A 144179-nucleotide genomic window follows, 5' to 3' on the forward strand; every position below is an offset into this window, starting at 1 on the left:
CAACCAGTGGCTCAGAATACAATGGCTGTTTGCTGGAGCCGAATAACTGTGGACAAGGTGGATTGGCAACCATGTCCTGACGTATCCTCAGGGTTGACGCAGATTGTCTGATACCCTACATAGATCTGATGGCCATTTCTTAGACCTACCAGGTCCAGAAGTATTTTTTACATGCTAGGACCAGAATGCTCAGGTTCAGGATACACTGACTCAAATTTCGAATTTTAGTCTGATACATATTTTCATATATTTTCCTGTTTTCGACTTTCCTAAAAAGGCAATGCAAAAGGTGACAGTGGAAGACAGTGTCGACTCTAATTTCTATGATGAATAAGATGATTCTGGAACCTCCAAGGGAAATTCCTGTACGTCCAGACCTATTACAAGGCCCCATGACACACCAGGATCCTCAAGTTCTGGTGTTGATGCGGGAGTCCATATTAGTATAGGCATCCCTGAGACGGTCATTGAGATCCTTTTATAATCCTATACAGGCTTTACTAAGCTTGACATGCTTTTGTCTGTTGGAATTACTCCTCGTTCAGGCCTTGAAAGGTTGTGTTATAACACTCTAGAGGAGCACTTAGCTGCACTTTGCTTCATATAGGCATTGATTGAAATCATGCCTCCACTGAGTGTGGTGAAGCCAATATGTGACGTACCACTGGTCTCACGGGCCCTGACTGAACCATTATTCGAACCTCTAGAAGGAGCTTCCATGGTGGTAGCACAGAAAGTGCTGGTGGCTGGTACCCCAGCAAGGAAAATGGGTGAAAATGGCTTGATCCTGTGAACCCCCTTTCACTACTCTTTCAACAGATATGGTCGTCTTGCATTTGGCACCTGAAGATCCTGCCTATGGTGACTGCTTATCTAAGTCATTCTCTACCTGTACTGAAGGGTACCGATTGAGCGTTGATATCCCTGGTGCTTTGCTTCATGTAAGCAACAATTGAACTCAAGCCTCCGCTGAGGGTGTTGAAACCAATATGTGATGTACCACTGGTCTCACAGACTCTGACTGAACTTCTAGCAGGAGCTTCCATGATGTTAGCCCAGACGTTGCTGTTGCTGGTGACTGGTACCTCAGCAAGGTGAATGTGTGCACTTAGCTGCACTTTGCTTCATATAGGCATTGAATAAAATCATGCCTCCACTGAGTGTGGTGAAGCCAATATGTGACGTACCACTGGTCTCACGGGCCCTGACTGAACCATTATTTGAACCTCTAGAAGGTGCTTCCATGGTGGTAGCACAGAAAGTGCTGGTGGCTAGTACCCCAGCAAGGAAAATGGGTGAACTCCAGGCTTGATCCTGTGTACCCCCATTCACTGAATTTCAACAGGATATGGTTGTCTTGCATGTAGCACCAGAGATCCTGCCTAAAGTGAGAGCCTTTCAATGCCATTCTCTACCTGTACCAAAGGATTTGGGGCATTCTCCACTAGTACTGTTACAGCATCTCGTGGGCTTCCATGGCAATGGTCGCTGCTGAAACTTTGTAAAGTTGGCATTTGGACCTCTTTGAACTAGTTTGTCCTGCATTACATATTGGACATTGAAGCAATTAATGAGGCACAATTTGGACGTCACGTCCGTTCTCTACCTGTGCTGGAGGGTATCAGGGCACTCTCCTCTCATGCTGTTGCCATGGCAATGGTTTCTGCTGACACTTTTTGTAAGCTAGCATTTCAACCTCTATAGACACGTTTGTCTGGCATTTCATACTGTTAGTTAAAACAGTCTATGATGCACAATTTGGTAGTCAAGTACTTAACTCAGTTCATTCTTCTATCTATGTTGAATTATTCTGATTATTTGATTGGCTATTCTGTCCCTCCCTTTGTAAGCTTGGGTATTCCCCATGTGTATATGCTGCCATGATTAGCCAGGAAAGTGGAAAATGTATTCATACTTACCGTAATTTTCTTTTCCTGGCTATTATTCATGGCAGCATATACTTCCCACCCATTAATGTCTCTATTTATGTACTGTAGAGCTTGTAAACTGACTGAGGACCTTAGGGATGGAGCCTCCTTTTAAAACCTTGGTGCTTTTCCTGTCCTATCGGCTGTAGGGGTGGAGCTAACCCATGTGTATATGCTGCCATGAATAATAGCCAGGAAAAGAAAATTACGGTAAGTATGAATAAATTTTCCACTTTAGTGAATACGTCTGCTTGCTGTACAATATTTTTCTCAATATTTTTCTCACTGCTGACCAATCTCCAGGTACACTTAGAGCTATCTCTGGCTCCTGTTTCATAGCAAAGATCCACAACAATCTGCTTTTTGTTTTACAAAAACAAACACACAAAACACAAAAAAAAACATCTAAACTGACAACCAATCAGTTACTTTTTTTATGCATATTTATTTATTGAAATATTAATTTTTAGACCTAGACAAAATGTCATTGCATATTATATCAATATACAAAATACTTAGAGACATATAAAGGACATGACATTTGTTCATATCAAGTGACAAGCTAAAACGTATAGATCTGCGAAGGAGGAGGATTACAAATGGGGGCATATCTAGATGAGAATAGATTTGAAAGAGAAAAGTTCTATTTAGGTTAACCACCTGGTTATATAAAGTTAACTGCAGACATTTTCAAATCAGCTAAATTTGCCCAAATTTTTCAATTTGGATTTTATATCTCTACAATTTGGTTTCTTAGTGATTATGAATCAAACAAGCTTGCACTGTCTGTTTTAAGTTGTGGCTCCATAGCAGACATGCTCAGAATTCCATTCGCCTTTACACACAGCCTAACCGAGACCACAAGGCTTGCAATCTATTTTCTGGGGAGGATCCCATATGGCACATGGTTAGAATGTATTAGCATTTACACACAGCCTTGACCAGTCAATAAAGGGCTTACAATCTATATTCTGGGGAGGATCCCAAATGAGACATGACTAGAATGTATTATCCTTTACACACAGCCTTGTCCAGACCCTACAGAGCTTGCAATCTATTTTTCCTCCAAGGATCCCAAAAAGCATGGATTAGCATGCACGTAGATTTATTTAGATGTATTTCAACTCCACATGTTCTCCAGTGGGTGGAGGGACCTGCTGTCTCTCTAAAGAGAGGTAGGGAGAAATAAGGGGTGAGTGAGCGAGAAGGAGGGAGCACATAGTTGTGTTAGTGTCTGAGCCCCACCCCCCCCCCCCCCCGGCTGCTGCTTTTCACTCCCATCAGTCCGGGTGTGAGTACAGAGTGGAGAAGCTCGGCTGCAGCTCAGGAACAAAGACACTTGGGGCAGGAGGAGCATCGAACGTTCAGCAATAAATGTATCAGTTGTGGAATTCTTGCAATTCCCCTGAATAGCTGGAGCAGGGACTGTCTGAAAGTTCACAGACTGGAGGAGGCAACACCCTGCAAGTTGCCATCACCCATCACAAGACAGGAGGAGGACTCTAGGGTCCTAAATCAGCCTTTTTACCACACTGCTCCCCCAGGCTCAACACTAGATACAGTGACAGACAGCTCTTTACCTAAAGAAGTTGGGCACCCCAGCACCATGGCGTTTGTGAGTGATGAGACCTCCCTGGAGATGGATGAGATCTCAGAAGATGGGGAGGTGATCGGTAAGTGTCTCGGTAGTGAGTTGCCATGTCTGATAGTCCAGTGATAGTTACATGTATCAACTTGTAAATAAACAGATCTGTAGCTTTAAGGAGATGAGCTGGTATTGGATTTCTCCAAATCTGTGTGCCCTGATACCCACCTCCTGGCTGGTGTGTGAGGGATCATGGTGGAGATAACGTGACATTAAAATAAAGTGAAGCCTGTTGCTTCAAGGAAAGAATCTGTGTTCCATTAAGGGTGGCTGTGTGCCATGCCTGCTAATTGTAGCATGGTGCACGCCCTTTAACATACTTTGCCAACATGTATCTGTTAGTGGGCTTCAATGACCATCATCACTCAGGAGAGGCTGTCACTATTTCCTATAGCAGGGATAGGCAACATTCGGCACTCCAAATGTTGTGGACTACATCCCCCATAATGCTCTTACACCCATAATGCTGGAGAAGCATCATGGGAGGTGTAGTCCAAAACATCTGCAGTGCCGAACGTTGCCTTTGCCTGTCCTATAGGGTGTCTTGCTGACATACATGGGGTTTACTGATTGAACTGAGAATTGTGCACAATAATTTGGATGTTTAAGCTGAAATAACTAGAAAACACAAATCTCAGCTATTTTTATTTCTCCTTGTTTTTTGTATTTTTTGTTTTTTCTTTCCCTAATTTACAATGTGTTCTCCTGGGTTGGATCATGACACAAGTCTGCAGAGGTTTTATTTGATTTAAAGATCAGCAGTGACCACACAATATAAATTCCAGGGTTATTTGCAGATGGCTTTATTAACTAAACAGCAGATTCTTGCAAACTGGACACTGGACCGAAAATGTAGGCTGCAGCCGCTCATCTCGAACAATTTTCTAACTGCACCCTAGTCAAAGTTTGGGTATCTTAGCCTAAATGTTACTATTTAATTTTCTGTTCACTACAATTCGGTATTGCGAAACTGGGGCCAGTGGATATAGATCTGTGACTATAACTCATTTGGAGAATTATTACAGATTTAGTATCTTAGTCTCAATTTTGCAATTCGCAGTTCAATACAGTATTGGTTGGAATTTAGTGACTAATCCTGGTAAACCGTGAATTGCGGGAAATTCATCAGGGAAAGGCAATTTGTCAGGTGAAATTGGGCAAAAATGGAAAATACTCACAATGTTTCCAGTTGAAGTAGTTTGGCCTTAAATTTGCAATTTGGTGAATGTCCCTGTTTTCATACTGTCCCTTTAATTACAAGCGCTACAGTGATGCAGTACACTGTACATTTTTCACAAGAAAACCAAGGTAATGGTAAAATATTGCAGTGCTCATAGAAATTATGAAAAGGTCATTAATTACACGTATTTGGTATCCGTTATTTGAACTGCATAGAGCGGTTTAAACAGTCCCCTCTTGCGCAATTGAAAGGGACATTAAACCCTATAACATTATACTTCTACTGCAGGAGCCAATGTTGTCAAGATCTGATCAAATAACATGCAGGAGGACGCTGATGGATCCCTGCCTTTTGCCACACTTATCCAAAAACCAGGGCCCATACTAACAGGTTTATTTACTAAACTAAGAATTTCTTATTATTGCAATTTATATAGCGCCAACAGATTCCGTAGCGCTATATATACCTATAAATAGGATGATTACAAGAAAACTTACAGGAACGATAGGTTGAAGAGGACCCTGATTAAACAAATAAATCAAATTCAGTGCAACTCACTAAAGTGAGAACTGCAGAAAATTAAAAGTAAATTTCAAATTGAAAGTCAAAATGGCCGAAATGGAAACATTCTATCAGCTTTGCATTCAGTTACACTATTATGTCCTTGAATCTGAAATTCACTTTGAATTCTCAATTCAGTAAACAACCGTGAAAGGCTCTACTTTTTACAAAAATACTAATGCAATGGTTTTTTTTTGTTTTTGTTTTTTCTTCAAACTTAAAAACGTGACATTGCTTCTGTGAGGTGCTACACCTTTACTGCAATGTGTATGACAGGCTTCCCGCTTAGTAATGGAAGTAAAATTCCTCGCCTGTGACAGCAAAGTTAATAAATGATGTGAATTTGCGCTTCGGAATATGGGAGAATGTAAAAGTTAAAATCTGTTTCTAGTCATGGTCATTTATTGATACTGTTATTAACAATATGGCTAACACAGTGTCCAGATACAATGATGCTATTTCATACTTCCCAACATTTTCAATGGACAGAGAGGGGCTCTGAGTGGTTCTGTTCCGGGAGATTGTCAGTGACTTACTAATAACAATGTATGCAACTAAACTTTAACCCCTTAAGGACTAAACTTCTGGAATAAAATGGAATCATGACGTGTCAGACATGTCATGTGTCCTTAAGGGGTTAAAAATGATTTTTAACAAAAACACTAAATTTAATTTGCACAGAATTATTTCTAAACACATTTATTTTTGTTTAAAGACTCATTACTGTGGATATTATTGCTGTGAAACCCTGGTGTAAATTCAGACGCCAAGAATGATGAGCTCTTACGAAAGAGAGACATTATAATACAAAATAGGGAATTTGGGCCCAAAATAGAGACTGCCCCCTCTAAATAGGGGCACATGGGAGGTATGCTATGTCATTTTTGAACCAAAAGGCATGAAAAATCTGTGAAGTAGGACATTTTAAAAGTAAAATTTCCTGTAATTAAAGAAGCTGCGTTTCTTTTTTTTTTTTTTTTTTTTTTTAAATATTAAACCTGTTTTACTTCTCTCAAAATTCGCCACATTCTTTCAGATCAATGGACACTTAGGTGCAGCTACTCAGATATTTTAAGCGTACAACACACAGGATATCCTGAAACAATTGACTGTTATTTAGTACAGTGTGACACTTATGGTGTGTAAATTGTGCTGCACTGGAGCGCCTATTCCCCCAACACAACTCAAATAGGGAGTTGATTATTGATATTTTATCTCACTGTTGGCCATTTGTTTCATTGGAACTTTATAGACATTAAATTAATGCTGTGATAAAGTCATTTGGATTTCCAAACAAAACCATATAGCGTGTCAGACCCCAGCTGCATACCTGGTTCTCCCTCGCCATATCTTTCTATGCGAAGCGCTGCAAGTTTGCAATGCCAGGGTCCCGAACCAAGCTTGGCTCCTCAAATTCTCCTCAACAGCTCCCTGTGTGGCGCTGTTTCGAACACGCAATGTTTATACAGAGGGCGCAGCACTCACACTGGTCAGAATGCCGAGCCCCACGGGTCGTGGTAAGTAAGTGTTGATCCTCCTCTCAGTCCGCCACCCTGGGCACATGTGCCAAATGTCGACATATTTAAAGCAAAAGGGGAGAGTGGTGTGACGTGGGTGGCGTATCACTCCTCCCTATAGATTTTACAATCACCCAAATCTATAGGGATATTTGTACTCTGAGCCACTAAGTGTTACACCAGTGTTCCCTGACCACTTTGTTGCCTGACCATTCTACTCGTTTACACAACCTGTAGTGCCTGGATGGACCTTCCTGCTATTCTGACCTCGCCTTTGCCCTGTCCCTATTGGTACCTCGTTTTGGTTTACCAAGTATTAACCGCATTCGGAACTCCTGCTACTTTATATCCCGACAAGCTACCGCATTTGGACTAGCGAGCTATGTCTGGTCACCTGCAATACACTACATTTCCCAAAATGCTGCACAAATGTGTTACTTTCATCAGTTCTGATTTGTGAACCCGTTCCCTCTAAGGCGGGCGGCTGGCTGTGTGTACTGTAGGCAGGTAGCCAGGGAGATGTGATATTCCTGCTCTGCTCCCTTGCGGGAGACTTGGTGAGGCTGGGACCGGAATATGACATCACTAAGCAGTGAATGAAGGAGCAGAGCAGCTCAGCTCCCTCACCACCTGCCTACAATATGCACAGCTGGCCGCCCACTAGACCACAGGGAAAGCCAATCCATTCCAGCTCTCCTAAAAGTAGGAAGGCTGGGTGGAATAAAACTTAATTGAAAGAATAGTTTGTGTGAGTGTGTGTCTGTCAGTGGGTGTTTGTTTAGGTGAGCAGCCCCCCTCTGATTACTTGGAAATTGTGTTTTTCCTCATGTTTTTTTTTTTTTTCAAACACTGTGCCAGTCTCTCTGAAAAGGCAGTGTTTACATTCAAAAGCATGTAGGGACAGGCTATAGACAACAGAACCACTACATTAACCTGTAGTGGTTCTGGTGACTATATTGTCCCTTTAAGATTTGTATTTTTGTTGTTGAAAATAAAACATTTGTAAGTTTAAAAAAAATAAAAATAAACCTGGCCCCTAACTTTTTTTTTAGCTGGCTCCTACATTCAACGCAAAGTTGCTAAGTCCTGGCTTTAATTATCTTACACATCATTTTGGTTAAAGAAAAAAAAAAAGGGAACTGGGAGGTCACTTTTCATTTATTTAATAACAGACAAGCAAGCTGTTACACCAAAGCGAAATGTTTTTTTACGACAAATAGTGTTCCGTCCGTGAAGAAATACTACTTTTTAAATTTAAACATGTTTTGTATTGTGCTTGTCCTAGTTTTGGCAGCGTGCAAAAGCTTACGGTCACAAGCGTAAAATATTGGCCCAGCTGAGACAGTGGGGAGAGTGTGGAAGTGAAAGGGTTAATGACACCAGAACCCTGGTTACCTGTTGCCAGTCCCAGCAACCACTAAATTAACCCCTACAATCCCTTCTACACTAACACCCTAGTACACACTTTACTCCTACCACCAAGACTTTAAATCGGGCGTCTTAGGTGACCCCACACATAGTAGAATTATAGTATCACAACCTTAGTTTATTGAGCAGACATAATATAATTAACCCTTTTGGTAACATGTTTATCTCAGTTTCCTCAGGAGAGTGAGCTCATACAGAACAAAGACACAAGCTGATTAAATAAACATTTAATCTGACAGGATTCACAGTGCTGGGTACAAAAATACAGAAACGCAGATAACAAGTTGCAAAAATAGGAGAAAACACAATAAATTCCTTACATCTATTTACCTCTTATATATAATTCTTGTGGGAGATTTCTGTGTTAAAGTTCTCCAAGTAGTTGTTAAAAAAAGAAGAAATCTCAGACTGGATAGTAAAACATCCTCAATATATATACCTTGAAACTAGTTGTTTCTCAGTGGGCAGACTCCTGGGTGGATCAGAGGGGTTTGGCCTGGCAATTTATTGTCCATATTCTCTTAAATTATGTTGTCCTTTGAAGAACCCAAAGTCAGAGCATACGCCCCAATACCTTTTACAATGCCCTATGTCCAGCTCTGGTGATGGTTATCTAAGTAGTTTTATGGCTTAGGCCTGGTGTAAGATCAAAGCCTACAAATAAGGTTATCGAAACATTTACAAAAATCCAACTCATTACATCTATCAAACCCCGACTCATTACATCTATCAAACCCTGACTCGTTACATGTATCAAACCCCGACTCGTTACATGTATCAAACCCCGACTCGTTACATGTATCAAACCCCGACTCGTTACATGTATCAAACCCCGACTCGTTACATGTATCAAACCCCGACTCATGGTTTGGCATGACACGTTTTCGCTTCCTGTAATATGCTAAAATGTGTGTCTTGCTGCTGAAGGACAGGATGTGAATCTGTGTGGGAGATGTGTGTCACTGCTACTTGTTGTAGTATTACTGATTTTAACAACTTCCACAATTATCAGTTTGAAACACTTTCTACATAGTTTAAATAGTTATGCTATTTAAAGGAACATTAAAGTGCTAGGTGGTTAGTTGTGAGATTCTTGTCTAGATTGACCATTACTAGAAGCGGTTTGTAACACTGCAATTATTATTATTTATATAGCGCCATCAGATTCCGTAGCTCTGTACAATGGGATGTAAGCAGAACCACAGCACTCAGACCACTTTATTGAGATGAAATGGTCTGGGTGCTTTTCCTGGTCTTTACAGTATTTTGTAAAGATTAATAGAATATTGCACACATCAGTTATCTTGGGGAACACTTCCAGCAGGGTGCTCCAAACAGGGTGGATCAATATTCGATACAGAGTATAGTAAGGAAAAAGTGGTCTGGGCACACCTGGAGGTTTCTTTTTATTTGGAGTGCATTAATAAAATGTTTAGGCTCCCTGAGCCTTTGTCAAGTCTAACGTCATAAGTGCAATGAACCCATATCCATATCAATAAGCAGTTAAAGGGACACTATAGTCACCCAGACCACTTCAGCTCAATAAAGTGGTCTGGGTGCCAGGTCCCTCAGGTTTTAACCCTTCAGATGTAAACATAGCAGTTTTAGAGAAACTGCTAAGTTTACATTGCAGGGTTAATCCAACCTCTAGTGGCCGTCTTCCTGATGGCCGCTAGAGGCGCTTCTGCAACGCTGGATGCAAAATTCGCATCCAGCGTGCAAAACGTCCATAGGAAAGCATTGAGGATTGCTTTCCTATGGACTGTTTGAATATTCGCACGGCACTTGCTGCGCATTCCGCTCCATTCGGGTGCTGACGGTGGGGGACAGTGGCGTACGTACCGCGGTCGCAGGGGTCGCAGCTGCGACCGGGCCCGGCACTCCAGGGGGCCCGGCCGCCCTGCGGCCCCCCCGCGACCGAGTAGCAGCTGCCACGCTTTGCGGCCCCGGCCCGTGCGGCAAACCGCCGGGGCCGCATGTCAAGGGGTCCATCGGGTGGCCCATGCTGTCAGGGCCACCCGATGGACATGGATTGTAAGGGGGCCCGGTCTGCGCTGGGCGCTTTAAGAACGCGACCGGGCCCCCTGTGATGACATCACACGCTGGGAGGAAGTGACCGCACGTCACTCCTCCCAGCATACTGACAGCCCACGCGGGAGGAAACTGAAAGGAGGAGGGAGAGGGAGTCAGAGTGGGAACTCTGACTCCCATCAGGCTGAGCCACCACTGGACCCACACATGGTAGGAAACATTTTGTGTATATGTGTCTGTATGTGTGTATGTCTGTGTCTGTATGTGTGTATGTCTGTGTCTGTATCTGTGTGTATGTATGTCTGTGTCTCTGTGTGTGTGTATCCATATGTGTGTCTGTGTCTGTGTCTGTGTGTGTGTGTATCTGTATGTATGTCTGTGTATGTATGATTGTGTGTGTGTGTCTATGTATGTGTCTGCGTGTGTCTCTGTATTTGTGTATGTGTGTGTGTGTGTGTGTGTGTGTGTGTATCTGTATGTATGTCTGTGTATGTATGATTGGGTGTGTGTGTCTGTTTCTGTATGTCTGTGTATGTGTGTGTCTATGTATGTGCCTGCGTGTGTGTCTGTATGTATGTATGTCTGTGTCTCTCTCTGTGTGTGTGTGTGTGTGTGTATCTGTATGTATGATTGTGTGTGTGTGTGTGTGTCTGTTTCTGTATGTCTGTGTATGCGTGTGTGTCTCTGTATGTATGTGTCTGCATGTGTGTATGTCTGTGTATGCGTGTCTGTGTCTCTGTGTGTATGTCTGTCTGTCTGTCTCTGTGTGTGTGTATCTGTATGTATGATTGTGTGTGTGTGTGTCTGTTTCTGTATGTCTGTGTATGTGTGTGTCTCTGTATGTATGTGTCTGTCGGGGGTATGTGTTTGTGTCTGTATGTATGTGTCGGGGGGGAGGGGCCCACAGTCAGGGGGGAGAGGTTCACGGTAGGGGGGGGCCCACAGATCAGTTTCGCACCGGGGCCCCATAGAGTTTGTGTACACAACTGGTGGGGGAGGAGAGGTCACCAGCGCCGGGCTGGATAAAGGTAAGCTGCTGAAGAGGTTTAAACCCCTTCAGCGCCAATGGAGGGGGGACCCTGAGGGTAGAGACACCCTTTGGGCACTATAGTGTCAGGAAAACGGGTTTGTTTTCCTGACACTATAGTGATCCTTTAAGCAGGCAATGTGGTAACAGGATTACATACATTTCATTATCCTTGGAGGAATACTGTGAGGTGATGTTTGTTTTTACACATTTTTTACACATTTTTGCTGATGACACTTCGTTACCTGTCACTGTGTTGCCTGCTATAATACACAATAGTTACTTCTGGTTGGATGTAGTTTTTGGTTTGTTTGTTTTCTTCTCTTACAGTGGGTATCCTGGAGTTTCATTTATTTTACTGATTATTTGTGAGGGGTTAAACATGGCAGCAGAGTGAGACACTCACTCAGACACACTCCCTGACAGACACTCACTCAGACACACTCCCTGACAGACACTCACTCAGACACACTCCCTGACAGACACTCACTCAGACACACTCCCTGACAGACACTCACTCAGACACACTCCCTGACAGACACTCACTCAGACACACTCCCTGACAGACGCGCACACACACACTCAGTTTTTTTTTTTTTTTTTTTTAAATTCAATCTCCCCAGCCTCCTTACCTTTGAGAGTGCTAGGGGGGATTCTCGCTTTCCCTGGCATCCTGTTGGGCGACCGGCCGGTCACTGCAGTCGGCGAGGGAGCACTGATCCTCCTGTTCAGATACCTCGGGTGCTGCGTAGTGATGCCGGGGCAGAAGTGACGCTCCGGCATCACTGCGGTGCGTGTGAGGGAGCTGAACAGGAGTATCAGTGCTCCCTCACCGCCCGCCTGAAAAGTGCCGCTGCTGCCAGTCTCGGGGGCCCTGAGGTGGCCAGCCTGCTTCTTGCACCCCCAGGTGGATTTGGGGGCGGCCAGCCATCATTTTTGAATCTGGACTGTCCTTCAAGGTGGGATCAGTCTGCTTAATGGCTCAAGGTGAGCTAAAATTATCGTAAGAATTTAGCAGGGACCCAACGTAGAGCAAGTAATTTGATTTCTTGTCCTTCCTACTATTTTCTTGCACTTTGTTTTGGTTTGCTTATTTAATCACATAGGTTTCTATGGGTGAAATTGAAAAAGACCTGTATAAACACATGATTACAAGTAGCACATAGACCTATCAAGAGAAAACTCTTTCCCGGTAACATATTGTATAAATAAATTATTTTTATTTTATGTAGCTGATCACATTGAACATTGCCCCTGGTTTCTTAGCCAGAGATGTTCTACAGCAGCACAGTAAAATATTTTGACAACTGGTCACATAATTTTTTTTAAAATCAACTTTAAGCAAAATGTAATACCGAATACTTATTCTCTCGAGATAACAAGTTGTAAAAATACACTTCCTCTGTGGGCTTCCGTGTTTCAACTTATTGTAATTTTTTTTACATTATCTATATACATGGCATCTTTAAAGTGGAGCAGATGGGTCTAGTTTACTGAAATCTAGTCTCAGCAACTTTTGGTCAACAATTAACGTTCCAGTATTCGCAGGCACTGACAGAGTAGGACACAGTTCAATGTATACACAACAGCACTATTGAGGAAAGTTCATATATGTGAAGGTTACGCTCCAGTACTAATTGGGGGAACTGAATGAGACAGTGAGATGCTTTATGTTCAGCCCATATAATACTGCATATTTTCCAAAAAATGCATTTATATGTAATAGTTAAGGCATTTCCTTGCATTGCTCCCGAAATTCTGTTGTATAACGAAGGGCTGCATTTAATTTATGTTTGTGAATAATCAGGTGAGTTACTAACAATCTGTAATAAAGCTGTATTCTGATCTCGGTTGAACAGAAGTTCCTCTTTGCCTATGTTCATTTTGTTCAAGTTTTTGAACAACTTGGGCTGAGGTCTCTCTTCCCCCAGGAGAAAGCTGAACAACACACTATGGCTCTGCAGATGGCTGCACAGAATTCAGTTCACTAAGCAGTGAACCAGGCTATGGCTAAACTGATAGCAGTTGCATTGTGGCTGCTTACATTTTACAGAGCAGTTCGGCTAAACTATGTGATGAGTGGGCCCATTGGCGTAGGAACCGGGGGGATGTGGGGGACGCATCCCCCCCAGCAAATAATGCGGGGGGGACAGGTTATGGGGAAATTCCCCCCCAGCTCCGCCGGCCCCCCTCATGCTGCAGCCGCCAGAGCGCTCTGTAGAGAGCCTCAATGCAGCTTTGCCCACGCTGGTGCGTCCATGAGGGCGCACCGCCCGGGCGCAGCATGAGGAGAGGGGCTGACAGGAGGGAAGGGCTCAGCGCTCCCTCCTGCCACTCCCTCACTGTAGCGTGGCCGAGCACTGTATGGTCCGCGAGTACAGGGAGCATCTGTCTCCTGTACCCGGACGGACTAAAAGGAAGTGCACACTGAGTGTGCACTTACTTTTAGTCCGGCCGGGTACAGGAAACAAAAGCTCCCTGTACCCGCGGACCATACAGGGCTCGGCCACGCTACAACAGAGGTGGGGGAGGAAGAGAGTAGGGAGGGAGGGGGATGGGAGAAAAAAAGAGTGACTGGGGAGGGAGGGGGGAGAAAAAGTGACTGGGGAGGGAGGGGGGAGAAAAAGTGACTGGGGAGGGAGGGGGGAGAAAAAGTGACTGGGGAGGGAGGGGGGAGAAAAAGTGACTGGGGAGGGAGGGGGGAGAAAAAGTGACTGGGGAGGGAGGGGGGAGAAAAAGAGTGGGGAGGGATGGGGGGAGAAAAAAAGAGTGGGGAGGGATGGGGGGAGAAAAAAAGAGTGACGAGGGAGGGGGGGAGAAAAGAGAGTGACGAGGGAGGGGGGGAGAAAAGAGAGTGACGAGGGAGGGGGGGGAGAAAAGAGAGTGACGAGGGAGGGAGAGAGATTGACATCCATCACACACACACACACACACACTCAATGCACCCCTTACAGACGCACACACTGCATCCCGTACATACACATATGCATTCCTTACACACCTATCAGGACATCCCCTACACACTCCACACCCTGTGAACAAACTCATTGGTGGAACATGAAGGTGGTCCCTGGGACCCAGACCTTGAGCTGTGTAAAGGGCCCCCAGAAAATGGAGCTGCTTCCCATTCTCACAGAGCATTGATTTTTGTGACCACAGTTACAGCCTCCAGAGAGCCTGTTCTACACCAGACCAGTGGAGCCAGACTGCAGCTAGAGCCCATCATCATCCTCATCTGGTTGTAAGTAGGCAATCTAGCATATTATTCGTGGCACTAATCTCTAATTTACCTCACATTAAAGAAACACTATAGTCCCCAGAACCACTGCAGCTTAATGTAGTGGTTCTGGTGTCTATAGCCTGTCCCTGCAGACCTTTTAATGTAAACACGGCGGCACTCCAGCACTGGCGTTAGTTAACATGGCAAAAAAATAATTGGAAAGGCTTAGGGGGGCTACTAATAAGGATAGGGGGAGAGGGGTAGGTAGAAAAATAATTCGAAGGGTTTAGGGGAGTACTAATATGAATGGAAGAGGTAGGGTGGGTTCTAATATGCATGGAAGGGGTTAGGGGGTACTAATATGCATGGAAGAGGTTAGGGGGGTACTGATATGCATGGAAGGGGTTAGGGGGTACTAATATGCATGGAAGGGGTTAGGGGGGTACTGATATGCATGGAAGGGGTAGGGGGTTAATATGCATGGAAGGGGTAGGTGGGGTTATTTTGTGCATGGAAGAGGTAGGGGTGGTTCTAATATTCATGGGAAGGGTAGGGGTGGTTCTAATCAGGAGGATCCCGGCGCTGTATCCGGGTAAATAAAACCCCTTCCCTGTAGTGACCCTTTAATGTTATTATTTAATCATTTATATAGCGACTGCAAATTCCGTAGCGCTGTACAATGGGATAAACAACTCCTAGTTCACGGAATAAGAATATAACCGGCGAGTAAAAATGCTATCCCCCCAGATATTTTTGGGTTCCTACGCCCATGAGTGGACCTGCTCTTGCGGATAAACCACAGGTCCAAAAAGCCTGCAGTTCAAACAGCACATTGTGGAAAAGTTTGCATTTGAGTAGTGTTTTTTTTTGTTTGGTTTTTTTTCTTCACTATTTTTTTTTATTTTTGAAAGCATTATCTTTTTAATGTATTACAAATTATGGGGTCACTTTTACTCTGTAGTACTCTCTATAGTGTACCTTTCAAACAACACTATCACGGCAGTGCACTGTAGTGGTTGTGGTGCCTCGAGTCCCCTGGCACAATCTCACGGTTACTAGTCGGACCATTTTCAAACTGTTTGAAACTTACCTGGATGCCCCAGGCACACATGTTCTGACCACACTTCACAGATTTTGCTAATGCAGACTCTCCTTTCTACTTTAGCAATATCCGTTTAAACCACAGGCAACCAGAGTACTCCTATAATGTTTGAAATTAGTGGATTCTTATGAATGTGACCATACCCACGGACTCTGAAGTAGTTATGGTGCTTAGAGTTACTGTGTTAAACTCTCCTACACACAACCTATGAATTTATGACTAACTTGGCAGGTCGTCCATTATGAAACCCAAAGAGTAACTGGTGCACTTTAATCTGACCCTGCCCTTAGTGCCAGGGCTGACATTTATTGGCCAACAAGTGCTGTTACTAAGATATTAATAGAGCATGGGGCTGTGAGGGCGGTCTTCTTTATGCTAACCTAAAAGCAATGTATTTAACTACTAGAAGGTATTGATTTCTCTTGTGGTTCTCATAGATTCTTGCACGTTTGTGGTTTGGAAAGAACATATTAGCTGTACTAAATAGGTGGAGTTCAGAAAGTGTATACGATACTGTATGTCCATTGCATCTGTCCTCTCTTGAATTGTTTAATCTCACAGAGACAGAAAATAAAGACCGTTTTTTTATAGGATCCTGACCCTTATTATTTATTATTATTATTTTTATTATTATTTTATTATTTATATAGCGCCATCAGATTCCGTAGCATTGTACAATGGGTGGACTAACAGACATGTATTTGTAACCAGACAACTGGACATGCATGAGAGTTGAAGGGCCCTGCTCAATGAGCCTACATTCTAGAGAGGAACAGGGTTTCCTAAGCTATTTCTGCGTGTTCTGGTGAAGGTGATGTAGTGTCTGAGATGCTTCAAACCAGACAAATTAAAGCTGTTTTTTTTTTGTTTGTTTTTTTTTGGGGGGGGGGGGGGGGCGGCAGAGAGAAGTTGAATATTAAAAATTGGGGGGAAATTAATATATGCATTATGTTCTTCTTGTAGGCAAGTTATTTACACCTATATTTATTGAACGGTGAACAATATAAAGGGGTATGACAAATTTGCTTGGAATCTTGGAGCCAGCTAAAAAAGTTAGGAGCTAGGTTTTTTAATGTAAAAAATACGGTTCTTAAAGGGACACTGTAGTCACCAGAACCACTACAGCTTAATGTAGTTGTTTTGCTGTCTATATAGTATGTCCCTGCAGACTTTTCAGACAAAGGAAGTGTTTACAATGCTGCCTAGTAACACCTCCAGTGAATGTCACTCAGATGACCTCTAGAGGTGCTTTCTGGGTCAGTTTTGCACAGTGTGCAGAACATTTCTTCAACATCACCACGCTCTGCATGGAGGCGCCTAATGCTGCCCATAGGGATGCATTGATTCAATTCATCTCTATGAGGAGTTGTTGATCAGCTCAGCATAGCTTTTTCCTCAATAGTCTCCTAATGGTTGCCTATAAAGGGAGATCTATCCCAGACGTGGAGCTGCGGCCAGCCACGGTAAGACCAGCACAGCATGGGGGGGAAAAAGGGGAGTAAAAACACCTTTCCCATGTGATTTGGAGGGGGGCAGGTCACCTAAACACTGTCAGACACTTGCTCACAGGCAGACAGTCACTGGCCCGCTCGCTCACTGACACTGATTTGTCACACACACACACACACACTCATTCACACACATAATTTCACGTACACTCTCAAATTATTATTTGGATTATTTTAATGTGTCCGTCCAGCCTCCTTACCTTTGGGAGAGCTGTAGTGGAACAACTTTCCCGTGGGTCCATTCGGGCTGCTCTGATCATCTCTCTGGTATGCTCCCTACAGCGACATTTAATGATGCGGGGGTTTGGAGTGATGTCATAACCTGCTCCCAGCATCACTGGGCATGTGAAGGAGCAGAGCAGGGAGATGAGCAGCTTCCTTGTGCACTCAAGTCAGCGGCCCGCCTGAGTCCTCCATGAGCCCACCACCCGCCTCAGACTTCTCTTAACCACTCCCGATCTCAGGCAGTCGGTCACCTCGAGAGATGAATGGGCTCACAAATCCCAGGCAATGGTGACCTGATGCCCGGGATGTGTCAAGCCCTGGGATAAGCAACCTTCAGCGATGCAGGTGTTGTGGACTACGTCTCCTATAATGCTCTCACAGCCATAATCCTGGCAAAGCATCAGGGGAGATGATGTAGTCCACAACGTCTGAGTGCCAAATGTTACCTATCCCTGTAACATCAGAGGTCCTAAAACCATTTATCTACAAGAGCCGAGCATACTAGGAGACAAGATCATAAATATACCCTAAACCTGGAGAAGTGCCACCCGTCTTAAAGAGTAGTGTATGTGCATACATGCAAACAAACCCCTGCATTCAAACTCCACAATTGTGTACAAACACAAACAATAAACCAATGTACAACTGCATTTAAAAGCCAACATTTCAAAAAAGGCATGCACGGGGGTTGGCGCTGCTGCCTGCACCCGGGCTGCACTGCAGAACTTCGACCAAAGTCACGTTTTATAGCCCATAATGGAGTCTTAGACTGGAGTCTGTTGGGGGTCGCAGGGGAGCTCTTTGTCACCCCTGCCTTGGGACTAATGTATTGGTGCAGGCCTATCGCTGTTGATTGCACTGTACAAATGCTGATTATGAACATGTTGTGACTTACAATGCAACCCAGGGTACTATTATTTACTGTTTACGATTTCTCCGCTGTGATTCTTATTGTATGAAAAATCCTAAATAAAGAATTACCAAAAAAAAGCAAAAATTTCATACAAACACAACCCTGCAAATGGAAACATTAGATACAAACACATCTCTGTATTAAAAAAACAAAACACTGAATTAAAACACTAAAATGTGTATATACAAGCACCTTTTCAATCAAACACCAACACTACAAACCAGTGGCGGATCCAGAGCCTGATCTCGGGAGGGGCACTTGTAGATTATTTAAAAAAAATAATCCTAGCACAATAACCACTACAGCTCAGTGTAGTAGTTATGGTGCCAGTAGTGCCAGGATCCCACCCCGGAGTAAGTAGTCATACCGTTTAAGAACAGTTTGACAACTTACCTGGGGTCTGCTGGGATATAGGGCATAGGAGAAGTGGTGTGTGTTAGGGGTGAAGTGTGTGTGAAAGGTGCAGTGTGTGTGTGAGCGGTGAAGTGAGTGTGAGTGCGTAAGGGTGGCAGTGTGTGTGTTAGGGGGCAGTGTGTGTATGGGGGCACTGTATGTTTGTGTGGGGCAGTGTGTGTATGGGGGGGCACTGTATGTCTGTGTGGGGCAGTGTGTGTATGGGGGGCACTGTGTGTATGGGGGGCACTGTGTGTATGGGGGGCACTGTGTGTATGGGGGGGTTGTGTGTGTGTGTTTGGGGCAATGTGTGTATGGGGGGGCAGCAGGGTGTGTAGGGCACTGTGTGTGTATAGGTGTGCAGTGTGTGCGGGGCAGTATGTGTATGGGGCAGTGTGTATGGGGACAGTGTTTGTGGGACAGTGTTGTTTGTGGGGCAGTGTGTGTATGGAGGCAGTGTTTGTGGGGGCAGTGTGTGTATGGGGTCAGTGTGTGTAGTGTTTGTATGTGGGGCAGTGTTTGTGGGTCAGTGTGTGTGTGGGTCAGTGTGTGTATGGGGACAGTGTGTGTATGGGGACAGTGTGTGTATGGGGACAGTGTGTGTATGGGGACAGTGTGTGTATGGGGACAGTGTGTATAGGGGACAGTGTGTATAGGGGACAGTGTGTATAGGGGACAGTGTGTATAGGGGGCAGTGTTTGTGTGTATGGGGGCAGTGTTTGTGTGTATGGGGGCAGTGTTTGTGTGTATGGGGGCAGTGTGTGTATGTATGGGGTCAGTGTGTATGTATGGGGTCAGTGTGTGTAGTGTGTGTATGGGGTCAGTGTGTGTAGTGTGTGTATGGGGTCAGTGTGTGTAGTGTGTATGGGGACAGTGTGTGTATGGGGACAGTGTGTGTATGGGGACAGTGTGTGTATGGGGACAGTGTGTGTATGGGGACAGTGTGTGTATGGGGTCAGTGTGTGTATGGTGTGTGTATGGGGTCAGTGTGTGTATGGTGTGTGTATGGGGTCAGTGTGTGTATGGTGTGTGTATGGGGTCAGTGTGTGTATGGTGTGTGTATGGGGTCAGTGTGTGTATGGTGTGTGTATGGGGTCAGTGTGTGTATGGGGTCAGTGTGTGTAGTGTGTGTATGGGGTCAGTGTGTGTATGGGGACAGTGTGTGTATGGGGACAGTGTGTGTAGTGTGTGTATGGGGTCAGTGTGTGTAGTGTGTGTATGGGGTCAGTGTGTGTAGTGTGTGTATGGGGTCAGTGTGTGTAGTGTGTGTATGGGGGCAGTGTATGTTGGGCAGTGTGTATGGGGGCAGTGTGTATGGGGGCAGTGTGTATGGGGGAGGGGAGGAGGGAAGGGAGGCTTTTTAATAAAAAAAAAAAAAAAAAAAGTATTTAATAAAATATATTATGTCCCCCCTCCCTTCTTACCTTTATTGAGGAGGAGGGGGGACATTTCTGGATCCCTGGTGGTCCCAGTGGGGAATCCCTGGTGGTCCAGTGAACTCTAGCCCGCGCTCCAGGGCTAGAGTTCACTCTCGCGAGATTTGGAGCGTTGCCGTGGTAACCGCGGCAACGCTCCAAATCTCGCGAGAGGAGGACCCGGAGGAGCTGCTGGTAACAGCTCCCGGGTCCTCTCTCCCTCCCCTGCCGGTCGGCTGTCAGTAATGTGCCTGCGGACCGGGGAGGGAGATCACTGATCACTGATCTCCCTCCCGGTCTGCAGGCACAATGCAGGGCTGGCGCTTGGGCAATGTCAGCCCTGCACTAGCCGGCAGGGGAGAATCTCGGGGGGGGGGCAATTGCCCCGTTGCCCCCCCCCTGGATCCGCCAATGCTACAAACACACATTCCTGCATTCAAATTCAAACACTCCATACTAGTATACCATCGCATTTAATGGCAACAGTACATACAAATATACCGCTACATGCACACACATGCTCAATACAAAAACACTTGCTTACATTCAAACACACAAATACAACACTGCAAGGACTGGCATATGTTAGATTCCCAGCATCGTGGGAGTTGTACAATAGCTGAGGATCTACCTTGTAACCATTCTTGCACCAGAGGGGGGAGGGCAAAACATTTTCTTACACCAAGGCCCTCTGTACATTGGTTCCACCACTGAGACATTTACCTTTTTATTAAAGGCTTATATGGGTAGATGATTATCTAATTATCTAAAAATAAGACGGTATTTGTTATCTAGTAAAGAAAATGCAAAAACATTGGCTGCTATTTAGAGGTTAATGAATAAACTCCTTTGACTCTTGGTTTTAATTTATTCAACGTGTATTACATGCTGACAATGCTGTGTTGAGATGTTACCTCTTAGAACGCCCACATTCTGTAGCACAATGCAACAAGGTCACAATCTTTCAACAAATCTTATAAACGTCAAAAAATCTCCATGCATTGGCAAATATATATATTCCAACGATCTCACTGAGGATCATTATATGATGGAGGATCTTGCAAGGAACCTGATCTGAATCCAAAACAAATAGAATTTAAAAATGAAAATATATCATAAACCTCAAACAACATAATAGATAAGATACATATTTATCAAATAAAGCCAACTATATCCAAATCTGTGTATTTCATCTGTTACTTCCTGTAATTCCTTTTATCCGTTATAATAGAACCTATAGAATACTCACTCCTCCATAGCCACTAGAAGCAATAAGCTTTATTTTTGAACACCTTATTTTGTATATTGTTTATAGTTTTATAAAGTTAGGAATGAGATGCACCTCAGGGTGGAAGTTGCACTGTCGTTCACAGATTATTGCTTTTTGCTGTGATGTTGTACGCCTTGCAAACTATTTTAAACTGAAAAGAATTCCAAGGATGAATATTAAGCCAATGATCCGCGATGGAAGGTTGGATTGCTGTTCCAAGAGGGTAACTCTCTCCAATGTGTCTAATCTGCCAATCAAATGCTTCTAAATGCAGAGTTTTTAGTCCACTGGAAACTGATAAGACACAAACCGTGTCTGGAGTCTGTGTACTTTACATGCTGACATTGAGCATCATAAAGATGCTGCTATCATTCAATTTATTTCTTTCGTAAGCCCTTCGTGCTATGTGTGAAAGATACAAGTTGGTATAGGCATTACAAAATATAAACCGAACATTACTCATACTTGACTTTGTTTTCTCAAAGCTATGGGGAGAGTATCAATGACCAAATAAATTGCTTCATTAGGATGAAGTGATGCCAATGGTGTCTCTTTAAACGGTCAACCCCCAATAGAGACACACACACTGTCTGTCATGTCAGCGTGCAAGATCTGTGTAGATAAGCGTACAGCACAGATAAAGATGGAACTCTTTGTGTCTTGCTATCATTTGCTGCATTTGTAGAATATGTAATTCAGCTGATGAAACTATTCTGCCAACTGTCAATTGCTTCTATTAATTTGCCACGGACCTCCACATATTTATTTTTTTGTGAATTACAGGATTACTCCAACCAAAAGCAGTGTTTTAATAAAACTGTTTTTTGTTTAACTAATCCTACCTGGCATGCTCTCACACCCCACACCCGAAAAAAGAAAGGAAAAACATGCTTACAATCTCACGCTGAAGCCAAGTTCTCCACAGTTCAAGCATGATGGTCACTTCAAATCACTAAATTACAGGGGGTGGGAAAGGGTGGCACACTGCTGCTTAAGAGCCCTAAACCTTCATTGCCAAGATCTCTTGGGCACAGATCTTAGTCTCTCTTTTATATCATAATGTCCCTCTTTGGTTGGAGCTTCATATTTTTGCTGTTACTAAGTGTATAAGTGTATCATCAACCGCTTCTTCTCATCCTCCGTAATCTCGGTCTACGAGATACCGCTCTCTCCTGGTGCTCCTCCTACCTCTCATTCCAGCACTCATTCAGTGTTTCTTTCTCTGGCTCTGCCTCTTCTCCCCAATCCCTCTCTGTTGGTGTTCCCCAAGGTTCAGTCCTTGGTCCCCTATTGTTCTCAATCTACACTACCTCCTTTGGTAAACTCATCAGCTCCTTCGGCTTCCAGTATAATTTCTATGCAGATTACACGCAAATTAATCTGTCCTCCCCTAATTTCTCACCACTCCTCTTGACTCGTGTCTCTGACTGCCTCTCTGCTATTTCCAACTAGATGGCTGCTCATTTCCTTAAACTGAACCTGTCCAAAACAGAACTTCTGGTCTTCCCTCCCTCAAGTGTTGCTATTCCCTTGTCTGTGTCCCTCAAAGTTAATGGCCCTACCATCCACACTAACTCTAAGGCTCACTGCCTAGGTGTTCTTTCACTCCGACCTCTCCTTCACCCCTCATGGTCAATCAATCGCCAAATCATCTCAAAAACATTGCGTGCATCCGACTCTATTTAACGCCTGATACAGCAAAGGTGCTTGTCCATGCTGTTCTCCTCTCTCGCCTTGACTACTGTAATCCGCTTCCCAGTGGTTTTTACGTGTTCCCAACTTGACCCATTAGTCTATAATGAATGTGGCGGCGAGGCTCATCTTCCTCTCCACCCGCACCTCCCAGGCCTCCCCCTTTCTCAGTCCCTCCATTGGCTTCCCGTAAGATATAGGGCTCAATTCTGACACTTGCTTACAAATCTCTACACAATGCTGCCCCCACGTACTTATCCTCACTAATACACAAATATGTCCCGTCTAGGCCCCTACGCTCTGCCGGAAACCTACATCTAACCTCTGTACTCCTTCCTCTGATGCTCACCTTCTCTAGGGATGCGCCGTTCCTATGGAGCGCCCTTCCGCTCTCTGTTAGACTTCCACCCAGTCTCCGGAACAGTGCTGCGGAACTTGTTGGCTCTATATAAATAATAATTATAAAAATAACAGAGCTCCAGAGCAGTAATATTCCCAGTAATGTGTCTTTAAGCTTCACTAGATTTGTCTAGAAACCTGTCTGTGTTAATAAGATGTATTGTTTCTTTCTTAAATTACATTTTCGGGGCATGAATTGGTTTTGGTTTGACCTTAAAAATTCTCGGAACAGCCCTGCCCCTCAAAGAAACATACAATGTGACTGCAGATAACAGCCATTCAGCCCATCTAGTCTGCCAATTTTCTAAATACTTTCATTAGTCCCTGGCCTTATCTTGTAGTTAGGATAGCCTTATGCCTATCCCATGCATGCTTAAACTGCTTTATTGTGTTAACCTCTACCACTTCAGCTCTCCCACTCGTACCCCTAAAATTAAAGTGTCCCTCTTTGTCAATTTGAAATTTAAGGAGGCATGCAACTGAAAGCGTTAATCAATCATCTGAATTAGCCGAGAGGGCCCCAAGTTCTGTGGTTCGTCATCATAGTAAATTTAAGCAAATCTTAAAATAAATAAAGCAGATCTTTGTTTCATTTAATTTTTTTCTCTTTTTAGAATTTACAAGGTTTTTTGTTTTTTTTTCAGTGGTTTGGATAAGAAATAATTGTTGAAAGAAAACTAATGTAAAAAAAAAAAAATACAATAAAATAAACACAAAATGTCAGTAAGATCATGGGAAACAAAACATATACTAAAACAATTTTGTATCTCTGTATGTTTTATCAGTTGGAAGCCCTGGGAATATGCTCCATTATTATCTAGCAAGATCGAGTGGAAAATAGCTAAAAATATAAATATCCATATTTCTACACTGCTCCCCTGTGTACGGTATTATTTTAAATGCACAAACAAGGCATTTTTCCGTGTCTGGGAGGATAGGTTAAGCTTAGTTTACAGAGAAAATTAAAATTTGTCCCCAAGAACTTGTCTCTGGCCAAGTTAAAATAAATAAATCCTCACCGCTTATAATTTTTACACAATGTTTGAAGGGTACAGTGGTGGAAACAAAATTAGCAACAAATTACCTTTAAGAAAAAGAATTAATAAAAAAATAATTAATAATTAAAAATAAAAAAATATGTATATCTATCCTTGAGGCACATGGGACGTACTTGCAATTTCATTGTATTTAATTTATCTGTAATACTGAGTTGTAGAATGTTAAGATTATACATGGAAGTTTCATTTGAAAGATGTCCGTGCAATTAGCTGCAAAAACATGTGTAAACGTTCCAGGAAGGTATAATCCACCGGATCATTTTAACCGTGAAATATTCTGCATTAGAAGTTGATTTGTGGAATTTAGGCTAAAACGGCTTATTTGAAACATTCTCCAAATCTTCTAAAGTCACAGGTTGCTATTTTAGTTACATTTGCCCGTTCGGTTTTAGTAAATGAGCCTTTTGCTCTAGAATATTGAAGGAACTTGCCATTCGGCTTTTGATAAATCAATCTGATTTAATCGACTATCGCCAAAGTCATTGATCTAGGGATCCAAAATTACGGCAAATGTAAATAGATTGTTGCTCATAATGGAAGAAGGATGAATAATGCACTCTATTAGCCAGTGTACTTCATTCCAAAGTGGAGATATAAAGCATTCACTGCTAATTTTCCTGAACGTTATAAATCAATGTAAAGAATGAAAGTTGTTTTCAATATTTAAACCAGTTTCACATTTCATGACATCTGTCATTGGTAAACTTGATTTACAACTGTCAAGCATGTCAAGATACATAATAGAGAATAACCTTCCCTCTATTTATAAGGCTCGCCATATTACTAGAATAGAGTTTAATCATTAAACATCGAACTGTGATTAATTAAAAACTGAACTTAAACATGAAGCCACAAGTGATGATTTTGCACAATTTGGCTTTTTTTAGCCTTCGTTTTTCATATTTCGTCTTTGAATTCACATGAGTTTTTAGTTTAGAGAATAAACCCCACGGATCGACTTTTACGTTTTTTTTTTTTGTTTGTTTTTTTTTTGTTTTTTTTGTTTTTTAATATACTCCTATTTAGTCTGTACTGCTGCTTGGTTATCCTAGAGTTAATACTACAAATGTGGCTGTTTCCAGTAAGTATTTTGTAAGGTGGCATTTCTAGCTCAATTATAGATTAACAGATTAACTGAAGCCTGAATTACACTGGATTAACATTTTAATGGCAAAATTAAGGCTGAAGTAACTAAATTGTGACTGTAGTTAATTTGGAGAATTTCTCTACTTTAATTTTGCAATTCAGATTTCCATACAGAGTGTAGCAATTAACCATTTAAATGAATCCTATAAATGCATGCCTAAATGTAGATTTGACTCCCCTTGTTTGGGAACAGGGCCGGTGCAAAGAATTTTGGGTACATAGGCGAAGATGCATTTTTACGCCCCCCCCAAAAAAAACATCTTCACCTGTGTGCCTCTTAACCTCCCTTTGTGTTTCTTATCCCGTCTTTAAATATCTGACTCCCTTTAGTGTATTTTATCTCCTATTTTTGCCTTTGTGTGTCTCCTATGTCTCCTCTTTGTATGACTCTTACATCCTCCCACATTTTGTGTGTCTTACTCCTCCCAGACCCTTTGTGTGACTCCTTTTCTCCCAGCCCTTTTGTGTATTTTACTCTTCCCAGCTCCTTTGTGTGTGTCTCTTTCCTTCACAAGCCCTGCTGTGTGTTTCTTTCACATCCAGCCCCTCTCCCCATCCCTTAATGGTCCCCTCCCTTTTCTGACCCTTATTGTTCCTCTCCCCTCTCTCCTCCTTTCCCTGTCCCTTAGTGTTCCTCTCCCCTCCCCCCCCTGTTCCCTGTCGCTTAGTGTTCCTTTCCCCCCTCCCTCCTTTTCCTGTACCTCAGGGTATCTCTCCCCTCCTCTCCCTGTCCCTTGGTGCGCCACCCACCCCCATAGTGGTCCCCTCCCCTTCCTGGTGTGCCTCCTACTTTTCGTGTAGCGTGGCTGAGCGGAGCGAATCCCGGTACAGTGAGCTTTTCCTGTCAGTCCTGCCAGGTACAGGAAACAGAAGTTCCTGTACCACGGTACACTCCGCTTGGCCACACTACAGTCAGGGGTGTATAAACACTGACAGTCACACACACTCAATGACAAACATACAGACGTCTCTGACAGCCAGACTCACTTATCTGACACACTCATTCAGTGGCGGCTCTAGACTTTGTGAGGCCTTAGGCGAAACTCAAACATGAGGCCCCCACTAACATCTAAAGTTAAAAATAGGGTTTGCATTGTGTGTATAAGGTGCTGTTGCAGAGGGTGGTAGCGTGGCTGGGGCAGAGGGTGGTAGCGTGGCTGGGGCAGAGGGTGGTAGCGTGGCTGGGGCAGAGGGTGGTAGCGTGGCTGGGGCAGAGGGTGGTAGCGTGGCTGGGGCAGAGGGTGGTAAGGTGGCTGGGGCAGAGGGTGGTAGGAGGACAGACAGGGTAGTGGGGTGGCTGGGGCAGAGGCTGGTAGGGTTTCTGGGGCAGAGGGTGGTAGGGTGGCTGGGGCGGTAGGGTGGCTGGGGCAGAGGGTGGTAGCGTGGCTGGGGCAGAGGGTGGAAGGAGGACAGTGACAGGGTAGTGGGGTGGCAGGAGAGCGGAGGGTGGCTGGGGCAGGAGGGTGGTGGGGTGGCTGGGGCAGAGGGTGGTGGGGTGGCTTGGGCAGAGGGTGGTAGGAGGACAGTGACAGGGTAGTGGGGTGGCAGGAGGGTGGCTGGGGCAGGAGGGTGGTGGGGTGGCTGGGGCAGAGGGTGGCAGGGGCAGAGGTGGGGTGGCTGTGGGTGGCTGGTGGTGGGGTGGTTGGGGCAGAGGGTGGTGGTGGGGTGGCTGGGGCAGAGGGTGGTGGTGGGGTGGCTGGGGCAGAGGGTGGTGGTGGGGTGGCTGGGGCAGAGGGTGGTGGGGTGGCTGTGGGTGGTGGGGTGGCTGGGGCAGAGGGTGGTGGGGTGGTGGAGTGGCTGGGGCAGAGGGTGGTGGGGGAGGTGGGGTGGCTGTGGGTGGCTGGGGCAGAGGTGGTGGGGTGGCTGTGGGTGGTGGGGTGGCTGGTGGGGTGGCTGGGGCAGAGGCTGGTGGGGTGGCTGTGGGTGGTGGGGTGGCTGGGGCACACGCACACACACACTGACATACATACTCACATGCACACACACTTACACACAGTAATTAATAATCTAAATTAAATGTAAATTTCCCACCCAGCCTCCCTAGCTGGAGAGCTGGCGTAGGTCTCTCATTGGTCGTCCAGTGGGGCTGCTGGGAGGCGTCCGGCTGAACTGGATTAGGAGGCGGCGAGGGAGCTCTGATCTCTCTGACCGGCTCCCTCTCAGGCTGTTTGCTGATGCCGCGGAAGCCGGAATATCATATTCCGGCTCCCGCGGCATCAGCAAAAGGCGCGCGAGGGAGCCGGTCAGAGAGATCAGAGCTCCCTTGCCGCCTCCTAATCCAGTTCAGCCGCACGCCGCGCCGCTCCGGCGTTCCAGGAGGTGACCTGGCAGGAGGGAGCACTTCCCTCCTGCCGGTCACTGGAATTTTGCGCCCTAAGGGGCCGCCTGTGCCGCCTTATGGACGCGCCGGCCCTGTTTGGGGATTACGTTAATACATACCTCCAAACATTTCTGTTAGACAGAGAAGACACTTAATTTTAGCGGTGTGGCCAGGGACTAAGCCTGTCCTGAGAAATTTTAGGTGATATACTTCTAACAATTTATACAGTGAAAAAGTCATTTAGAACAAGAACAATGTATCTTATTGACACAGACTGAATTCTAAACACATTTACTATAGTTTAAAGACATTACTTTGAGTATTATTGCTATGGAGCTCCTAAAAAAAAGAGTGACATTGTGATAGAAAAGGTGGACAGAGGGATTTGGGCTCAAAATAGGGACTGTGCCTGCTATATAGGGACACTTGGAAAGTATGGTAATATGCTGTATTTTTGCATTTAAAAAAAAAAATGTCTAAAGAGGCACAAAACAACACCCCTCACTCGAGAAAAAGACTTCCATATCTAATCTATGTAGACAGTTCAGTCAATGACAGTACTGAATGATCTGAATTACAGATCAACCTGCATTAGTAGGGGAGTACACCCAGAGAGACCCATAGTAAGGATATTACTACCTCTTTATAGTTTCTTATACTGTCTGCAGCCAGGTTGTGAAATAAAAAAAGCAGGTCACTCAGGGGAGCCTACTAAATTTAACACAGGCAGGATTTCAACCTTTGTTTTTTCAATGGTATACCCACCCCCCTTCTATGTTTTATTAGAAGCCCCCACCCACCACTCCTGGGTGAAGGCTGGAAGGGGCATTCCCCTGAAATAGCCCCAACTCCGGTCCATGGGTGGTAGGTAGGGGGTGGGTGGCATTAGGTCCTCTGGTTATTATAAAATTATTAGTCCCCACCTGCCGTCCATGGTCTGTATTTTATTAGCAATTAAGCAGCTATAGCTCCGAAAAATCACTATCTTGCCCTTGGAAATGCCAGCTCAGGTCACAAAAAAATTTGCCATCAAAGAGACGTATTTTGTCCGTTAGCGCAGTCCAGAACGCATTCTGCATGAGAGGTACAGCAACCCCAATCAATTGCTTTGGCCTTCTTTGGACCTTGTCAAATATGTAGGCACTAAAATAGCTCATTTACATTAATTTACAATTTTTTTTTTAATAAAGGCCATTCAATTAAAGAAGTCATTTTTTTTTACATATACAGATCTAGATTTTTTTATATTTTTTTTTTGTGCTAACATCAACAAAGGGTGTTTGAACTAATTATCCCCTCATTATGTATATATTTTTTTTATTACACCAACATATTATGCAGCACTGTACAGAAAACAAACACAAAATACAAGAAATATATTAAAACAGGTGGCTGCTTAATTAACTTGGGGTATGGTTATTCATGAAAGTGTGAACTGTTAAAAACCGAATTTAAAATTTTGGGCCAAAATAGCCAATCTTAAAACAATATGGCTTATTTTGTCCTAAAATTAGAATTTTCAGAGTCACACTTCAGTGACTAACCCTGTAAGTAAAGTACAATATCCGAGTTAATCTTGAGCCAACATTTCCTATATACAGACTTCATAACAGTTCAAATAAATAGCTATAGATTCCCCCTCCCCCCCCCCCCCCCAAAGAATTATAAGAAAATGTAACATAACTCACATGTAAAAAGTAAATGACCAGAGCCCACAGTTACCTGCGATCATTAACAGGTCCTTTCAGTTTACAGTAGGTGGCTTCTTAATGACTACAGTTAGAGAAGGATGATTTGCTGGATGGGAGAAACCTGTTAGGAGGAGGGGTTATAGAACTATAGCACTCAATGAGACAGGCCTAACCAGATGAGTGAGGCTCTCAGTAGCTATTCGACACCTGCATGGACAGTATGGATGCAATATATATGCAAGGTAGGAGAATACGTTGATCTGTGTTCCATAAGGAATACACTGTGTGTGTGTGTGTGTGTGTCACGACAAAACAGTCACCTGTCACGACAAAACAGTCTGTAGGGAAAAGCCAATTTATCTCCTGAATGGTGAATGAATGTCCGTAAATTTAGAGCAAGTCGTGTGGAAGTCTCTTTTGCTTGTTACATTGTCAGCACATAAAGAAAAGGTGCTTTAGCCAAGCAGTGTTTTGAGCACGTTGTCAGGGTTATGCACTAAAAAGTGAGTTGTCAGGAATTTAAGATGAATTTTACATTTTAGGCAAAAAAAAAAAATGCCAAAATTGGAAACCGTGATCCTTGAATTCGGCTATTTCAAATTATTTCTCGATTTGAATATTTCACGAATACTATCTCAAATTCCAGACATTTCACACTTGACTTATTAACCTGGCGCTGAAATAAATAAGCAGTTTTTCTGTTGCATTGTTTAATTTTTAAATATTTAAAATGTTTTCATTTATCAATATAAAATGGATGCGTAAACCAATAATTACAATTTTGCTTTTCCACCAAACTGAGAATTGTGGATAATTGAAAATGGATCAAAGACTTTACTTTTTTTTTCTGTTGTCTTCTCGAGTCTAAAACCCGCCGTTTCCTTGGTCAAATATCTCCAATTTCTGGTTTACCAAATAATCTTAATAGTTTGTGTTTTTTTATTGTGTTGGTCGCAATGAATAGAAACACATTTTATGTTTTGCACTTTTGAAAGAAAAAGGTGTATATTTGACTCTTTCGTGATCACCTCTACAGCAGTGGTTAACAGGATAAACTAGACTGGTTTCATGTTCTGTGTATCTTTTGCACACCAAAACAAATAATTCCTGTGAAGCATGCAAAAAAGCTTCCAAATATATATACACAAAAAAAAAAATAGAAATCACTAGGCCTTTTATTAAAAGGGTTTGTTGTTTCTTTGTTTTTTGATTTTTGTTTTTTTTTTAAAAACAGATTTTGACATAACATGATGAGGTCCCTATATGTTAGCCTGGCTCTGGTGGGGCCATATGATATTCTGATTGGGCTTGGAAGAGCTTGGCTTATTAATGAGTAAATTATTTTCCATTAATAGAATTGTTCTAAGCCTCTCTCCTCCCCCGTGCTATGACTGCCAGTAGGAACATGTTGTGACTATCATTTTACCAATTGGAAAAATAAACTGTCACAGAGCATTGGTTGGCTGTTGAAATAAAATGAACCACTTTTGTGCCGGACAAGTGAGCAAGCACTGCGTTAATTTGAGCCCTGGCATTGTGGACAATTAACAGTCAGCTAGCAGTTCAAGGGGGTTTGCTGTTTTCCAACAAAAAAAAAAACACTCCTTCACAGACTTCTTCTTCCATTTTTTGTGAAGGTTTTGGTAATGAATTGCTATATATATATAATATATATATATATATATATATATATATATATATATATATATATATAGATCTCCTTTACAAATGTTTATACAATTTTTGTTTGACATTAGTAGTAACTTCATTTATTCAAATAATAGATTGTATAAGGAACCTGATCTTTAAATTATGCACCTGCTTCAATTTGGTCACAGTCCTGGGCTCTGCTCTTAACTTGGGAGCATCCACGTCAAATAGAAACCTCAGTTCCAAAAATATCCTCTGGGACAAACTTTAGAAGAAGCCTCCGGTTGCAAAATAACGTGGCCACATTAATTTCTTGTGCTCGAATGCACCATTTTGGACGTAGCATAAGATGTACAAAGTCACACTTGGGTCATTCTCAAACTATCTAGATCAAAACTAAGTGAGCTGCGGCATTGGCACCCATTTATAATTTAATTGAATGGTATCCTTCCAGATGTTCTGCGCATGCATCCAAGGTGTTAAGTTGATGCCTGGGCCTATCAAGACTTGCTTTCCTAGGGTCCAGTGCCCTTTTGTGGTCTCAGAATCTGTAAGTGCGTACCTGGTTACGCTCCTGACCTTGTTATTTTTTGTTTTGATTTCTGTTTACTGACGTGGCTACATCCTGCCCTGTGTACCAGACCCGGCTACATTTAAACATTAAACCATTTAAACCTTCTATACTCTGAATGACTTGGAAGTGTCAATAGTTTTCGAACATATTGCATCTAATCTGAAACAAATTGTTACTTAGAAACTTTGTAAAATCTTTTGAACTGAATTGAAGGAGTGACTGATAATGTATTAGATTACTGTAGCATGTCTAAAACCAAATGATAAACCAAAGTGGTTATCACTTTATTTTATCATATATGGTAATCTGGTAATGAAACTTGATCCCTTTTAGGGTTTTCCCCTCATCTGTTCAAAAAAATGTAGTAAATAAATTAACAAATGTATTCAGCTGATCTAAATCTTTTAGCACGCTGTTCTGATAACATGCTATTTCTTGTGATTGATCTTTAGCACGCACATTTTACTCTGTTTTTCACAGTAATGCCTTCATAACGTCTGTAAATGTTTGTTGTCCGTTAATGCACACATAAGAAAATAGGACGAGTCTGAGGATATATATATAATAATAATTTGCGTTTTTCAGAAAAGATGAAATGGTTGTAAAAAAGCTCTGAGACATGGCACTGGAATGTCATTGAAAATTTCAACATTAGATATGACAAACAAAGGACCAAGTTATCTTATGAAACCTCTAATTTTACCTGAAATGTTCAAAAGTCTGCGCTTGACGATGGCTTATAGGAACAAATGTAAATGGCGTCTCTATAGGGGGAGAATATGGAAGATCTGTACTCTTGTGGGTATTGAATGGGATACTTAACATAATTAAATGTGCCCTGTATTTTGGGGGCTAGGGAGAGGTTGAGTGTGTTAATGGTTTATTTGTTATATATTTTGTTTTCATTGTAGTGTGTTTATTTTAGTTTCAGATGAAATGGAACAAACGATTATGCCCACCTATGGGACCATGCAGGACAATTTACCCAGAACTTACACAGCTGATATCGTAAGTACTCTCACTCGGTGTGTGCTCTTGTCCGATGTCCAATAGGCACAGAATCAACCAATTAGAACTCTTGTTTTGAGCTGGATAATGACACCCCAATGAGACTGCTGGAGGGGTTAAACTGTGTATGCGCTATGTTTTGATAGTGAAATGCTGCACATCCAGACTCCATATGACATTGATTTATAGATCATTAGCCTTAAAATAAAACACTGGTATTCAGTCCCACTGAGCCATTTGTGTGCAGTATCAGTGTATCACCCTTATCCCACAGCTATATATATATGTGTGTGTGTGCTTTTATTTTTTTGTATTTTTGTTCTTTTGGGTTAAACAGATGGAAAAGACAATGCTATTTTTTTACTTTAAATAGGTCGGGAAACCAGAACGTTCCAACCCTTCCCTAGCTTCCTGTTTTATTTTTGTGATTAACGCGGCTTATTCCTGCAGCATTTGTGGAATGATAAACCTGATTAACAATCACAGAGAAAGTGGAATTTCCATCGTCCTGCTGCCCAGTTGTACAATTAGGGATAAAATGACCTGTGTTCAAATCAGTCTGTGTTCTTGTTCGTGTGACTTCCAGAAGGCTACTTTAACACAGACGTTTCATTATATTGTACCAAATGTTGTTCTGGCTGTGAATATATTAACATATCTATTGGTATCAACATATTTTACAGAGCATGTTTTTAATAATCAGACAGTGGCTTGTTGAGACATTTATTAGATGTTTCATAGGGAATGTGAGCTCGAAAGTTTGTTGCCGTAGCAATGCTTTGTATGTCTTAAAAGGTCATTCTAAGCACTGTATCGTCCGATGCTGATTGTGTAGGTTCTGGTACATACGGCTCTCTTGTCACTGTGTCCCTGCATACCACAACCATTGAAATCATTACCATTTCTATCATCCATTTGTGGGTTTTAATTCTTAAAAATAGAGCAATAATTAGAAGATGAATCATACAAACATTTGAGTCAAAAACATTCAAAAAGTGTAAAAAAAACACTGTTCTTTTTTTGTTTTCAATTTAAGGTGGAATTCAATCAGAATGAAGATTCCTTATATTTCAATGATAATCAAAGGCGCATTGATTATGTTCTTGTGTATGAAGATGAGTTACTGAAGGAACAGCTTAAAAATACAAAGAAAGGCGTGCTTCGAAAACAGATGGTAAGTCTTAGGATTGGGGTGTCTCGCAAATTTTATGACTGTTGTTCATAAACGACGTTTGGGAGATTCTGAAGCCAGATATCTGACCAAGTACCTAAGTATATGCTTCGTAATGTGCTCACTATTATTATTTTACGAAGGAACATTAAGCAGGCCAAATTGTAGATATGCATTATCTGCAGTCCTTTGTCTTTGCAAATTGCACTAAATGGGCATGCTACATACCATAACCACTATAGATCTCTGTGTTGTCAACCACCTTATTTTGGTCAGATAATTCAGAAATAAGTATTTAATATTTTCTGAGAGGCTGCAGAGGACTCCTGCAAACTCCTGGTCTCCCTTTAATGCCTTTTCTGAACAGGAACATAAACTTATTATATTATTATACTTATTATATTTTTATGAATAGCAGTATTCTATTCAAAAAGCAAACCTGTGTTTTAATAGGTCTTCGTTCGGGTACTTTGTGAATTTTGCCAGAGTCTGACTCTCTTAAACAACACTGGATGTCCTCCTGCTCTGTATGTGGACATCCAGCATCTGTGAAATCCCTATAGGAAATATTGGTTCAATGCTTTCCCATTAACCTACTAAGCTTGCCACACGCCCAAATTTGGTCCCCCCCAATAAGATGACGTCGGAGGAGGCAAAGCACTGACCCAGCTCCGATGTCCCTCAGCGTCGGGTTAGTGCTCCTCCTCCTCCGACGTCGTCAGGTGAGTAATGGGTTTCAACCCTTTATGTGCTGACCAGAGGGCACTGTAATGTTAGGATTACAACTTTGTATTCCTAACTCGATAGATTCCCTTTAAAATTAGGTTCTAATATCTAAATAAATAAATCCTGTGATGTCTGTCTTCTGTTAAATCCAGCTCCACGTGTTATCAATTTAAAGATGTGTGTGGATTGTATGAGTCATCTTTTGCTGGCAGCTGCAAAATGTCTATTTATTTGTGTTTACATTTGTGCACTCATTCCTTCCTGAAGCATGGTAAAGGAATCTCTGCTCACTGCACCAATATTTATCCCAGATCTAAAAAGAAAACAAAATTAATTGGCTAGAAAGGTGTATTGAAAACAAGATATACCATATTATGTCTGCATATTTTAATAGGGGACTCCTATTTAACTAATATAAGAGCGGCAATGTCAAGTGAGCAGTGTCAACAAGAGTTAAAGAAATAAATAATAAATATCTTCCACTGCACTTACTGGCACCTTTTATCACCTTATGATGCCTCTGGCGCACTTATGCATGCTTGGGAATCGACAGAGAAATTCCGTAAGAGAGAATGGGTTCTAGGTGTTTTTTCTTTCTTTTGTTTTCTTCAAGCAGTTCTGTGCAGGAATGTGCCTTCCATACTGCACTGCAGTTAAGTTAACTCTTTTGATTCGTAGCCCAAACAGAAGTTTACATATCACTGAAGCCACCAACCCTTTAAAGCTTGTGAAGAGACGTATACAAATGAAGTGCAAAATAAAAATATACAACTTTTTTTTGTATTTCGTTGTATTTCACAGTTTAATGTGCAGTATCTTTAAAAATTTCGGAGCTGAGCAAATCTTGCAAATTGATATTATTTCAGCATTTTCATTGACCACACATTAAAAATATACAGTAATGTATTCCAATGCTATTCTGTGCAAGTCATATTAAGAGTCACCATTTGTAGCCAATCACCCTTAAAAATATATATATATGTTACACTTTTTATCATATCACAAAATTGTTATTATTCTGTGTGTTTAGAGCACCATTCCTTTTTTCCGTCATGGGTGGTCAGTTATTTATCCTCATGATGTGTTAATGTCTTGATACTATCTCCACGGTGAAAGGATCCAAATTTTACTAATTATGCTTACGGTCACCTGTATGGACCCAGTTAGTGCAGATTGTTAGTTCATATTGATGAACACAGCAGGGACATGATTAGGGAAAAAACACAGAAACCAGATTTATGGGCCAACGACTGCAAATTAATGGCTGCACGCGCTAGGTTCTTCCTCGGGTAACTTCAATCCTAAATACTTTAATTCCCCTTTCCTCCCCAATTGCAAGACTTGAGGCTTCCCTGAAGCTCTGTTTCCAGCTTCCTCTGCCCCCTCCAGATTTTTATACCTTTCACACCTCCAGTCCATTACCTCTTTAATATCAATATGTACGCCTTCAAATGTTATCCTGCATTTTTTACCCAATTATCATTTTTTTGTTTTTTTCTCCCATCTATTCCTGCGGTGAAGCAAGGGGGGTGAGAACGGGGAAAATTTACTGACATTCACATTTCTACATAGAACATGGGGAGGAAAAAACTCTTATGATGATAATTCAAAATATATAAAAAATGCAAGATGTTTAAAAGATGAAATAAAATGGATTACGAGCTCGAAATGTACTCTTCTTTAATGTGTTTAGTTGGTTGTCTTTGAAGAGTCTGCGAAAGAAAAGTGTGAATTTTGTTTGTTTGTGATAATTACAGATCTCATCTCCCAGAAAACAAACCCTATAAAATTATAAGGTTGTAAAACCCTGCAGCTTGTGTCACTTAAAAATACACTTTGAATGTGACATTGCATATTTACTTCTCTGCATGAAAGAAACCCTGACATTTGACCTTTTATTTTTCACATAAAGCTCCATGAATAATGGTTTGTTTATTTGTAATTATATAAACCAAACAGATTTTGAGACGTGATTCCATTTAAATGCTCTCTTGCTGTTAGTATGTTTGCAATGAGCTGGAGGTCTCTGAACTCGCTGGATCATTTAATTAACTCTTAAAAACTTTAACCCACTGCTATCCGGCGTCATTGCTGTGGAGAGACAGGTCTTCTGGCCAATGCACTGAAAGGCCAGGATCAGTAAGCACCACAGTGGAAGCTGGTCCAATGGAATCCGGTTTCTTGGCATTTTACGGACTACAAATAAATGTACTAGGAAACGGTGTCTGTTATGATTTTATTTGCAATTTCTCCCCTTTATTAATGACTGGAGATGCAACTGGTTTTGGACAGGGCATGGCATTCATGGGATTTATAGGATAGAGCTCAGCAAGTCACAGGGGCAGCTCCCCACCATCAATAAACTTCACCAGACTCCGCTGAAGTTCAGCAGATAAAAAATGTCTGTGTATAATATAGCATACAAACATGATTTACTTAAATAGAAGTTAAAATGACCGTACCTGTTTAAAAAGATTAACAGTATTTTTATTTATTTTTTGACAATTCTTTATTTAGTTTATTTTTTGGTGGTTAGCATACGTGCACATTTACAACAAAAATGGTTAGATAACATGAATGAAGAGTTAACATAGAATGAAGAGTATATGTTGGAAAACATATAAGAGTCATAGCTTAGAGTCATGTCTACAAATGCTCGCAGTTTAGGGAATAAGATCCATGAACTTGTGGCCTTAACCCCTTAAGGACACATGACATGTGTGACATGTCATGATTACCTTTTATTCCAGAAGTTTGGTCCTTAAGGGGTTAATGGCAACTGATAATGTAGATTTAGTCGCTGTTACTGAAACATGGTATAATGAGAAAAATGACTGGAACATAGCAATACCAGGGTACTCTTTATATAGCAAAGACAGGGAAGGCAAGAAGGGGGAGGGGTGGCCCTGTATGTGAAGGATAGCATAAAATCTAGCCTAATAAAAGTTAGTGAGGCGAACATAGAGTCCGTTTGGGTTACGTTAGAATTTGGTAATCACACAGTAACTCGTGTAGGTGTGATTTATAGGCCCCCAGGACAAATTGAAGAGTTAGATAATCTACTAGTTGAGGAAATAGCTAAAATGACAATGAAGGGGGAAGTTATCATCATGGTTGACTGTAATCTTCCTGATGTGAATTGGAAAACAAAAATAGCTGCCTGTGCCAGGAGCACACATGTTCTAAACTCCCTACTGGTATTGTCTCTAAAACAAGTCGTTGAGGAGCCAACTCGTAAAGAGGCCATACTAGATTTAGTGTTAACAAATGGAGATTTGGTATCCGATATTACTGTAGGTGAAAGTTTAGGATCCAGTGATCATCAGTCAGTGTGATTTAATATAAGAACAGTTACTGAGACACACCACACAAAAACAAAAGTTTTAGACTTTAGGAAAACAGACTTTTCTAAAATTAGAATATGTGTAAAGGAGTCATTATCAGACTGGAGCAACTTAAATGGAGTCCAAAAGAAATGGGATTATTTAAAAGCTGCACTACTGAAGGCAACATAAAATTGCATTAGGCTTGTCAGTAAAAGCAAAAAATTCAAGAAACCACTGTGGTACTCCGCAGATGTGGCCAAAATAGTAAAAAACAAAAAGTTAGCATTTAGTAATTATAAAAAAACCCAGAGTGAGGAAGACAGAATGACCTATAAGATTAGGCAGAAAGAGGCTAAGCAAGTTATAAGAGCTTCCAAATCACACACAGAAGAGAAAATAGCACAGTCCGTAAAAAAAGGGGACTACTTTTTTTAGATACATAAGAGAGAAAAGAAAAGTAAAACAAGGATTAGTTAGATTAAAAACAAAAGAAGGATGGTATTTAGAAGAGGATAAAGGTCTGGCTGACTGCCTCAATTAATATTTTTGTTCGGTATTTACAGATGAAAATGAAGGAAAGTATTTACAGTTAAGAAAAAGGATAAATTAGTCATTTATTACACGTGAGTTTACAGAGGAAGAGGTTCTATTTCCACTGTCAAAAGTAAAGACAAATAAGTCAATGGGGCCTGATGGAATACACCCAAAGCTATTAAAAGAGCTTAGTGGTGTACTAGCAAAACCATTAACAGATTTTTTAAACCAATCATTGTTAACAGGAGCAGTGGCGTACACATGACCCATGGGGCCCCGGTGCGAAAATTGATCCGTGCCCCCCCCCCCCCCCACCTCGCGCTTACTCTGCGCAGGCCGGGGCAGCAACACGGCGGGCACCTGGTCGCAGGGGTTGCAGGGCTGCGACCGCGGTATGTACGCCAGTGCATGCAGATGCACACACACTTAAAGGACCACTACAGACACCCAGATCACATCAGCTCAATGAAGTGGTCTGGGTGTCAGGTCCCTCTAGTTTTAACCCTGCAGCTGAAAGCATAGCAGTTTCAGAGAAACTAAGACCCTAATGTAGTTTGAGGGGAGCATGTCTTGAGGGTTTTTAGTAAAGGTCAGGCCCAAATATTTTATGTTGTCTGTCCTCCATTCAAATGTGTATTCTTTCTTGAGTCTCGCTTGTACTTTTGGGTCCAGTCTCAAGCCTAGTGCTTGTGTTTTAGCAGTATTGAGGGAATAGTAGGACAGCGCCCCGTATTCATTAATGAGTTGCATAACGTGGGGTAGTGATTTTAATGGGTTTGTAATGTACAGCAATATATCGTCTGCAAAAGCACTGATTTTAATCTTCCGTCCGTGCCAGTCCACTCCCTCTATCCCTTGGTGGGTTCTAATTGCAGTAAGTAATGGCTCTAAGGCGAGCACGTATAGCAAGGGTGACAGAGGGCACCCCTGTCTCGTACCGTTGGTAATATCAAATGGTGCGGACATGAAGCCAGCCTGTAGGACTTGGGCTGTGGGGCGGGAGTATAGGGCAAATATTTGTGCGATGAATTGCTGCGGGAATCCAAACCTTTCCAATACTCGGCGGAGGAAGAGCCAGCCCAGGCGGTCAAAGGCTTTTTCAGCATCGAGGGCTAAGAGTAGACCGCCGGGGCCAGCCCCCCTCATCCTTTCCAGTATTAGGGACAATTTTCTGTTGTTGTCTGTCCCTTGTCTCCCCATTACGAACCCAGTTTGGTCGTCATTTAGCAGTGATGGAAGTAGTTTGTTCATCCTGGTGGCCAGTATCTTAGCATATATCTTAGCATCGGAATTCAATAGTGATATGGGCCTGAAGTTTTTGCATTGGTCTGGGGTTTTTCCTGGTTTAGGTAGGGTCACTATTGTGGCTAGGAGCATCTCAGGGGGGAGTTTACCCGTATCCGTCGCCGTCCTAAACGTCCGCTCCAGCCACGGAGCTAATATATCTGAGAACGTTTTGTAATACGAATTAGGTAGGCCATCCGCCCCGGGGGATTTCCCCCCTGGCAGCTGTCGGATTGTATTTAGTATTTCATTTACGGTGATCGGTTCAAGTAATGTCGAAAGTTGTGTATGGTCTAGCTGTGGTAAGGGGAGTTTTGCCAGGTATGCTTTAATCAAATCATCATCTAGAGGGGTTGTTCCGGGACGGTGTCCTAAGTTATAAAGATCTGCATAATATTTTGCAAACTCTTGAGATATGTCTAGGGGATTTTGAATCTTTTTATGGTCTGTGGTGTGTATGTAGGGTATTTTGGCTTGTGCTAGCTTCGCTTTTAGCCGGTTTGCTAGGTATTTAGTTGCTTTCCCACTATGGTGGTAAGACGTTGCCCTCAGTTTTTGCAGACAGTATGCAGTTTTCGCTGCATTCAGTTCTATGAGTTGGTCATTTAACGTTTGTATTTGTTCTAGTAGGGCTGGGGACGGGTTAAGTTTATTTTGGGACGTTGCTATCGCCAATAGCTTTTGGCATTCTAAAAGGGTTTTCTGTCTGTTCTTTTTGAGGTAAGAGGAGCGCCTAATGAAAAGTCCCCTTACGACAGCTTTGTGTGCTAGCCATACATGTTGGTCCGACACCTCCCCATTGGAGTTCTCTCTAAAGTAGCTCACCAAGTCTTTGTGTACTTGCGACGTGAATGTGCGGTCGTGTAACAGCGACTCATTCATCCGCCAAGTTCCTCTTCCCTTGAATTGGAAAGAGTCGAACAGGGTTAGGTAAACTGGGCTATGGTCCGACCAAGTTATTTCCCCAATGTTACAGCTAGAGACTTGTGCTAATGTTTGTTGGTCCACGTAGAAGGTGTCGATCCTTGTGTAAGTGTTGTGGACTTTCGAGTGAAACGTGTAATCACGCTCCCCTGCATGAAGAACCCTCCAGCTGTCGTACATATTGTGTAGTATGATTGTCCTAGAGAGTGTTTTACATGTGGAGATCATCTGCCCTCGCCTTACTCCTTGTGGGAGCGCTGTCGTGTCTTCCTCTGGCGATGTAATAAAATTAAAGTCGCCGCAGAGGATCAGCCCCCCTACTTTGATCAGCTCAATTTTTTGCATGGGACGGTGAAGGAAGGTCTCTGCCCCTTTATTGGGGAAATACGCCGAGACCAGGGTGTACTGAGTGTTATTAAAGAGACCTACTAACACGATGAACCTGCCCTGCGGGTCTATTAGTTTTCTTTGCTCAATAAATGCTACATCCTTGTGTATTAAAATGGATGTCCCCTTCGTTTTGTTCTTGGACAGCGCATGGTATTGGTTGGGGAAGTATTTAGTGTATAGTTCGGGTGTCTTAGTGTCTTGGAGATGCGTCTCCTGGATACAAGCGATGTCTATCTCTTTAGATCTAAGTTCTTGCAGTAACAGGCGTCTCTTGCCTGGCGTGTTTAGCCCTTTTACATTATAGGTGACCAGTTTCATGTTGGGGTAAGGGCGTTTTCTGTGCTAATTTTGTGCTTCCATGGTTTTTTTAAGTGTGCCATGTGTTTTGCGGCATTTGTAAGTGCCCAACTTTGGTTTTGGATAGAGGAATGTATTTTCTTGGGGTGTAACAAGTTACTTGTATGGTGAGAGTGGGGGGTGTAGGGAGGGATCAGGACAATCAATGGGTGATGTACCCAGATGGGCTCCCATAATTGGGGCCGCGGTCCGCCACCTAACCAGTAGGTGCGGGTAGTAGGGGGGGTGCAGGTGACCTAGGGGCCTCAGAGCAGTATTAACAGTAGATTGAACAGTTTAACCAAACAGTTATTACTCAAAACAAATATTAAGTTTACAGGCAAAAGAGCCCACACATTTCAACACCGTTATTTAGATAATTGACAAGGTCCCTATGCACAGTTCATGCCCTGATGCGAAATCCGTTGTGTGCAGGGCAGAGTCAAAGTCTAACCAGCTATGATAGCTGCCAATGGTCCGGGCTTAACGTCTATACGACCATAACAGTTCGAACTTGTGCTGTGCGTTAAGGGTAAAAGGTTCTGTTGAATTTTAACAGAATCTAGGGGTTGTCATGTTGTTTAGTGTGTGTGTGCTAGTGTAACATATTTACGTATATCTCGAGCTCTTCACTGAGAGGACCATTCTGGCGACATTCTTGGAACTTTCGCTGATTTTTCGGGTCCACCGGGTGGCAGCGGCAGTCCCCAGTCCTTCAGCTTGCGGATGCCTTGTGGTAGATCTGCAACCATGTGGACCGCACCTTGATGCGAGATGAGGAGTTTAGCAGGATATCCCCAACGATAGCTTACATTTTGTTCTCTCAGGGTCGTGGTGATGGGCGACATCGATTTCCTGAAGTGCAGGGTTTCCGCTGACAAGTCCGCAAAGATTTTAATAAATTTGTATTCCTCAGGCATGCCTGCAGTTCTGCTGGCTTTCATGATTTTATCTTTGGCGTGGAAGAAGTGGATTCTAGCGATCACATCCCTTGCTGCTGTAGGCGGTAGATGTTTAGGCCTGTGCAGTCTGTGCGCTCTATCAATTATGAGTTGGTCAGGGTGGATTTCTGGGGTAACATGTCGGACAGATAGTTATGGAGATCAGCCGTCTGGACAGATTCTGGGATGCCCCGGAACCTGAGGTTGTTTCTCCTCGCTCTGTCTTCCATGTCTGCTAGTTTGAGTCTGTGTGCTTCCACTATGTTGTCCAGTTCCTGGAGTTTGTTCGCCAGGCTGTTATGGGCCACAGCATGTTCGTCCAGTTTTGTTTCGATTAATGCGGTGCGGTTACCTATCTCTTGCACCTCTTTATGTAATTCAGCCTTCAGCTCCTGAAGTTGCTTCTTCATATTGTTTTGTATGTTGGTAGTGAACTCTTCCATCATCTCTCTTATGCCTCCCATTGTCAGGGGTTGTTCGTCTGGTGCGCGAGAAGGTGATGTGTGCGGTGAGGGGGAAGTTTCCCGCCTTTCTTGGGTGTCGCCATCTTGTGCAGGCTCCTGATTTTCCCTCAGTCTGGAGGCCGCAGTTTTCGTCAAGAAGAATGAAGCTCTGTCGGGTTTTCCCGTTTTGTTTTTCTGTCTGTGCGACATGGTGGGTGCTTCCCCCTGTTAGTATATGTGTTTGTAGCAGGTTTTGCGCTCAGCGTGCCGTTTATTTTTGCTCTTTTGGTCTCTATAAGTCGGAGCTGATCTTACATCCGTCCGCTCAGCTCCAGCAGCAGGCCACGCCCCCGCTTCCGCCATTTTAAGACACTGAACGTCCATAGGAAAGCATTGAGCAATGCTTTCCTATGGGCGATTTGAATGCTTGCGCGGCTCTAGCCGTGCATGCGCATTCGGAGCTGAGAGGCGGAGAGATCCCCAGCGCCATGGGAGTCCGGCGCTGGAGAAAGGTAAGTGCTGAAGACACACACACACACACTCTCACGAACAAATGAATACACCATAGCTAACAGACACACTCACTTACAAAACATACACTGAGGTGGCCGGCTCCTGGGCCCCCAGGAGAAGAGGCTGGCCCAGAGCGTACATACAGGGTCGCAGGGGCGGCCGGGCCCGGTCGCAGCCGCGACCCCTGCGACCCTGGTATGTACGCCAGTGAACAGGAGTAGTCCCAGAAGATTGGGAGTTAGCGAATGTTGTGCCCATTCACAAGAAAGGTAATAGGGAGGAGTCGGGCAACTATAGGCCAGTAAGCCTTACTTCAGTAGTGGGGAAAGTGATGGAAACCAAGTTAAAGGATAGGATTGTTGAACATCTAAAATCACATGGATTTCAAGATCAGAGACAACATGGGTTTACTTCAAGGAGATCATACCAAACTAATCTTATTGATTTTTTTGATTGGGTAACTAAAATAATAGATCAGGGTGGTGCAGTAGACATTGCTTACCTAGATTTCAGTAAGGCTTTTGCCACTGTTGCACATAGAAGGCTTATCAATAAACTGCAATCTTTGAGTTTGGATTCCAATATTGTTGAATGGGTAAGGCAGTGGCTGAGTGACAGGCAACAGAGGGTTGTAGTCAATGGAGTATATTCGAAGCTTGGGCTTGTCACCAGTGGGGTACCTCAGGAATCTGTACTTGGACCCATTCTCTTTAATATTTTTATTAGTGATATTGCAGAAGGTCTTGATGGTAAGATATGTCTTTTTGCTGATGATACTAAGATATGTAACAGGGTTGATGTTCCAGGAGGGATAAGCCAAATGGCAAATGATTTAGGTAAACTAGAAAAATGGTCAGAGCTGTGGCAACTGACATTTAATGTGGATAAGTGCAAGATAATGCATCTTGGACGTAAAAAACCAAGGGCAGAGTACAGAAAATTTGATAGAATCCTAACCTCAACATCTGAGGAAAGGGATTTAGGGGTGATTATTTCTGATTACTTAAAGGTAGGCAGACAATGTAATAGAGCAGCTGGAAATGCTAGCAGAATGCTTTGATGTATAGGGAGAGGTATTGGCAGTAGAAAGAGGGAAGTGCTCATGCCATTGTACAGAACACTGGTGAGACATCACTTGGAGTATTGTACGCAGTACTGGAGACCGTATCTTCAGAAGGATATTGATACCTTAAAGAGAGTTCAGAGAAGGGCTACTATACTGGTTCATGGATTGCAGGATAAAACTTACCAGGAAAGGTTAAAGGATCTTAACATGTATAGCTTGGAGGAAAGACGAGACAAGGGGGATATGATAGAAACATTTAAATACATAAAGCGAATCAACAGAGTAAAGGAGGAGACTATATTTAAAAGAAGAAAAACTACCACAACAAGAGGAATTAGTCTTAAATTAGAGGGACAAAGGTTTAAAAATATCAGGAAGTATTACTTTACTGAGAGGGTAGTGGATGCATGGAATAGCCTTCCAGCTGAAGTGGTAGAGGTTAACACCGTAAAGGAGTTTAAGCATGCGTGGGATAGTCATAAGGCTATCCTAACTATAAGATAAGGCCAGGGACTAATGAAAGTATTTAGAAAATTGGGCAGACTAGATGGGCCGAATGGTTCTTATCTGGTGCAGTCTCACTAGGTTGTTGTCCTCAAAAGGAGCGGAGTGTTCGGGGGACATACCCAGAGGGAATAGTGCATTGCGTATTACTGGTGTGAGTGGGGAAGGAGTTTATATCAGGAAGCACTTGGCTGTAATTTTGTCCCAGACCTTTATGGTCGTATGGAGGGCAGGGATAGTATTGGGCATCAGGTGTCTATCATTTTTCGAAATCCATATGTATTGGGAAGGGAAGTCTCTTCCAAAGATTGTGTTCCAGGTCGATCCATTGTTTAAGCCCAGAGGGGGTGTGTAAGTGTTATACTTGTGTTAGATGTGTGGCGTGGACGTACTGCATAAAGTGTGGGAGTCCAAGTCCGCCCGCCCTGTTTGAAACGTATTATTATTATTATTGCCATTTATATAGCGCCAACAGATTCCGTAGCGCTTAAGGTCGCCCTTTTGATTCTGGCCCGTTTGTTGGCCCTGATAAATTTGTTTATATTTGTTTGTAAAGATACTGCCTAGATTAGTATCGGTAGGGTCTGGAATAACAGTATATTTTTACCAACTAATGAGCTGTAATGTTTAAAGTGTCTATTTAAAGCAGATTTGTCACCTTTCTTTTTGTTTCAATAGTCTAAATCTACCCTACCCCTCAGGCAGTGGTTTTTCTTTTATTTTTTTTTATTTTTTGCACACTGTGCAAATGCTCTTGCTGCTTCCGTAACACTGTAGCATTTTCCTTTCTTCCACACTCCCTACATCCAGCTTTTCTCTGTCCCAGAAGTTTCTGCCCGCTAGTAAGAAGCGAAGGAGAGGACAAGTGAGTTCTGGGGACACCAGAGAATTGTTCCCAGAAAGTGCTAAGTTCAGGGTGCTGAAACAGCACGGTCTGCATAGTCCACCCTTAGTTAGCTGGCCTGCTGGATTTACATGTAGTCTGGTGTCACTGGCCACGGATATCCTGCTTCACAGTACGCCGATGTTGGTGGGGAGGGGGGGGGATATGGATTCTGGTTTGGATATGAAAGCAAGAGTATAGCATAGGGTATGTGTATTCTTATAAATGCATCCTGTATTTTCGGTTGATAAGATTCTGAAATTAGGCCCATCATTATTGTCAGCACCATGCCCAATGGGCTCTTAATATAGCCCTGTGTACCAGCACACAAACTGTAAAGAACTTTGCACCAAAGCAATTTTCCATTGGATTTTAAAGGAACACTATAGTCACCTAAATTACTTTAGCTAAATAAAGCAGTTTTAGTGTATAGATCATTCCCCTGCAATTTCACTGCTCAATTCACTGTCATTTAGGAGTTAAATCACGTTGTTTCTGTTGATGCAGCCATAGCCACACCTCCCCTGGCTATGATTGACAGAGCCTACATAAAAAAAAAACTGGTTTCACTTTCAAACAGATGTAATTTACCTTAAATAATTGTATCTCAATCTCTAAATTGAATTTTAACCACGTACAGGAGGCTCTTGCAGGGTCTAGCAAGCTATTAACATAGCAGGGGATAAGAAAATCTTAATTAAACAGAACTTGCAATAAAGAAAGCATAAAAACGGGCTCTCTTTACAGGAAGTGTTTATGGAAGGCTGTGCAAGTCACATGCAGGGAGGTGTGACTAGGGTTCATAAACAAAGGGATTTAACTCCTAAATGGTAGAGGATTGAGCAGTGAGGCTGCAGGGGCATGTTCTATACACCAAAACTGCTTAATTAAGCTAAAGTTGTTCAGGTGACTATAGTGTCCCTTTAATTAGTAACTGGATACAGGAGGCTTGTGATAGACTAATACATTAGCGGAGATGAAAGGTATCACCAAAGGTTATGTTGTCTATGATATCTGCAGCCTTAAATTATAATGTAGAAAAGGTTTCTGTTTTTTTTGTTTAATTTATTTATTCTAAAAGATAATTTTTGATCCACGCCCTTAAACCGCAGAGGGCAAACTTGGAAGCAGTCTTTCTGAGAGAACTGAAAATGTTTTTTTACAACACACCAAATATAGTCCCTGTGTTACAGTGCAAGCTATGTGGTTTGAAGCTTTTTAAAAACCGGTCTTGCAGCATTCCAAAACCTCTTTCCGTTTTCAATGTGTGCCCTTTTAAGAAAGGTTTCTATAATGATCCAAAAAGCTTTGTAAGGAACTCTTAATAAGCCCCTTGGATTTAAGGCCCTGATAAGAAGAACTGTCCCATCCATATTTTACATTTTTTTTGGTTTTTAATGTTTTGTTTTTGAATTGTCTTCTCGCCCACTCTTATAATTGCATATGTCACCGTTGATCTCCAATTGCAGTCCTCTGCCTTGTTATACACCACATGAATGGAATATACAAACCACCACACCTTCCTGGCCACGTGAACAAAAACCTCAACCTCTTGTCCCATTATGTCCGCCCTCGTAATGTCCGCCCTCGTAATGTCCAGCTACTTCCATGTTTTGTCAGATATTTATCTTACCAGTGTTGCAAAGGTACGAAATTTTCCAAACGAAGTGAACATCCAATAATTACTTCCCCGTACATTTTGTTACAATGCAGTCGGGCCTATGTCACTATGTCTGTATATACTGTATCTTATGACTGCTGTAGCTCTCTGCTCCCCCCTCCATGCACAGATGTCACTGAGAATGTATATTTCCTTTTGCTGTGTTTGTACGGCACATACTTATACAAATACCAGTAAACGCTAAAATTCTCCTTTTTAGGTTACTATGGAGAAGCTAAAGCCTTGGCTTACATCTATTCCTCCATTTATCTGTGATTACAGCAATCAATAAGCAGGTCTAACCATTGTAGAAGCTGTTAATTTCAAATCATCGGAATCAAAGTGTTGCCAAATGCTGAGCTGCACATCCCATAATGAACTGCTTGGCAATGCTGTACATATCCTACAGACTGCTGTTTGACAGCTCCCGTAATGCTCGGATTGGATGACAGGTGTCATGAGTTTGGGCATTCACAGTAGGAAGCTGCAAACCCTGAGGAATTGCTGTAAGCACAAGGATTCGAAAGGTGTTTTATTTTTTTTTTATTTATTTATTTTTTTAAATCTTTCCATATTTTATTGATAATGCATTGCAATGCAGCCTGGGATCTCTCTCTATATGTTAGGTCAGGATCTGCGGAGACAGTCAGTGCTAGTTTGTCTCCCCAGCCCCTCTCATAGGATATCATTTTTGGAAGAGGGACTGAATTGAGATCAGCAGCCACTACCTGACCGTCTCTCTCCCACCAGTCTCCGGCAGATCAGGTCTGTCCTGAAGATTTCTCGAGACTTAAAGAACCCTTACCCAAATGCTAACTTTATACTGTAAAAATAAATTGAGGGGAAACTATAAACCACTCTATCTACAAGTCTGTTTCTCACAGTTCAGCCTAACACATCCTACTCAAGAAGCACTGCGTTGGTTTATTTGTAATCTTTACTTGCATCATTATGTTGGGTTCTGGAGCGTAGGGGAATTCCTTTGGGGCGTTCTGTTGCTAGTAGTTAGCGTCCCGGAGGTATAGTTAATGAGTTATAAGCACAGTACTAAAGAAAGCATCCTGGAATTCCTTACGCCGTCACCCAGTAAGATATATATTTTATATATACAGAATAAACAGAGTATGTAAGTGTATGGGTCTATTTATGAGACCTTCTTCTCCAGGATTCCATTGTTGTAGTGAAACATGATTCAGTATACAGGCAGATGTTAACAAGTCCATGTTCATTAATATTTGTATTAATTATTAGTGAAACATTTGACATTGTTCGGGAAGGCTGACCTATTCGTTATAGTGATGTCTGGTACGATAAGAATTATTTCTACCAAAGTGCAACTTTCTCTTGACGTCTTACATATGTGGACTTGTTTTGTTATACCAGAGCGGTATTGTGTAAACCAGTTAGTCGCTCAGTACAATGTATAGATGTGAGATAATGAAAATTACCTGCAATATAGTAAAAGTAACTCTGATCACTTGCAATGTTAGCAGAGTTAAAAAAAAATAAAAAAAATGGTTTTATACTTTCACATGTAACGTGTAGGATGTTTCCACTGTATGTTTACTTTTAGCCGTGTTGTCTGCTTTATTGGAAATGTCTGCCACAGAAAAGGGTGCTGAGGCATCAAGTGCCTCCATCCCTGGATGTTGCCCTGTCTTTGATGTACATACAAATACAGAAAGAGAAGTCCTGCGCTTAAGCAGCAAGGACTACAACACACATCAGCCCCAATATATAGTAAAAACCAAAGAAAAGAAAATGTTACTTGCGCTTTCTCCTTAATCCCTATGTATATTTAGACAAATGGAGGTCATTTAGTTGGCAGGCGGGCATTCCCTCCAATGGCCATTGGAGCAACTAAATGACCTCCATTTGTCTAAATATACATAGGGATTAAGGAGAAAGCGCAAGTAACATTTTCTTTTCTTTGGTTTTTACTATATATTGGGGCTGATGTGTGTTGTAGTCCTTGCTGCTTAAGCGCAGGACTTCTCTTTTTGTATTTGTATTTACTTTGCATCACACAGCCTGGTTACAATGCTGCTACCCATCCCATGTGTTCCCTATTAAGGGTTAATAAGTATAGGGGTGTGTATAAAAAATACCCCTTTCTGTCTCATTAGAGATATCTTTGCCAGAAGCTCAAGGAAGCAGGCTGAAGGGTCAGTGTTAGGACCCGCTTAGGGGGGTCTGCCTTGACGTTGGCAGGCGGGCATTCCCTCCAATGGCCTTTGATGTACATGACAACATATTGGCTATACAGATTATGGGTTTACGTTGCATAAAATGTTGAGAAGAGGAGTTCTTTGTGGTGTTTTTTGTTTTTAATTTATATAAACAAAAATTATTCTCTTAGCCCTTTGAATTAAAGGGACACTCACTTTAATTGAAAATAAATAAACGTTTAATTATACAATGTAATCAGATACAATTACAGTGTAATGAGTAAACATGTAATGTGAAAATGGTTCAGGGCACTGGCTGGGTTTATTTTAAAGGAAAACAAACTTTATAGAGGGTTTTTTTTTTTTTTTTCATATTATGTTTTCTTCTCCCTGTATTTAACAAATCTGTATTTCTGAGATGTGAAGAATAACATTAAGTGCACAAATTCACACCTCTTATCCTGCTAGTGGGCACCGCCATCTTGGCTCCATGTCCAGTGTTGTTATGAGTTCTGACATTTTGCACCTGGCAGTCCGGTTAGAACACACATGGCAGAGGAGAAATTACAATGTTTCTGATTCTACTCCTAGTTTACAATGTGTGCCTTCACTGAACTGGATTGGAATGTAATTTGCAATATGTATAATAATATAAATGCAATAGTAAAGGGCGCATCACATGAAAATCTTAACACAGAATAGGTTATATTTAATGTTTTATTCAAGCCTGTAATTTCCCCTTTTCCCCTTTAAGGAACCACCCCAGGCAGCCTTGCTTGCTTACTTAAAGTCTTATCACCCTATCAGTGACTTACATAAACTTGCATGGGCTTGTGTCTACGCATTCCTAAGTTTCTGGTTTTAAATTTTTGCATTTGTTGATTAAGGACAATACGAAGAAATGGACAGACAGGCAATGGGTGAATGTAATAGATAATAGGGGGAGCTCTTAAAGAGACAGGAGGCGGCCTCACGTGATTAGATAGTTGGGGCTGTGTTTGAATCATGCTGGCTCTGCCCCTGATCTGCCTCCTTGTCAGTCTCAGCCAATCCCATGGGTAAGCACTGTGATTTGATCAGGCTACCACTTCTGATGATGTCAGCAGACTGCTTGTTTTTCTGAGTCAAACAGCATGCAGATTTACAGCTTCAGGCTTGAATATAGTGAGATTTTGCTATATTTATGGAGGCATGAGGGGCTCAGGGGGGGCTAGATGGTGGTTTAACACTATTGGGTCAGGAATATATGTTTGTGTTCCTGACCCTATAGTGATCTTTTTAAAAATTAAGTGAGGTGAGGAAATGGTTGGAAATAGAAATACCTGTTAAAGATGTGTGGTAAAGGAGAGATGATGGAGAGAATGAATCATTGTGTATTTTCAGTTGTTTTTTTCCCCTTGTTTTGTTATATATAAGAGCACTGTAGTGTTAGGAATAGAAATGTATATTCCTAACATTATAATCCCCATTTAGGTAACTGTACCTCCCCCCTTGCGAATGTTAAAAGTTAACTCCTCAAGAGTTAACTTAGCATGTTTCCCATGCTGCGTTGCTCTGTTCTTGGCTGGCTCCGTCTCCTTGGCTGAGATTATCGAGATCAAGGATCTCAGCGAATCCAATGCTTTCCCATAGGAAAGCATTGGGAGACTAACGTGCATGCATGACAAAATGCTGCATTGCGCCTATCAGATGGTCTCTCTCTGAGACCATCTAACTGAAATAGCAGAGTTTAAGATGGTTTTTCATGGGAGCGTCTCCTGTGACTGTCATGTTTCCAGCACTGAGGCTTCCTCGCTGCTCAGCTCTCCTCCCACCTGCAGAGCTTCCAATATGGTGGTGCAATCCATTGCTTTTCATTGGATTGGACTGCCACATCATGTGACCGTTTTACTCCGTCAGTGCCACGGAAGCACCACTAGTGGTTGTCATACGAACAGCCACTAGAGGGAGACTTAACCCTACATTGCAAACAGTGCAGTTTCTCACAATGGCAATGTTTTATATTCCAGGGTTAAAAGGACCGGAACACTGCACACAGACCAATGAGATGAAATGGTCTGGATGACTATAGTGTCCCTTTAAGGTGGGAAAGATTGCATGCATCTGTCTATCTTGTATACTGTGCTATGCGAGTGTGCACACAAGACAATGTAATTAATTGCTGTCTTTCTGAATTTCACATTGTGATTCTCTGATTCATATTCAGAAGAAGTCTATTAAATATATACTATTTCCATAGTGTCTTCCAACAGTCAGCCATGCTGTGTCAGAATCCGAGCTGTGCTTAATAAAAGGCAGCATTATACTTAATGAACAAATGCTCCACTTAATGCTTCATTTGTGCAGTTTTAATGACTCTGCTGCTTCATTAAAAGCCAAGAGTTAATTATTGTGGCAGTTCTTGGTGTTCAGAAACCTCTATTGTGGCTCGTAAGGGAATGCATTAATCGTCGATTTGTTTCTCAGTAATTTCTCTGGTGATTAGGGCATTAAATGATATTTACTAATGACATGTTTTTTTGCTATTTGGTAGGAAGGACATTATCCTCATTATTACGTATGTTATATTTAAGCTAAATTATCCGGATCAGACCGTTTTCTGTACGGAATGATCTGCAAATGCAAACACCGGAGCGGTATCGCGAAAACCGATACTGGACACTGAATACATTTAGGATTGTGGGGTAAAAACGGTCACATGCCGTAATGTAACACTTAAAATGTGAAAGGGACTCTCTCTTGCTTTTTAATGAAGTGGCTTATATGCATAGACACGGTCCCTTTTTTTTCTGGCAATGTTGAACATTGCCTATTTTAATTAAAAAAAAAATATATAATTTTTTTTAAATGTTTACATTTTGCCCAAACCACACCCTTAGTGACTGTCAGACTGACGGCTACTAGAGTGGCTTCCTTATATTCAAAGATATTTGCGTTCACACATAGTTATTTATATAGTCAGCAGTGTTGTACAATAAAAAAACAAGTCAAACCTTTAATTCTTACAAAGCACATATGACATATGGGAACAGTGGGTGATGCTGGACCTGCCCAAGTGAGCTTACACAATATCATGACGACACTGGACACTGCTAATGTTTCTCCATTTCCTGATCATTTAGAGAGGGACAGCGGATGTACGCCGATTTTCAGCTGATAAAGCTCTCTCTGAAATTATCAATATATGCAATATGCATGTCCGTTTACTTTAGAGTGTTTAAATGACCAGTGGTAGAAAAAAAAAATGATAGCTAAAAAAAAAAAAAAAAATATAACTAAAAAAAAAAAAAAAACTCTCCAAAACAATAATTTATTCACTAAAATAACTATTTTTCCCCCAATAGTTCAATATTTATTTCTGTGTCATAACCGGTTTAGTTGTTCTTTGAAAGTTTAAATCAATTGAAAACATACTTATGGAAGCAGATAACCGGTTTATTGACTTTCTGTTTTGTATCCTGGAAACTCTCTCCTAAGGCATTTGGCAGAAATGTAGTTGGCTGCTTTAAACCTAGCGCAAGGACATTAAGAGGAGAAACACATTTTCCAAGATTGCTGTAGCAGTTCTATACTGTAATTATTTCTGAATAGCTAATTCGCAGTTGAACGATACATGCAGACACGTTTTACCAGAGATTTACCAACGCACACCTCTTCCCCATGTCGTAGCTTTACTTCCTCCTTCATAAGCATTTATGCCCCACTCACTTATCAAATGTTTGCTTTTGTTTTGTGTCTGGTGTTAAGGTTAAATACTTTTTGCAACAATGTAACTGGTTATATTTCCTGCTCTCTTGGAAATAACCTGCAATTAAAGGGACACTATAGTCACCAAAGCAACTTTAGCTTAATGAAGCAGTTTTGGTGAATAATTCATGTCCCTGACCTCTCTGCTTTGTTTCGGTTTATGCAGCCCAAGCCACACCTCCCCTGGCTGTGACTGACACAGCCTGCATGAAAACAAAATGGTTTCATTTTCAATCACATGTTAACTTATTTTACAAGTTTTAATCTCCTGCCAAAATGTTCTGCTGGGTAACCTTGGGTTTTTCATGTAAATGTTAATTTGACTCATGCCACCTATCTAGAGATTGTTACACACCACGTACATCTCTCCATGGCAACGTTGTTCACTGGTGAAAATGGCCTCTTTCAACAGGAAAACGCACACTGTCCTGTGCTATATCTGAACAATTTTTGCAAAGAGCGCAAGGTTTTGCTTTCGGCCTCTAAATTCCCCAAATCTCAACTAACTGATCATCTGTGGGATGTGCTGGAACAACAAATCCGATCCATAGAGGACTTGCTGCTAAAGGATCTGCCGCTAATTTTTTGGTGCCACAGAAGCCTCAGGACGCCTCAGAGGTGTTGTGGAATCCATGCCGTTCTGCATCAGAACTCTTTTGGCAGCACGAGGGGGAGGGGGGACCTACATGATATTAGGCTGTGGTTTTAATGTTGTGGCTGATCCGTGTAAGAAGCTGACATAAAAACATCTTTCACAGTTTCACATCTACCAGGAGAATTATTTTAGGAGGTACGTATTTAAGATGCTTTCACTGACTATAATTTTAGTTGTGTTGTTTGCTTTATTATGCATGGCTGTCCACAACATAGGGCAAGAGGGGGCACGTTTCCCGATCCCCAGGTGTTGCACTGTCTTTGATTTAAGTGACTAAACGTGGCTATTATGTCAGATTACAGGTTGGCCTTATATAAAATGTGGAGAATCTGAGTTCCATGTGGCTTTTATTTCTAATTTATCTTAGCCCTTTGATTTAAGTGAGTTGTAGTAGTTATGGTGCTTGGAGTGTTACTCCAACTCTAAAACTACCACATTTCAAAGCAATTAAATACTTGTGTTTTTTTTCTGCTTTTTGTTTCAGCTCTGTAACATAAAATGTGTAATTTATTTGTTTTATTTCCTTTTGTTTTGTGCTATTTTATGATACCAATTTAGAATGCAATAAATACTCCCATCGCGTTTCTCGCACTTTTGGAACCTGAAGATAATATATCCCAGGAGTCTACAAGAGTGTAAATAACTTTTTAGTAGCTGAGTGTTCTTGAAATTCAAAGTTTCAAAACCTGCAACGTCTCCCTCACATTCTGTTGTTTCTCAAACTTGGGTAATGAAATGATTTGTTCGTTTTATCTCGCCGCTTTGAAAAATATTTCCATTTTTACCCGATGGCACCATTTCATTTAAATTCACATTTTACATGTTGGAACGGATACTGTGGAGTCACACATATCAACATTATTTTTCAGATGTTTTTTCAGATTTATGTGTAAATATATGTATCGTCTTGCTATTTTGCAGAAAAAGAGACAAGCCTATGAATCTGGGTTAATGAAACATGGATTGCAGCTAGAGGCAACACGGGCTGTAAGTTATTTTTGTAATACGTTATTATTCAGTTACTGTTTTGTACGTTTTTCTACACCCTATGTAGAATCAAACGTTCCAGAATGGAAGTCAATTAATGACTCCAGTAGGAATCTCCCATGATTAGCTTTGCCTCCATAAGTTAACTCTCCCTCCATCACTGTACAGACAATACATACCAAAGGTCATCAGTTTTCATCAGACATTATGAGTGTCCAGAAAACCATGGGATATCTGGCAATACAGTAAACTGGCGAAATTATTATTTATTTTTTTCTTAATGTAATAGAAATTTGTTAATAGTATGCATTTTGTATCAGTCAGAATTAACCAAACTGTTAATGTTACGATGCATCTTCTTAAACCATCTGTAAATTTATAAAATAAAAAAGATTATACAGTGTTATTTAGAAAAAGATCATCCAAAATCCGCTATCGTTTTCAACTTATGCAATTATTAAATGTTGTTTGTTTGTTTTTTTACTCAAAAAAAAAAAAAGTCTAAATTTCATTCTTGGGTTTTGATCCCACACTAGGTATCAGATGAAAAACTTATCTTTGTCAAGGTACATGCACCGTGGGACGTCTTGTGCACGTATGCCGAAGTGATGCACATCAAGCTGCCGTTACAGCCCAATGACTTAAAAAACCGCCGTTCAGCGTTTAACTGGTTCACTAGATGCTTTAGTGTTAGTGAAAATATCATAAAACCAGAGCAAGAATTCTTCACGGCACCATTTGAAAAGGATCGCTTGAGTGAATTTCATATCCAAGACAAAGACAACTTCTTCACACCGGCAACAAGAAGTCGAATTGTATGTTGCCTTAAAGTATTTTTTAACGTGTGCTGGTTTTTCTGGTATAAGGCCTTAATTTAATAATTTTCGATAAACTTTTCAAATGATAATGTTTTTGACTTAACTTTTAAAATTAATTTAGCAAAATATTAAAATCTCAAAAAATATCATCTATAAATATATATATATATATATATATATTTATTTATTTTTTCCAAAATGTGAAATTCTTTGCAAAGTGTATCCACAAATATTACATCAAGTCCTAAATTGTTGTATATTAAAAAAATAATAATTCATTACCCATTAAATGTCTCTTACGTGAGGCTTTCCAGTGTGGTATACTATGGTAGTTCAGTGTTACTGCAAATACAATCTTGCTACAAATGCTATACAGGTCAGGGGTCAATAAGAACTAGCCGCGTGTGTCACTCAAAGGACAATCACTCAAGTGCTATACAATCCTATATAGGTCTCCACATAAACATGTTCTCAATACAGGTACCCGACAAGACCTTAAAGCAGCAAAAAAAAATCTGGAAAGGCAGAGAAAAGTTAATTCAGACAGAAAGGAGAAAGGAACCAAGATGCAGAGAAGAGTTTGGAAGGTTAGGAAGAATCTCAGATGGAACCAGACTATGTAACACTAAATCTAATGAAAGGGTCTGAGATGGGCAGTAGGGTGTGAGCACAGGAAATAGGTGGTAGTCCAGGACGGAGTGACTAGTCTGGTAGAGGTCAATGACTGTTAATTGTACCCAGACTAATCCCTTCTGGCTTGCAGAGCGAAAATGTTCAGTGTTCTTCTTTGAGAGAGATAAAGTCAGTTTCTGTCTACGTATAGAGAGGAAAACATAGAGACATAGAAATAAAGGGAGTGAAAGAAAGAGATGCGTGTTAAAGGAAATGTCCCTGAGACGTAAGAAATTAAAGGATCTGTAATCGTTAGGACATTGGCGCTTCTTTTCCAGTGGGGGTTAAACCTTCACAAATGGTTTAGGCCCAAAGATGGTCCCCCAGTGCAGTTCTTTGCTGTCCCAATTGACGACCTCTTTCTGAAATTCAGGTTGAGGAAGCTCAGAATGCCGGAGCACCGCTGATTGGCTTAGAACGGACAGTTGATGCTCTAAGCCATTCAGTAGTTACACATTCATTACAAAAAAATACACAGAACAGTTTAATACCTATGGATAATGAAACTCCAGGGACCTCCTGGTACCATAACAACTTAATTTTGATTAAGGTTGTTACTGTGCCCGAAGTGTTTCTTTTCCTTAACAGTCATTTTAAAAAAGAATATAATTTAAAAGCTAGAAAATGCTGGAGTCTGTATTAAGGTAAATTAATGCTGTCCCGGGGTTTTGGAAAGTTTCCGTTTTTTTAGATATTCAGTTTCCTGAACACCATTCATGGCATTATATCCATAATACCACCAATATGTGTCCATGCAGTGACTGTCTAAACAGACAATTGTGGCCGGGGGAAACCAACTTACAAAGTCCTGTTGTGAGTTCACATGTCGGTTTGCATTTAATTTGACACGTTTTTGATTCTTTACCCTTTAACTATTCTAAATCCAAAAGTATAGAGCCACAGGCTACACAGTGCGGGGTGAAGAACAAAGTATATGTAATTATGGTCCACGAGACAAAACAGAGATACAACGTTTCAGCCGTGAGGCCTTAATCATGTATGAACACTCAGAGCGGGGTACACTTATAAATAACCTTGGGTAATTCAAAAACCCGCCCCCACCTCAGTATACTAAATCCAATACACAGACTGAGGCATCCTTTTCAAATGAGAACCAAACTCGCTAGACAGAGCCCTTACCACATGGCACGTTGACAAAAATATGGGTCAATTTTTATTACTTTGGTTTACAAATATGTGTCACTCCCTTTGTTGTACATGTACATGTTTAACAGCTACAAAGTGTACTTAAATGATGCTCAAATATGTTGCTGATGCATTAAACCAATATTTGCTTTTTAGGTCCAGTTTATTCTCTCACGTGTGGAATATGCGGTGAAAGATAACGTGAAGAAATTTGGCATCAATAAACTGCTGGATTCAGGGATCTACAAGGCAGCCTTCCCACTCCATGATGTAAGTAATTTGGTTGTTCTTCTTCTCTACAGGAAAGTGGCCATCATTGTTTGTTTGTTTTTGTCATTTAATTTTACATTTATATGTATGGTCTGTGTATTATTTAAATGCAAATATAGGAGTACCCACCTTTTGGGAAAGTTATCAATGTAGAGAAAAGTTGTTATTCTGGGCAAAATCATGGCCTGTGTTACCATAGGCCTCCTGGGGTTAATATTAAAGGGAAACTCCAGACACCCAGACCACTTCTGCCCATTGGAGTGGTCTGGGTGCCAACTCCCACTACTCCTAATCCTGCAAGTGTAATTATTGCAGTTTTCTATAAACTGCAATAATTACCTTGCAGGGTTAACTCCACCTCTAGTGGCTGTCTACTAGACAGCCACTAGAGGTCACTTCCTGGTCTATAGCACAGGAAACCTGTGCTAGAGCGTCGCTGGACGTCCTCGCGCTGTGTGAGGACCTCCAGCGTCACTCATTTCCCCATAGGAAAGCATTGAAATTATTTTTCAATGCTTTCCTATGGGGTGCGCTAATGCGCATGCGCGGCATTGTCGCGTATGCGCATTAGGTCTCCTCGACCGGTGGTCTCCTCAGTCTCGCCCACCGGCCGATGCAGTGGAGAGGTGGAGCGTCGCGGAGGAGGAGACAGCAGCGAGGGACATCACCGCCGCCTCAGGTAAGTGACTGAAAGGGTTTTCACCCCTTCAGTAACCGGGGATTGGGGGGTGGGAGGGCGAGGGACCCTCCAGTGCCAGGAAAACGGATCGTTTTCCTGGCACTGGAGATTCCCTTTAAATAAGGGGGCAAAAGGAAGTGTAATAGGCGGGTCAAGAGTCACACAGCTCCACACAGGCAAAGATGTATTTTATGGGAGATGCAAAATGAACCTTTGCCTGTATAGCCACAAAATCCTGCGCAGGAAATGAGCAAAGCACTAAATAAATGTCAATCACCATGGAAACAAACAATTGTAGTTTAACATTTATCACTTTGCACCCAGAATAGCACCTGCTTTTCTTTGATAAGAAGTCCGTGTATTTTTTATTTTTTTTATTTTTATATAAATATAAAATATGATCGCCTTTTTCCCCTTAAAAAGTGATTTGCAGTATGTGAAACCATGCATCGATTTCACTGACAAAGCAAGTTTATAACCCGTTCTTGGCTCTCCTACTCTTTGGACAGATGTTGTGCTTACGGTTTATGTAACACTGGAAATGAAAACCATGTCCTTTAACACTTCTTTCATTGTTCATTTTCGCAGTGTAAGTTTAATGTAAAATCTTCAGATGAAAAATGTCCCAATGAGCGTTATCTGCTGTTCAGGGAATGGGCACACCCCTTCAGCTTTTTTAAGTTACAGCCACTGGATCTTGTAAGGTACGCCTGAATGCATTTTTTGTTATAAATTCTATTGCGTCATTGATATTACTAGGAGTCCACAGAGAAATCAAGCTGTTGTTGGAAAGCAGTTATTAAGAATTATTTAAGGGATACTGTCACGTCATGGGTTGTTTAAAACTATGTTTGCTTATCCCTACAGTTAACAAATGTGTATTTTTGTAAACCCTGTAAAAGACCTTTAAACATAGAAATCCACGCCACCTTAAAGGGACACTATAGTCACCTGAACAACTTTAGCTTAATGAAGCAGTTTTGGTGTATAGAACATGCCCCTGCAGCCTCACTGTTCAATCCTCTGCCATTTAGGAGTTAAATCCCTTTGTTTATGAACCCTAGTCACACCTCCCTGCATGTGACTTGCACAGCCTTCCATAAACACTTCCTGTAAAGAGAGCCCTATTTAGGCTTTCTTTATTGCAAGTTCTGTTTAATTAAGATTTTCTTATCCCCTGCTATGTTAATAGCTTGCTAGACCCTGCAAGAGCCTCCTGTATGTGATTAAAGTTCAATTTAGAGATTGAGATACAATTATTTAAGGTAAATTACATCTGGTTGAAAGTGAAACCAGTTTTTTTTTTCATGCAGGCTCTGTCAATCATAGCCAGGGGAGGTGTGGCTAGGGCTGCATAAACAGAAACAAAGTGATTTAACTCCTAAATGACAGTGAATTGAGCAGTGAAATTGCAGGGGAATGATCTATACACTAAAACTGCTTTATTTAGCTAAAGTAATTCAGGTGACTATAGTGTTCCTTTAACCCCTTAAGGACACATGACATGTGTGACATGTCATGATTCTCTTTTATTCCAGAAGTTTGGTCCTTAAGGGGTTAATCAATTTTAGTTCCATGTCAATTGTAGCATAGAGAAATTAGAAAGATAAGATAAAGATTAAATGATCTTTCTATTTCTCCACCTAATTTGTAACGTTTGCCCTGGCTTTGCATTATCCAAACTGCATGATATTATTTGTTAAATCTTTAAAATAAAGTCAAATACAATATATTCTTTATATTATTCATTTATTATAGCGTTGGGTGTCTGAATGCACAATACATATTTACTTGTAGTGCTTGGTCCCTGTTATACATAAAAATGAAAAATACCGTATTTATCGGCGTATAAAACGCACTTTTTCTCCCTGAAAAATGGGGGCAAATGATGTGTGCGTGTTATACGCCGATATAATATTAGGAACCCATAGTACATACCGCATAGCGGCGCAAATGGATGTCATCGGCGCACATTGCACCGCCAGTGCAGCCTTCCTGCTAGAGGGGATACGTCACACCAGTAAATCTCGCGGCCGTCGGAGCGTAACCACGGCAACAGCTCTGCATTGCTCGCGAGAGTTACTCGGCGAGAGTTTCACTGAGGTGCAGGCATTTAGGGAATGGCATTTAAGGAATTTCAAGAATGTGACAAGTACGATATTGCACACAAAGATTAGACACTGCCTGACAGAGCAAGGGGGAGCAAGAGACTACTACATACTACTACATACACTTGCTGACCCCCCTCCCTGCAGTGTGCATTGATTTTAAAGGGTACCAGAGTATTAAAATAAGTCTGCCAGGGGGGGAGCAAAGAAACACTGCTGATGGCTAGTGTCTGTCTCCCTACCAGGCAGTGTTTCTTTGCTCCTTCCTGGCAGACTTCTTTTGATAATCTGGTCACTTTAAAATCAGTGCACACTGCTGCCTTTGGGGGGCCTGTCAGCTAGTGTGAGTCTTTTAGCTCCCATTCCTTGACAGGCCTCCCTCCCTGCAAAGGCATCAGTGTGCATGGACCTTAAGTGCCGGTTCACACTTGTGCGATGCGGGAATGCTGCGAATATGCAGCTTGTTCCCGCATCGCATCCGCACCTCTGGCAGTTCACACTGCCATATGCGATACGCAGGGGATGTCAATTAAAAGTTAACGACACCCTCAGTTGAGATCGCATATCGCAGCGCGATCTGCAAATTTGCACAGAATCGGATCGCACTAGTGTGAACCACTATGCGATCCGATTCTGCTGCGGATAAAAAAGGGTCATGTGCGTGTTTAGTGCGGATGCGGTGCAAATTCAGCCATACAAACTGTTTTGGGAAATGCCTCACTACCTATGATTGGCTTCCTGGGGGGCTCAATCTGAATACGTCCGAGCCCATCCTTAAGTTTACCATACCATACAAACACATGCTAACAAAGCCATCCTACAACACACACTACACACAGCCATCCTACAACACACAGATATAACAAGAGTACCGGTAAATTTACACACCCCTGATACTACCTTACTCTTTTTTAATTTAAACTTAGGTAAAAAGTATACCACTGCGGTGTGACTCATCCTGACATTCCGACGCTGAACTCTGCACTATCATACGTGCATTCATTACGTACTTACGGTACCGGTATTTCCCTACTACGGTATCCCTATTGGAATCAAAGCAAAAGCGTGCAGCATATACAGCTGGTTTCAAGTTAAAGGTTGTGGAATATGCCAAGCAACATAAAATAAGGCTGCAGCAAGGCATTTTGGAGAGCCACCAACAGAATGCACAATACGAGAGTGGCGTAAGATGGAAGAAAAACTCGACATTATCAAAAACAAAATGCAATTTTCGCAGCGGTATTGCTAAATGGCCAAAATTAGAAGAACGGGTGAAGGAATTTGTACTTAATCATAGAAAAGCGGGCATTGCATTATCAACAAAAATGATCATCATTCAAGCAGTGAAAATCAGCAAAGAGTTGCAAATACAAGATTTCAAAGGGACAGCATCATGGTGCCAAATATTTATGAAGAGGCATGAGCTTCGGATGCGAACAAGAACCAGGCTTGCCCAGCGTATGCCAGAAGATTATGAAGAGAAGATAATACATGTTCATACATTTATTATCAAACAAAGGAAGAGACAAAATTTTGAAATTGGTCAAATCGGCCACATGGACGAAGTACCACTCACTTTTGATGTTCCTTCAAATAAAACTGTTGAAGCAAAAGGTGCCAAGACAGAAACAATTAAAACTTCAGGGCATGAAAAAATCGTTATACTGTGGTCCTTGCTGTCACTGCAGACGGAAACAAGCTGCCACCATTGGTCATTTTTAAAAGGAAAACTTTTCCTAAGGAGAAGATTCCAAGTGGCATACAGGTGCATGTTCATCCAAAAGGTTGGATGGACGAAGAAGGCATGAGGCTTTGGATCAGAAATGTGTGGGAGAAGCGCCCAGGTGCTATGTTAAAGAAGCCATCCTTGTTAGTACTGGACTCATTCAGATCTCATCTTACAGAACCAACAAAGAAAGAATTTCAAATGTGCAAAACAGAAGTAGCAGTCATTCCAGGAGGACATACATCCCAATTGCAGCCATTGGATGTTTCCATTAACAAGCCCTTCAAAGCCTTCATGCGTGAAGAATGGAATAAATACATGTGTGATGAAAGCCAATATGAAAGTACAAGTTCTGGGAGAATGAAAATACCTGGCATTTCAAAAGTGTGTCAGTAGATAAAGACTTCGTGGGACGCAGTTAAAGAAGATATTATTATCAAATCCCACCCCTCCCCACACCATCCCACCCCATGGTCGACAACTTACTTATAGATAGTGCACATCAGCTGGTTTCCTTAACACACCAATCAAATCACTAAACCTCTCCTCACCTGAATTTATTTAACACACTGCATCCTTACATTGGTTTAATCACTCATTGATATTTGTGTGTTTGTATATATGATCTACATATCTATATAATACACTTTTTCTAATGTTCTCCCTTCTATTTTTCACTTTAACACTAACTTCTCTCATCACTAAAATATCCCTATCCTTTCACTCACCTGTCCCTAGCAACACCATAATTATTACTTCCACCTTACTCCCCTCCCCTCTCTATTCATCCCATGCACTCTACACATACCTTTCCAGCCTATCTCCACCAACTCCTCCCAAATCCTCTACATACATACCTTCCTACAAAACTTTCAAATCCTACTCCCACCTTCACTTCCTTTCTATCCTTCTGCTCCTAGCTGCTGGTGATGTCTCTCCTAACCCCGGCCCCCTCGCAACAAACTCAGCACATACTAACCCAAGGATCCACACTAATCTCATACCCATCTCATGTTCCTCTAAATCCTCCTTCAATACTGCCCTCTGGAACGCACGCTCCGTTTGCAATATAACTAAATCCACTGCTGTCCATGACTTCTTCATCTCTCGTTCTATAGATTTACTAGCCATAACAGAAACCTGGCTCTCCCCCTCTGACACTGCCACCCCTGCATCTTTGTCCTTCGGTGGTCTCCAACTTACCCACAACCCAAGAAACTCTGAATGTAAAGGTGGTGGTGTTGGGTTTCTCCTCTCCCCTCACTGCTCTTTTAAACCTCTTCCCACCCCCCCCTTCTCTATCTTTCCCATCATTTGAAATACACTCAATTCGCCTTTTCAAACCCTTCTCTGCTAACATTGCTGTTATTTACCGCCCCCCTGGTTCCCCTCTTCTCTTCCTTGACCACTTTGCTGCCTGGCTACCCTATTTCCTCTCTTCTAACATTCCATCCCTAATTCTCGGGGACTTCAATATTCCTATAAACCCACCTTTGACCTCTGCAGCCACCAAACTACTTTCCATGACTTCCTCCCTCGGGCTATCGCAGTGGGCAGATTCTCCCACCCATGTAGCTGGCAATACCCTTGACCTAATCTTCACTTATGCATGTACAGTATCTAATATCTGCAACACTCCATATCCACTCTCTGATCACCACCTCTTATCATTTGCTCTCACATACCCCCTCACCCAAAAACCTCAGCCTAACCCCCCTCAACTCAGGAGGGACCTTAATTCTCTTGATCTCCAACAGTTGTCAGCTGACATTGATTCACAACTGCTGTCCATCCCTTCCCTCTCCTGTCCTTCACGGGCCATCTCCATATATAACTCTACTCTTACATCTGCCTTGAACACTGCAGCGCCACTCCAAACAAGCACCTCGAGGAGGACCCGCCCCCAACCATGGCATACTAAATCAACGCGCTACCTGCAAAGATGCTCCCGTTGTGCTGAACGCTCCTGGAGGAAGTCTCGTACACAATCAGACTTTCTCCATTATAGATTCATATTGTGTTCATACAGTGCAGCCCTTGCCCTTGCCAAACAGTCCTATTTTTCCACTCTCATTAGTTCATGTTCCCGCAACCCCAGGCGTCTCTTTCACACCTTTAATTCTCTTCTTCGCCCTGCTGTGGCCACCCCCAAAACTAACCTTACTGCTGATAACTTTGCATGTTACTTCACTGACAAGATTGAACAGCTAAGGAAAGAATTCTCCCCTCCTTGCCTTTCTGTTTCTCAATCACACATAGATCATGCCTTTCCTACACTTCAGACATTCTCCCCAGCTACTGACCAAGAGGTGGCTGCTCTTCTTTGCTCCTCTCGCCCCACCACTTGCCCGCTCGATCCTGTCCCATCTCACCTTATTAGATCTCTCTCCACTTGTCTCGTGCCTTCTCTAACACACATCTTCAACTGCTCGCTCTCCTCTGGCATCGTCCCTGCTGACCTTAAACATGCCACTGTAGTACCTATACTAAAAAAACCATCCCTCGACCCATCCACCCCCTCTAACTACCGTCCCATATCCCTGCTCCCTTTTTCCTCAAAGCTTCTGGAAAGACTTGTCTTTACCCGTGTGTCTCATTTCCTCAATTCCAACTCTCTCCTTGACCCTCTTCAATCTGGCTTCCGCCCTCTCCACTCTACAGAGACTGCCCTTATCAAAGTTACTAACGACCTAATCGCAGCTAAATCCAAAGGCCACTACTCCATACTAATTCTTCTTGACCTCTCAGCGGCCTTTGACACCGTTGATCATGCTCTCCTTCTTCAAACTCTTCAATCGCTTGGTCTCTGTGACTCTGTCCTCTCATGGTTTTCCTCTTATCTCTCCCAACGCTCATTCAGTGTCTCCTTTTCTAATGATACCTCCTCCCCTTGCCCTGTCTCGGTTGGAATTCCCCAAGGCTCCGTCCTTGGTCCCCTTCTATTTTCTCTTTATACTGCCTCTCTTGGCAAACTTATTACCTCTTTTGGATTTCACTACCACCTGTACGCTGATGACACCCAGCTATATCTCTCCTCCCCGGACCTCTCCCCTGCCGTCCTGCAACGTGTCACTGTTTGCCTTTCTTCCATCTCTGACTGGATGTCCTCCCGCTTTCTGAAACTCAATCTCTCAAAAACTGAGCTCCTTGTCTTCCCTCCTCCTAACACTGATCCTCCTCTTTCGCTCTCCCTTCAAGTTTGTGGTACCAACATCAGTCCATCCTTGCAAGCGCGCTGTCTTGGCGTCATACTTGACTCTGGTCTCACCTTTGAGCCTCACATCCAGCATGTTGCCAAATCCTGTAGATTCCATCTTAAAAACATAGCCCACATCCGCCCCTTTCTTGCACCAGATACTACCAAGGAGCTTGTCCATGCTCTAGTAATTTCCCGCATGGATTATTGTAACCCTCTCCTGATTGGTCTCCCCAATAGCCGTACTGCACCCTTACAATCCGTAATGAATGCTGCTGCTAGATTGATTTTCCTCTCTAGTCGTTTCTCTCACACCTCACCCCTCTGCCAGTCCTTACATTGGCTTCCTGTATGCTATAGGAGTCAATTCAAGGTACTAACTCACACCTATAAAGCACTGAACAACTCTAGCCCCTCTTATATCTCCTCACAGATCCATAGGTATGTCCCTTCTCGGTCTCTCCGTTCTGCCCGTGACCACCTCCTGTCCGTTGTCCGCACTCGTACGGCCAACTCGCGCTTGCAGGACTTCTCGCGGGCGGCTCCCTTCCTATGGAATAGCCTGCCTACCGCCATCAGACTCTCCCCTAGTCTTGCATCTTTTAAGAAGTGCCTTAAAACCCATCTCTTTAGGAAAGCTTATGGCCTCCAAGACTAACCCTTACCTCACATACCTGTCTCTTGCCCTCTCCTAAAGGGCAGCCCACCTTATTTGATTGTAAATTCCTGTCCTAATGTGTTTTACACCCCACCTCCTATAGAATGTAAGCTCGTTTGAGCAGGGTCCTCTTCAACCTATTGTTCCTGTAAGTTTATTTGTAATTGTCCTATTTATAGTTAAATCCCCCTCTCATAATATTGTAAAGCGCTACGGAATCTGTTGGCGCTATATAAATGGCAATAATAAATAAAATAAATAAGAAATGTGGCATAAGCAATGCTTTGGATGGTGAAGAAGACGAGCTGATTTATGAAGACAGTAGCAGTGAAAGCAGCAGTGTTCAGTTCAAAGATATTGAAGATAGCAGTGAAGATGAAGAGTTTCTTTGTTTCCCAGATAGCAGCGATTTCTGAGTAAACTTTTGTAAAAACATATAATATCCAAGTTTCTTTGTTAAAACAGTTGCTTTTACTGTCATTTTACGTTATTTACCTTATAAGTGTTAATAATATTAATAGAAAAAAGTTCTGAGCTACCCTTATTTTGCTTCAAAGTTCTTTATTTGAAATGTAAGTTTTTTTCCCTGAAATTTCCTTCTTAAAGGGACTTTATAGTCACCATATAAAAGCAAGAAAGAGAGGTCCCCCAACCTTCCTTCTTGCTTTTTTATGTACTTTCATTTATTTAAAATAATTTTTGAGGTGGTTTTATATTAAAAACTTACCTCCGTTCCAGCGCCGAGCTCCCAGCCATGCCGCGCCCCCTTTTTCGTCAAAATGACGAAATCGCGGGGCCCAATAGGACGCTTCTCACAGAGAAGCGTCATCGCGATGTGGTGCGCATGCGCGGCTTCGCGCTGCACCAATCGCGTACTTCATAGAGCGGCATTGACAGCCGCCCTATGAAGAACCTCAGCGCTTTACCGCGCATGTGCGCGGAAGGCGCATTCGCGAGCTGAGCTGTCTGACTGACAGCTCAGCTCGCTTTCTAAAATTATCAATAAGGGGGGGGCCTACTGTCCCCCCCCTGGCCCCCACCCTGAGCGGCGGGTGGGGGCCCTAAAATTATCAATAAGGGGGGGGGACCTACTGACCCCCCCCCGGCCCCCACCCCTGAGCGGTGGGTGGGGGCCCTAAAATGATCAATAAGGGGGGGGACCTATTGTCCCCCCCGGCCCCCACCCCTGAGCGGCGGGTGGGGGCCCTAAAATTATCAATAAGGGGGGGGACCCACTGACCCCCCCCGGCCCCCACCCCTGAGCGGTGGGTGGGTGCCCTAAAATTATCAATAAGGGGGGGAACCTATTGTCCCCCCCGGCCCCCACCCCTGAGCGGCGGGTGGGGGCCCTAAAATTATCAATAAGGGGGGGGGACCTACTGCCCCCCCGGCCCCCACCCCTGAGCGGCGGGTGGGGGCCGGGGGGGGGACAGTAGGTCCCCCCCCCCTTATTGATAATTTTAGGGCCCCCACCCGCCGCTCAGGGGTGGGGGCCGGGGGGGGGGACCTAATAAGGGGGGGAACCTATTGTCCCCCCCGGCCCCCACCCCTGAGCGGCGGGTGGGGGCCCTAAAATTATCAATAAGGGGGGGGACCTACTGCCCCCCCGGCCCCCACCCCTGAGCGGCGGGTGGGGGCCCTAAAATTATCAATAAGGGGGGGGGACCTACTGCCCCCCCGGCCCCCACCCCTGAGCGGCGGGTGGGGGCCGGGGGGGGGACAGTAGGTCCCCCCCCCCTTATTGATAATTTTAGGGCCCCCACCCGCCGCTCAGGGGTGGGGGCCGGGGGGGCAGTAGGTCCCCCCCCTTATTGATAATTTTAGGGCCCCCACCCGCCGCTCAGGGGTGGGGGCCGGGGGGGACAATAGGTTCCCCCCCTTATTAGGTCCCCCCCCCCGGCCCCCACCCCTGAGCGGCGGGTGGGGGCCCTAAAATTAACAATAAGGGGGGGACCTATTGTCCCCCCCCGGCCCCCACCCCTGAGCGGTGGGTGGGGGCCCTAAATACAAAGGGGGGGGACCCTAGTTAACCCTTCCCCCCAAAAAAAAAATATCTCCCTACCTACCCCCCTCACCCTAAAAATAATGAGGGGGGACCATTAACTAAAAACCTGTAAAAAAAAAAAAAAAAAAAAGAGATAAAAACAACTTACCATTCGATGTTTTCTTTCTTCTAAAATCTTCTTTCTTCAGCCCCAAAAAAGGCCAAATAAAAAGCCATAATAACCGACGCAATAAAAAAAAAAAAAACGAGCGCAAAAAAAACAATCCATGTTCACCCATGGAGGGCTCCGCGCAGACTGAGCTCCGTAGGGTGGGGGAAGGCTTATAAAGCCTTGCCCCGCCCTGCAATTAGGCTAAGAACACTCTGATTGGTGGGTTTAGGCCAATCAGAGTGCTCTTTGTCATTTTGCTTTGTGTGCTGATAGCCCATCTGAAGTATTCACCCATAATGCATCAGACGAGAGGCCTTTTTATGGCCTCTGAACTCGGAAGTCCCTCTGGTGGCCGTCTGATTGACTGCAACAAGAGGTTTTCTAAGCTTCCAATGTAAACACTGCATTTTCTCAGAAAATACAGTGCTTACAAGAAAAAGGCTCCGGGTAGCTGTAGCACTCACCTGAACAACCTCATTAAGCTGAAGTTGCTCAGGTGACTATAGTGTCCCTTTAAAATGAGGTGCGTGTTATATGCCGGTGCGTGTTATACGCCGATAAATACGGTAGTTAACCTAAGTTATAGATTATTTTCAATGTTTTATTTTTTATTTGATTCGACCACAGTTAGCATTTTTACCATTTTAACAAAAGATGTATTTTGCAATTAATTTCCATAGCAACTCCACCGGAACACTCTAAAAGTGTATACGTACTTCACATACAATTGTGTTTAAGTGCTGGTGTTTTAATCTACAATCTGCTTCATTCAGAGTCTTCTCAATGTTGGGAAGAAATATGTTCTCTCTATCTTCATTTGTATCAGTAAAACTTCATTGTGTACAGAAGCAAATCCATAATGCATGTAATGTTCCTAACAAAATTATATAAATAAGGATTACGTGCACCTTACTGACTATTTGCTCTCTGAGGGAGTATTCAAGTATAGCTGTCAACAACTATGTTTGAATAAACTATTGCTCTGTTTGGGGCAAGTTAGAGCCACATCCACACCCACTTAGTGTCATTTAGGACATTTTGCCCTGATCACCGAATCGGCCCAAATTTGACTGAATTACAGTTTGGCCCAAAACAAGTCTTCTATCCGGTATTGATCTCTTAAATCAAAGGAAGGGGCACCTATGTCTTAAAGGGCTCCGATCAAGAATTGTTCCTTCTTATGTTTTTTTTTCCTTTTTTTTTTTTTTTCTTCCATCTAGAAAATATTATGGGGAGAAGGTTGGGATCTACTTTGCTTGGCTTGGTTACTATACCCGTATGTTGCTGCTGGCAGCCATCGTCGGACTCTGTTGTTTCCTGTATGGGTACAAATCTCAGGAAACATGCACTTGGAGGTAGGAGATGACCTGAAGAGTTATCTGATATAACCTCACACAGTTTAACTCAGTGAGACTGAATATTGCATTTTTGTTTCAGCAAGGAAGTGTGTGACCCAAATATTGGAGGACAAATCATCATGTGCCCGCAGTGTGACTTACGATGTAATTACTGGCTTCTCAATATAACTTGTGAATCATCGAAGGTATTGTCCACTAAATATATGAAATCTTAAAAAAAAAAAAAAAAAAACTTCAAATATCAACGCATTGCATGAACATTCAGTTCCTAAAGTTCAGTTCCTAAAGAGTTGGTCAGAAAAAGATGCATTCTCTGTAAGCTACGAGATATCTGGTCATATTCTAAAAAAAAAAATTGTAATCCTTTATTCTGCCATCAAAATTATTTAATTACCCAAATTGCTCTGGATTAACTTTTGACTTTGAGATAAAATAAGCAGAACACATCTGCTTGAAAAAGTATGTTATTCTCTAAATGCAAGACCAGTATGTTTCGAACGATTGTAATTTATTGTTGCACGTTCTCTTGTAGATACCAGTTTGCATTGTATGTGTACTTTTGGGCATTTGTTTAGACACATTCAATTTGGGCGGCAAGGCTGTTTCGTAGTGGAAACATCTGCTAAAGTATTTCATGGCCTTTGTCCAGGAACTCATTTTAACCCATTTTAACTCTGAGCTTAGTAATAGCAGGGTTGAGACTTATAAGACAGATTTAGCCATGAATTTTATTCTGTCTGTTTATAGAGAACATGAGAACTGAAGATGATATGAGCAAGATATTTATGTTTACTCTGTCTCCTATGGCAACGATTCACTTGAAGTAAACCTAAATTAACATGTGAGAATAGTACAGTTCAAAGGCTGTATATCATTCTTGGTGTCCTCTGAGTTTTTCTGTCGTGTACCTGGAGTGCATTCAGCTGGTTGGGCTTCACTTGATTGCCACCTGCTGTACATCCTGAAGTTTGAGATCCCCGTTGGCTCAGAGCGTTCCTGGCTCTTGTTGTGCCACAATGTTTCTTTCGGTCTGCTCTGATTGATTGTGATCTTGTCATGCTACCTAGCTAATAGCGTGTGCAGCAACGTTATGTCTCCCAACAAGCCCTGCCACTGGGAGTGTACCAGACCTCCCCTTAAGGAGCCTAGAGGAGCATCAAACTACTGATCTTTCTCTTTGTAATAGGTGGCTGCTTTGAGAAGCAATGCCTGATGGGGAATTATAACTAAAATGAAAAACGGAAAATTCTCCTGCCCCCTCCGCCAATGGTAGTGATTCAGGGCTGAAATCTGGGACTTCAACCCCCAAAGCTCCACCCTAGTAATGCCTATGGTCTTCACAATTCTTTACAACTTTCTTTAATGCTCGCGTCCTACTCCTCTCAGCTGGGCATTTCAAGATATCACTCTATTATTATTATTATTATTATTATTATTATTATTATGTTATGAAGTCTTTCTCCAGCTCAAAACTGATATCTCCTGCCCTGGGATTTTTTTTTTATATTATGCTCATTTATTCACTCCATTTAACAAATAGGGGCTTATAAGGTCTGATGTTGTTTTTTTATGTTTGTTTGGTTTTTTTTTTTTTCCTTATTCCGTGTAATGTGTATCTAGACTGAGCTGGATTGAAAAGAGAAGTATTGCAATTTCAAGAGAAGTGGCAATTCCCATAATGAAGTAACATTTCAATAGAAGTGTTCTTTCTTCATAATACTCTGAAGCAATCAATCAGCCACTTTTTTCAGTTTTCCTTTCCTTATGCTCTCTGTATCTAAATGATTACAATTCCCCTTGCCAGTGGTCTTTATATATTTATAATCTTTTATTTCTTGTGCCAGATTTCCGTGTCTGGGAGCAGCCATTGTGTTCTTCTCTGCCCATGATGTCTGCTGTTTGCCCTTCTTTGGGATTGAGTTTACTAATGAATTGCGGGTAAATTTAGCAACTGAAACATTATTGCATAAACTCCACCCGTTGTTGTGTTTTGTCAACGTAACTGTTATGCATAAGGAAAAGTAGTCCCTACTTTTCATTATATATTTTATGAAAATTAGAGCACTTAGGAAAACTCAATTTCAGGCTCCGGGAGCTATATAGATGTATATGCTACTAATGCAGCTTCTGCCTTTAAGTTTCACTTAGATACTAGTAGACCGAGATAGCTGGAGATCGAGATGGATAACTCCATTAAAGAGCTATTATGGTTCCCCTTATTCAATCATCCTAGAATTTATGAGATGTCCCCTACAACAAGATTAACCTCAAGGCGTGGAATAGAATTTTCAAACTTCTTAAATGACCATCCTCTAGTTGGTTAAGAGCAATGCATTTCTCTATTTTACAATATCACAGTTTGAGTTAAATTATTGGCACGCTCTCTGTATACATGATTTCAATGTTTTCTTTTTTTGGTAAATCCCTCAAGTCATTCGGTAAATTAAAGACAAAATTTAACTTGGATGATTCTTTTCTCCCTGAATGTAATTTGGTTTCTAATAAACTACAGGAGTGTTCTAATGTACCTGATTTGGATCGAGGATTTAAAGCGTTAGAGATTTCTAACTTAGAAAAAAAAGATATCTCTTCGATCCAAATCGACGTACCACTACATCTGTTACTCCCATATCACTTCTAGGCCATATTTAAAAATTAGAATATATGTTGGCTTGGGAAAAAAGATTTAGGGATGCAATATGAACTACAGGATTGGTTTAATTTTCTCACTGTCTGGAAGAGTGTAACACAAAGCGCTAACCATTTGGAAAACCATTATAACATTGCCTATAGGATCCATAGAATGAATAGAGCTGTTTCAAACATATGTTGGCGGGAATGTGGTAATTTAGGTTCTGTGTCACATTTATGGTGGTACCATCTATTGCTGCATTCACATCAGAACTAGGTTTGTTCAAACAACTTCCAGAAACCACTAACAACGTTGATAAAATTATAATTGACATATCCCAATAGCTGCTACATCTTATATTTCTCGCTACTGCGAAAAAAGCACTATCCTTTCTAATAAAGGGGTTCTATACTTAATATTGGAAAACAAAAGGTATGAAATGACTCTAGGAAACCTTCTTCTCTATTAGATCAACTCAAGTACCACTGAAATGTATGGGAAGATAATGTGAAAAAACACTTGTTAAGATTTTCAGCCACGCCATTGACTAACTGCTGCTAGACGTTAAATTATTTTCATATGTTTATATTTAATATGTTGATATTCTCCGTTTTTTTTTCTTCAAAAAGAGCAAGTATATTTTTGGATGGATTTCCCCTTTCCATGTTCCCTTTTATATTGTTTTATTGTTATTTCCACTTCCTTTTTTTCTCTCTCTCTCTATTTTTATGTTTGAAATTTTTGAAACATTTTACAATAAACACTATTTGAAAAGATTAAAGATTATTCCTGGTGACCTCTTTTTGGTTAATTAACGGTAGCAATAACAGGCCACAAAATACTCCAAACAAATTGAGTTAAAGATCTCATGACCAACAGAGGTGATCGCTTGGCTGCAATAAAATAATCCACGTGCAAGTCTGCACCACTTCAAGGACCTGTAGTGGTTATGGTGCCGAGAGGGCTCGTTTAAGATCCCGTTGTCTTAAATGCTTGTTTGCTATAGAAATGAAGTTAAGTAATACCAGCTGCTGGTGGCATTTCCTGACTTTAATTTTTAGATAATTTAACATTTGATTGAATCCATGTAGAACACTGATTATTGACCTTGGTATGCCAGCTGTTTGAGAAATGTATCTTCCATAATGCTAAGACAACTTCAAGCCCAAGGCAATAGTAAATGTAGTTCCCAAGCATGTGTTGTGCCAAGGTTCATCATAAATGATCTGAGGAATTGTCATAGGCTTAGTTGTAAACTTATTAACACTGTTCCAGCCATATATTTTGCTTTCTGCCCATTAAAATATGCCAGGGACATGAAATCTGTCATTCTATTATTCTTCTGCACTTAACATCATATTGTAAGGAACTGAAAATCAACGTTTGGGCAAATTAACTATTTCACAATATTCTATATTTTTTTGCTAAAAAAATTTTTTGGGAGGGGGAGGTGCACAGTGGGTTTAGTTACACACTACCCACCATGACCAAGGAAACTAGTGATGGGCAATATGACGACGGATCAGCCTCACTGCAGAGCTAACTGATGTGATGAGGGAGGTTATTGATAAATTGGAAGAAAATTAAAAACAAAATGCATATTTTTATTAAAACCTTTCCAAGTGCATTAAAATATATGCATTTTTTTGTTTGTTTTAAAACCTAGACCAATGCATTGAAAATAAACCCAGAGCGTCACATTAAAAAAAAACTGTTCCATTTTAAGATATTGGGGATTTGTGAAATGGTGTCTAAAATTATGCCATAGTTTTTACAAAGTGTTTTTTTTTTCTCTAAAGAGAGGTAGGGTGTTTAAATCAAATATTAAAATTAATCCATGGGCAGAGGAGAACAAAATGGCTGCTTCCCGACATTGAAATCTGGCACAAGAAACAAAAGTTCATAAATATATAAATAATGACAAGTAGCAAGGGGTGAGTGTAATTATTCAGATACAGAGAGCATAAGGGAAGGAAACGCCTTGGAAACTGAAAGAACGTGGCTAATTGATAGCTTCTTAGTATTCTGAACAAAATATCACTTCTATTGAAATACTACTTCACTATTGGAACTGTCACTTCTCTTGAAATTACACCACTTTTCTTTTAAATCCATACCGAGAATTTACCAAACTGCATCAATTTAAATAGATGTTAAAAAGAGTGAATACATGAGCATAATATTAAAAATCCTAGCTTTAAGCTGGAGAAAAACTTCATAATATTATAATAATAAGTGATATCTCGAAATATCCAACTGAGAGGAGCAGGCCACCAAGTATTACAGAAAAAGTTGTAAAGAATTGTAAAGACCATAGGCATTGATATGGTGGAGCTTGGGGGGGTTGAAGTACCGGGTGTGGGGCATTTTAGCTCCGGATCTCTACCATTGGTGGAGGGGGCAGTAGGATATTACATTTTTATTTCCCATCAGACATTGCTTCTCAGAGCCGCCACCTATTATAAAGAGAAATATCTGTATTTTAGTGCTCCTCTAGACTACGTAGGGGAGGACTTGTACACTTCCAGTGACAGGGCCTGTTTGGGAAGATACTGTCACCCCCTCTCTCTGTCACTGTCACCCCTCCCTCCCTCTATCACTAGTCACCCCCCACTCTGTCACTACTCACCCCCTTTCTCTGTCACTAGTCACCCCCTCCCTCTGTCACTAGTCACCCCTCCCTCCCTCTGTCACTGTGTCACCCCCTCCCTCTGTCACGCCCCTCCCTCTGTCACTGTCACCAACCTCTCTTTGTCACTGTCACCCCCCTCCCTCTGTCACGTGTCACCCCCTCCCTCTGTCAATGTGTCACCCCCCTCCCACTGTCACCCCCTCCCTCTGTCAATGTGTCTGTCACCCCCTCCCTCTGTCACTGTGTCACCCCCACCCTCCCTCTCTCACTAGTCACCCCTCCCTCTGTCACTAGTCAGCCCTCCCTCTGTCACTAGTCACCCCCTCTCTCTGTCACTGTCACCCCTCCCTCCCTCTGTCACTAGTCACCCCTTCCCTCTATCACTAGTCACCCCTCCCTCTGTCACTGTGTCACCCCTCCCTCTGTCACTAGTCACCCCCTCCCTCTGTAACTAGTCACCCCTTCTCTCTGTCACCCCTCCCTCTGTCACTAGTCACCCCCTCCCTCTGTCACTAGTCAACCGTCACTGTGTCACCACCTCCCTCACTGCCACTAGTCACCCCTCCCTCCGTCACTGTGTCACTAATCACTCCCTGTGTCACCCCCACCCTCCCTCTGTCACTGTGTCACTAGTCACCCCTCCCTGTGTCACCCCCTCCCTCCCTCTGTCATTGTGTCACCCCCTCCCTCTGTAATTGTGTTACCCCCTCCCTCTGTCATTAGTCACCCCTCCCTCCCTCTGTCACTAGTCACCCCACCCCTCCCTCTGTCACTAGTCACCCTATCCCTCCCTCTGTCACTGTGTCACCCCCTCCCTCCCTCACTCTGTCACTAGTCACCCCCTCACTCTAGTGACAGAGTGAGGGAGGGGGTGACTAGTAACAGAGAGAGGGAGGATGTGACTAGCCACGTGAGGGGGACCCTGAGGGTGGGGGCACCCTTAGGGCACTATAGTGTCAGGAAAACCGCTTTGTTTTCCTGACACTATAGTGATCCTTTAACATTTATTTAATGCACATATATTTGTGCATTCAAAGGGCCTGGGATCTAATTTTGCCCGGGGGCCCCAAAGGCTCTCAGTCCGCCCCTGCCTTTGTCCAGGAACTCATTTTAACCCATTTTAACTCTGAGCTTAGTAATAGCAGTGTTGAGACTTATAAGACAGATTTAGCCATGAATTTTATTCTGTCTGTTTATAGAGAACATGAGAACTGAAGGTGATATGAGCAAGATATTTATGTTTACTCTGTCTCCTATGGCAACGATTCACTTGAAGTAAACCTAAATTAACATGTGAGAATAGTACAGTTCAAAGGCTGTATATCATTCTTGGTGTCCTCTGAGTTTTTCTGTCGTGTACCTGGAGTGCATTCAGCTGGTTGGGCTTCACTTGATTGCCACCTGCTGTACATCCTGAAGTTTGAGATCCCCGTTGGCTCAGAGCGTTCCTGGCTCTTGTTGTGCCACAATGTTTCTTTCGGTCTGCTCTGATTTATTGTGATCTTGTCATGCTACCTAGCTAATAGCGTGTGCAGCAACGTTATGTCTCCCAACAAGCCCTGCCACTGGGAGTGTACAAGACCTCCCCTTAAGGAGCCTAGAGGAGCATCAAACTACTGATCTTTCTCTTTGTAATAGGTGGCTGCTTTGAGAAGCAATGCCTGATGGGGAATTATAACTAAAATAAAAAACTGAAAATTCTCCTGCCCCCTCCGCCAATGGTAGTGATTCAGGGCTGAAATCTGGGACTTCAACCCCCAAAGCTCCACCCTAGTAATGCCTATGGTCTTCACAATTCTTTACAACTTTCTTTAATGCTCGCGTCCTACTCCTCTCAGCTGGGCATTTCAAGATATCACTCTATTATTATTATTATTATTATTATTATTATGTTATGAAGTCTTTCTCCAGCTCAAAACTGATATCTCCTGCCCTGGGATTTTTTTTTTATATTATGCTCATTTATTCACTCCATTTAACAAATAGGGGCTTATAAGGTCTGATGTTATGTTTTTATGTTTGTTTGGTTTTTTTTTTTTCCTTATTCCGTGAAATGTGTGTCTAGACTGAGCTGGATTGAAAAGAGAAGTATTGCAATTTCAAGAGAAGTGGCAATTCCCATAATGAAGTAACATTTCAATAGAAGTGTTCTTTCTTCATAATACTCTGAAGCAATCAATCAGCCACTTTTTTCAGTTTTCCTTTCCTTATGCTCTCTGTATCTAAATGATTACAATTCCCCTTGCCAGTGGTCTTTATATATTTATAATCTTTTATTTCTTGTGCCAGATTTCCGTGTCTGGGAGCAGCCATTGTGTTCTTCTCTGCCCATGATGTCTGCTGTTTGCCCTTCTTTGGGATTGAGTTTACTAATGAATTGCGGGTAAATTTAGCAACTGAAACATTATTGCATAAACTCCACCCGTTGTTGTGTTTTGTCAACGTAACTGTTATGCATAAGGAAAAGTAGTCCCTACTTTTCATTATATATTTTATGAAAATTAGAGCACTTAGGAAAACTCAATTTCAGGCTCCGGGAGCTATATAGATGTATATGCTACTAATGCAGCTTCTGCCTTTAAGTTTCACTTAGATACTAGTAGACCGAGATAGCTGGAGATCGAGATGGATAACTCCATTAAAGAGCTATTATGGTTCCCCTTATTCAATCATCCTAGAATTTATGAGATGTCCCCTACAACAAGATTAACCTCAAGGCGTGGAATAGAATTTTCAAACTTCTTAAATGACCATCCTCTAGTTGGTTAAGAGCAATGCATTTCTCTATTTTACAATATCACAGTTTGAGTTAAATTATTGGCACGCTCTCTGTATACATGATTTCAATGTTTTCTTTTTTTGGCAAATCCCTCAAGTCATTCGGTAAATTAAAGACAAAATTTAACTTGGATGATTCTTTTCTCCCTGAATGTAATTTGGTTTCTAATAAACTACAGGAGTGTTCTAATGTACCTGATTTGGATCGAGGATTTAAAGCGTTAGAGATTTCTAACTTAGAAAAAAAAGATATCTCTTCGATCCAAATCGACGTACCACTACATCTGTTACTCCCATATCACTTCTAGGCCATATTTAAAAATTAGAATATATGTTGGCTTGGGAAAAAAGATTTAGGGATGCAATATGAACTACAGGATTGGTTTAATTTTCTCACTGTCTGGAAGAGTGTAACACAAAGCGCTAACCATTTGGAAAACCATTATAACATTGCCTATAGGATCCATAGAATGAATAGAGCTGTTTCAAACATATGTTGGCGGGAATGTGGTAATTTAGGTTCTGTGTCACATTTATGGTGGTACCATCTATTGCTGCATTCACATCAGAACTAGGTTTGTTCAAACAACTTCCAGAAACCACTAACAACGTTGATAAAATTATAATTGACATGGGGCGGGGCCGGGCCGCCGAGCCGAGCGGTCGCAGGGAAGAGCAGCTCCTGCAGACCGAGTGATATACACGCTACAACCCGCGATTTATGGGGCACCCAGCGACCATCTACCTTGTATGCGGACTACCGAAGTCGGGGTGAGGCTCGCTCTTGGAGTTCCAGTCCCCCGGAGGCGGGATCCCTGCAGCACCAAGCGGGACCCGACCTGGCGGTGAGTGAGGTGGACGGCCGCCACCTCGCTATCCTGCCCGACGGAGCCGATCAAGCGCACAGCACATCGGCAGGTCCGGCCCTGTTCCCCCCCCACCGGACCGGGGGGGTGATCCCGGTCCAAGCCTTATGACCACACTCGGAGGCTCTACTTACCCACCAAGAAGGCCTGAGATCCGCAGTCAAAATGGCGGCGGCCACGTGTGCGAGGCCAGACCGGCAGACCCTGAGGCAGACTGCAGACAGGACCCAGCATGGAATACAAAGCTGCAAACCTGTGGTGACATATACCGTACAGCAACATCTAAATCCGGTAACTCACCGACACGCATCACATCACTCTACTCCTGGAAACGGAGCTACCTGTGGGACCACACACCCCTCTTCTGGGCTGGGCGCTCACCAAGAGGATCCCCTCTACAGCCTGCCATATCCCCCGGGGACAGACCGGAACCCGGGGCCCACGATCCTGTTGATGGGATCAATGGCGCAAGGGCGCGAGCGCCTACGAAGGCCCCAGGCCGAAGGCTGGTGACCCATGGTGCTGGCAATGTCACAACGCCGGGAAATCCTACACGGCGCACCCGGCGCGAGATATAACCGAGACGACCGGACACACCGACCACCACATATGGACTCCCTACAAGCTTACCCATGCTCTGGGCCACACAACCCGGATACCGCATACAGGAACCTATCTATGGGCTGCTTTGGACTACCTGACAGCCTGACCACACTTGACCCATGGTTCAACGGACAGAACCCATACACCCCGGAGCACAGCAGGCATATTCCACTGGACAATATGCAGTAACAGAAGGGACACTATTTTTCCAGGCAGTCACCATGCATGCTGCCCTATATTTCAGCGATGTAATATATGTCTCCTCTATATGTCCAATGTCTCATGTATACCCTTTAACCAGTCCTGCCCAGCGATATTTTTTAGCTGCTTGTTGCTCACACTAATGCGACTATGCGGGTGTATTCTGTTAGGCTCCTAACCCACATACATCCTAATGTCACTTGCCAACATACGGTGCAAAAACCATAGGCCACTAGAGCGGTACCCCTACTGGCGAACCGACTTGCTAATAGGCTGCTGAAACCAGTGTAAACCCTCTATCCCGGTCTGGCTGCCATAGGCCGTTAAACATCATACCTAGGCTTAGCTGCGCGAGACACTAAGTAGCATCTTGTGCGATATACTGGCCTACCTGTTATCTGTTAGCATAACTAAACTATACGACTGTCATAATCCTGTGGTCTCAGTTTAACTTGTCACTAACTGGGCCTCCACGGCTCAGTTTTAGCCTGAATCACTTACTTTAGATGCTCCACATGATAATACTCTTGTATGTAAAGCTTTGATTTGCTGTATTGCATCTATTTCTAGCTTGCTTAAAATCGTCTTCACCGAACGACTGTTTCTACACAATATATGTATTGATGTATCAACGCCACGTTAATTAAGCAGGATAACCGAGAAATACATTATAACACACATGTTTGTTTTAAGCTTGTTTAAAAAAATATAAAATGAGGCGGATAACTCTTGGAGATTTTGTAACTTGATATGATGATATTAGCCTGTGTAACCCCTGCAAGTCTCCCTCTCTTTATTCTGTATCACCATAACCCTATGCCTCAATAAAAGAAAGATTGACAAAAAAAAAAAAAATTATAATTGACATATCCCAATAGCTGCTACATCTTATATTTCTCGCTACTGCGAAAAAAGCACTATCCTTTCTAATAAAGGGGTTCTATACTTAATATTGGAAAACAAAAGGTATGAAATGACTCTAGGAAACCTTCTTCTCTATTAGATCAACTCAAGTACCACTGAAATGTATGGGAAGATAATGTGAAAAAACACTTGTTAAGATTTTCAGCCACGCCATTGACTAACTGCTGCTAGACGTTAAATTATTTTCATATGTTTATATTTAATATGTTGATATTCTCCGTTTTTTTTTCTTCAAAAAGAGCAAGTATATTTTTGGATGGATTTCCCCTTTCCATGTTCCCTTTTATATTGTTTTATTGTTATTTCCACTTCCTTTTTTTCTCTCTCTCTCTATTTTTATGTTTGAAATTTTTGAAACATTTTACAATAAACACTATTTGAAAAGATTAAAGATTATTCCTGGTGACCTCTTTTTGGTTAATTAACGGTAGCAATAACAGGCCACAAAATACTCCAAACAAATTGAGTTAAAGATCTCATGACCAACAGAGGTGATCGCTTGGCTGCAATAAAATAATCCACGTGCAAGTCTGCACCACTTCAAGGACCTGTAGTGGTTATGGTGCCGAGAGGGCTCGTTTAAGATCCCGTTGTCTTAAATGCTTGTTTGCTATAGAAATGAATTTAAGTAATACCAGCTGCTGGTGGCATTTCCTGACTTAAATTTTTAGATAATTTAACATTTGATTGAATCCATGTAGAACACTGATTATTGACCTTGGTATGCCAGCTGTTTGAGAAATGTATCTTCCATAATGCTAAGACAACTTCAAGCCCAAGGCAATAGTAAATGTAGTTCCCAAGCATGTGTTGTGCCAAGGTTCATCATAAATGATCTGAGGAATTGTCATAGGCTTAGTTGTAAACTTATTAACACTGTTCCAGCCATATATTTTGCTTTCTGCCCATTAAAATATGCCAGGGACATGAAATCTGTCATTCTATTATTCTTCTGCACTTAACATCATATTGTAAGGAACTGAAAATCAACGTTTGGGCAAATTAACTATTTCACAATATTCTATATTTTTTTGCTAAAAAATTTTTTTGGGAGGGGGAGGTGCACAGTGGGTTCAGTTACACACTACCCACCATGACCAAGGAAACTAGTGATGGGCAATATGACGACGGATCAGCCTCACTGCAGAGCTAACTGATGTGATGAGGGAGGTTATTGATAAATTGGAAGAAAGTTAAAAACAAAATGCATATTTTTATTAAAACCTTTCCAAGTGCATTAAAATATATGCATTTTTTTGTTTGTTTTAAAACCTAGACCAATGCATTGAAAATAAACCCAGAGCGTCACATTAAAAAAACTGTTCCATTTTAAGATATTGGGGATTTGTGAAATGGTGTCTAAAATTATGCCATAGTTTTTACAAAGTGTTTTTTTTTTCTCTAAAGAGAGGTAGGGTGTTTAAATCAAATATTAAAATTAATCCATGGGCAGAGGAGAACAAAATGGTTGCTTCCCGACATTGAAATCTGGCACAAGAAATAAAAGTTCATAAATATATAAATAATGACAAGTAGCAAGGGGTGAGTGTAATTATTCAGATACAGAGAGCATAAGGGAAGTAAAACGCCTTGGAAACTGAAAGAACGTGGCTAATTGATAGCTTCTTAGTATTCTGAACAAAATATCACTTCTATTGAAATACTACTTCACTATTGGAACTGTCACTTCTCTTGAAATTACACCACTTTTCTTTTAAATCCATACCGAGAATTTACCAAACTGCATCAATTTAAATAGATGTTAAAAAGAGTGAATACATGAGCATAATATTAAAAATCCTAGCTTTAAGCTGGAGAAAAACTTCATGATATTATAATAATAAGTGATATCTCGAAATATCCAACTGAGAGGAGCAGGCCACCAAGTATTACAGAAAAAGTTGTAAAGAATTGTAAAGACCATAGGCATTGATATGGTGGAGCTTGGGGGGGTTGAAGTACCGGGTGTGGGGCATTTTAGCTCCGGATCTCTACCATTGGTGGAGGGGGCAGTAGGATATTGAATTTTTATTTCCCATCAGACATTGCTTCTCAGAGCCGCCACCTATTATAAAGAGAAATATCTGTATTTTAGTGCTCCTCTAGACTACGTATGGGAGGACTTGTACACTTCCAGTGACAGGGCCTGTTTGGGAAGATAACATTGCTGCTCACACTAACTAGGTACCATGTCAGGATCACATTAAACATTTGGTTGTGCCGCATGCGCATGTTTTCCACACTGTTCATGGGTAGAAAGGATGGGACATAGAAAGTTGATATGTTATGATCTATCCCCACCTTTCCGTTAGTGTTGGGTCATCAAGTTTTCCTTTAGGCTCCAGCCCCAGGCGTTTCTGAAACCTAGCAATGTCCTCGATGGAGATCTCAACTTTCTAATTATTGGCCAAAGTCTAGCAAGGGTTGTCCGAAAAAGACTACGTTACGTTAAGCACAAATTACACTTTATTGAATTCTCCAAGACTTTTCCTTGTGAGTTGTCACGGGTTGAGCATAAATTCATAGCAATAAGATATAAGGCCGGAGCATGGTGAGAAGCATTCAGTGAAGTTATGGAATGTTTACGTGGAGCTGAGACTATTCAAGGCATTCTTTCCTTATTTGATACAATACAACAAGCAGGCATGTCACCCTGAACACTTTCTATTGCATTGACCATAATGTATGTCACAGAACAGTCTAATAATCTTTATAAAAAGAGTTGTGCTGGATTCTTTGCAAAGCTGACCATTACACAATTGCTATGTCAAAAGAGCTATTATGGTTCCCCTTATTCAATCATCCTAGAATTTAAGAGATGTCCCCGACAACAAGATTAACCTCAAGGCGTGGAATAGAATTTTCAAACTTCTTAAATGACCGTCCTCTAGTTGGTTAAGAGCAATGCATTTCTCTATTTTACAATATCACATATCACAGTTTGAGTTAAATTATTGGCACGCTCTCTGTATACATGATTTCAATGTTTTCTTTTTTTGGTAAATCCCTCAAGTCATTCGGTAAATTAAAGACAAAATTTAACTTGGATGATTCTTTTCTCCCTGAATGTAATTTGGTTTCTAATAAACTACAGGAGTGTTCTAATGTACCTGATTTGGATCGAGGATTTAAAGCGTTAGAGATTTCTAACTTAGAAAAAAAAGATATCTCTTCGATCCAAATCGACGTACCACTACATCTGTTACTCCCATATCACTTCTAGGCCATATTTAAAAATTAGAATATATGTTGGCTTGGGAAAAAAGATTTAGGGATGCAATATGAACTACAGGATTGGTTTAATTTTCTCACTGTCTGGAAGAGTGTAACACAAAGCGCTAACCATTTGGAAAACCATTATAACATTGCCTATAGGATCCATAGAATGAATAGAGCTGTTTCAAACATATGTTGGCGGGAATGTGGTAATTTAGGTTCTGTGTCACATTTATGGTGGTACCATCTATTGCTGCATTCACATCAGAACTAGGTTTGTTCAAACAACTTCCAGAAACCACTAACAACGTTGATAAAATTATAATTGACATATCCCAATAGCTGCTACATCTTATATTTCTCGCTACTGCGAAAAAAGCACTATCCCTTCTAATAAAGGGGTTCTATACTTAATATTGGAAAACAAAAGGTATGAAATTACTCTAGGAAACCTTCTTCTCTATTAGATCAACTCAAGTACCACTGAAATGTATGGGAAGATAATGTGAAAAAACACTTGTTAAGATTTTCAGCCACGCCATTGACTAACTGCTGCTAGACGTTAAATTATTTTCATATGTTTATATTTAATATGTTGATATTCTCCGTCTTTTTTTTCTTCAAAAAGAGCAAGTATATTTTTGGATGGATTTCCCCTTTCCATGTTCCCTTTTATATTGTTTTATTGTTATTTCCACTTCCTTTTTTTCTCTCTCTCTCTATTTTTATGTTTGAAATTTTTGAAACATTTTACAATAAACACTATTTGAAAAGATTAAAGATTATTCCTGGTGACCTCTTTTTGGTTAATTAACGGTAGCAATAACAGGCCACAAAATACTCCAAACAAATTGAGTTAAAGATCTCATGACCAACAGAGGTGATCGCTTGGCTGCAATAAAATAATCCACGTGCAAGTCTGCACCACTTCAAGGACCTGTAGTGGTTATGGTGCCGAGAGGGCTCGTTTAAGATCCCGTTGTCTTAAATGCTTGTTTGCTATAGAAATGAAGTTAAGTAATACCAGCTGCTGGTGGCATTTCCTGACTTTAATTTTTAGATAATTTAACATTTGATTGAATCCATGTAGAACACTGATTATTGACCTTGGTATGCCAGCTGTTTGAGAAATGTATCTTCCATAATGCTAAGACAACTTCAAGCCCAAGGCAATAGTAAATGTAGTTCCCAAGCATGTGTTGTGCCAAGGTTCATCATAAATGATCTGAGGAATTGTCATAGGCTTAGTTGTAAACTTATTAACACTGTTCCAGCCATATATTTTGCTTTCTGCCCATTAAAATATGCCAGGGACATGAAATCTGTCATTCTATTATTCTTCTGCACTTAACATCATATTGTAAGGAACTGAAAATCAACGTTTGGGCAAATTAACTATTTCACAATATTCTATATTTTTTTGCTAAAAAATTTTTTTGGGAGGGGGAGGTGCACAGTGGGTTTAGTTACACACTACCCACCATGACCAAGGAAACTAGTGATGGGCAATATGACGACGGATCAGCCTCACTGCAGAGCTAACTGATGTGATGAGGGAGGTTATTGATAAATTGGAAGAAAATTAAAAACAAAATGCATATTTTTATTAAAACCTTTCCAAGTGCATTAAAATATATGCATTTTTTTGTTTGTTTTAAAACCTAGACCAATGCATTGAAAATAAACCCAGAGCGTCACATTAAAAAAAAACTGTTCCATTTTAAGATATTGGGGATTTGTGAAATGGTGTCTAAAATTATGCCATAGTTTTTACAAAGTGTTTTTTTTTTCTCTAAAGAGAGGTAGGGTGTTTAAATCAAATATTAAAATTAATCCATGGGCAGAGGAGAACAAAATGGCTGCTTCCCGACATTGAAATCTGGCACAAGAAAGAAAAGTTCATAAATATATAAATAATGACAAGTAGCAAGGGGTGAGTGTAATTATTCAGATACAGAGAGCATAAGGGAAGGAAACGCCTTGGAAACTGAAAGAACGTGGCTAATTGATAGCTTCTTAGTATTCTGAACAAAATATCACTTCTATTGAAATACTACTTCACTATTGGAACTGTCACTTCTCTTGAAATTACACCACTTTTCTTTTAAATCCATACCGAGAATTTACCAAACTGCATCAATTTAAATAGATGTTAAAAAGAGTGAATACATGAGCATAATATTAAAAATCCTAGCTTTAAGCTGGAGAAAAACTTCATAATATTATAATAATAAGTGATATCTCGAAATATCCAACTGAGAGGAGCAGGCCACCAAGTATTACAGAAAAAGTTGTAAAGAATTGTAAAGACCATAGGCATTGATATGGTGGAGCTTGGGGGGGTTGAAGTACCGGGTGTGGGGCATTTTAGCTCCGGATCTCTACCATTGGTGGAGGGGGCAGTAGGATATTACATTTTTATTTCCCATCAGACATTGCTTCTCAGAGCCGCCACCTATTATAAAGAGAAATATCTGTATTTTAGTGCTCCTCTAGACTACGTAGGGGAGGACTTGTACACTTCCAGTGACAGGGCCTGTTTGGGAAGATACTGTCACCCCCTCTCTCTGTCACTGTCACCCCTCCCTCCCTCTATCACTAGTCACCCCCCACTCTGTCACTACTCACCCCCTTTCTCTGTCACTAGTCACCCCCTCCCTCTGTCACTAGTCACCCCTCCCTCCCTCTGTCACTGTGTCACCCCCTCCCTCTGTCACGCCCCTCCCTCTGTCACTGTCACCAACCTCTCTTTGTCACTGTCACCCCCTCCCTCTGTCAATGTGTCACCCCCCTCCCACTGTCACCCCCTCCCTCTGTCAATGTGTCTGTCACCCCCTCCCTCTGTCACTGTGTCACCCCCACCCTCCCTCTCTCACTAGTCACCCCTCCCTCTCTCACTAGTCACCCCTCCCTCTGTCACTAGTCAGCCCTCCCTCTGTCACTAGTCACCCCCTCTCTCTGTCACTGTCACCCCTCCCTCCCTCTGTCACTAGTCACCCCTTCCCTCTATCACTAGTCACCCCTCCCTCTGTCACTAGTCACCCCCTCCCTCTGTAACTAGTCACCCCTTCTCTCTGTCACCCCTCCCTCTGTCACTAGTCACCCCCTCCCTCTGTCACTAGTCAACCGTCACTGTGTCACCACCTCCCTCACTGCCACTAGTCACCCCTCCCTCCGTCACTGTGTCACTAATCACTCCCTGTGTCACCCCCACCCTCCCTCTGTCACTGTGTCACTAGTCACCCCTCCCTGTGTCACCCCCTCCCTCCCTCTGTCATTGTGTCACCCCCTCCCTCTGTAATTGTGTTACCCCCTCCCTCTGTCATTAGTCACCCCTCCCTCCCTCTGTCACTAGTCACCCCACCCCTCCCTCTGTCACTAGTCACCCTATCCCTCCCTCTGTCACTGTGTCACCCCCTCCCTCCCTCACTCTGTCACTAGTCACCCCCTCACTCTAGTGACAGAGTGAGGGAGGGGGTGACTAGTAACAGAGAGAGGGAGGATGTGACTAGCCACGTGAGGGGGACCCTGAGGGTGGGGGCACCCTTAGGGCACTATAGTGTCAGGAAAACCGCTTTGTTTTCCTGACACTATAGTGATCCTTTAACATTTATTTAATGCACATATATTTGTGCATTCAAAGGGCCTGGGATCTAATTTTGCCCGGGGGCCCCAAAGGCTCTCAGTCCGCCCCTGCCTTTGTCCAGGAACTCATTTTAACCCATTTTAACTCTGAGCTTAGTAATAGCAGTGTTGAGACTTATAAGACAGATTTAGCCATGAATTTTATTCTGTCTGTTTATAGAGAACATGAGAACTGAAGGTGATATGAGCAAGATATTTATGTTTACTCTGTCTCCTATGGCAACGATTCACTTGAAGTAAACCTAAATTAACATGTGAGAATAGTACAGTTCAAAGGCTGTATATCATTCTTGGTGTCCTCTGAGTTTTTCTGTCGTGTACCTGGAGTGCATTCAGCTGGTTGGGCTTCACTTGATTGCCACCTGCTGTACATCCTGAAGTTTGAGATCCCCGTTGGCTCAGAGCGTTCCTGGCTCTTGTTGTGCCACAATGTTTCTTTCGGTCTGCTCTGATTTATTGTGATCTTGTCATGCTACCTAGCTAATAGCGTGTGCAGCAACGTTATGTCTCCCAACAAGCCCTGCCACTGGGAGTGTACAAGACCTCCCCTTAAGGAGCCTAGAGGAGCATCAAACTACTGATCTTTCTCTTTGTAATAGGTGGCTGCTTTGAGAAGCAATGCCTGATGGGGAATTATAACTAAAATAAAAAACTGAAAATTCTCCTGCCCCCTCCGCCAATGGTAGTGATTCAGGGCTGAAATCTGGGACTTCAACCCCCAAAGCTCCACCCTAGTAATGCCTATGGTCTTCACAATTCTTTACAACTTTCTTTAATGCTCGCGTCCTACTCCTCTCAGCTGGGCATTTCAAGATATCACTCTATTATTATTATTATTATTATTATTATTATGTTATGAAGTCTTTCTCCAGCTCAAAACTGATATCTCCTGCCCTGGGATTTTTTTTTTATATTATGCTCATTTATTCACTCCATTTAACAAATAGGGGCTTATAAGGTCTGATGTTATGTTTTTATGTTTGTTTGGTTTTTTTTTTTTCCTTATTCCGTGAAATGTGTGTCTAGACTGAGCTGGATTGAAAAGAGAAGTATTGCAATTTCAAGAGAAGTGGCAATTCCCATAATGAAGTAACATTTCAATAGAAGTGTTCTTTCTTCATAATACTCTGAAGCAATCAATCAGCCACTTTTTTCAGTTTTCCTTTCCTTATGCTCTCTGTATCTAAATGATTACAATTCCCCTTGCCAGTGGTCTTTATATATTTATAATCTTTTATTTCTTGTGCCAGATTTCCGTGTCTGGGAGCAGCCATTGTGTTCTTCTCTGCCCATGATGTCTGCTGTTTGCCCTTCTTTGGGATTGAGTTTACTAATGAATTGCGGGTAAATTTAGCAACTGAAACATTATTGCATAAACTCCACCCGTTGTTGTGTTTTGTCAACGTAACTGTTATGCATAAGGAAAAGTAGTCCCTACTTTTCATTATATATTTTATGAAAATTAGAGCACTTAGGAAAACTCAATTTCAGGCTCCGGGAGCTATATAGATGTATATGCTACTAATGCAGCTTCTGCCTTTAAGTTTCACTTAGATACTAGTAGACCGAGATAGCTGGAGATCGAGATGGATAACTCCATTAAAGAGCTATTATGGTTCCCCTTATTCAATCATCCTAGAATTTATGAGATGTCCCCTACAACAAGATTAACCTCAAGGCGTGGAATAGAATTTTCAAACTTCTTAAATGACCATCCTCTAGTTGGTTAAGAGCAATGCATTTCTCTATTTTACAATATCACAGTTTGAGTTAAATTATTGGCACGCTCTCTGTATACATGATTTCAATGTTTTCTTTTTTTGGCAAATCCCTCAAGTCATTCGGTAAATTAAAGACAAAATTTAACTTGGATGATTCTTTTCTCCCTGAATGTAATTTGGTTTCTAATAAACTACAGGAGTGTTCTAATGTACCTGATTTGGATCGAGGATTTAAAGCGTTAGAGATTTCTAACTTAGAAAAAAAAGATATCTCTTCGATCCAAATCGACGTACCACTACATCTGTTACTCCCATATCACTTCTAGGCCATATTTAAAAATTAGAATATATGTTGGCTTGGGAAAAAAGATTTAGGGATGCAATATGAACTACAGGATTGGTTTAATTTTCTCACTGTCTGGAAGAGTGTAACACAAAGCGCTAACCATTTGGAAAACCATTATAACATTGCCTATAGGATCCATAGAATGAATAGAGCTGTTTCAAACATATGTTGGCGGGAATGTGGTAATTTAGGTTCTGTGTCACATTTATGGTGGTACCATCTATTGCTGCATTCACATCAGAACTAGGTTTGTTCAAACAACTTCCAGAAACCACTAACAACGTTGATAAAATTATAATTGACATGGGGCGGGGCCGGGCCGCCGAGCCGAGCGGTCGCAGGGAAGAGCAGCTCCTGCAGACCGAGTGATATACACGCTACAACCCGCGATTTATGGGGCACCCAGCGACCATCTACCTTGTATGCGGACTACCGAAGTCGGGGTGAGGCTCGCTCTTGGAGTTCCAGTCCCCCGGAGGCGGGATCCCTGCAGCACCAAGCGGGACCCGACCTGGCGGTGAGTGAGGTGGACGGCCGCCACCTCGCTATCCTGCCCGACGGAGCCGATCAAGCGCACAGCACATCGGCAGGTCCGGCCCTGTTCCCCCCCCACCGGACCGGGGGGGTGATCCCGGTCCAAGCCTTATGACCACACTCGGAGGCTCTACTTACCCACCAAGAAGGCCTGAGATCCGCAGTCAAAATGGCGGCGGCCACGTGTGCGAGGCCAGACCGGCAGACCCTGAGGCAGACTGCAGACAGGACCCAGCATGGAATACAAAGCTGCAAACCTGTGGTGACATATACCGTACAGCAACATCTAAATCCGGTAACTCACCGACACGCATCACATCACTCTACTCCTGGAAACGGAGCTACCTGTGGGACCACACACCCCTCTTCTGGGCTGGGCGCTCACCAAGAGGATCCCCTCTACAGCCTGCCATATCCCCCGGGGACAGACCGGAACCCGGGGCCCACGATCCTGTTGATGGGATCAATGGCGCAAGGGCGCGAGCGCCTACGAAGGCCCCAGGCCGAAGGCTGGTGACCCATGGTGCTGGCAATGTCACAACGCCGGGAAATCCTACACGGCGCACCCGGCGCGAGATATAACCGAGACGACCGGACACACCGACCACCACATATGGACTCCCTACAAGCTTACCCATGCTCTGGGCCACACAACCCGGATACCGCATACAGGAACCTATCTATGGGCTGCTTTGGACTACCTGACAGCCTGACCACACTTGACCCATGGTTCAACGGACAGAACCCATACACCCCGGAGCACAGCAGGCATATTCCACTGGACAATATGCAGTAACAGAAGGGACACTATTTTTCCAGGCAGTCACCATGCATGCTGCCCTATATTTCAGCGATGTAATATATGTCTCCTCTATATGTCCAATGTCTCATGTATACCCTTTAACCAGTCCTGCCCAGCGATATTTTTTAGCTGCTTGTTGCTCACACTAATGCGACTATGCGGGTGTATTCTGTTAGGCTCCTAACCCACATACATCCTAATGTCACTTGCCAACATACGGTGCAAAAACCATAGGCCACTAGAGCGGTACCCCTACTGGCGAACCGACTTGCTAATAGGCTGCTGAAACCAGTGTAAACCCTCTATCCCGGTCTGGCTGCCATAGGCCGTTAAACATCATACCTAGGCTTAGCTGCGCGAGACACTAAGTAGCATCTTGTGCGATATACTGGCCTACCTGTTATCTGTTAGCATAACTAAACTATACGACTGTCATAATCCTGTGGTCTCAGTTTAACTTGTCACTAACTGGGCCTCCACGGCTCAGTTTTAGCCTGAATCACTTACTTTAGATGCTCCACATGATAATACTCTTGTATGTAAAGCTTTGATTTGCTGTATTGCATCTATTTCTAGCTTGCTTAAAATCGTCTTCACCGAACGACTGTTTCTACACAATATATGTATTGATGTATCAACGCCACGTTAATTAAGCAGGATAACCGAGAAATACATTATAACACACATGTTTGTTTTAAGCTTGTTTAAAAAAATATAAAATGAGGCGGATAACTCTTGGAGATTTTGTAACTTGATATGATGATATTAGCCTGTGTAACCCCTGCAAGTCTCCCTCTCTTTATTCTGTATCACCATAACCCTATGCCTCAATAAAAGAAAGATTGACAAAAAAAAAAAATTATAATTGACATATCCCAATAGCTGCTACATCTTATATTTCTCGCTACTGCGAAAAAAGCACTATCCCTTCTAATAAAGGGGTTCTATACTTAATATTGGAAAACAAAAGGTATGAAATTACTCTAGGAAACCTTCTTCTCTATTAGATCAACTCAAGTACCACTGAAATGTATGGGAAGATAATGTGAAAAAACACTTGTTAAGATTTTCAGCCACGCCATTGACTAACTGCTGCTAGACGTTAAATTATTTTCATATGTTTATATTTAATATGTTGATATTCTCCGTTTTTTTTTCTTCAAAAAGAGCAAGTATATTTTTGGATGGATTTCCCCTTTCCATGTTCCCTTTTATATTGTTTTATTGTTATTTCCACTTCCTTTTTTTCTCTCTCTCTCTATTTTTATGTTTGAAATTTTTGAAACATTTTACAATAAACACTATTTGAAAAGATTAAAGATTATTCCTGGTGACCTCTTTTTGGTTAATTAACGGTAGCAATAACAGGCCACAAAATACTCCAAACAAATTGAGTTAAAGATCTCATGACCAACAGAGGTGATCGCTTGGCTGCAATAAAATAATCCACGTGCAAGTCTGCACCACTTCAAGGACCTGTAGTGGTTATGGTGCCGAGAGGGCTCGTTTAAGATCCCGTTGTCTTAAATGCTTGTTTGCTATAGAAATGAAGTTAAGTAATACCAGCTGCTGGTGGCATTTCCTGACTTTAATTTTTAGATAATTTAACATTTGATTGAATCCATGTAGAACACTGATTATTGACCTTGGTATGCCAGCTGTTTGAGAAATGTATCTTCCATAATGCTAAGACAACTTCAAGCCCAAGGCAATAGTAAATGTAGTTCCCAAGCATGTGTTGTGCCAAGGTTCATCATAAATGATCTGAGGAATTGTCATAGGCTTAGTTGTAAACGTATTAACACTGTTCCAGCCATATATTTTGCTTTCTGCCCATTAAAATATGCCAGGGACATGAAATCTGTCATTCTATTATTCTTCTGCACTTAACATCATATTGTAAGGAACTGAAAATCAACGTTTGGGCAAATTAACTATTTCACAATATTCTATATTTTTTTGCTAAAAAAATTTTTTGGGAGGGGGAGGTGCACAGTGGTTCAGTTACACACTACCCACCATGACCAAGGAAACTAGTGATGGGCAATATGACGACGGATCAGCCTCACTGCAGAGCTAACTGATGTGATGAGGGAGGTTATTGATAAATTGGAAGAAAATTAAAAACAAAATGCATATTTTTATTAAAACCTTTCCAAGTGCATTAAAATATATGCATTTTTTTGTTTGTTTTAAAACCTAGGCCAATGCATTGAAAATAAACCCAGAGCGTCACATTAAAAAAAAACTGTTCCATTTTAAGATATTGGGGATTTGTGAAATGGTGTCTAAAATTATGCCATAGTTTTTACAAAGTGTTTTTTTTTCTCTAAAGAGAGGTAGGGTGTTTAAATCAAATATTAAAATTAATCCATGGGCAGAGGAGAACAAAATGGCTGCTTCCCGACATTGAAATCTGGCACAAGAAAGAAAAGTTCATAAATATATAAATAATGACAAGTAGCAAGGGGTGAGTGTAATTATTCAGATACAGAGAGCATAAGGGAAGGAAAACGCCTTGGAAACTGAAAGAACGTGGCTAATTGATAGCTTCTTAGTATTCTGAACAAAATATCACTTCTATTGAAATACTACTTCACTATTGGAACTGTCACTTCTCTTGAAATTACACCACTTTTCTTTTAAATCCATACCGAGAATTTACCAAACTGCATCAATTTAAATAGATGTTAAAAAGAGTGAATACATGAGCATAATATTAAAAATCCTAGCTTTAAGCTGGAGAAAAACTTCATAATATTATAATAATAAGTGATATCTCGAAATATCCAACTGAGAGGAGCAGGCCACCAAGTATTACAGAAAAAGTTGTAAAGAATTGTAAAGACCATAGGCATTGATATGGTGGAGCTTGGGGGGGTTGAAGTACCGGGTGTGGGGCATTTTAGCTCCGGATCTCTACCATTGGTGGAGGGGGCAGTAGGATATTGAATTTTTATTTCCCATCAGACATTGCTTCTCAGAGCCGCCACCTATTATAAAGAGAAATATCTGTATTTTAGTGCTCCTCTAGACTACGTAGGGGAGGACTTGTACACTTCCAGTGACAGGGCCTGTTTGGGAAGATAACATTGCTGCTCACACTAACTAGGTACCATGTCAGGATCACATTAAACATTTGGTTGTGCCGCATGCGCATGTTTTCCACACTGTTCATGGGTAGAAAGGATGGGACATAGAAAATTGATATGTTACGATCTATCCCCACCTTTCCGTTAGTGTTGGGTCATCAAGTTTTCCTTTAGGCTCCAGCCCCAGGCGTTTCTGAAACCTAGCAATGTCCTCGATGGAGATCTCAACTTTCTAATTATTGGCCAAAGTCTAGCAAGGGTTGTCCGAAAAAGACTACGTTACGTTAAGCACAAATTACACTTTATTGAATTCTCCAAGACTTTTCCTTGTGAGTTGTCACGGGTTGAGCATAAATTCATAGCAATAAGATATAAGGCCGGAGCATGGTGAGAAGCATTCAGTGAAGTTATGGAATGTTTACGTGGAGCTGAGACTATTCAAGGCATTCTTTCCTTATTTGATACAATACAACAAGCAGGCATGTCACCCTGAACACTTTCTATTGCATTGACCATAATGTATGTCACAGAACAGTCTAATAATCTTTATAAAAAGAGTTGTGCTGGATTCTTTGCAAAGCTGACCATTACACAATTGCTATGTCAAAATAGCAAAGTTAATTTTTTTTTTTATAATCGAATCCTAAAGGGGTAATCCTGCTTCATAATAGTCTTCTTGGGAAAATGGTATCACTGCAGCAATTTTTAAACTTTTAAAAACACGTACCATTTTAGCTATAAGAACTTTCCTACACTGTTACTTGTCAGAAAGGGAGCTTCACGTCTCTCTGCTTATTCAAGTCTATTTGGAATGGCTGCATTGTACATTTGTGAGCGTTCGATCAGTTGTCCGCATTCTGTATGAGAAAGCGGACAACTATACTACAGCTGTCCCAGACTCCTCTGTTGTACCCATAAAGAACTGCTCTGCATGTATTTATTTACTTCCATAGAGTGTTAAGTAAGCCTCATGATTGTCTGAGCTGCCTCCTAGGCTTGGCAACTCACTGCAGGAGCTGCAAAGCCTTGGAATCTGCAGCTATGTAGGAACTTCATATTTGAGTGTCATTATTATTATGGTTTTGGTTTAATTTTGGAAATGCATTCTCTATAAATATATGAAAAAGAACGGGTTAAGTTCAACCTGGAATGTCCCTTTGAGAGAGTTCTTCTTAGAATCCAAAAAATGAGTAGTTCTTCTCTTTTTACAAAATGCATTTCTAAGCTTTTACACAAGTGTTTAGTCACTCAAAATGAACTGTGGTCAACGAAGAATTGAATTGCAAATTTTGAGTCCGCATAGTGGTTGGTAAAACTTTAAAAAAAAAATATGTACTTTGGTGTGACCTGTAAGAATGAGGTTATGGTAAAATGTTGATAAGCTGAATGTGCATATTTTGATAAACGCAACGTTAAATATTGGTTCAGTTAATATTCTAACAGATGCCTTGTGGGTTTTTTAACTTCACGAACGCTTGTATTGTCAAGAGTTTGAAATTAATTCAAAGATAATTTTATTTTTTTAGGCAAAAAGCAGAACTGACAATTTTGCTGACTTTGTGAATTATTGCATTTTGCCTAAGTCGTCCTAAAAAGTTCACACTTTGGAAAACATCTGACATCTTATCACGAAACCCATTTTCTAAAGTTAACCTAGAAAACCAGAAATAGGGTGTTTAAGTCTGCCTGTTGTTTGAGACTGACATTTTGCAACTGTTGTGATCTCATTACAACTCCCTGTGAAGTAAATAAACGTAGATAATGGTGTTAAATGTTTTTTGGGACTAATATTCTAATTTATGAACGCTTTACTTATTCAATTAATTCAATAAGGAGCTGTTGTCAAGATAAATAAAATACATATTGATATGTACATTTTTTTTCCAGAAACTTTGCATATTTGACAGTTTTGGGACACTTGTGTTTGCTGTATTCATGGGGATATGGGGTAAGACTGGACTTATTAACTTAAACCTGACTGAATGTGAACCGACAATTTAGTATACTGAGGAATGTTCTATATAATATACATTTGTTGCAAATCTTCTAAAAAAAATTACTTGGATTACAATTATAACTGCATGTTCTCAGGGTCAGACAGCACTATATCATTGTCACTGTTAATAGTGTTTAATCTCATACACTATTTTTGGCAGTATCATTTCATTTTTTACGTACCATCTTTTAAGTACCAATTAGTACCCATTTCTGTGTGAGAATATACGCCTATAAATTATTTTTTATTGAACTCGTTGGTATGTAATTTTGTTATCAGCCTGTTTTTATAATGTGTTTTCTAATAATCACTTAATACATATTCTGGATTTGTGATTGTCAAAGTCGATTGACCAGAGTTCAGACAGCAGGAGGTCGTCATTTTTTATAGAAAAATTAATTGATGTATTAGACTATTAAGTTTTCATTATGGTATGAAGATGCATGACTCTCAATTTATGTTTTCTTATACAATCCTGATCCAGGTATTAAAGGAAAACTATAGTGATTGGAATACGAAACTGTATTCTTAACACTATAGTGCCCTCTAGCCAGGGCTATATACATCTTATCTCAGAAATGATGTGCAAAATCCTGGAGTTCATGAAAAATATAAACATGTTTATTAATTTTGCACGAGATAAACTAAACTTTGACCGCTGTCTAACATGGCTTATTATCCAAGTGTGCTTCCAAGCTGGTGTTTGTAATGAAGTCTGGAACGTTTTGTACCTCAAACAGTGACCCTGTTCCTCGAGTTTTGGAAGCGCAGGCAAGCTGAACTTGAGTATGAGTGGGACACAGTGGAGTTCTTGGAACAAGAAGAACAGCCTCTTCCAGAATATGAAGCAAGATGCACCCATGTGGTTATAAATCCTATAACACAGGTAAGTAGGCGGACAAAGTTGCAGCAAGAGAGATCTCGACACAAAGTATCGGGGTTCAGTGCAAGCTGTGCTCATGAGATTTAGTGATGCCTTCTTTCATTTCATTACAGCAAGAAGAACTTGTGCCTTACACAACCTTTGGAAAATGTCTGAGAATCGCATTCTGTACAAGTGCTGTCTTATTCTGGGTAATGTTTATTTTTTTCATGTTTAGAACTTTCATAAAACATTTGAAGAATATCACCTCTATGTCACAGAAAGTCCTATCAGCATACTGGGCAACAGTTTTTAGTAAAAGGGATTTTTCATTTTTATATTGACGCAGACAGAACTGAAGGGATTCCCATTTTTAATCCATTGTAAAGAGAGTGCACTAAAATAAATTTGCAAATAGAACAGTAGAAACAATTGTGTGCAGCCCACAGACCCCCTTCCACCCCTGGAAGAGGCTCAATTAATCAGGAGAATTTTTATCCCATAAACATTTGTCAACCAAGAGTTTATGGAATATATAGGTATGTCCTGGGTCACAGTTTACCAAATTGAACAGATCACTAAGCAGCAGATTTTACCCAAAGTTAAAACTTGCAATGACTTTATCAGTTCTCCACAATACCAAGTTATCCGCTAAAACCCTGAAAGTAGTTTGTTATTATATATATTATACAAATAGCTGTATTTGTGATAACTGGATCACATGGCCACACGTGTTTAAACTGAAGCAATTCGCATGTGGTGTAGTATGTGCGAGGAGTCTGTACAGAATAAATAAAATAGAGAGACTTGAAGTGCGCTGAAGGGGATTGACATTATTCTAAAATCTGGCCATTGCTCTTTTTATATGATTTTGCAGTTTAGAATGTTTAAGAACCTGACTAATTTTACCTTTCTTTTTTCAGATCCTTTTGATTGTGGCGTCTGTGGTTGGAATTATCGTATACAGACTTTCTGTTTTTCTGGTGTTTTCTTCCAGTCTGCCAAAGCAAACTAACGGACCGGTTGCAATCCAGAAGTACCTGACACCACAAACGGCCACCACAGTAACTGCATCTATAATTAGCTTTATAATCATTATGCTCCTCAACATTCTCTATGAAAAAGTGGCCATAATGATCACGGACTTCGGTAAGCTTTCAAACACTCTGCGTTAGTTTCTGTTATTCAGTCATATCTTTCTGCTAATGTGAAAGTCAAAAAAGAGGGAAAGTAAACCGTTTTAACGTTTGCAAATACTCCCTTTTTCTCCACCTGATAACTTCGTTGCAAGAGTCCGTATGGTGAAAACCATAACTTAAAATGGAAGTGACACATATCCTGATCGTTCAGAATTCTCAGCCCTGTTTTGAAAGTGGAACCATCATTCACAAAACATGGTTACTTTCAGGAACATATATATCTGGGCTATATGTTGTGCAGGTAATGTTCCCCACAAATGCATAGTTTAAAAATGCCAGGGCATCACTTGGGGCAAAGTAGCTGCATATGCAGAAGTATTTAACTCCATAATATTTATCAGTAATGACCTAGCAAAGGGCTCGACAACCTTTGACACTCTATATATTGTGAACTACATGTCCCCTGATGCTTTGTCTACATCATGACTGTAAGAACATTATGGCAGATGTAGTCCACAACCTCTGGAGTGCGGAAGGTTGCCTATCCCTGACCTACGTACAGTGCAAAAATAACTTCTCTTCTAAGCATGTCAGTTGGGGTAGTAGTGTTCTAGATTAAATTGTACTCTCTACAATTGACCCCATGTCATTTTGGCATGATAGGCACACTTTAAAAAATTTCATAGCCAACCTGATGTTAACGACCTATATTTATTTACTTATTTTTGACGAATGATATTGGTCTCATAAACTCAAAAAAGATTGGGAAAACTAAAGTCATGTTGTTTACCAGGCAGCACTTGTGTTCTCAACAAAATATATACAGTATCTCACAAAAAAAGAGTACACCCCTCACATTTTTGTAAATATTTTATTATATCTTTTCATGTGACAACACTGAAGAAATGACACTGTGCTACAATGTAAAGTACTGAGTATCCAGCCTGTATAACAGTGGAAATTTGCTGTTCCCTTAAAATAACTCCACACACCGCCATTAATGTCTAAACCGTTGGCAACAAAAATGAGTACACCCCTAAGTGGAGATGTTCAAATTGGGCCAAATTAGCCATTTTCCCTCCCTGGTGTCATGTGACTCGTTAGTGTTATAAGGTCTCAGGTGTGTTAAATTTGGTGTTATCGCTTTCACACACTCTCATACTGGTCACTGGAAGTTCAACATGGCTCCCCATGGCAAAGAACTCTCTGAGGATCCGAAAAAAAGAATTGTTGCTCTACATAAAGATGGCCTAGGCTATAAGAAGATTGCCAAGACCCTGAAACTGAGCTGTAGCACGGTGGGCAAGACCATACGGCTGTTTCACAGGACAGGTTGCACTCAGAACAGGCTTCGCCATGGTCGACCAAAGTTGAGTGCGCTTGCTCAGCGTCATATCCAGAGGTTGTCTTTGGGAAATAGACATAAGAGTGCTGCCAGCATTGCTGCAGAGGTTGAAGGGGTGGGGGCTCAGCCTGTCAGTGCTCAGACCATACGCCGCACACTGCATCAAATTGGTCTGCATGGCTGTCGTCCCAGAAGGAACCCTCTTCTAAAGATGATGCACAAGAAAGCCCGCAAACAGTTTGCTGAAGACAAGCAGACTTAGGACATGGATTACTGGAACCATGTCCTGTCGTCCGATGAGACCAAGATAAACTTATTTGGTTCAGATGGTGTCAAGCGTGTGTGGCGGCAACCAGGTGAGGATTACAAAGAAAAGAGTGTCTTGCCTACAGTCAAGTATGGAGGTGGGAGTGTTATGGTCTGGGCCTGCATGAGTGCTGCTGGCACTGGGCAGCAACAGTTCATTGGGGGAACCATGAATGCCAACATGTACTGTGACATACTGAAGCAGAGCATGATCCCCTCCCTTCGGAGACTGGGCCACAGGGCAGTATTCAAACATGATAACGACCCCAAACACATCTCCAAGATGACCACGGCCTTGCTAAAGAGGCTGAAGGTAAAGGTGATGGACTGGCCAAGCATGTCCCCAGACCTAAACCCTATTGAGCATCTGTGGGGCATCCTCAAACAGAAGATGGGGGTGCGCAAGGTCTCTAACATCCACCAGCTCTGTTATGTCACCATGGAGGAGTGGAAGAGCACTCCAGTGGCAACCTGTGAAGCTCTGGTGCACTCCATGCCCATGAGGGTTAAGGCAGTGCTGGAAAATAATGGTGGCCACACAAAATATTGACACTTTGGGCACAATTTGGATATTTCCAGGGGTATACTCACTTTTGTTTCCAACGGTTTAGACATTAATGGCTGTGTGTTGAGTTATTTTGAGGGGAAATTTACACTGTTATACAGGCTGTACATGGACTACTTTACATTGTAGCACAGTGTCATTTCTTCAGTGTTGTCACATGAAAAGATATAATCACATAATTACAAAAATGTGAGGGGTGTACTCACTTTTGTGAGATACTGTACATGTGGAATTATATACATATCGTTACACATTATTTTACATTTTGTAGGCAGTTTGGAAATCTGAATTCCCAAACATAGGAGCACATCACCGCAATATATGATCATTCTTAAGGCTGTATTTTAGACATGTTCTATTGGTCCTTTGAAAAATACTATAAACTGTTCCTAAGGATTAAAAAAAATATGATGTATAAACACTACACATTTTTGTCCCTCTGCAATTTCTGCAACTGATTGCTATTTGGAAAAAAAATTACATAAATAACCAATGTTTGTGTTTTTGTAAATAGCAACCACTTTGATGTTTACTCCTCATTTCATATAGTAATTTTGTACTCTTCTTTTCAGAATAAATTTTAATATACCTTATCCTATAGCACAAAATTAAGTGATTGCTCCAGTTGCTTTTTCAATCTTAGAAAAAATAAAATAAAAAAAAGATGCACACCTATTTTATTATTCAATAAAAGTCCTTTAGGTTTTTGTTTTCCTGATGTGTTTGGTTTTCCTTTGTTGTATATAACAATGGTACCCAAGCCCAGTCTCCAAGCCCCACCAGTGGTCCAGTATGTTTCAGTATATTCATTGGAACAGAACTGGGGATTGTGTATTTGCAAAGGATTAAAAATATGCATAAATATTTTTCACGTACTGCATATTTTATTTCAGCTTGAAGTTATAATTACAAATATTCCACAGCGCTGTACAATAAGTAAACAAGACAAACACTTAATTCTTTTAAAACACATATGACTTAACGAACAATTGAGTGAAAAGTGCTCTGCCCAAAAAGAGCTTACATTCTGTATAAAAGAGTTACTCCTGCTTGGAGGAGGATCTGTTAACGATTGTCAGATATGTCCCAGAACCCAATTAGTCTTGGGCTGTGAGACATTAAATGGTAAATTGGCCAAAGATTCCGAACATCTATAAATAGCCGATTCCAAGAGCCAGATATGTTATAGGCACCAATGGTTGGTGTTGAACTCTTAGTTGTATAAGACATCAGATGGGGGAAAATTTGTGCCAATGGCATGTATTAATGATGATACAGAAATGTATCTGGACTCTATGAAACAGAGTACACATTAAAGTACTCTGAGTGATTTTAAAGAACTATACATACCGCTTAACTCAAAAATATAAAAATGTTATATGTAACAGCCCAATGGTTTAATTTATTTTTCTTTCCCAGTTTTTGAAACGAGGCATTGATTTTGCAGGTTGAAGTCTTGTACAAGACAATTATATTTATGACACCATTAATATGGTGTTAAAATTAGCTCCTTGACATTTTAATTATAGACTCAAACACAACAAAAGCATAGTTGTCAACGTAGTTTAAGTGTTTAATTATTCTCTTGTTGCAGAGCTCCCAAGGACAAAGACGGACTATGAAAATAGTCTGACGACAAAGATGTTTCTATTCCAGTTTGTCAATTATTACTCGTCCTGTTTCTACATCGCCTTCTTCAAGGGGAAATTTGTAGGTTATCCAGGAGATCCAGTTTATTGGTTTGGCAGATATCGTAATGAGGAAGTAAGTTGCTCTAGTAAAATTTCTGTTGTGTGTCTTCTCTTTCTTTTTAAATCTATGTAGGTTTTTTTTTATGTATTTTTATATTAATAATATTATAGGCTTGTTTGAAAAATAAAACATATCCTTGTTTTTCAGTGTGATCCAGGTGGCTGCCTATTGGAACTGACAACCCAGCTTACTATTATAATGGGTGGCAAAGCGATCTGGAATAACATACAGGAAATACTTCTACCGTAAGTCCATATGGAACGCTGGGTTACAGCGATCTACACCTTGACCTGTAGCATTGTATGAAGCCCACTGGAGTCATGTAAAGCCACATACTAATTTGTCTTGCTTTATAAAAAGAAAAAATGATTTTCCCGGCTCATGAATAATTTTAATATAGATTGCTTGGCTAATTTCTAATGGCCATTAAAATTCCTAGTTTAAAGTTATTGAGGTTTTTATCTTCACTGTCCAGTCTTTCTTGATAACTTTATTGGGAAAATAACTTGGTGAGCTAGGGTCAGTGCCCTCTATGTAGTGAATGTTTGGCTTCCATCCTTTAAGCTAAATATCCGGCTACTCCATACAGTTAGACAGGCCAACTGCAGCCTGTAGATTACTCAGGAAACCTACCAGCTCACATTGTGAGGGAGGAGAACACACACAAACAAGAACCCCTTACATTGTTTAAATTAAAAATCATATGGCCATTATATCATTGCAAGCTTTGTGCAGCAACATGCCAAATATATATATTTATTATTAAGGGTCAAATTTTCCACTAACCATTGGTGAGTGAAAATATGGCCCTGACCAGTAGAAATTCACCCCTGGATGTTATGTTTGTATATATTGATTTAAAAATCTGTGTGAAACAAATTTGTTGTACTTTTTTTTATTTTTATTTTTTTTTAATATCTTTGCATAATGTTTGATATGGACCTTTCGAAAAAGGTTTTCTAAATGCAAAATAATAAAAAAATAATTGCTTTTTGGCAGGTGGGTTAAGAACCTTGTCAGTCGCTGTCGCTCTTCAGGGGCAGAGAGGTTTATGCCGCGTTGGGAACAAGATTACCATTTGCAGCCCGTTGGGAAGCTGGGATTATTCTATGAATACCTAGAAATGGGTAGGTAAAATCATTTTATTCATGTTTATATACATTGTATACATTTTAATTACCATGCCAGTTGGCAATAATCTAATCTGTACGGAAAACTTTAAGTGATACAGCTAAATTAGTAAAGAAGGAATACTGAATTATCTTGATTATTGCTAAAATTGTACTTCCCGCTGTTACCTAACTGTTCAGTCCAACCAGTGAACCACTTCGCATTTATCCAAATTCCTCAAGACAGTAGACAATGTAATATCGATAAAGACAGCTAAAATGTTCTTCTAAATCCTGTATTTGTCTTTTTTTGTTTTTGCTTGTTTCTTTGTTTTTGTTTTGTTTTTTACACTAAAATTAAATACGACTTTCTGCACATCAATAAAGTAAAATATATTCTCTTTATTAAATAAAAAACGAATGTTTATTGAATCCTCAGAAATAATCACATAGAAAATCAGAATACCTTATGGCAAAGCAAAAAACTGCCCGTGTAAATAACTGCTTATCAAATAAGTACAAAATAAGCAAAAAGTTCATTAATACAAAAAAATAAATAAATACTACAATGAAAAGAGAAATTCAATCTGGATAAGTAAGGTTCACTTAGCACAGTGACAGCATGCTCTACACCGTGACATTTTAGCCCAATCACATACGGGTTTAAACATTGTTTTTATTTAGTAAATAAAATATATTGTACTTGATTGGTGACTTAACTTATACCCCACTAGAAGTGACCACAGGTAATTATAGATTTGAAGAGCGCATTTTATAGCCATTTTAGTAGTAAGTACTGCAGTTATCATGTTTATGTGCAATGTTTAGGTTATTGTAGAATCCACCAATATTGGGATACTTTGAAGCAATGGTGGGCTTAAAGACAGTGTGACCATATGGTGTGGGTAACAGCTTTCTTTTTTTTTTTTTTTTTTATATAAACTAAAGCGAGCAAAGTGGATTTTACGTTTAATACCAGAGTAGCCGATCTGACAGTGTAGCTGACTTTAAGAATATTTTCCAGGTCGTCTATTTTGACCTTAAATTTGAAATTCACATTCAATTAATATTGAATTCCCACTTTAGTGAATAACCTTGGGTATATATATATATTTTCCCTTCGTATAGTGGCAGTACTTACAAGTGGGATGTTCCTTAGGATTCCGGACAAGAAGCTCCCCCTTCTTTAGAATTTAAATGCTGTGCTCCGCCTGCTGCCTCCATATAAGCTGTAACCCAGAGACACACACCAGTTCTTCTTGTCCCGGCAAACGGGACGGACAGGTTTCCCCCGGTCTGGTGGAGAATGGTGCGGAGGTTAGTGCCCGATAGCTCCCCCCGGGCGGGATCTGAGTGGCACAGTGCTTCCGGTTTCGCGTTACGGAACTCGACAGGGTCCTGCTCTTTATGTGGCTTGCTCGTTGAGTTCCCGGGCGGTCCTCCTCGTGGCTTTACGCATGCGCAAAGCGGTGGAACGCACGCCCGGGAGGCGTTGCGTTCCACCAAACACGGAGCCGGTGTTGGCGCCAAATTCGAAAATTTTAATTACAAAGCTGTGCAGAACCTTTCTTACCCCAAGGGTGGGTGTCCAGTTCTGGTTCTCCGTGTCTCCAGCCCTCCTACACGGACCTTAGGTGGTTTAAGGTGAGGTTTAACTTTTAAACTCTCCTTTTATTTCACCTATGCTTATGCATGCTTCTTTAATGTATTCTTTAATGTATTTTTTTATTTTATTTTACTATTCTGTTATTTCACAGATATGTCCAGCCCTATATCCCTGGATAAGGCAGATAAAGACAAGATGTCAACATCTGTTCCCAAAAAAGCCACAAGCAAGTTTAAGCATTTATCTTGTCTGGAATGTGCTGTACCTCTACCTGACGGATGTCGCAAAAAGACATGTAATCAGTGCGCTTCAGAATTAGTGGAGAAAACAAAACAGACGGATATGGCATCCTTCCTGGGCTGGTTTCAGGAAAATTTGTCCCAGACATTTGAGTCTTTTAAGATTCTGTAAAGAAACAGCGGCTATTCAAGAAAATCTGCCTAAAAAACGTAGGAGGAATAGATCTCCTTCTGTGTCTGACGTCTCGTCAGGAGAATGTACTTTTTCTTCCCCTTTGGATATTTCCAGCCTGGCTTCAAGTGTGGAGGAGGGCTTCCCACCAGAAGAGCTGAAGAAATTTATTAAAGAAGTAACGACGGCTGTACAAGAAACTGAACCTACCAAGGGTAAGGTTAAAGGTTTCCCAATGCCTCCTAAAAAATTGGATGTCCTTCATAGAGAATGGAAGAATCCTGAAAGACGTGCATTTATTGCAAAGCATTTTAAACTGATGTTTAAGCTACAGTCTGAAGACAAATGGGAAGATCTTCCTAAAGTGGATATTCAGACTGTCGAAGAAAACCACTATACCCATTGGAGAAGTCTCAGGTCTTAAAGACCCAATGGACAAACGAGCCGAAACTTCATGCAGAAGAATTTTCCAGGCCGCAGGATATCAGTGCAGAGCTGAAATTGCAGGTTCAGCGTTTCTCAGAGCTCAGAGCGTGTGGCTTCAAGCCCTGGAAGATTCCCTTATGGGAAAATCCTATACAGATCCTTCCCATCTCATATTCCTATTGAAGCTATCCAATGAATTCCTTTCAGATGCCTCTGAGGAGTTTCTTCGTCTATCAGCAAGAATCATAGGGTTGTCATCAGTAGCCAGAAGAAGCACTTTGGCTACGAACATGGACAGCTGATTCTGCATCCAAGGCAGCCTTATGTGAATTACCCTTTGAGAGGCAAAAACGTTTTGGTACTCCTTTAGAAGACATTATTAAAAAGCCCTACCTCTGGAACCAAGAACCCAGGGATATAAAAGAATTCAGTACAAGGGTCAGCAGTCCTTTCGTTACCAAGGGCGGTTTCGCAGGTTTCACAAACATGGTGGGAACAACAGCCAGTGGTCTAGACAGGAATCCACCAGGCAAGACAAAAAGAGGAAGTTTTGACGCCAAAAGAGTGGGAGGACGCCTTCAGTTCTTCACCCACAAATGGAAAAAGAGTACTTCAAATGGGTGGATTATAAGAACCGTTTCGGAAGGTTACAAGATAAAGTTTTTATCAAGACCTCGTCCATCCTTCCTTCTGTCAAGCTATCCTTCAAAACAGAGGCTCTCCTAACAGAAGCACTCCTTCTTTTAAGAAAAGATGTGGTAGAGAAGGTACCCGAACGTTGGGAATTTCAGGGTGTTTACTCACGCCTTTTCCTGGTTCAAAAACCAGTTGGATCCTTTCGGACGATCCTGGACCTGAAACAAGTGCAGCAAGTGAAAACAACACCTGCATACCGTACCAGAAGTTCCGTATGGAAAGTATTCTGTCGGTAACGCACATTCTACACAATGGAGATTACATGGCAAAGTTAGATTTATAAGATGCTTATTTCCATGTACCAGTTTCAGAATCTTCCCGGAAGTTTCTCAGATTGCTGTTCTAACAAGAAAGCGAAGGATTCTCCATTTAAAATTCAAGGCTCCCTTTGGCTTGTCTTCAGCTCCTCGAGTTTTTACGTAAGTCCTGGCACCCATAGCGGCAGTTTTACGTCTGAAAGGTATCTCGATTGTTCCATACCTGGACGTTTGGTTCCTGAAGGCCCAATCAAGACAACTGCTAAATCTTCATCTCAAGATTACAAGGAAGGTTTTAAGAGATCACGGTTGGATCCTGAACCTGGCATAATCCAAGATGACTGCGTCACGAAGTCTAGAGTTCTTGGGTCTTCGAGGAAATTCACAGTCCCTCTCTCTTTTTCTACCAATAGTGAAACAAATGAGAAAGCCGTATCAAAGCTGCATAAAAACCTAAGTTCAATCAGGGATGCTATGAGGTTACTAGGCCTCCTCGCTTCTGCAATCCCAGCAGTGGCCTGGGCAAAGGCAGTATCAAAACCATTGCAATGGGGACATCCTTTCCCAATGGACACGAAAACAGGAAGATCTAGACTCTCCCTTCCACCTGACCAAAGGGGTGAAAAGACAACTGAACTGGTGGAAACACAGAAGCAAAATCTCGAAGGGCCTATCGTTTGTTCAGAAACAATGGTTTTCGATAACCACAGATGCCTCCCAGATGGGTTGGGGCGCCCATCTAGGTTCTCAGTTCCATCTAGGTCTTTGGAACAGAGTGGAGGCAGGCGCTTCCTCGAATTTCAGGGATTAAATGCGGTTTGGAAGGCACTGGTTTCCTTCCGTTCAGCCATCACCAATCAGTCAATGAGGATTCAGTCGGACGACGCCACTACAGTGGCTTTTTTGAATAACCAGGGTGGCGCGAAGGTAAAGGCTCTACAAGAGCTCTGCTACCACTTATGTCTTGGGCTCAAGCAAATCTTCTCGCTATATCAGCTACCCATATCAGAGGGTCTCTAAACGTTATTGCAGACGGCCTCAGCCGTAGACTTTGGTCTCAGGCAGACTGGGCACTGTCAAGCCAAGTTTCAATTTGGAGCTGGGTTCACGCTTCGGCAGGCCGGAGATAGACCTGTTTGCCACAAGGAGAAACAGGAAAGTACAATGATTTGCTTCTCTCCATTCAGGAGATTACCCAGTTGTCCTAGACGGTCTATCAATACCTTGGACCTTCGACATGGCTTATGTTTTCCCTCCTGTCGCTCTTATACCACGGATTGTTCATAAGTAAGATGAAGAAGGCAAGTAATTGGCAGTCCTGCCCTTCTGGCCGAACAGGAGTTGGTTTTCGGAAGTGGAAAACTTGACAATCTCACGTTGGCATCTCCCAGTCTCTTCTCAAATATTGGAGAATGTTTCTCTCCCCGTGGAAACTCTGGAGATGTTTCACCTGACGGCATGGTTGCTGCAAGGGTGATCCTTCAAGGCCATGGTCTCTCTGACCTTTATGTGATGTGTGATGTCTTCTGTCCGCTGGTCCACTTCGAAAATCTATTTCAGAGTTTGGATGAAGTTCAGAACCTGGTGTTCACTTCGAGGTTTGGATCCGGCCAAAGCCTCTATCCCGGAAATTCTTTCTTTTTTGCAAGATGGGTTTGAAGCCGGCCTGGGAGTATTTACGCTCAAAGGCCAGATTTCAGGTCTAAATCACTTCCTGGTTCGTGACATTGCCTCAAACCTGCTTATTCGAAGATTTCTTAAGTCCATAAGGCTTAAGAGGACTCCTAAGTTAGTACCTTTTCCTACTTGGGATCTGTCTGGTGCTTCAAGCCCTTTGTGAACCACCATTACTGGAGGTTCTTATCTAGTTTCTTACCTTCAAGACGGTTTTCCTGGTGGCTATCACCTCTGCTAGATGAGTAGGTGTGATCCGAGCTCTCTCTTTCTCTCCGGAATTCACAATTTTTTTCATCAAGACAAGGTGGTCCTGCACACCAAGCCTTCTTTTTTGCCTAAGGTTATTTCTAGTGCTGCGATTAACCAACCTATTGTCCTACCGTTTTTTTTGTCATTTTTCTACGTCGGATCTGGAAAGATAGTGACATCTCCTAGATGTTAGAAGATCCCTGAAAATCTGTCTTCAGAAGACTCAGGGATTAGATCCTTAGATCTATTTGTATTATTTCATGGCACTAACAGGGTTGTGCTGTCTCAGGACCCTCTTTGGCCAGATGGCTAACGTATACAATCAGGTTGGCTTATCAATCCAAAGGGATTCCCCTTAATTACCCTTTAAAGGCTCGTTCCGCTAGAGCTATGGCGACCTCCTGGGCTGAAAAAACAGCCGCCTCACCTGAAGACATCTGCAAAGCTGCTGCCTGGTCTTCCTTACATACTTTTATCAAGCATTGTAGGCTGGACGTATTCTCATCATCTGAAGCTGCTTTGGGCGTAAGGTGCTACAAGCTGTGGCCTGCTGAGTTCCCACCCTTTGTTGTATGCAGGGGTCTTGCTATATCCCACTTGTAAGTACTGCCACTATACGAAGGGAAAAACAGTAATTTTACTTACCGGAAATTCCTTTTTTCTTAGTATAGTGGCAGTACTGGCTTTCCCTCCGCTTTCAATTAGATTAAATTCTATGCATCATTCGGTCTCCGTTTGGTTCTTTTGTATTACTGGTGTGTGTCTCTGGGTTACAGCTTATATGGAGGCAGCAGGCGGAGCACAGCATTTAAATTCTAAAGAAGGGGGAGCTTCTTGTCCGGAATCCTAAGGAACATCCCACTTGTAAGTACTGCCACTATACTAAGAAAAAAGGAATTTACGGTAAGTAAAATTACTGTTTTTATTTATTTATTTATTTATTTATTTGCAAAGACAGTGATTTTAAGTAGCCTTGTATTATTTAAAACTGTATTTTTGTGTGTGCACTATTCCCTTAATACGTATATATTTTCATCTGAAAAGCAACACCACAATTAAAAAAAAAAAAGAAAATTGTAAAAAAGAAATAAATAAAAATAATGCCTGTTCTGGCGATGCCCCAATACCATTTGTTACTTTGTAATAATAGGCTACAGTGTTGTTTCTGTGGGTAAAATCCAGTCTTTTCCTGAAAGGAGTAATTACACACTGTATACCTTTCAGATTGAACGTTATTATGGATGTACATAGCTTTTGGGGTGAGTGCAGTAGATGAAATTAAATAGATTGTTCGTGAATGGCTTATTTTTATCTGACGGTTTATAAAAAAATGTTTAAAAAGTATGCTGGAAACATGAATTAGACTGGATTAATGTCCATCTTTAAATCTCTGTGTTTGTACTAAATATGAAACCGCTTAACATGAATTACTCAAGATCAGGAAGTGGCTGAACCAATCAGCATGCTTACATATTTTTCACTAGAACGTATCCCATGAACCCATGCCCAGAAAGTCTTTATGGGACATGTAGTAGTTGTATTTACTATTTTGTATGTTTAGAATCAGTGCCTAAATTGCACCGGCTACACATATTTTGGAGCAGAAATGAGGGGAAGTAGTACTTTCTCTCATGTGACACCGGTTACAGAGGAGGTGGGCTTATCAGGGCAGTCCATGTGACAAAATTCACAACCTGCCTGTTGAAACAGTGTCTTTCGTTGTGTTTTGACAGTTATTCAGTTTGGATTTGTCACTTTGTTTGTGGCTTCATTTCCACTTGCTCCCTTACTGGCTCTTGTGAATAACTTGTTGGAGATCAGAGTTGATGCTTGGAAGATCACCACCCAGTGGAGGCGAATGGTACCCGAAAAAGCTCAGGATATTGGAGCATGGCAACCGATCATGCAAGGAGTGGCTCTTTTAGCTGTGGTGACAAATGTAGGTGAAGTCAAAATATAGTTACTACTAATTTACTCTTTAACTTGGTTAACTTTAAATGTACTTTTAAAACCTAACAAATATTTAATAAGGAACGTAAAAACATAAATTATTTATTTCATGGAAATCTACAGGCAGGTGTTACCATATTTTAATGAATTCGATCAAAAATATTGCATTAAACTTTCAGGGAAAAAAATAATAATTTTGAGGTTTTCTGCATTTGCCCGTCCTTCTGACTCTCACCAAACCAGGGAGTGGTTCAGATAATACCTGTGCCCACATAATGCACATTCAGACCAGTTATATTGCTGTGGTTATTTTAGAGTATGAGTATTTAGTTTTAAATTAATGGATACATGTTGTGCCAGCTCAATAGGAACAAGTAATAGATTTGTTGTATTATATGGTTAAATTCTAATACACACACCCGCAAACCTGTTTCTATTGCATCACTTGTAGTGATCTGATACCTAGTAAATTTAATTGGCAATACTGGAAAAAAGATTTAAGAATTAAGTATGAAGAATGAAAAATTTATTTATTAGCCATATTTTTGCTTCATTGGTAAAATGCTTTAGAGTTAAAAGCATCAAATTTACTGCATTGATATTGCTGTTGTTATGACAACGTAATGCAAGCACATACTTGTTTTATAGAACGATAACTGGATTGTGTAATATGAAGTCGGTTACACCTCTCTGTTTTTCTCTAGGCTATGCTAATTGCATTCACATCGGACATGATCCCACGCTTGGTTTATTACTGGTCTTTCTCTGTGCCTCCATATGGAAATCATTCTGAGCCCACCATGCAAGGATACATCAGTAATACGCTGTCAATATTTGAAATATACGATTTCAAAAACGAGAGCATGCCTTTGGACCAGCCATTGTTTGACAGAATGACATGCAGGTGAGTAGTTACTCAATATGGTGTTGTATGAAGTGTTTTAAAAAGCTTTTGTTTGTGTTTATCTTCTTTGGACAGAAAGTGCCGGTAGCAAGTGTGTTAAAAAATGATAAGCTTAGAGTCATGTCTACAAATGCTCGCAGTTAAGGGAATAGGATCCATGAGCTTGTGGCAATAATGGCAACTGATAGTGTAGATTTAGTGGCTGTTACTGAGACATGGTATAATCAGATAAATGACTGAGACATAGCAATACCAGGGTACTCTTTATATAGCAAAGACAGGGAAGGCAAGAAGGGAGAGGGGTGGCCCTGCATGTGAAGGATAGCATAAAATCTAGCCTATTAAAAGTTAATGAGGTGAACATAGAGTCCGTTTGGGTTACGTTAGAATTTGGTAATCAAACAGTAACTCGTGTAGGTGTGATTTATAGGCCCCCAGGACAAATAGAGTTGGATATATACTAGTTGAGGAAATAGCTAAAATGACAATGAAGGGGGAGTTATCATCATGGGTGACTTTAATCTTCATGTGAACTGGAAAACCAAAATAGCTGCTTGTGCCAGGAGCACACATATTCTAAACTCCCTACTGGGATTGTCTCTAAAACAAGTCATTGAGGATACTAGATTTAGTGTTAACAAATGGAGATTTGGTATCAGATATTACTGTAGGTGAAAGTTTAGGATCCAGTGATCATCAGTCAGTGTGGTTTAATATAAGAACAGTTACTGAGACACACCACACAAAAACAAAAGTTTTAGACTTTAGAGAAACAGACTTTTCTAAAATTAGAATATCTGGATATCTTGGATTCCAATATTGTTGAATGGGTAAGGCAGTGGCTGAGTGACAGGCAACAGAGGGTTGTAGTCAATGGAGTATATACGAAGCTTGGGCTTGTCACCAGTGGGGTACCTCAGGGGTCTGTACTTGGACCCATTCTCTTTAATATTTTTATTAGTGATATTGCAGAAGGTCTTGATGGTAAGGTGTGTCTTTTTGTTGATGATACTAAGATATGTAACCGAGTTGATGTTCCAGAAGGGATAAGCCAAATGGCAAATAATTTAGGTAAACTAGAAAAATGGTCAGAGTTGTGGCAGCTGACATTTAATGTGGATAAGTGCATGATAATACATCTTGGACGTAAAAACCTAAGGGCAGAGTACAGAATATTTGATAGAGTCCTAACCTCAACATCTGAGGAAAGGGATTTAGGGGTAATTATTTCCAATGACTTAAAGGTAGTTAGACAATGTAATAGAGCAGCAGGAAATGCTAGCAGAATGCTTGGTTGTATAGGGAGAGGCATTAGCAGTAGAAAGAGGGAAGTGCTCATGCCATTGTACAGAACACTGGTGAGACCTCACTTGGAGTATTGTATGCAGTACTGGAGACCGTATCTCCAGAAGGATATTGCTACTTTGGAAAGCGTTCAGAGAAGGGCTACTGCAGGATAAAACTTACCAGGAAAGGTTAAAGGGTCTTAACATGTATAGTTTGGAGGAAAGACGAGACAGGTGGGATATGATAGAAACATTTAAATCCATAAAGGGAATCAACACACTAAAGGAGGAGACTATATTTAAAAGCAGAAAAGCTAACACAACAAGAGGACATAGTCTAAAATTAGAAGGACAAAGGTTTAAAAATATCAGTAAGTATTACTTTACTGAGCGGGTAGTGGATGCATGGAATAGACTTCCAGCTGAAGTGGTAGAGGTTAACACAGTAAAGGAGTTTAAGCATGCGTGGGATAGGTATAAGGCTATCCTAGATATAATATAAGGCCAAGGACTAATGAAAGTATTTAGAAAATGGGGCAGACTAGATGGGCCGAATGGTTCTTATCTGCCATCACATTCTATGTTTCTATGGTTCCAAGATGATAAAAGTTATCCAAAAATTAAAATTTCTAGATCTTTGTAGAATGAAAAAACTTAAGTGCTTCATAGCCAGTTTCTTGTAAAATATTTTGGAGATTGTTGCTGTTATTGTGTCATGGAAGGTTACATAAATGGGCAACTTTGATAGCTTGCGTAGTAGAGTTCTCGGGCTGTAGGTCAGGAATGTTAGTCATATCATATTAAGGGCAGACTCTGATGGCGGTGAACCAGAGAACACAGCAATTCGAGTGTTGATCTGCAAAGAGGAACATCATACATACTTAAAGGAAAGCCTGCTCAATGAGCAATCTGTGTATATACCTGTATGTATATCTGCATACAAGTTTTAAATAGTCATGTATGTCCTCAGATACACAGTAACTGCATGAAATTATTATTATTAATATTATTACTTGTATTTATATAGTTCCAGCTTATTCCATAGCGCTTTACAATATTATCAAAGGGGGAGATTTAACAATAAATGAGACAATTACAAAAACTTACAGAAACAATAGGTTGAAGAGGGCCCTGCTCAAACGAGCTTACAGTCTATAGGAGGTGGTGCATAAAGCCCAACTGGACAGGAGGTAGCAATCAAACAAGGTGGAGTGAAGCAGAGCTGGAGGAGAGAATAGAGTGCTGCCCTTTAGGAAAGAGCGAGGGACAGGCATGTGAGGTGGAGGTTACTCTGGGAGGCCATAAGCTTTCCTAAAGAGATGGGTTTTGAGGCACTTTTTAAATGATTGCAGACTATGGGAGAGCTTGATGGTTGTAGGCAGGCTATTCCAAAGGAAAGTATCTACCCGCGGGAAGTCCTGCAAGCGTGAGTTGGCTGTACGGTTGTGAGCAGCAGACAGGAGAAGGTCATGGGCAGAGCGGAGAGATCGAGCAGGGGCATACCTGCGGATCAGTGAAGAAATATAGGAGGGGCTAGAATTAGTCAGTGCTTTATAGGTGTGGATTAGTACCCTGAATTGACTCCTACAGGATACAGGAAGCCAATGTAAGGACTGACAGAGTGGAGAGGTGTGAGAGGAGCGACAGGAGAGGAAAATCAGTCTACCTGCAGCATTCATTACAGACTGTAGCGGGGCAATACGACATTTCGGAAGACCTACTGGAGAGAGTTAAAATAATCCTTGCGAGAGATTACTAGAGCATGGACAAGCTTCTTAGTAGCATCTTGTGTAAGAAAGGGGCGGATGCGGGCTATGTTTTTAAGGTGGAATCTACAGGATTTGGTAACAGACTGGATGTGAGGCTCAAATGTGTAAGACCAGAATCAAGTATAACGCCTAGACAGCGCACTTGCAAGAATGGACTGATGTGGGTACCACTCACTTGAAGGGAGAGCGAAAGAGGGGATCAGTGTTGGGAGGAGGAAAGACCAGGGGTTCAGTTTTAGAGAGATTGAGTTTCAAAAAGCGGGAGGACATCCAATCAGAGATGGAAGAAAGGCAAGCAGTGACACGTTGCAGGACAGCAGGGGTGAGGTCTGGGGAGGATAGGTATATCTAAGTGTCATCAGCGTACAGGTGGTAGTGGAATCCAAATGAGGTAATAAGTTTGCCAAGAGAGGCAGTAGAAAGAGAAAATAGAAGGGAACCAAGTACAGAGCCTTGGGTGACTCCAACAGAGACAGGAGGAAGGGTGGAGTTATCATTAGAAAAGGAGACACTGAATGAGCATTGGGAGAGATAGGAGGAAAACCAAGAGAGGACAGTGCCACGCAGACCGAGTGATTAAAGAGTTTGGAGAAGCGGCGGGCCCGGGGCATGGATCAGGGTATTAACCCCCCTACCTCTGCATTTTTTTGTGCTGGCACGATGTGTGCCAGCCTAGACAGATCTGGAGCAAGGCCAGTGATGTGAGATAAATCATTTAAAGGTTCAGGTACATTCAAGGTAACTGCTATAAATAAGTATTTCAAAGTTCACCAAGTTTAGGATTTATTGTGTGTGTGTTTGTGTGTGTGTGTGTGTGTGTCAGGGTGTGTATGTATCTGTGTGTCAGGGTGTGTGAGTGTGTGCCAGCATGTGTATCTCTGTCAAGGTATGGGCATCTGTGTTTCTGTGTGTGTGTGTGTGTGTGTGTGTGTGTGTGTGTTAATGTGTATGTATATCTGTGTATGTATGTATGTATGTGGCAGTGCATGCATTGTATGTATGTGGCAGTGTAGTGCATATATCCCAACAATCAAACACCAACGTAACCAACGTAACACCCCTGCAATTAAAAGCCAACACTACATCCAAACACACTCCAGCATTCAAATGCAAACATTACACACAAGTACACCACTGCATTCCAATGGCAACAGTACGTACAAATACATCCCTAAAATTACACACACACTCAATAAAAAAACATGCTTAGATTCACACAAACAAATAAAGCCCTGCAAAAATGAGCAAATGGTACATCCCCCAGCTAGCATAGCATTGTGGGGATCTATCATTTTGCCAACCTTGCGCTAGAGAGGAGCCCAAAAATATGTCTTGCACCAGGGCGCTTCTCTACTTTAGTTCTGCCACTGAAATCACCCTTCTTATGCTTTGTTTGTGTCTCTTCTTGGGTTCACATGGCCAGTGACACCGCTTTATTGGTGAAATTAAATGGGAGAACTCAGTTGGATGTAAGAAAGAAACCACATAAAATCACTACATGGATACAAAATTTGAAAAGGTCGTTCTTATAAATGCAAACAAACACCGTGTAATGATTTTTTATTTTTGTATTTTTTTTTTAAATAGGCTACCTTTATCACTCCAGGCGTTTCTACACGTTTTGTAGTGATGCTTAGTTTTGGCTTTCTCAGATAAACAAGTTGTTTAGGATAAGGACATAATCATCTTCTAATTAATTATCTAACAACACTGTGTAACAACGCTGTGTGTTTGTATATGTTCAAATATTACGAATACATTTAAATTTAAATGTAAAGCTTTGTTGTTTTTAATTATATTGAAACCTGTATTAATCGGCTGCCAAGGACCTTCATTTTGTCACATAATGTCGGTTCCCATAAATAATGAAAGCATTTATTTAAAAAATAGAATAAAAATCCCGAAGTGCTCATTTTCATAAATTTATATATTTTTTTAAAATCCATTTTGTATTGCATATACCAATTAGTTAATTGTTAATCCAATAATCAAACGTTCAATATAAGACCTATAAGTGCGTATAAAGGTAAAATGGACATGCTTTTTATTCTGCTTGCACATGCACAACATTGTAATTGTAGACTTGACAAATACACCTTAAAGGGACACTCAAGGCGGTCAATGACAACTTTTAAAACGCATTAAAGGAACAGTTCAAGTACCATAACCACTACAGCTAACTTTAGTGATCATGCTCCCTGGCGTGTCCTGGCACCCTCCCTGTGTAGTTTGTCAAACTATTTTAGAATTATTGAGAACTTATCTTGGCCTCCTGCATCAAGCCCATAGGTGTTGCTGGAAGTGGGGCTTTGGGTGGCTGATGCGTCACACGTGGGGCTCTTGAATCCTGGATCTCTACAATCAATGGAGGGAGCAGAAAATTATTCGTGCTTGGTTTTAAGGCAGATGCTTCTCACAGCAGCTGTCTATTCTCAATAGCAAGATAGGTAGTAAAGTACTCATTCAGGCTTTCTAGGTGAGGGGTGATGGGGAAGAGAATTTACTGCACTCTAGTATTAGGTATGTGTGGACATAATATGGATAGGTGGGTTTTCCTTTGGGCTTAAGCCTCTGTATTTCTGGAACCTAGAAACACCCCTGGTGAACCTAGAAACACCCCTGGTTAAGCCCTTCCCAGGAAAATCCACTCACCTATGCAGGGCTTCAGTGGCTTAGAGCATTAGCAAAGAACTCCATCCAGTGACCGCGGTCTTGGATTGTCCAGGCTTGGTTCAATTAAGACATCTGGCTTCAAATGCAGGAGTAGATCAAGTGCAATGTGGACGCTCAGGGGCCCTGGTAACGTGTTAAATTGTCTGACAAATTACACTGGGATGGTGTCGAGGCAGTCCTGATACTGTAACCACCACAGCAGACTGTAGTCGTTCTGGTGCTAGGTGTGTTAACTAGATAATGCAATAAAGATGCATGTATACCAATAAATATAATAAATATGGTAACCAGGTAACAATTGCATAGTCATATCTATTGGTTTGTTTTCTGTATTGTATCACTATTTTTTCTAGTTTTGTTAATTAATTTTCCAACAATTCTTTACAGATACCGTGATTTCCGATACCCTCCCGGCCATGAACACCAGTATGAGCACAGCATATATTATTGGCACGTTATAGCTGCCAAACTCGCCTTCATCATTGTCATGGAGGTAATATGTTAAGCCTAACACTGAACTGCTGTTTAATGGCAAGGAGTTACACAATTGAGTTAAAAGAGAATTCCTTTTATGTGAATTAAATTTCTCACCCAATATTCTGTTACTGGAAGCTGGTGTAAAACACCAATGGTTTTTGTAAGTTGCTGTAATCTAGATGACTAAGGATAATATAATATTTGACTAATTTCTTAGTCTGTAGAATAAAGCGGTTGAGGTCTATAGGCAGCTCGCAGATCTTTCTAATATTCCAGGCTAACTTTGACGTTAAAGGACCACTCTAGTGCCAGGAAAACATACTCGTTTTCCTGGCACTAGAGTGCCCTGAGGGTGCCCCCACCCTCAGGGACCCCCTCCCGCCCGGCTCTGGAAAGGGGAAAAGGGTTAAAACTTACCTTTTTCCAGCGCTGGGCAGGGAGCTCTCCTCCTCCTCTCCGCCTCCGTTCCGCCCCGTCAGCTGAATGCGCACGCGCGGCAAGAGCTGTGCGCGCATTCAGCCGGTCGCATAGGAAAGCATTTACAATGCTTTCCTATGGACGCTTGCGTGCTCTCACTGTGATTTTCACAGAGAGAATCACGCAAGCGCCTCTAGCGGCTGTCAATGAGACAGCCACTAGAGGATTAGGGGGAAGGCTTAACCCATTTATAAACATAGCAGTTTCTCTGAAACTGTTATGTTTATAAAAAAAATGGGTTAACCCTAGCTGGACCTGGCACCCAGACCACTTCATTAAGCTGAAGTGGTCTGGGTGCCTAGAGTGGTCCTTTAACTTACTTTAATAAACACTTCTTGCTTCTGACGATTGGGTCAGACCGTACTCGAGAAAAAATAGGACTATAGCCTATCAATAACCAAGTAGGAATGTAAATAAGACCTGTGCAAGTATTCGTTCCGGGTAATTAAATCCGTCCATATATGGATTAAAAGGTATTTCAATGGTCTTGCTGCCCAGAAGAATATTTGCACATGTCTAATATAAATCTGATTTATTTGATATTGGGGCAATAGGCACTCTGCATTAATGGTGCGTGAAAATATCATGTCATATCATACAATTTTGATTATTTTACTCTTACTAATGAAAAGTAAATTTTTATTTACATGCACCAGAACAAAGGCATATCTGCAGCATATCTATAGTTCTTCACACTAGAGAGAAGCACACTTTTTGTTTAGTGTTATCTGATGTTAAATCATAAAAAAAAATTTTTTAAAACACTGTTCCTCAAATTCTAATTATATTTTTATCTTTTTTTCCGCAGCATATTGTGTACTCCGTGAAGTTCATGATCTCTTATGCTATCCCAGACGTTTCCAATGAGACCAGAGACAAACTCAAGAGAGAGAAATATCTGACACAGAAGATTCTACACGAACGACAGATGGGAAATATTGCAGACAGATATTGGAAGACAGACAATGTTCTATTAAGTAAATTAGATTAAACATTATACAGGCCTACACTATACACATACATAGACCATTAAAACTGTGAAGCAGTCTAATTCCTAAATGGCCTTCTGTAATCCAGTGCCCAGTATGTCTCAATGCGATGAATCAAGCCAGGAAGTGGCACGATGGTTCAAACTGCAGAAAATATATTTTCTAAAAACCAGAATTGCATATAATGTTCTATATGCTTTACGTTTCTACAAATCATCATACACTCCTGTGCCTTTCAATCCAAGTGGGAAAATGCCATGATATATGTATATTATAATATTGTGCCAAATAAGATAAAGATTTTTTTTATTTTTTTATATGGACTGCAAAATGCTGTAGATATCAATATTTTAAATGCAATTATGTTTAATGAATTTCATGTGTGACTATTAATTTGAACCACTGCTAAATATAATACCACTGAGGTTTCTGGCAACAATGAAATAAACCACGTGATTGACCGTTTAGTGGTTAATGAATGTCTCCAAAACCCCAATATGTCATTGTCTTCCCATAATGCACGCTTCAGTGTTGATCTTTGCGTTGCGTAATATGATTATTTAGGGGTTAGCGTTCCTATATCTTCATGCAGCACAAGAACTGTCCAAGATTAGTGAGATGTATAGCCCAGGCAGCAACTGCTATTTGTGATTGCTTTCCTTAATTCAGCTTCTTTCATGTTGGTGATATGCTGGGAGGTGAGGTGTAGAGAGTGCTCTCTTTCCCCCCAGCTCCTCTCCCAGCATATCCATTTTAGAAGTGGGACTGATCGTATGTTGACAGTTGGGTGTTGCTGGGAGTGTAACTCCTCTTACCTGTGGGCAGCATCTGTCACGCCATGCATAGATTTTGTTAATGCAAGATGTGGCATCCTCAACAGGGCAGGACAGGATTTGAAAACTTAATCTGTCCCTTAAGATATCAGGGAGTCAGTGATATATAGCCTACAATCTTATTTTATTTTATTTTTTTTTAATTCTTTATTTGGTATTTTCCGTGTTCAATTGTACAGGAAGAGCATTTCAGGCATTTCTTGGGTTTTCAATTTTCATGTATAAGGCGGTTACACATATTTATATAACATTTGTGGTTTGTTTCAAGTGAAATGCTTGTGATGAGCACCTTTATGTCGTGGTCATGTTTGGGGGCAAGCCCAGGTCTGTCTGAGTGGTGGTATGCTAGTGATTGGTTTGTGTTTCGTTCCCGAGGTGCTACAAGTGTGTGGTGTACGCTCCTTTGTGGTGCAGGCAGATGCCGTGTTGCTGAGGAGCCTGTTGTGTGGTCACATGTTTGATTCTTGCTGTGTGAGTGGTGCCAGGTTGTGTATATCTCCTGGGTGCTGTGCGCGGCATGCTTGTCAGGCTTCCCTCTGTTCCTGGGGTGGGGGCCATGTTTAGTGGGGGATCCGATTGTTTTGTGTTTTGTGTGGCCAGCCCCGGTCTGATCAGCATTTCCCCAATGTCTCTACCTTGGGTGCTGGCTCCAGTTGCAGGCTTGGGTGTGCGGCGGCCCATGTTTAGTGTGTCTGGCGGGGGGGATGCCTGGTGTTACAATCTTATTTTTATGAAGGAGCCTTTTGTTTTGTATTTTTTGTTTCTTCTTAATCCAGAATTTGTAATTCTAGTAGTGAATCTGTGTGTTTGTGTCCTACATTTCACTTGGTTAGATACCGAGCCCTGCAATTATTCAGTGCGCTTGATACAAAGTGCCTACAATGAGAGAGTAAGACTGTAGAGGAGAGGAATTTACCTATATCGGTAGATGCAGGCTAATAAAGGAAACTAACTAATCAGCCGAAAGGGAAACCACTCTTTGAGAAATTCATTTTGTGTCTGAGTTCCAAAGTGATATGTCATGCCACGCTCTTGGTAGCTCAGAAGTAAACATTGTATATGCTGCTATGCATTCACTGGTTTGCTGTGTATTTCTCAGTCTGACCTGGGGCTGGACCCGCTGTTGGACTGAGTTTTTGAAAACACTGACCGCATTGGTTATCCATGTCAAATATGTCTGGTGGGATTCTTGCTACGTAACCTTAGGACCAAGGAGCAACATGGTCAAACGAGATGCATGGAAAGCCTTTTCTTTGGATATATGAAAATCATGGCATCTTTGCGGCACTCGAACGCTTGCCCAGATGTCAATATAACCGTGTTGATATAAAGCTGTAAAATGATTGCAGCGCATAGCTGTCCCTGGGTCACATTTCACTTTTAAGCAGTTTGGCTCACTCATAGGAAGCCAGATCACCGTATTCCAGTTTTAATCTGTGTTCACGCTGTATGGATGGCTTATGTGCTGCAGAAACAGGTTAACTATTTAAAAGCCACGAGGGAGTTCTCCCGTACATTGTATACTTTTTACTATAACACATGTATTTTATGATGATGTATATGCTCCTATTTATAACAAATGTTTGTTTTTCATATTTATAATATTTTCCTTCCGTGTGAAATTCTTTTAATCAAGAAAGCATATTAGATATGTATAGCCCCATTAAGTGTGTTATGCACTTTGGCGTTTTGTGTTTTTTAACCTGAGAATTAAACAAAAATTGATTTATAAGTATGAAATTTATATTTTATATATATTTTTTTTTTTTCAAAAAAAGCTGGTACAGAGATGTGGTACTGGCTTACTCCATTTCAGGAGATGTATAAAAAAATACTCCTCATGAAGTATATATATTACAATAATTATATTTTATAGTATGAATGTACACTTAAAGGGATTTAACCAGGTTAAAAAAGTGAAACCGTTAGAAATTATGCAAGCCTGCTTTAAATTTACCTCGGCATCATGCACGGGAGCTCAATTAGAAGTTTGACTTTGTTTGTTATGCTCTATATGTCTTTACTTTCTTAAATAGGAATAAATTATTGTCACTGGACAAAGATTATGCCACTCAAAGTAAATGGAAACTGGATGACTGGAGCTAATTTTCAACAATCATTGTTTTGTTTGTTTTTTACGCTTGATTTCGCTTTTTATCTCTGTTTTTATTACGGACCTAATATCTCATGCAGTCAACATGAATCTGCCCGAATATGTACTGATATATTTTGCTGGAGCCCAATAAAAATGCATTTATGCTCTCAAAATGTTGTCATGAAAAGAAATTCATGGGGAAAAAAAATAATGGGTATTTACTGTTTTTTTTTTTTTAGCCATATGTACAGAACACACCTGATTGATTTTGTTAATAGTAACTTACTTTATAACATGTGATCACATGGGGTCTCTCTGCTTAAAAAGTAGCCTGCAATGTCCGGATAAGGGCTTTTCTTCTGGAGGTCAATGCCTCGGGGGATTCGTACAAGACTTGCCGTAGACAATGCAAACAGTTAGACAAATACTTTCTATTGCTGATAGCGATGCATTCGGGTAGACATTTCTGAACAGGATGAAAACAATCAAACGTTTTGCAAAGAAAATATTTAAGACATTAAAGGGACACTCCCTTTTAAGATTTTGACCACTTAAAGATTAATGTGCACTTATTTTTCATTGTTGTATTATATTTTATGTAAATAGCGCATTCTTATCCTTTATCTGCTTATTCCTTCTGTCTAACCCTCTGTTATATTTCTGGGGTTTTTCCCACTCTTTCCCCCCATCTCCCTCCCACTTTCCATTGCATGGCTATTATGCACTCTCTCAGGCTCTCTCATAGATATCTATGTGAGGGTTCGTATTGCAGTTGCACACATACAGTCACACAATTCCTTCCTTGACAAAAACTCAATCAAGGTTCTCAGAAAAGTAAAATCCGCCTTGCCACGGCTTCTCATTGTGCATTTAACCTCTCTGTAACGGATCACCTGGCACCCCGACTGGGTACCTCCGTTAATGGATGCTCCTAGTGCTTCCTGAGGACTCCAAGCACTCTGGCAGACACCATAATCACCGAATCCGAGAAACCTTTAAATTCTCCCAAGCGTATGAATGCTGTAGACCATTGAATAGGAACCATATGAATAGGCCTGTACTCCTAGCAGTCAACTGGAACAGCATACAATCAATCCTTCCCCCAATAATGAGACGACACATCACTTTGAGGTTAAAACAGGAACTCTGGACTGGCTCATCCAGCCTGGCTTTTATTACACTTGTACACTTACAGGCCACACCCAGGGGGAGGCATAAAATAACCAATCACATACATGGTTCAGCCCACACATTCCCTCCCCTCAGATAAACAGTTAAACCAATTATTACATACAATAAAAATACAGTTTTCACATACACACTGTAACTTTAAAACCATACATCCAATTTCAATAAAAGTTGCATATTCAGACTCAGCATACATCAAACATAAACACTTCCAAAAATCAGCCAAATCCCACCAGTGGATCAAAAGTTAGCTGGAAGTCCTTTATGACCGACCGCAAGCACAATTTCCTGCCCAAAACAGTTCCATAGATTTGGGCTGTGCGGTCGGTCAATTTCATGCGAAAAAACGACTAAGTCCCATTTCGAACGGGACTTAGTCTCTGGAGCTGCAAGTTCCGTATGGGAGAAGGTAAGGGTCAGCGGTGTTCGGCAGAATGTGTAGCCGATTTCAGTTCCACAGAATCTTTAGCATACACCGCTGACCGCATTCGACTGAACAAAGATGGCCGCCGCCACGTGCAATTAACCTGCAGTAACCTCACAGCCTGGGAGGTAAATTGCCTGCACACTTTAGCTTCTGGGTGGTCCGCCTGTGTGGTACTCGGTTCAGTAAGCCCTATTTACTGAACCAAGTGAGGGAAAGCCAGGAACAAGTTATTTTACAGGTCTGGGGACATAGTCTTAAAGGGACATTGTTCACCAAAGTTACAAGATGTCCCCAGCCGGTTCTTAAAGGGCCATACACACCCAATAAAAGTCCATACGTTTTCAGGGGCCATAGTCTTAAAGGGTATTGTTACCCGAAGTCTCAATATGTCCCCAGACAGTTCTTAAAGGGCCAGCAGCAATACAATAAAATACCATTCACTGTACTTAAAGGGCCAGCAGTCGCACAATAAAATACAATATGCCCCAAATAATCCAGGGGCCATAGTCAGCAGGTAGGAGGCGGGCAAACAGGCTTCTCCAGGGCCCAGTGGCGAGGTTGGTTTCGCCACATTATGTAACGGATCCACTGGCACCCCGACTGGGTACCTCCGTTGAAAGATGCTCCTAGCGCTTCCAGAGGACTCCAAGCACTCCACCAGACACCATAAGCACCGCAGGCTGCAGCTATCTCCCTTCAGAACGAAGCAGGAACAAGCTCTTACAAGAGCTCAGTGATTATAGCAAGGGAATATGCCTAGCATAGCAATCCCTTGTAGCAGATTCCCCCAATAAGAGACAGGACTCAAGTTGAGGGTAAAAATAGAACTCTCTGGCTGCTAGCTTGCAGCCCTTTTAATTAGGTGCTCCAATGAAGGGGAGGGACACACCCAGTAACGTACATTAACCAATCACACAATAGTTACATCCCACACATAGCCCTCCCCTCTACCTGTAAACTAATTATCTGTACACACAGGAAATACAATTATCCTAGGTAGGGAAAATACAGTTTTTACACAACATTCATAACTCCCAAAATATGCATCACATTCGCATAAAAATACATATACACAATCAATCCATTCGGGGGAACAACATACTCAAAAATCATACGAATTGGACCAGGGGTTCAAAAGTTAGTACAAATGTGCATTTGACCTTCTGGAAGCATGGTTTTTAGAAGCTCAAACTAGTTCCCCAGAATCCTCTATCCTGGAGACAATGGAGAAGCTGATTTAATTATATCCAGGGACAAACACAGCCTCCATTAAGCACATGTTACCAGCAACCACCAAAAGACATAAAAATACATAACTCCTGTTATACTAAACAGAACCCCCACATTCAAACCATCCCCAGATGGCTTGGATCTGAGCGCTCAACATATCCAAACAGCGTTTAGATGCCACAAACACAGTTCAAACGCCATGGGGTTTAAGTTTCGTATGGGCTGATGAGAGGGCCCATAATCCTGGGGCAGCCCAATAACCCACAGTATGCCCAAATACCGTGCATAAAGGGCCAAATCGCCCAGGGACCGTAGTCACAGGGTAAGAGGCGGGCAAGCAGCCCCCTCCAAACCACAGTGGCGAAGTGGCTTTCGCTACATATCTTCCCATTCGGGGGTAGACTAACCAGGTACCTGACCTTCTGCCGGTCAGTACCTAGATTAGTCGGCAGCCCACCCATAAAACAAAATTAGCAGAGTAGCCCACCCACAAAACAAATTTAGCAGTGTAGCCCCCCCCACAATAAAGAATTCACAGAATGGCCCACCCACGGTACATAGTTCACAGAGGGTCTAACCCACAAAACAAATTTAGCAGGGTAGCCCCCCCACAATAAAGAATTCACAGAATAGCCCCCCAACAATAAGTCATACTGGCCTGTAGGTCCCAAGTTGTGGGGTGAAACTGTGGCACCCTCGGCCTTGCTGGGCAAATGGCTGTGAGTACTTGGGGGCCAGATGCCCGATGTGCTCTGCTCCGGGGTCAGAGCTGGGGTAGTCTCAGGGTAAGGAAAAAAGGAAGGACAGAGGCCAGCGGCGCTCTGCCCAGTTGCCAGCTCTTCCGCTGAGGCAGCCTGTAGAAAGTCAGGCTCAGGGGAAGGAAACAAGGGAGGACAGAGGCCAGCGGCGCTCTGCCCAGTTGCCAGCTCTTCTGCTGGGGGGTCAGGGAACAAAGGAGTTGACTGGGGAGGAGAAATATCACTTACCTCCCCCTGGTACTCCGGCTGCTGCTGGGGGGGGAGGTCGATGCTCTCCACTTTCTGTAACTCCAGCTCTAGTTGGGGATCTGGGCCGGTTGCCCAGCATCCCTGTAGGGCCGGTGGAGAGATCTCGGTCCCATCTCCACCTGCCTGCAGGGGGTCCTCCCAGGACCAGTCTATGAGGTCCTCTACCTCGGGTACCTCTGGTTGCTGTTGGGGAGGGAGACCGGTTGTCTCTTCCTCCAATAACACATTCTGCCGCTGGGGAGTGAGACCGACTGTCTCCCCTCCCTGTAAAACATACTGCCGCTGGGGATCTGGGCCGGGTGCCCAGCATCCCTGTAGGGCCGGTAGAGAGACCTCGGTCCCATCTCCACCGGCCACCTCGGTTTCTTCCTCGTCCCACTCTACCTGTGGCTGGAGTTTCTCCCAACGTGCCCACTGGCCTTCCCTCAACGCCCTGTGTTGTAGGTTCCGGGTCACCATGTCCCACACGAACCGCACGTATTTCTCCTCTGGATTGGGTCCGTAAAACTTCAGGCGCAACCCTACCATCGTGCCAAACTCTAGTACGGAGTAGCTATACGCCATGCTTGCTGTAGCCACTGCTGGTTCCATTATGTTGCTGAAGATAGGGACGCTGCACAACTCCACACGTTACCGGTGTCTCTGAGCTGCTTCTCCTCGCACTAGGACGCCATCCCACCGCTTGCCACCAATGTAACGGATCCACTGGCACCCCGACTGGGTACCTCCGTTGAAAGATGCTCCTAGCGCTTCCAGAGGACTCCAAGCACTCCACCAGACACCATAAGCACCGCAGGCTGCAGCTATCTCCCTTCAGAACGAAGCAGGAACAAGCTCTTACAAGAGCTCAGTGATTATAGCAAGGGAATATGCCTAGCATAGCAATCCCTTGTAGCAGATTCCCCCAATAAGAGACAGGACTCAAGTTGAGGGTAAAAATAGAACTCTCTGGCTGCTAGCTTGCAGCCCTTTTAATTAGGTGCTCCAATGAAGGGGAGGGACACACCCAGTAACGTACATTAACCAATCACACAATAGTTACATCCCACACATAGCCCTCCCCTCTACCTGTAAACTAATTATCTGTACACACAGGAAATACAATTATCCTAGGTAGGGAAAATACAGTTTTTACACAACATTCATAACTCCCAAAATATGCATCACATTCGCATAAAAATACATATACACAATCAATCCATTCGGGGGAACAACATACTCAAAAATCATACGAATTGGACCAGGGGTTCAAAAGTTAGTACAAATGTGCATTTGACCTTCTGGAAGCATGGTTTTTAGAAGCTCAAACTAGTTCCCCAGAATCCTCTATCCTGGAGACAATGGAGAAGCTGATTTAATTATATCCAGGGACAAACACAGCCTCCATTAAGCACATGTTACCAGCAACCACCAAAAGACATAAAAATACATAACTCCTGTTATACTAAACAGAACCCCCACATTCAAACCATCCCCAGATGGCTTGGATCTGAGCGCTCAACATATCCAAACAGCGTTTAGATGCCACAAACACAGTTCAAACGCCATGGGGTTTAAGTTTCGTATGGGCTGATGAGAGGGCCCATAATCCTGGGGCAGCCCAATAACCCACAGTATGCCCAAATACCGTGCATAAAGGGCCAAATCGCCCAGGGACCGTAGTCACAGGGTAAGAGGCGGGCAAGCAGCCCCCTCCAAACCACAGTGGCGAAGTGGCTTTCGCTACATATCTTCCCATTCGGGGGTAGACTAACCAGGTACCTGACCTTCTGCCGGTCAGTACCTAGATTAGTCGGCAGCCCACCCATAAAACAAAATTAGCAGAGTAGCCCACCCACAAAACAAATTTAGCAGTGTAGCCCCCCCCACAATAAAGAATTCACAGAATGGCCCACCCACGGTACATAGTTCACAGAGGGTCTAACCCACAAAACAAATTTAGCAGGGTAGCCCCCCCACAATAAAGAATTCACAGAATAGCCCCCCAACAATAAGTCATACTGGCCTGTAGGTCCCAAGTTGTGGGGTGAAACTGTGGCACCCTCGGCCTTGCTGGGCAAATGGCTGTGAGTACTTGGGGGCCAGATGCCCGATGTGCTCTGCTCCGGGGTCAGAGCTGGGGTAGTCTCAGGGTAAGGAAAAAAGGAAGGACAGAGGCCAGCGGCGCTCTGCCCAGTTGCCAGCTCTTCCGCTGAGGCAGCCTGTAGAAAGTCAGGCTCAGGGGAAGGAAACAAGGGAGGACAGAGGCCAGCGGCGCTCTGCCCAGTTGCCAGCTCTTCTGCTGGGGGGTCAGGGAACAAAGGAGTTGACTGGGGAGGAGAAATATCACTTACCTCCCCCTGGTACTCCGGCTGCTGCTGGGGGGGGAGGTCGATGCTCTCCACTTTCTGTAACTCCAGCTCTAGTTGGGGATCTGGGCCGGTTGCCCAGCATCCCTGTAGGGCCGGTGGAGAGATCTCGGTCCCATCTCCACCTGCCTGCAGGGGGTCCTCCCAGGACCAGTCTATGAGGTCCTCTACCTCGGGTACCTCTGGTTGCTGTTGGGGAGGGAGACCGGTTGTCTCTTCCTCCAATAACACATTCTGCCGCTGGGGAGTGAGACCGACTGTCTCCCCTCCCTGTAAAACATACTGCCGCTGGGGATCTGGGCCGGGTGCCCAGCATCCCTGTAGGGCCGGTAGAGAGACCTCGGTCCCATCTCCACCGGCCACCTCGGTTTCTTCCTCGTCCCACTCTACCTGTGGCTGGAGTTTCTCCCAACGTGCCCACTGGCCTTCCCTCAACGCCCTGTGTTGTAGGTTCCGGGTCACCATGTCCCACACGAACCGCACGTATTTCTCCTCTGGATTGGGTCCGTAAAACTTCAGGCGCAACCCTACCATCGTGCCAAACTCTAGTACGGAGTAGCTATACGCCATGCTTGCTGTAGCCACTGCTGGTTCCATTATGTTGCTGAAGATAGGGACGCTGCACAACTCCACACGTTACCGGTGTCTCTGAGCTGCTTCTCCTCGCACTAGGACGCCATCCCACCGCTTGCCACCAATGTAACGGATCCACTGGCACCCCGACTGGGTACCTCCGTTGAAAGATGCTCCTAGCGCTTCCAGAGGACTCCAAGCACTCCACCAGACACCATAAGCACCGCAGGCTGCAGCTATCTCCCTTCAGAACGAAGCAGGAACAAGCTCTTACAAGAGCTCAGTGATTATAGCAAGGGAATATGCCTAGCATAGCAATCCCTTGTAGCAGATTCCCCCAATAAGAGACAGGACTCAAGTTGAGGGTAAAAATAGAACTCTCTGGCTGCTAGCTTGCAGCCCTTTTTATTAGGTGCTCCAATGAAGGGGAGGGACACACACAGTAACGTACATTAACCAATCACACAATAGTTACATCCCACACATAGCCCTCCCCTCTACCTGTAAACTAATTATCTGTACACACAGGAAATACAATTATCCTAGGTAGGGAAAATACAGTTTTTACACAACATTCATAACTCCCAAAATATGCATCACATTCGCATAAAAATACATATACACAATCAATCCATTCGGGGGAACAACATACTCAAAAATCATACGAATTGGACCAGGGGTTCAAAAGTTAGTACAAATGTGCATTTGACCTTCTGGAAGCATGGTTTTTAGAAGCTCAAACTAGTTCCCCAGAATCCTCTATCCTGGAGACAATGGAGAAGCTGATTTAATTATATCCAGGGACAAACACAGCCTCCATTAACCACATGTTACCAGCAACCACCAAAAGACATAAAAATACATAACTCCTGTTATACTAAACAGAACCCCCACATTCAACCCATCCCCAGATGGCTTGGATCTGAGCGCTCAACATATCCAAACAGCGTTTAGATGCCACAAACACAGTTCAAACGCCATGGGGTTTAAGTTTCGTATGGGCTGATGAGAGGGCCCATAATCCTGGGGCAGCCCAATAACCCACAGTATGCCCAAATACCGTGCATAAAGGGCCAAATCGCCCAGGGACCGTAGTCACAGGGTAAGAGGCGGGCAAGCAGCCCCCTCCAAACCACAGTGGCGAAGTGGCTTTCGCTACACTCTCTTTCATTAATAGCCTGAATTGTAGCCTGGGCCACTGTAAGCCACTTTGCAGTCTGGATTTTGCAATCCCCTGAGGGCAGAATGTGGGGCATTCAAAGGGTATATTATAAATCGAAATGGCCAAATTGTAAAAAAAAACCTCCAAGTATGATTTCGGTCGTGGAAATTAAATTCTCTTTGAATTGCTGATACGTGACACTTTAGTGAATAACCCTGTTTAAGGAACACTTCTTAGGCTGAGAATACTAGAAATATCCTAAATATTTAAAATAGTTGCCAATCCATAGCCACAATGTATTGCTTACAGTGTATGATGTATGGTAAGAAATCATTAGATTGTCATGAAGTACTAATTTCATATCTAATAACGGTAACTTTCATACTATTTTTGGATGTGTATCCATTGCTAATGAAACGTTTCACACTAAACTGGAATTTTGAAGGCATTGATAATGTCTGTGTTCAGATGTACTATAAATATTTTGATAAGTTAACATACAGGCCAAATGTTCTGCCAAAAAAAAAAAAGTTTTGTTTATTTTGTTTTTGTTTATATTAAAATAAAGTGTCTTTATATATTGACCTTTTGTTATGGTTTTATTTACCACTTTTTTAAAACGTGTATGGTTTATTTCAGAATCATAGCTTGATGTTTGTTCTCTATAACTGTATTGGTGCATCTTAATAAATTGTTCATTTGGAAAATAAAAACATGAATAAAAATACATTTATATAGGGGATCCAATCAGCTGCATATATTGGAAAACTGAACCTGATATTAATCAGTACTGTAGTGATGTCGTTCACTAAACCCTGAAATGAAGCAAAATTTAGGTTGAGGTTAAAATAGCTGATTTGTGGGGGAAAAAATATCAAAAGTTTGACTATTTTGGCCTAAGCTTTGGAATTTGGATTTTAATTCACTGCAATTTGGAGTTTACAGAATAATTTTAATTAACGAACTTGTCTTTCTGAGTAGCAGGAATCATTTAAATTGGGTTTATTATACACCTATTGACCAGGTCGGCCACAGGTAAATAATAGTGTTAATCAATGCAGCGTGTGTCAGGGCTCCGCGGGCGGCTGTGAGGGGAGGCTGCAATCCTCTCGCAGCACTCACCCTCGGTCCGTCGCCGCCCGCGGTCCCCTCTCCCCTTACCTGTCAGCGAGCGGCGTCCTCTCTTCTTGACACGCTGCTCGTGTCCTCTTCTCCTCCTCCCAGCGGCAGCATGTATAACGCTGCACGCTGGGAGCCGGCACTAATATCTGAACGCCGGGGTCACTCACGTGACCCGGCGTTAAAGCTACAGCACAATAATCACGGTGGGAGGTATAGATACCCCCCACGTGTGATTGTTAATTCTGATTAGAAGTTATCCAATCAGAATTAAGCACAGGATTTAAATACTTACCTTTCCTGTCTCTCTGTGCCCTGTTGTGGTCTTTGATACCTGTATTGCTTTTTCCTCGTGTGTCTCTCTGGTTACCGTATTTTTGGCTTATTCCGATTCTCCTGCTTTCTCCATTCCTTTGACCTCGGCTTGTTTCTCGTTCTCCTGTTTTCTGGCTCCCTTTATTTGGCTTGTCTCCTGACTATTCTTAGCGTGCTTAACCCGGCCATTCTAAGGACCGGTATTGCACCCTTTACTATCTGTGACCTGTTAGCGTGTTAGGTTCCCGAATCGTGACAGCGTGCTGCTGTAATTGGGGAGATCATTTAGATTTTGAGATGCTTGCTCTATATATGCAATTGCTGGTACACATACAGTGCCCAACAAATATATTTTAAATGCTAGCAAATTTACCCAGTTACTGCCACTAGCAACTCATTGATAAACTGACAACCTTCAAAGACCTAGCCACTGAATTTGACCTACCAGGGAATTAAAGAACCCTTTTAAATGTGGCCCATAGCGTATTAGCCAAACGAGTCTTATTTGCAATTAGTGTAAATATGTGAGTAACCTGACCAGAGCTCAGTCAGTAGGACATTTCTGAGGGGCTCATTTGAAATGAACGTCTATCTAAATTAATTCCCCCCTCTGCATCTCTGTGGTTTCATTATACTGAGAATTTTCTCTGGATTAGTTTCACATGGTATAGGAATAGTAGGAGACCTAGATAAACATTTATACAGTGCTCTAAGTTGTTTTTTTTTAGTGGACTGGTGACTGTTTGGCTCATCCAGCTGCACCAAATATCTCTAGTGAATATTCCTGGATTTTGGGCACCTCCAAACATTCTGATATTAGAGGAGACACTGCCGGTCAAAAAGTGTGGGGACTGACGCACTAAGGTAAGTTTCACAAGAACCCAAGAGGAGGGCACTGTTTGTGAGTGCAGTAAAGATGTACCTTCAACCAGATGAAAAGATCTCATTTGGTACTTGTCTGCGTGGGAGTGTGAAAACATACTGTTGCTCTAAACATAACATACACTTACAGTCAAAAAACACAAATGTCAACCGGTTTTGTTGTGGTATGCTGTGTCAAAGGGATCAGGTGAGGAAACATTATATTGAGCAAGTTAAATCACAGACCAGAAATACCAGAATAGATCAAAGAAAGCACTTTGTTCTTCCGATGTGGGACCTAAATGGGACCTTTGTCGAACTTGTGCAAGTTGGGATTTAAAGGGTTACTTTAAACAACATGGCCACTCCAGTTCTTTGAAGTGGACTGGTCATGGTGCCTGGAGTCCATATGTGCAGCGTTTTGCTATGAAACACTACAGATCTAGAGTTTAACCCCTTTGCTGCCAAATGTGTAACTCAATCAGTAACTAGACTTCCAAGCTGGCTAATATCAATTATGTGCACATTTCGATGCACATACACTCATTCATTGCTCAGCTGACGCTCTGAGACAATGACTGAGTAGCAGGATTGACATACAGCTTCTGTAGCTCTGCAGAAGCCAGAGGTCGTACGCCTGCCTACAACAGAGGGAGGGACACAAGTGATAGGGCAACTGTTGCAAGACCGCTTTCCCCATTACCAGGAAACAGGTCCAGGGTACTCTGGCATCATAACCACCGCAGTGGGCCTTAGTAATAATGATGGTTGGTGTAACCCTTTAACAAATTAATTTGGATCCAAAACGTTGCAAGGGGTCTACATGGGTAAAATTAAGTTTTCTATCAGACATTTCTTTTGTGCATTTGGAAGAATATTGAGGGTACCTAGGGGAAAAAAATATGTATTTTTGAGTGCTACCTCCATTACCTTGCACACATTGCATTGAGTGCATGTTTTGCTGATAATCCCGTCCCCGCACGGCATAATTTACAGACATTTCCCGACCTTCTATTTCCTGGCATTTCATTATCATGGTTTAAATAATAAACCTGCGCAACTGCTATTTAATTGTTCTCAACTTCATTTAAGCGGATACATTAATTCACTAAACCGGTGATAGAATGACCTAAAGTGGACGATTAGATTAATTATCACGCCTGAACTGTCCCTTCATGCTACTTCTAACACACGCTTACATATTACTTTGTCAATGACCTGCAATGATGAGAATACAAATTACTTTCTGCACTAGATTCATTTAATATGGAGCTCTGTGTTTAAATTTACCAGGTATCTCTCCACCTGCCGTTCTGACTAGACTAAAACTAAAACAATTCAGATGACTAACATACGACTAAAACGGCTTTTTAGTCAAAAGATTGTGACTAATACTAAATTGAAATTTGCTGCCAAAATTAACACAGTTTTTTTGATAATCAGCTACGTGTACATTTTTTGTTAGGCTTAGTTAATGCGCATTTAGGGTTAATTCACTGAATTGGCCAGAGAATTATACATTTTAAATCTATCTCAAGTTATTATATTTAAATAAATAAATTCATAAAAAGTATTATGATGTTTGCCAGTTAGGCAATTAAATATACATTTTAAATAAATACCATTCTTTTAAGTGTACAGAGAATGTAGTTAAGCTTCATTGTTATATACGTTACTGTATACAGTAAAATATGCAAAAGGTAGAAATTTGGCAGTTACAATATAAAAAAAATGGAATCTTGTCAGACTTCAAAGGGAACATTACTTATTATGAAAACGTATATACTAGGCAGCCATTTTCTATACAGGCCCTGAATTTGTTTAAAGTTAGTGCTCAATTTAGCCACTAGGTGGCGCAAAATATCATGAACACATGTCAAAAGATGCAGAGTTTGCAATGAATTTAAAAAATAATCACATATGACTCAAGCTATTTATACAAAATAAATCAGACATATGCCATAATCATTTTTAGATACACACAGAGAAAAAAACAAAAACAAACAGAAGGAAACCAAGAATCCCTGTGCAAGCAAGTACTAATTATATAGAACCAAGGAATACCAAATATAGCATACAAAACATTTATGCTAACTTTCTAATCTAAAGGATATCATTAAGGGGTTTATTCAATAAACAGTGAGTTGTGTGTTGACCACTTTACATTCAATCCAAAGTGGAAAGGTTAAACAATGTTGCACCTAATATTTGCTATACAGTTTAGTACATGTATGTGTTAACTAATGTATGTACGCGCCATGACGAGCCAGGCCAGCCAGGGACATCTCCTGCCTGATAAAAAGACACGTCAGTCTGGTATACTTATAGTCAGGAAGAGCTGCAGTCAGGGAGGGGAAAAAGGGTTACTCCAACCAAAATAGCAGTGTTTTTTTAATTAGAGTAACCCTTTCTGTGCTGGTCCCCTTCCCACATTACCAAATAAATAAATATAGAAAGCAAGCTGAATCTTACCTCCGATCCTCCTCCAGTGATGTCATTCTCCCTCGCTGGAGAGGGACGGATGTCGGGGAATGCGGGCTGAAGGGAGGGCATGGGCAGCATGGAGGGAAGGCCAATATTTATACATTATAATATTGATATTATGGATATATTTTGCAGTACACTGATTGGAACATGTTTGAACTCTTTTTGGTCATTCTGAATTGATGCTGAAATAATCACATAGATTAAATTTGTCCAGGGCCTTAGGGGTGTACAAGGTGTGCGGCCGCACAGGGCGCCATGGAGCAGGGGCGCCCTGACAGCCGACACAGCTCACACATGGACGTGGCCGGCCGGGGATAATAACAGATTTGGGCGGGGCTTACCGTGCAGTGGGGGCGGATCTAAAAGTGACGTGTAACTGCTGCAGGGGAAGCAGGAAGGAGTCTCTGCTTCCCCCAACAACCAGAATCCAGGAGCTGCACTGCCTGTCTGCCTCCACAAGGAGCAGAGGTAACTATGTGTGATTGTCTGCCTGTGTGTGTGTGTGTGTGTGTGTGTGTGTGTGTGTGTGTGTGTGACTGTCTGTGTGTTTGACTGCTTGTGTGTGACTGTCTCTGTGTGACTGCATACCTGTGTGTGTTTGTGTGTGTGTGTGGCTGTCTGCCTGTGTGTGACTGTCTGGGCAGACTAGATGGACCGAATGGTTCTTATCTGCCGTCACATACTATGTGTGTGTGTTTGTGTGTGTGTGTATGGCTGTCTGCCTGTGTGTGTGTGTGTGACAGGGTATGTGGGAAGGAGGGGGGGAGGAGTGGGGGGACAGGAAGGGGGGCACTGAAGATTTTTCGCACAGGGCGCCCAAAGGCTTAAAGGCCGGCCCTGATTTCGTCTAAACTGAAACACCACATGGATAAATCCCAAACCACCCGAAACTAAACTAATTTCGTCTGAATCGATTTCCACCATGCACAATTCTACTGGTTGCTGAATTAGTGTGGAAAGGTACAAACCTGTGTGAATGCTTTATTTCGTATATCGCTGACCTACATTTACTGCTATTTTAGTTGCAAATACAAAGTGATGCGATTTGTTTAACATGACAAGTGATTATTTTGGTATGTTGCGCTACAACCTGTACTACGAAGAGGGATGAAATGATCCCACTACTCTCCCCAATGGGTATATTATTCTCACCAATGGTTCTGTACAGCATTTCCTACCAACAGAAATGCTGAGTATCACAGCAACTACAGCTTATTGAAGCTGGACCTAAAAAGCTATGGATTCAGTTGTTCCTGCTCTTAATTCATGGGAACTCTGACTCCCATCAGGCTGAGCCACCACTGGACCCCAGGAAAGTCATCCTCTTGCATCTAAAAGGTAGGAAACAGGAGGGTGACTAAAATATTTTGTATATGTGTGTGTTTGTTTGTATGTATGTTTGTGTGTCTGTATGAATGTGTATCTGTCTGTGTGTGTGTGCTTGTATGTATGTGTGTGTCTGTGTGTGTGTGTGTGTGTGTGTATGTGTTTGTATGTATGTGTCTGTATGTATGTGTGCTTGTATGTATATATTTATGTGTGTACATATATTTGTGTGTGTGTGTATGTATGTGTGTGTATGTGTGTGTCTGTATATATGTGTCTCTGTGTGTGTTTGTATGTATGTGTGTTTGTATGTGTGTGTGTGTACAGTGGCATACATACAGGGGTCACAGCTGTGACCGGGCCCATCAGCTAGCCTGAAACATTATTTGTAAGAAGAGAGCAATGATGCTTTTCTTTGTTTTATCTTTTAAGCCATGCTAGAAAATGAAACTGGTGTTTAAAATAATTTTAATATCATTTTACATTGCAGCATTACGCACGTCGTAAGAAATTCCTATCAGTTGGTTCCATTGTCTTGCTGTGAGTCAAGCAAAGTGTGAAATAAATACATGCTGACATGGAAAATTCTATCAAAATAATTCAAAATCCAAATAAATTGTAGAACAAAGCAATGCCTTTATTCCTTATACATTATCAGGGTGAAGACACATGACTATCTGTTAGGGTGTTCAGTAATGCCCAACACCTGTTATATTCTTCTGCTTTATATTAAGACAATACAATGTTTCATTTGAAAATGCAGCTAAGTTTATATTTTTGTTACATGTTTTGCACCTACAGAAACAAAATTTCTGATTGCTACAGACTTACATATAATAATTATAATTATTATTATACAATATTGCAAGAAATATTATCTTGAGTTTTTATTTAATCACCAATAAAAATTTGCCATCTACTGTAATGTATTTTATTTTAATTTTGAAGGTTTCAGCTATTTTTAAAGCCTTTTAGTTTTGGACTTAGATATGGAATTTAATTTGTCAGTTGTCTGCAATCCCACGTTCCAAGTACATTCAATATGCTGATAGTGTTATACATGCCACTTTGTAATAGTTGTTTATAAGGGACTTTATTTACTGGCTTGCAATATTAATATAGTGTCTACCATAAACCGGTCAATATATTCTTCATATTCTTCAACTAGAACATGCTCGTTTTAAAAGATTAACATGTTATTTAAAACTTTATCAATTTTATTGACTGATTTTTTTTAAGTACTCCAGGATGTTTAAGTGTCAAATAATATAACAGCAGACTTTCTGTCTCTGTTTAATGCCATGCAATGTGCAGACTACCCACCAGGGGGAAGACATTCCATACGAAGCAGAAAATAAAAAAATTAAAAGTCGTAAAAGAGAGTCCATGAAAGTCAACCAGGAACAACAGTCCATCAGTTAGTGGAGAGAAACCTTAATATTGTGTGCTGCTCTTTAATAGTGTCACACAAACAAAATTATGCTTGAAGAAGCTTGGAGCAAGGTTTAAGTAAAAATAAAAATAAATAATAATAATAATAATAAGCTCAGTTGTATTGCCAAAATCATGGTGACATATAAAAAAATAAAATGAAGAGCTTAAATATATTGGAGATTTTAGCATTTATCAAAAACATTACAAAATATATATAGTTTGTTACATAGCAGTTTTATCTAAGTGTGGAGCATATGTTGAATATAAACGAGCAACCACTCACAGTAAACACGTTACACTACAAAGAAGTCAGCATCGATCGTTCAGTGCCTTGTCCATGGTACTGACCGTGGTTTTCAAACCCAACAGGTTCCGTATCTAGAATACAATTTATTACATTTGTTATAGATAGTGGCTGGATGAAAAGACCACGACCATTATTCTTCAGGTACACCTAATTGTATGTTTCTGATTGGATCCAACCCAACCCATAGTTATGGTTTAAAGGGGTTTGGGGTTTCCTTCATGGCTGTGTCTTCTAGCCAATAACATTCACATTTCTTTAACTACTTCAAACACAGTATTGAACTCAGGCCCATTATAAGGAGCAGTGGTCAAAATTTCCACTCGTTATTAGCAATTAGCGAGTGAAAATTTTGCCCCAGCGAGTACAAATTCAACCCTAGCGAATGTGCTATGGACCTTCCAGGCTTGCAGGGGTAAGTAACATTTAAAACCAAGCTAGTAGCGTAGAACCCCTTATAATAAGGATAGAATGTCTGTAAGATGTACTTTAATAATGCTGCACAGAGTCATAGTCGACCAAGTTGACCATTAATATTAATTATACCATGTGTGAAGATGAAGAACCCCAATTACACCAATTAAAGACAAGAAGGGAAACTGTGATTCAAGGTAGGCTCCTGGGATCCAGGAAAAGTCCTGTAATCAATTGGAATCACAGCTTTTTCCTTAGAAATTATTCCACTCAATGACGAGAGTTGGAGGGAGCTATGAAACAGCAACAGGGGTCATCTGATGATTGTGGGAGTTGCTATATAATTGTAATAATTGTATTCAATCTAAAACCATACATTAAACAACATTGATTTATTGCTGTAAAAGTGTAAATCCTGAAAAGCATAAAGGTCATACAAGAGACAGAAGAATGGGCTGTGTTACTACCAATAATTACAAAAGGTAAATCGATGAGAACTGTGTACACTGAAACACACTAAACCTCCAGTAAACCTAACATCTCATTGAAGCCTTGTCACAAGCATCAGTCGTTTTTGTCTTTCATAATGGAACAGGGCATGGTAGCATCTACCCTACATGCATTAGTGGTAACCCTGAAGGAATTTACACATGTAGAGTGCCACTAAGGTCTTTGAATTCTTGATCACGATAGAATTTCAATCTTCCGAAAATGTTGTTTGGAATGTCCTAGATGCTTAACCAACATCCTGCAATGCACAAGGACACAGTAAAAGGTAAATCACATAACTGGTATTACAATTAGACGTGTGTTAGGCAGTAGGAAAGAAAAAGAGGTTACAGCAAGGGGGTGCATTACAGGAAATGAGTGCTTGTGCTCCCATTATCATTATAGATAGCCCGTTTCGTAGACAATGGTCTACAATTACAGCTAATAAATACTCACAAACAGGGCCGGATTAACATAGGGGCTGATGGAGCTGCAGCTCCAGGCCCAGGCCCATGGAATAGGCCCATTTAAAAAAAATAATAAAAAAAAAAAAATCCTCTTTTTTTTTTTTTTTTTTTACACACTACTCTTAGGTTTGCCACCTGACTGGTATTTTGGTGGTTTGCCACATGACTGGTATTTGAGGCTGCCTGGCCGTGCCAGTATTGCAGTAATACCGGCAATACAAATCCAGGTATTTTTCTCAGAATAAATGGAGATTACGCTGCAATACCAGCACCGGCCAGTAGGGGTCACTGTGTGTGGAGAGAGACAGGGATAGGAAGTTACAGCATATCCCTGCCTCTCTCTACTACTTACTGATCCGTGGGGGAGCAGCAACACAGCACAGAGTCCAGACAGCAGCTCTACAGCTCAGGTAAGAGAGGGATGGGGTGAAAGGCAGCAGGGACACTGAGACACTAGGGGACACAGACACTAGGGGACAAATGGGACACAGACACTAGGGGACACTGATACACTAGGACACATGGGGACACAGACACTGGGAGACCTGGAAACACTGAGACACGTGGGGACACTGGAAAACATGGGGACACTGAGACACTAGGGGACACTTGGACACATGGGGATGCTGAGACACATGGGGATGCTGTGAGACATAGGGACATTGGGAGACATTGGGACACGGAGACACTATGTCCCCATTTCTCCCAGTGTCGCTAGTGTTTCAGTGTCCCCAAGTCTCCCAGTGTCTGTGTCCCATGTCTCTCAGTGTGCCTAGTGTCCCTATATGTCCCCATGTATATGTCCACAACTGTCCCCATGTCTCCCAGTGTCCCCAAGTGTCAGTCTCCCAGCCAGTGTCCCCTAGTCTCCCACTGTCCCATAGTCTCCCACTGTCCCCATGTCTCTGTGTCCCTAGTGTCTTAGTGTCCACAAATGTTTCAGTGTCCCCATGTCTCCCAGTGCACGTGTCCCTAGTGTCTCCGTGTCCCCATTTCTCCCAGTTTCCCTAAATGTCTGTGTCCCCAGGTCTCTGTGTCCCCAGTATCCTAGTGACATGGGGACACACTGAGACATTGGGACACTGGGAGAAATGGGGACACTGAGACACTGGGAGACTAGGGGACTGGGCGACATGGGGACACTGACACTGGGAGACTAGGGGACTGAGTGACTTGCGAGACTGAGACACTGGAGGCAATCCATCTATACAGCAGAATCAAACTGTGAGTAGTTTGTTGGTGATTTTACAGAATTTTCTCTGATGTCACTCCTTGTGATTATACAAATGATTAAGGCTGGTATTTTTTTCCAAGAAAGGTGGCAACCCTAACTACTCTTCACATACTCTTGCTTAAAGGAGCACTATAGGGTCAGGAACACAATCATCTATTTCTGACCCTATTATGTTAAAACCCCCACCCTGGCCCCTTCTTGCCTCCCTAAGTATAGTAAAATATAACTTGTATTCAAGTCTGCAGCTGCTGGCTCTGCCTCTGAACTGACTGTCTGCTGACATCATTAGAAGTGGTGGTCTGAGCAAATTACAATACTTCCCCATAGGATTGGCTGAGACTGTCAACTAGGCAGATCAGGGGCAGAGCCAGCACAAGTCCAACATAGCCCTGGCTAATCAGCATCTCCTCATAAAGATAAATTGAATCAATGTATCTGTATGAGGAAAGTTCAGTGTCTGCATGCAGAGGGTGGAGACACTGAATGGCAGTGCTGCACACTAGGCAGTACTGCCCCAGGAAGCACCTCTAGAAGCCATCTAAGGAGTGGCCAGTGGAGTTATTTTCTCTGAAAAGACAGTGTTTACTGCCAAAGGCCTGAATGGAATGATTCTACTTACAAGAACAAATACAATAAGCTGTAGTTGTTATGGTGACTATAGTGTCCCTTTAAGTTTGGAAGCTTAAGAGGGATGTATGGGAACAAAACTTGTGTGGACTGGCTGAAAATAAAATTAGTTTAGGTAATGCAGACGCTGGTCTCTCTAGCACTGTGGCATGTCCCCTTTCTTCTACACTCACTACATACACCTTTTCTCTGTCTCAGACTATTTACCAGGAACTTCTGCCTGCTAGTAAGAAGGTAAGGAGACAAGTGGACATGTGAGTGCTAGGGGACAGTCCTTAGAAAGTGTGGAGTAGGAATATCATTTGACGCATCTTTGTCAAGCTCAGGGTGCTGCCTGCATAGTATGCCCTTAGTTGGACAGCCTGCAGAATTGGGAGGTATGACTGTTTTAGTGTTTTTGGTCAATAAGATTCCGTAATTAGGCCCATCATAATTGTCAGCACCAGGCCCACTGGGCTCTTAATCCGGCCCTGCTCACAAAGTAAGATTATATATCTTTGAAAGGTTACAAATGCAACTTTCTCTACACCTATAAGGAAAGCCAAAACTGAAACCCTGTATTATAATAATCAATTTTCTACATTTGTCATAATCTACACAATTGTAATTTATTCAGGTTAATCCGTAGGTATTGTCAAACTACATATTCATATCTAAGTGAAGAATTATACGATACATGCAATGAAAGATTCAGTTTTACAAGGTTAGAACATAATTCTTTCTCATGTATGTAGTGACCATACCTAAATCCAGTTTATGAACATTAGAACAGTAGAATTCTCACACCATTTAGAGTGTACAGTATTCCAACAATGCCTTAGGGACTGTGAGATACTATTCTATTTAGACATTGTAATAATAATTTTAAAAATGGGTTTTTCTCCTAGCTGTTAGTGAATGCCTCAGCATGCTGAGGCATTGACTGACAAGGGAGAGCAGGAAATACCTCCTACAGGAGGTCCTTCTACCATCCTAAGCATAGCAACCACTACACATGCGGTGTGGTTGCTATGGAAACTCCCTATCCGAGTATAGGAACTGGGTGACACCATTCAGTGCCGATGCCAGCATGCTGACATTGAAGGCCCCGTGCCAATGTCACTAAGGAGGTTTGCCCTGTTTGGTGATGAGTTCCCAAGCAGGGAAGATCAAAGACAGGAGGCAGAGTAGATGCGAAGCAGAGGATGGACCGGAGGTGGGTGTTAGAGGAAGAGTAACACCTATGAAGCTTGAAGATAGCGGCGCTGGAATTAAGGAGAAGTGAGTAAATCCCTATATTTTACATTGAATACATTTTGTATCTTTGTGATATATGGTGTATTTAATGTATGTGGGAACGATTTCAGGTAAGTTTTTGTTTCACAACAGGTTCACTTTAATTACCTCACAAGCTACACTGTGTTTACACATACCCCCCTGATCTCTAGCCATGACTCCAAATACCCCCTTCAACCTGTTGTGTCAACTCCACTTTATAATCCTACGCGGTCCTACGCGTTTCGTCCTTGTACAAAAGGACTTCCTCAGGGACCTTTTCAATAAAACCAGCAGTAACATGTACAATGGCTGACAATGGCATCCTAAAAAACGCTAACACATGAAATCTTATATAGGGCTAGTCCCTCCAAGTCATTGGTGGAATAGTGGGTGTCTTCTTTCCTCTGAAATTCATTCGTTGCTCGGTATTTTCTTCAGGTGTAGATTCTTGCCGGAGATTCCAATTCCTTCTCGTGTAATTTTTCTATCACTTCCGCATACGTCACGCGTTACGTTCCGGTCACGTGACCCGTATGCGTTCCACACTCGGAAAACGAGGAATTTCGAAAACGAGGAATTCTTGAATAAATGGGACCATATCTTGTTTAATTGCTCTTGTCAATTAATGACATTGCTATTAGATTTTTCTAAAGCAAGTAAAGCAAAGGCAGAAGAGGATTTGACAATTTTAGATAAGATAGAAGTTGGGGATAGAGAGGACCCAGAATTTAAAGAGAAAGAGGAAATCATGTTCAAAAGATTAAAAAATCTAGACGAAAAAATTTCAGATACCAAGAATAATAAATACCTAAGGGATAAAGAGGACATGACATACAATACTTTTTCAACTAAAAATAGGGTCACTCGGAAGAGATTAGGTAGATCGAATGCCCAAAGAAAATTCACTAGAAATCCATCGAATTTTAGAAAGAGAACCCCAGAGAGAGAAAGGAAAGCACCATATTATTTTGGCAAAAAAACCCCACCAATCCATCACAGAGAAAGAATTCCAGTGAGAGAAAGAGAGTCATCAAATGATTATAGGAAGGGAACCCCAGAAAGAACAAGGGGGATACACAAGAGAACCCCAGAAAGAGAGGGGAGGCCATCTTTTAGAAGAACAGCCGATGATAATGTAAATAGTCATGTAAATAGGAATTTGAATGGTATGGAAAGATCTCCAGATAGAGGCACAAAAAGGTTTGGATCTTATGCACAGGCCCTTAAAAATCAAGATGAGAATAGGAAAGGAAATACTTCTGAATCAAGAGAGGAGGAAAATTTTCAGGGGAGAACCCGAGCCCCCAAAGAAAAAATGATCACCAATTACTTCCGTCCCCGAGAGAAAAGGTGGGAACATCCCAATCGGTTTTCCAATTTGTACATAGAATCCCCACAAAAGAGAAAACGAGCAGAGGATCAGGAGAGACTACAAGGGAGGGATTAGACCCTTTGGGGGAAGAACTAAAGAGGGGGATTGTTAATTTATCCGGATCTAATTTGACAGAACAAGAGATTGATCTGTTAGAGAAGGGAATGAAATTTGCTCCCAATCAGGCAGCGGATGATTTCCAATTGTACATTGATTTGAAAAAATTTATTAGATCTATGACGGTAACGAGACATTTTTTGAAGTTCCCCAATCCAATTGAGACAGGTTTTGAAGTCAAGGAAAACGACATACAAAAGAGTTTCAAACGAAAGTCTAAATTTTTTCCAGTACAAAGCAAAGGGGCCCATTTAGAGACGTTTGAAAGTCTAGTGGAAAAAGATTTTGAGAAATGGACAGGAAAGAATAAACAAAAAGGAGGAAAGGAGGCACAAAATTTAACTAAGGGAGAACAGTTAGCATTAAAAAATTTAACCTCAAGGGAAGACATTGTCATTAAGGAGGCGGACAAAGGTGGAGCGATAGTGATTATGTCGGAACACTATTACCGACAAGAGGCCTTTAACATTCTGGCAGATGAGAAGACATATAAAAAGCTTAAAAGTGATCCCGCCCTAGCCTTTAATGCAGAACTTAAAACCCTCTTAGAAGAAGCAAGAGCTGCAAATATCATTTCTAAAAAGAATTTTGAATACCTTTGGAGTCCTTATCCAGTTATTCCAATCTTTTATTT

General features: G+C 41.7%; 1 protein-coding gene across 1 annotated transcript; it reads left to right on the plus strand.

The window, feature by feature from the left end:
* Positions 1-3191: 3191 nt before the first annotated feature.
* ANO6 (anoctamin 6) lies at positions 3192-119876 on the plus strand. Its single transcript, XM_063446946.1, has 20 exons — positions 3192-3601; positions 32819-32901; positions 33938-34075; positions 55094-55159; positions 55696-55974; positions 57952-58065; positions 59333-59448; positions 69809-69943; positions 70026-70131; positions 95826-95886; positions 96675-96820; positions 96931-97008; positions 97720-97945; positions 101746-101915; positions 102051-102148; positions 102903-103030; positions 110068-110273; positions 110989-111188; positions 117304-117409; positions 118679-119876. The coding sequence occupies exons 1-20, from the start codon at positions 3535-3537 to the stop codon at positions 118859-118861; spliced, it is 2706 nt and encodes a 901-aa protein (XP_063303016.1). The 5' UTR covers positions 3192-3534; the 3' UTR covers positions 118862-119876.
* The last annotated feature ends 24303 nt before the right edge of the window (positions 119877-144179 follow it).

The sequence above is a fragment of the Pelobates fuscus genome, chromosome 3 (genome assembly GCF_036172605.1).
Source record: "Pelobates fuscus isolate aPelFus1 chromosome 3, aPelFus1.pri, whole genome shotgun sequence".
In the NCBI taxonomy this organism is placed as follows: Eukaryota; Metazoa; Chordata; class Amphibia; order Anura; family Pelobatidae; genus Pelobates; species Pelobates fuscus.

Bases quoted from the DNA above. Each gene is read 5' to 3' on its own strand.
- ANO6 (XM_063446946.1), top strand. From the start codon at position 3,535: ATGGCGTTTGTGAGTGATGAGACCTCCCTGGAGATGGATGAGATCTCA. The intron at 58,066-59,332 runs GTAAGTAATTTG...TCATTTTCGCAG, and splicing joins CAGCCTTCCCACTCCATGAT to TGTAAGTTTAATGTAAAATC. The intron at 97,946-101,745 runs GTAAGCTTTCAA...CTCTTGTTGCAG, and splicing joins CATAATGATCACGGACTTCG to AGCTCCCAAGGACAAAGACG.